The following is a 142,948-nucleotide window of genomic DNA, read 5'->3' on the forward strand; positions in this document are numbered from 1 at the left end:
TCGGAAGGCCACAGGGAAGGACAGACGGCCAGGACTCCGAGGGAGCGCGAGCCCCTGACTCGGGCCACTGGCCTCGGGGGAGGCGGGCCCCTTGCCCGCAGCGCCAGGGCCGCCACCCGTCGCCCCTCGAGGTGCCTGTCCTTAACCCGGGCTGCCCCTGGATTCGCCAGGGGAGCTGTAAGGAGTCCCAGCGCCCAGGCCTGGGGCCCAGAGGTTCCCGGGGCGCGGGGCAGGGGAGGCAGGGCGCTGAACTTGCCCCATTCCGGGGGATTCTCGGGCATCGGGCTGAGGGGCACCGCTCTGTAGGCCGCGTGGAGCCGGTCACCGGATCCGTGCCTTTGACTCTCGCGTCGCCCCGGCCGGTTCACGTTACCGACCCGGTTTCCGTGCAGCAGGAAGCGGCGAGCCAGGCCCAGGGTGCGGCAAGGAGAGCTGGGAAGTACTGTCCATGCGACCCAGAGGACCGCGGCCCACTCTGCCCACGAGACACAAGGGTACAGCATGCTCACAGAGCAGCGCTGACCTTGTGGGGCGCGGGGTTCTCGGCGGGCTTCTAGTCGACTCCGTGACAACCTCTGCAACGCGGGGGATGGGCCCCAAGGCCCGCCTAACGATTGCCATCCGAGATGTGTGTGTGTCCGTGTGCGAGGGAGAGAGAGTGTGCCTGGGAGAGAGTGTGGGGGGGAGGGAGGGAGGGAGGGAGAGAGAGAGAAAGGAAGGGAAAGAATGCGTGGGAGAGAGGGAGAGAGAGAGCCAGGGAGACAGAGCGAGAGACACAGACGTGGAGGGAGGAGTGGGGCTTCCGAGGGGCAGAGAACAGGAAGGAGACGGGCCAGGAGTCGGTAGGTGAAAGCCGACACCTCCCCATCGCTGTGCCAGTCTGACCGCAGCCAGCCTGCCTTCCAGGCTGAGTCTGGGCCTCAGACCCCTGGGAGGCAACCACCGGGGAGCGCTGGTGACCAGTGGTGACCCGGCTCTGGGGAGCCGTGTGGCAACGAGCCCCCACCCTGCTCCGGCCTGAGCGACACCTTGTCCTGCCCGTGGTGGCCACGCGCCGTCCACCAGGCTCAGAAGTCGGGACCTCTCCTCACTTGCCGTTGTCCTGGCGGTGACGCCAGTCCCATGTTTCCTGGCAGTGGTCCCCGACCTCGGGCAATCTTGAACGGAACTCCTTCCCCATTTTCAAGAAAAAGGTGGCTGTGCCTGATTATTTGCTGGCTATGTTTCACCCAACAACTCGGGCCATCCTGAGACGGACACCTCCGCCTCTGAGAACAGCCCGGAAAAAGGTGAAACGGAGATGCTGGAGTCGCCTCCAAAGAGAATACCTGGACGGGATCCCATCAAGGGCACTGCGCATAGCGGATGATGGGTTCTGTCTGCTGACGGCTCGCCCCACCCCCACCCCCAATAGCTGCCAGAATGATCTGTCCAGAATGTCCGGAATGCTGGTCTGGCTGTGAGACACCCACCCCCCATTTACGATCCCTTCAGTGCTTCCCACGGGCCCTGAGATCCCATCCAAAGGTGACCCAGGGGCCTTCCTGTTCCAGGCCTCGTTCAGCCCTCCAGGTTCATAATGACTCCCCAATACCCGGCCCACATTTCAAACTCTCTCGACACTTGTGGTTCACCACGTGCCTCAAGATCACACGGCCTGGAAGGGACCTGGAATGCAGGGAATGTGAAGTCCTTCCGGTGTGGCCCCAACTGCTCTAGTGGCGGGCCGAGCACGGGCTGTTGTGAACATGAAGAATCTGAACCTGAACCCAGGTGGACCGGGGGGATGAGTGCTCACGGGCAGAGCCAAGATTCTTCTTAGAAACTTGGGGTTAGCTTTACCTCACAGATAAATAAAGGGCCACTCAATCCCAGGTTCCCAGGCCAAAGGGCTAAGATCTGACATTGGCAACACATAGGTCAGATTAGGCCTGCGTGCACATTTTGTTTGGCCTGTGTTTGCATACACCTGCGCCCACATCTTAAAACTGGGACATTTCACGCTCCAGTCGGCCTTTCTACTTGCTTTCGAAACACGGGAAGATCTGGAGCCTAAGACTCAAACTGTTGCATGTCAACAACCACAGGGATTACTGCTGTCCTTAGGGGCAACGGAGGGGGGGGGGCCCAAGCGGACGCAGCCCCCTCCAGGCACCCGGGCACGACACCCAGCCAGCTTCTCACAGCCCGGCCACTGACCTGGCCCGGCCCGAAAGTATGTCTGCAGTCACTTGAGCCTGAAAAAACCGTTGACAGCCTCATGCTAGAAGCAACGCTTCAAGTTCTCCACATCTTCCGTTTTCCTCTTCTTGGGAAAGCCGCTGTACCCAGCCCTGGTGCACGTAAGCAGGGCCACGTGAGCTCTACCAGTCAGCTCCGAGTACGAGTACCACGTGTCACCTGTGGACCGAGGCGATGAAAACATCTTTGGAGGCCACGTGTTCTATGAGCAGAGCGACCACAACCACATCTTAATCATTCGCTTTACTTATTACATAATCACAAAGCTCACGATCCTTCGCACTCTTGTCGTAAGTATATCCACTAGCAGGCCGTGCAAACGTTTGGCAACGTCTGGAGTGGAGCTCGGTGCTCATTGTCAACCTTCTCCACTCTGGCCAGTGCCTCTCCACAGTCGGCTGACGGAGGGAAGCTCGCACGTCACTGATTAAACCAGGCGTCTCAGGAAGGGATCGTTTCGGGGCACACTTTCCTAACCAGAGTCATTTCTTGTGTACCTGCAGTTTTTCTAACACAAACATTGCTGTGGATCTCAGCAGCATCCACGCTAACTTCTGAAATAGATGAGTACGTAAATGAATAAAGCAAGATGCCACATTAGAAACCAGCAATCCTCACACTGTCGACGTTTCCAAACTTCGTTTCCAAACGGTGACCCTCATATGCTGATGGTACATTGTAGATCAATGTCCCATACAGAAATTAGATATATACTCATTATAGGAAAAGCAGGCAACAAGAAAATACTGTAAAAGGATAAAAGGGGAAACCGAAAAAGAAGAAATAAATCTACATGACCACACATAACTTGCCCACAAAGTATATGCAGTAACTCCTTCTTCTTCTTGAGAGTTGACCTCATTGTGTCACCCGCACGCACTGAAAGACAAGTGAAGACAAGAGCCAGGCACTCCATCAGAGAGAAGACATACAAATAACTACCGGAGCAGGTTGCACAAATCAACTATTTCATGCAACAAGAAGAAACTTTGCACATTTTCCTTTACAGGAAAGAGCATTCACTCCAAAACCTCACTGGGATGTTGGGCAAAGATTTTCCCAGCTCAGATTTGAGAGATGAGAACATGAAACAGAAACCAGCCGCCAAGAATTTCCCATGTGCCCATAGGCGACAGACAGCTTTCCAGCAGATTTTGTGGTTGTTATCAGGGGGAGAAGGGTTCGGTGGTGAGGTTTGGGGGAAGATAGGATAATAATCGTCAAAACTTTTGCCTTTAAAAACGGGGCAGAAAAAGTAGAATGGCTGTTTCAGTTAGAGATGGTTGTGTAACAACAAACATTTGTTCTCTCACATTTTCCGTGGGGCAGGAATTTGGCAGTGACTTAGCCAGTTGCCTGTATCTCAAGGCGTCTCGCTAGGTGGCAGTCAAGCTGTCAGTGGGGCTGTGATCTCATCTGAAGGCTCCACGGGTGGTGGAGTTGGGATCTGCCTCCCAGTTCACTCACAAAGTGGTTGGTAGTCCTCGGACCTCACACCTGAGATCTTTCAAGGGCTGCCTCACGGTATGGTCGCTGGCTCCCCCCAGAGCAAGCAGTCTGAGAGGGTGCCTAAGACAGAAGCTACAGTCTTTTCAATCTGGTCTCAAAACTGACATCTCATCACTTCTCCTGTATCTAGTCATGAGAAAGCAGAGAGCAAGTCCAACCACATTCAATGGGAGAGGAATACACAAAGGTGTGGGGACCAGGAAAATGGGATCATGGGGACATCTTCCACAGTGAGGAGAAAAGAGCTGCTTTCAATATTTCTAATGGGGTTTATGAGTTTAATGATAAGAGAGTACGGAAAATGGAAAGAGGACGAAGATGCCTTGGCTGGTGTGAAGTGTGTGGGCCAGGACACAGCCAGAAACGAGATTAGCCAGGTAGGGGAGAATCCTATTAGAGTTCGGAGGGCCACAAGTTTACAAATGTATCCAGCTGATGTAAAAATTTAATTCAGGTTCATGGTGAATAACATCCTGAAGAGGATAGGGAGGATTGACCATGAACACAGGTAACTTGTGTGTATAAAATACTACAGCAGAGATGATGCCAAAAGGGATGAAGAGACTTAGCTGTGTGCTACAGAAGGAAGCAACAGAACCTGATAATTGACTGTGTGTGTGTGTGTGTGTGTGTGTGAGAGAGAGAGAGAGAGAGAGAGAGAGAGAGAGAGAGAGAGGTATTAGATACCAACTTTGAGCATGTTGAGATTTCCAAACTCCAGGAAATATCACCCCTCCCCCTGCCCCCTGCTCCCAGGTTCTGAAAAGTTGAGAAATCAAAGAATAAAGATGGGCGGCCTCACTCTTGGTTTCTGATTCTGCAGGTCTGGGGTGGGCCCGAGAATATGCATTTCTCACAAGCTCCCAGGTGAAGCTGATACTGCTGGTCTGGACTTAGAGACCCACATCTGACCTGTTCGATGGGGCCTTTCAATGCTGCAGCCACACGTGGCTGGTGAGCACGTGAACGGGGCCAGGCTGAAATGAGATGTGTTCCAAGTGCGAAACACACATCGAGCTTTAAAGACAAGACACAAAAACAGTGTATACTATCTCTTTAATAATTTCATTTACTTATATGCTGAAATGATAATATTTTAGATATGTTAGATTAAGTCATAATGTTAAAATTGATATTACCTGTTTATTTTTACTTCTTTAAATTTTTTTTAAGCAAACTGATACCACATGTGGGGCTCAAACTCACAGCCCCGAGATCAAGAGATCAAGATCACACTCCACTGACTGAAGCAGCCAGGAACTCCTGTTTATTTTTACTTATTTTTTTTTAAGTTTAAATATTATGAGCGAGCTAGAAAGAGAGAGAGAGAGAGCAGGGGATGTGGCATCGAGAGAGAGGGAGGAAGAATCGCAAGCAGGCTCCGTGCTGTCAGCACAGACCCGACATAGGGCTCAATCTCATGAATTGTGAGATCATGACCTGAGCCTAAATCAAGAGTTGATGTTTAACAGACTCTTAACTACCCAGTTGCCCCTATTTTTACTCCTTAACGTGGTTATTGGGAAACTTAAATTACGTGTATGGCTCGAATTATATCTCTATTGGACAGCACTATAACAGACAATTAAAAGAGGTAGGATATCAACCTGTGAAAAAGAAGGATGACAAGGGCGCCTGAGTGGCTCAGTCGGTTGAGCGTCCGACTTCGGCTCAGGTCGTGATCTCGCAGTATGTGGGCTCGAGCCCCGCATCAGGCTCTGTGCTGACAGCTCAGAGACTGGATCCTGCTTTGGGTTCTATGATTCCCTCTCTCTCTGCCCTTCCCCCACTCTCTCTCTCTCTCAAAAATAAACATTTAAAGTTTTTTTTAAAAAAGATGACATTGGGGGCGCCTGGGTGGCGCAGTCGGTTAAGCGTCCGACTTCAGCCAGGTCATGATCTCGCGGTCCGGGAGTTCGAGCCCTGCGTCAGGCTCTGGGCTGATGGCTCAGAGCCTGGAGCCTGTTTCAGATTCTGTGTCTCCTTCTCTCTCTGCCCCTCCCCCGTTCATGCTCTGTCTCTCTCTGTCCCAAAAATAAATAAACGTTGAAAAAAAAAATTAAAAAAAAAAAAAAGATGACATTGGGATAATCACAAATTTAAATACTGCATGGATGTTTAGTGATCTTAAGGAGTGGTTAAGTTTTAAACTAATTGTTAAGTTTTAGAATAGTTTTAGATTTAGGTAAAAGGTGCTGAGACCCGCTTGCTAGTGTCTTGTAGTACATTCACCGCAAAGAATGAATCAATATCGACACGTTATTACGAACAAAAGCCCACCCTGAGTTCAGATTTCCTTGGTTTTCACCTGTTTCTGTTTCAGGATCCCATGCAGGAAACCACATCATGTTCACTCACCGTGCACGCCTCCTTGTGCTGCGACAGTTTCTCTGACTTTCCTTTTTTTGATGACCTTGGCAGTTTTGAGGAGGACTGGTCAGGTATTTGGAAGAATGTTCCCCAGCTGGGATTTGTCTGGTGATTTTCCTCATGATGGGACTGGGGTGATGGGTTCTGGGGAGGAAGACGGCAGGGGTGAAATGCCCTTCTCATTACATTGTCTCGGAGGGACGTGCTATCAGCATGACCGATGGCTGGTGCCGTTGACCCTGATCACCTGGCTGAGGTCGTGTTTATCGGGTCTCTCCACTGGAAACCTACACTCTGCCCCTGTCCACACTGTCCTCTTTGGAAGGAAGTCTCTGCACACCCCACACTTAAGGAGTGGGGAGCAGTGCTCCACCCTTGAGAGTGAGAATCTACAGAATTTGGGGTTCTCCTGTCTCTTCTCCCCCACTTTTGTTTCCTCGCTCCCTCATTTACAGCAGTGTACACTCGTGGGGATTTCGTTCATGCGCTAGGTTCTAATCCTACACTACTTCACTTGTTGCTCAAATTGTTCCAGACCGAACCGCTGGGAGCTCTTTCACTTGGCCCCTGTGTCGCTTTGAAATGCCCCACCGTGGGTGCTTTGTGGAGCACATCCCTCTGACACTACAGGATGCTCCAGACTCACCTGGAATGTTCCCTGCCCCAGTCCTAGAGTCAGACATTTCTCCGAGGAGCCCTGGTTCCTTTCCTTACAGAATAGCGTTAGAAATGAATTATTAAAGTGTGACAATAGTAGGGTTACTTTAAAAAAAATTTTTTTAACGTTTCTTTAGTTTTGAGACAGAGAGAGGCAGAGCATGAACGGGGGAGGGTCAGAGAGAGGGAGACACAGAATCTGAAACAGGCTCCGGGCTCTGAGCTGTCAGCACAGAGCCCGACGCGGGGCTCGAACTCAGGGACCGCGAGATCATGACCTGAGCCGAAGTCGGCCGCTTAACCGACTGAGCCACCCAGGCGCCCCTAGGGTTACTTTTTTAAAAGTCTCTTTATCTTTTCGATATACACACTGACCTGTTTAGATTACGTGGTAAGTCATAGTTGCTTGAAAACAACTTGGAAATGAGGGGTGTGGGTGGGTGTATGGATGAAACAAGACTGGTCATGAGTTGATCATTATTGAAGCTGGGTGATCGGTCTGGGGTTCCTTTTACTCTTCTGTTTTTACAGGTTCTTGAAATGTACTATCACAAAGCTTTTTAAAAAGAAGGGAATAGTTGACAGAGCTGATGGAAACAGGTGTTTTATTGGAGATACCAGCAATAAGCACATCTCTGACCCTTTGTACTTTTATTGTTAACTTCCAAGTCCAAAGCATGAAAAAAGTGGCCTCTCCATTGTAGAGAAAAATAGTAGCCTGGCTCAAACAAAATGGCATCAGCCACCAAATGGTTTGGAGACATAAGATATAAATTGTCTATAGGACGTAGGACAGCTTTATTAAAACTTCAGTGTTTACAAGTCACAGTTAGATCTTCAAATCCTAGTTAAGCACACACACACACACACACACACACACACACATAGACACACCCGGAACACCAAGCCACTTATCCAAAGCACTTGGTTCATGAGTTGGACAAATTTTTCAGTATATTCATACTTAACGGTCAGGATTTCCTCAGTTCTCCTACAAGGCGCATCTGCCTTGGTCACAAGAATCCTCTGGATCACTCATCTTTCGTGACCATTCAAACATATGTGACGTGTCTCATGGTGGTAGTGGGGAGCCACACTTGGATTCATGAAGTACAAACATCAGTAACGATTAGTTTATCTTTAACTGGGAGACATACTGGAAATGGGGCCATGTTTTAAAAAGAAATTTGGCTTTTGTGTGCTTTTGTTTTTTCAACCGACATTTGAGTATCTCTACGTGGGAGATGCTGGGCTAAACCCTGGGAATACAAAAATAAATAAAAGTACCAGCCCTGGAAGTGCTCACAGGGAGGAAATTGAGCATTTCCGGGATGCCATCTGGCAGCAAGCTCGGGGAACGACACACTGGGGGGCCCAGGGGACCAGAGAGAGTCGCGGGAGGTAGGATGTGCAGGACCTGGTGACCTGAGGGCCGCGGCCGGCGAGGACGACAGTGGCAGTCGCTGTGTCAGGGGCCCGGACGCGAGAGTGGACGGCGTGCTGTTGACAACACGGGACTGGAGAGGGGTGGATTGGCAAAGAGAAGGCAGGAGAAGAGTTGGGTGTGATGAGGATGAGATGTGTCTGGGCTCGCGGGTGGAGACGTCACTAGACAACCGGCTGTATGGCAATCCCCTTAACCGCGAGGGGACACGTTCCAAGACACCCAACGGGAGCCTGAGACTGCGCTTAGTACCCGACACTATATATACCACGATTTCCCTGTACATACATACCTCAAATGGAGTTCAATTTCTCACGGAGGCAGAGAAAGAGATGAACAACACTAAGTAATGATAAAGTAGGGAGCGCCTCCGACTCCTGATTTTGGCTCTGGGCATGATTTCCCCGTTCATTAGGTGGAGCCTCACACCGGGCTCTCCACTCAGCGCTGAGCCTGCTTGGGATATTCTTTCTCTCTCTCTGCCCCTCACACACACACACACACACACACACACACACTCTCTCTCTCTCTCTCTCTCTCTCAAAGTAAATAAATAAGTCAATTTTTTCCAGTTTAAAAAAATAACAAAATACAACCATTGGAACAATATAATGAAAGTTACGTGAACGTGGTCTGTCTCTCAAAATGTCTCGTGCTGCACTCACCCTTCTTCTTCCTCCTGTGATGCTGTGAGCTGACAAAATGCCTGTGTCAATGATGAGATAAAGTGAGGCGGGAGACGCAGGCCTTGTGACTTGGCGTCAGGCTACTATTGACCTGATGATGCTCCCGGAGGATCATCTGCTTCCGGACCCTGGTTGACCTCGGGTAACCGAAGTCCGTGGGTAAGGGGAGACGACGGTATAGGCCTGGCACTCAAGGAGAATGTTCGGGAAAGAAGCTGTAGCTAGAAAGGTAGGCGTGATGATCGTTTTTGTCAGTGGTGTCTCAGAACTATCCCCTCAACTTCTCACTTTACGTCGCGGCCCGTAGCCCGTAGTAACTCTGCTTTCTGTAATGCACAGTGCACTTGCGACCTCGGTCCGTCCTCAATTTGGTGAACGTTCCGTGCGTCCCTGAAAACAGTGAATTCGCTTTTTGAGTCTAATGTGTATCAACAATACCTTTTTACCCTTTATCTACCGATATCTGCCCTTTAATTTGGCTTACTTATGTTCAAGGCTGAAAAACACAATAAGGTCTTTTTTTTCTATTGCATTTCTATTCGAGTACCCATATGGTCTATCTGGTGTTGATTCCTCCTTCTGGATTCGATGTAATTGATCACATATACTGGTTTATGGTCTGCCTTCCCTGTACTCGAACCTCTTACCAATGTAAGGACTCCAGATGCGTTGACTGCTCTTTGCCTGTAATTCTCCCTGGCAGGGATCAGGATCGTCACCGCGGCCCACTTTTTGTTTACTTGCGGATCACCGCCTGCCCAGCCCTTTATTTGTAATGTTTAAAGCAAATGACAAGGTAGGTAAATGCATACAGTTGTTTGTAGAACCCATCCTCGAATCTTTTTAATATGGGTGTTTAATCTATTTGTACGTCCCATTCAACTAAAGTGACCCTCTGACATATGTTATGCTTTCCTGTTACGGTTTTGCGGTTTCTGCCTCCCACTAAATGGCAATGTGTTATTTTCTTTTATCTTCCACAGTGATTTGAACATGATATGGCCTGTGTTTTTGTAATGAAACAACCATTGTAAAAGCAATACACTGCAGACAAATCAGAAAGTAAAGATAAGCACAACGAAATGGAACAGGCCCAGAATCCCACCTACCCAGAGACGCCCACTGTAAACATGTTTGTGTATATCTTCCCAAATGTCTTCTAGAAATGTAAACACATCTGTATATAAACACACAATAGAATCCGCCAGGGAGTCATCCTACACATCCACTCCCGTGACCTACTTGGATGGACGGAGCACGAATGCCTTTCCTTATGAATAAGTCCCCTCTACTTAATTTTGAAAATCCCCTTATTGTGGCCCTAGTCAGGCTTCATATAGATATCTGCAAACTGCCCTTCGGATGTGTTTGTACCGAATTCACTCCTCCTCAGCATGAATAATTAATACTGCTTTTGATGTTTGCTAATGTGATAAAAGGGGAAGAATAACGCGCATCCTGTTTTCATTCGTACGAGTGTCATACCTAGTCAAGCTCAACATTGGCATGCTTCCTTATCAGTTTTCTTTCAGGATTTAATGTATGATGAAGGTGATGTTTTGCAACTAGTCGGGAAAGGATGGATTGTTCAGCAAATGATGTGGCCACCACTGTGTTCCCATGAGGAAAAAAGGTAAAGGCTTTTTGATAAGATGCTCACCGGATGTATTTATGATGTCTTCAGAAGAACCACAGGGGCGCCTGGGTGGCTCAGTCGGTTAAGCGCCCAACTCTCAGTTTCGGCTCGGGTCGTGATCTCATGCCTCGTGGGTTCGAGCCCCTCATCGGGCTCTGCACTTGACGATGCTTCGGATCAGATCCTCTGTCTCCCTTTCCTTCTGCCCCTCCCCAGCTCATGCTCCCTCTCTCTCTGTCTCTGTCTCTCTCTCAGATGATTAAACGTTAAAAAACAAGAAAGAACCGCAAATCTACTGGAAGAGACATGGGCGTGTTTATAGCAGCTCACCCCTGCTCAGTGGCCCTGGCCTTGAAAGCACACGTCCCTCCGCCCCCCGCTCGTCGTCCTTCTGGTCTGGGCTCAAGCGACACTTCCTCGGGCGGGTGGCTCATCCTCCTCTCCACCGGGCAAAGGTCACCTGGCGTATCTCATGCCTACCTCGCCTTTGCCACATTTTGGACATTTGTAAGTTACCCAAGTATTTGGAGGGTTTTTGTTTGTTTTGAGAGACAGAGAGTGCACGTGCGAGCGAGCGGGGGAGAGGGGCAGTGGGAGAGAGAGAGTCTTAAGCAGGCTCAGCGTGGAGCCCACCGTGGGGCTCAATCCCACGACCCTGCATCCAGACCTGAGCCCAAATCAAGAGTCGGACGCTCAGCCAACTGAGCCACCCACCCTCCCCCGGAGGGCGATGCTCTCTTCTCACTTAGACAGGAAGGTGCCTAAGGTGTGAAGGAGAAAACTCTTTCCTTCACTCTTCCCTGCCAGGCAGCCTGCCAAGCATTTAGCACCTTTCTGGGGGTGCTTCCTCCCATCTTTTAAAATGCACGTTAAATACTTTTTTCAACACACATTAAAGTCCCGTTGCCAGTGCACGCCCGCTGCTACCAGGGACGCTCTTGTTGTGGCTTCTACCTGCAACGCTAGGCCTGTGGGGTCTCTCGCTCACCTCCCCAAAGAGGCTCACTCCCTCTGCCTCCTTTTCTAAGGTTTGCCGGGTGTTTGGGAATTGACCTAAGGGAATGAAAAAGCAAGGGGCAGAGCATGGCAGGGCCACGAATGACCGTACTTTGTGAGACCTGAAGATGCCGCGGGTTGTCACACACGCCCGGAAACCAGACGTGCTGTCGCGCTGGTGGGGGGAGTACGTCTTCAAATGGATGACACAGGACTTTTCTCACTCCGGCCCCCGGGACCTTAGACTTAGTGGAAATATTTCCGGAACCGTAGCCAAAGCAAGCCTGCCCATCTTAGTTTTCAGGGGGACCGTGCATCTCCATCATTTTCCGTTTCTTACAGACTTTTAGTGAGGTGGCAGGAGTGAGTCCATGGCTGGGACCGAGATGTCACGTTAAGCCAGATGACGGGTTGGGAACTTAGTTGTTAATTCTCTTCAGAGCCACACTGTTCTCTGGTAACTCACTCTTTCTCCCTCTAGTTTCAAAGCTTGGCACTACGTATGTAAGACCAAGCAGAAAATGATCTAAAGGCCAAATGGCAATTTATGACATTCACTCATTAACTCTCCTACTTGTGGAAAGGCTAGGATGAATTCAGTCCCAAAAAAAGGAAAAAAAATCAAGCTACATTTGATTCCTGGGAGTATGAGTCAGAGCACAAATACTTGGGCCCTGCTTCGCGTTAGGCGCCCTTCTCGACGCTGAGGACACAGGAAACAAACGAGTGAGACTCACTGCCCTTATGAAGAGTTCGTTCTAGCGGGGAGGGCATCCGGTGTACAAATAAACACGATGGCAGCAAGTGCATCGGCTACATTGCACCTTATTTTGAGCTGTGCTACCGAGGCTCCCAAACCCAGTAAGTCACACACATCGGCTTCTTACTCACACGCTGTGTAGGAGGCGGTGGGTTGGCCTGGTGCTGCCCCAACATGCCTTCTTGCTCCCGAAACCAGTCTGAAGGAGCAGCCCCTGCGTGGCACAAGCTGTGCTCGTGGCAGAGGGGAATGGGAGAGAGATGACCAAGAAGCCATCGTAACGCTTCTGCTGGCACTTGATGTGCTTCAGGGCCACTTATGTCTCGTTGGCCAAAGCAGAGTTCAGGGTCAACAACGGCATGGGCGATAGACTTTGTCTTCAAGAAGGAACCGCGAGCCCCATGCCAATGGATGGATGCAAGATCCTCTTACAGGGAAAGGAAGAGGCGAGGGCTAGAACTAATATAATCAGTCCCAAGTTTAAGTGCTATGGAGAAAATATGGCAGGGAGGGAGGGTTAGAGCACCCAGGCATGTGAGCATAATGGCGGGGGGGGGGGGGCGGGGAGAAGGGGGGGCACCCAGGAAATTGGCAAATTTCAGAAAGGTATGAATGTGTTCTATTTTGCCAGTGGGATCACGACGTATGGTTGAGACTGCCGGCTGTTTACCAAGATCCATTTCCCGGTGTTGTGGGGCACAGACTTTTCTGGTCACCATTACAGTCTGGCGCGGCCACATGGTCATAAATGAGTAACTCTTTACTGGCATCTAATATCCACCGGGCGTTCGCCTTTCCTGGATTGTCTCATAAACGCCTTTTACTGTTGGCTTTTTAAAATAAATTTTGTTAATTTATTTTGAGACACGGAGGGAGGGAGAGAGAACAAGTGGGGGAGGGGCAGAGAGAGGGAGAGAGAGAGTCCCCAGCAGGCTCTGCGCTGTCAGTGCAGAGCCTGACGTAGGGCTTGAACTCACGAACCGTGAGAGCAGGACCGGAGCCAAAATCAAGAGTCAGATGCTTAACCAACGGAGCCACCCAGGCACCCCTACCGTTGGCGTCTTTTAATCCGGATCTGAACAAAGTCTACCCGTGGCGTCTGGACGACATGTCTTTAAGACAGTGTTAATCTAGAATCATTCCAGCTCCCTCTTTTGTTTCTTTGCTGGATGTAAGGAAATTGTTAAATGACCTGCTAAGCGTGATGGCTTCTGTCTAGCATCAGCTGATGCCTAAAGGTAAAATATACACTCATGGCAAGACCCTCTGCTTATGCTGTTGGCCGTCCGTTCACGTTTCAATCTTGATAATTGTGAATTTTCGGCAGATCTGATCAGATCGCTTTTGTTTTCCTCCGGGCTGTGGTTGTTCCAAAGCTCAGACTAGCGTTGCTCTTTTCTTGCCGTTCGTTCACTGGGCTTGCGTTATCGGCCTTTAGTTCTTCATTTCTTTGCATTAACCTTTTAAAACTACCTGTTCAGCTTTTGAGAGTTAACATTTTATGTCTTTTTAAAAAATTGTTAAAGTTTATTTATTTTTGAGAGAGAGACACAGTGTGAGTGGGGGAGGGGCAGAGAGAGAGGGAGACCCAGAATCTGAAGCAGGCTCCAGTCTCTGAGCTGTCAGCACAGAGCCCGACGGGGGGCTCGAACTCACGCGCTGTGAGATCATGACCTGAGCCAAAGTCGGACGCTTAACCGACCGAGCCACCCAGGCGCCCCGACATTTTATGTCTTAACCCACCCATTTTTTCCACATCCTAACATCGATGAGATTGCCTGCATATATGATCATGGTGTGCAATTCCATAGGCCACGTTCTTCTCTCCGATTTGGTCTATAAGACAGTGGCGCATCTTGAGACCACAGGAGTCCTAGGTCTGATGAAAGGTACTCACTTATTTAAACTAGAGAACAGAAAGGGCCTCCCTGTGGAACTTCTACTCTTCCCTCCCAACAGTGGGTAGCTTCTATAGGGAGGGAGGTAGACTGAGAGGGGACACACGACGTTCTCAGTCTGCAGAATGGAAGTGGTTTAATACAGAACCAGAAGCTTCTATAGCTGCTGGGAGGCAGGGGGCCAAGATGAGGGAGGCAGTTTCTAGAGATGGGGGAGCACAGGGGTTGCAGGGAAGCCTGCTCAGTGGTTTCGGCCTCCTGCACGATGAAGTGGGTAAATGTCAGGACGACATCCAGAGGCCGCTGGTCAAATGCACGTCTGCCTGCTGCTGACGCCAAAGGCTGTCCCAGGCAGCCACCACAGAAAAACTGCTTCTCCATCCCTTCTTCCTCCCCACTTGTGGGAGAATCTAAGCCCCCTACTGGAAAAGGGGCCTGGGAAATGCCACTTCCGGGCTGCACAGGGGAGAACTTAGGAAGGTGGGGGTGGGGCGCCTGAGGGCTCGGTGGGTTAGGCGTCCGACTCCCGCTCGGGTCATGATCTCGCGGTCCGTGAGTTCGAGCCCCGTGTCGGGCTCTGTGCCGACAGCTCAGAGCCTGGAGCCTGTTTCAGATTCTGTGTGTCCCCCCTCTCTCTGCCCCTCCCCTGCACATGCCCTGTCTCTTTCTGTGTCAAAAATAAATACTTAAAACAATTTTTTTTAATCTTAAAAAATATAAATAAAAAAATAATGAAAGGAACATGTAATACATTCGTCCTCCTCCCAATGGATTGGCTTCTGTACCTCACGGAGTATGTATACCCCACCCGACGTCAATGCACTTGAACGGCGAGGGCCAGCCAAAGGCAGGTGCAACAGTGACGCCAAAGGCAGAGGGGGGCTTCCTGAGGCCATAGGCTGCCCTGCCCGTCCCCTTGCCCCTGAGGGATTATTTCCCCAAACGAAGGAGCTTGATTCAGTGCTTTGGTTCTTCAGCTGAAGAGCAGGACACAGAATTACTGGAGTATTAGGACGCTTATCACTCATGGTCCCTAGGAACCGGCTCACGTGCTGTATCACACGCATCCTGAGGCTCTCATTTCCATGAACGCTCGGTCACCTCGATTATGTTCTAGGCAGCTTGAGGGGAGGAGGCAGGTCGCTTGGTCCTCAAACGTGGCCCCTTGGGCTGCTAGCGCCACCAAAGCCAGAGAAGATAGTCCCGTCTCTCCAGGTGCCTCTAGTATAGCAAGGACAGCGGGCGAGCTCGATCAGAGCGCATGCTCCAAGTGCATGCTCACCGTGGAGAGTTGCTTTCCAGGTTCAACTTCAACAACCTTCAGGACAAAAGAGGAGACATGTCGGGAGGTCAAGGGAGGAACACCGTCTGCCGCGCGTTCTGAACGTGAGCCCTGGGCAGCACGTCCTCCATACCCTGGAGCCCTCCCTCCCTCCCTCCCTGGGTCGACCTCAGAGGACTTCTAAATAGAAGCCAGTCCCAGCACCTCACTGTGCGAACAGCCCCAGAATTTCACACCTATTTCAGTTACTCGGCCGACTGGGAATATAATCCCAGACGTAGCTTGAAAACGCGGTATCTTGCCTCCCGACTACATCGTGCCTAGCTAGTTATAACGTTGAGTTCCCAATCTCTAACATTACAGAAGGGCATGGCTTTTTCATGCCTACAGAGGGGGCCTGGGTTTAAGGGTGGCAAGTCCTCCTCTGGAATGCACATCTTAAGACGTTGCAACGATTAGCAATCGTGCAAAGACGAAAGCAAATGCTCCACGCGCGCAGAGGGCCGCCGAGCTCAGCTTGCGGAATTTGCCGGAAGGATGCGCCGAGAGGCAAAACCGGGGGAAAGATCGGTTTTAAAAGCCCCGACGCTTCACAAGAGCCTCACGTGGCGTGATATTCTCTGGACTAAGAGGTTACAAAGCACACAGTGCAGAACGAGAGGTTCTCAGCGAAGAGGTACCCCCGCCCCCCCCCATTCCGGGCACTCGCGCCTCAGCCCCGGAGCCTCCGCGAGGGAGGGCCCCGTCGTCCCCAATGAACTACAAGGCCCGCTGTTGCAGCGGTAGGAGCTTCTGGGTTCAAAGGCATGGAGCAGTAGCTCCTGGTGCAGGGGCGGGGGACAAGGGGTCAGACGCCGAAGGCGACTCGAGCCCAGGCCCCAGCCTCTCAGGCTTGGCCACCCGTAAGCTGGGAGAACTGGACGCACAAAGGCAGAACGGCTTCGGGCTCCCGGTGGCAGAGGAGCAGCCAGAATTGCCAGCCAGACGTGGAACTCAGGGCAGACGAGATGCGCGGGGGCACTGGCGTTTTCTGGCACGTTCGTTCCCATCATCAAGCAATACCACGGCGGGCAACAGGTTTTGAGGACAGATGTGTGAAGCTCCCCGAGGTCACGTCACACTGCTCCCCTGGGGTCCTGTTTAAGGCCCTACGAGAGATCAGGCCCCCCTGCGAGGGATCCGCTTAAATGTAGAAGAGGGCAAGTGTTAAAACTCAAGTATTTGGACACAGAAACCCACGAACTTACTAGAGTGCCTCTTCATCAACTCTAATAAGTACGTGCATTAATGTCACGCCGTGAAAGCGAATAAACTCAAGTCTGAGGCTCTGACATTAATTATTGTGTTTTTTAAACTTTATTAAATTTTTAAATCTGAAAACTGTAAAACATAGTATTCATACAAATACACCTGAGGACTGTTCAACCGGGCACCGGCATCTTCACACAAACAATTTGAAGAAAAACCAGGTTTAAATTAGAATTCTGTCTTATAACACAAAAGGAATAACATAGATAAAATCACCCTTTAAATAGTTGCATTCTTATATAAAGTACATTTGGTTTTCTGAGAAAGAAAATGTACATTCATGCCCCTGGTGTATATTTTATTGGCATTTACAACAAATGGCTAAGACTTTTAGCACAGATTCTCATAGCTTATAAACATTACACCAAAGTTGTACAAAGTAATTACAATAAACATATAGCACCATTTCCCCTTTAAAGTTCTAACTTTAAAAATAAAGCCCAAAATGAGAAGTCAGAATCAAATATCTTCCAAAATGTAGCAGAATAAATGGCTCAGAGCTAAGCAAATTCACTAGAAACATTGCATAGGACAGAGAACTTCCCTGTGTGAAAACCAACCTACGGATTGTTTCTTATCCCCTGAAGACAAAGCTGAGAGGTAATAGTGATAGCAAATGATGCACGTATTTTTTATAGAATAAAAACCTCTAACTATATAAATAGTTCACCATCACCTCTGTGGCAGTACAAAGTGCCATATTAAATTCAAAAAGAAGAGATTTACTTGTTCGTATACCTACAGGTATAGAATAATATATAAATATGGTATAGTATCCATATGAGGAATAAACACAGACAATAAAATATATATCTTATAAAAATTTGGGCACAGGTGTCTTCATATAGAGATGTGAGGAATGAATGCCCAGTTAAATGTCTACGCTTAGCGAAAATATGTAACGTTTTAAAATAATAGGTATATTATTGAAAAAAAATTAACCTGACTCCATCCAAACCACCCTTGTAGTATAATATCTCCTGCATAAAACAACCATTCTATGTATCCTATAATTGTTCAAAATTTATCAAAAACTGATTAAGAACACTTTATGAAAGCTTATAAGGTTGCTTTTTTTCTTTAAATATGAATACAACATACAGAGAAATAATAACAAAAGGAAAATAATTTATATGGCTTTCCCTTTCTGGAAACTGGCAGAACACAAACAAAATGGCAGTAACAGACATAAAATATTGGGAGAAAGATAATGTCTGCAGTTGCATCTTTAAATTCTCTTCTAAGGAAAACTTCTCATGGATTTTATGAGAGAACTTGTCAGTCCCTGATACTTTCCCCTTTGGGATTCAGCTGTTTTGGTTCTATATATAAACATTAACTGAAATCAAAGGTGTTTCTCTGTTTCCAGCATGAAATAAATTTGTAAACTGTGCAATAAAATGATAAATTTTCAACTGTAAAATAAGAAAAAGACATAAAGAACTCCCAATTTGAATATACTACTACTAACGTTAAACGGTTTTTAAAGTAGAGTGAACTATAACGTTGTTTTGCGATTCTGGATATACATACTTTTAGAGGAACTGTCTACCAAACAAAAGCTGCTAGGAGAATAAAAACATTTTTAAATTACAAGTTATGAGGACAACTGAGAATTGTGTCCAATCTCAACATACAATTTTGTTTTAGTTGTATTTTCCTTCTTTAAGTTTTTCAATGTAGTAACACAACTTTAATGCCGGGCCCAGCTTCAGCCCCATGTACTTCATCATCACCTCACTCTTGAGGAGTAGCAGAGCCTTCCCATCAATTTCCTATAGAGAAAGGAAACTACGATTAATGATGCATTCCTACCTTGTCAAGTAATTTCTATATAAGAACATGTAAAATAGAGGGCAGTTGTACATTCTCGATATATATTCTCTGAACATTATTTCCTGAGAACTATTAAAAATATAATTTCTACAGCAAGACATCATTTGACAATTTTTAAGTTTACTTCAAATTTTAAGAAAAAGGAAATTTAATCCAGTATCTTTCAGAAATGGCCTAAGCATCAAGCTGTCTGATTTTAAGTACTGTGTGTTGAATACAATACTACCTACCTATGACAAAGAGTAGAAAACTATGAATTGTAGAAACAAATTTCAGACGGTCATTAACTTTCTTAAAAAGGCTGGGAATATGAGTATGTCAGCATCAATGCAAACTATAAATGTGCTATATACACAGTGTTGTCTTTATGTTGAAAGCGAATTAGTTAGTTGTCTGAAGCTAATTAAATGCTAAAACTACTGATTTTCTTAGAATACTGAAAAGGACGTAAGATATTTGGTCACTGATTTCTCAGAAAAGACTATAAACATTACTTAATAGACACAAGGCATCCTCCTAAAATTTCTTTATTTCCTTAGTTAACCAGTTTATGTCACAGAAGCATATTATTTGGGATTAACGAGCTCCTATTTAAAATAAAACTGCATTTAATCTTACAGTTGCTGGACTCATTGGGCATCATTAACAAGGAAGATACCCTGTCACAGCTTGTGGTTACCCCCTCCTACTCACGGTCCTGGGGCAAAGCAGGAGGAGAGGGGAGGAGGATCCTTGTGGGAGAAGACATCTGAGAGTGGCCATGTTGAATCATCTTCCCTGGAGAACTTGAAGACTTGTAGTACTTTAGGTACTCGAGTACCCGTTTAAAGCACAGATCCAGCCTCTACCTTTTAAGAAGCTAACTTTGGGCCAAGTAAGCTTTCTCACATATGGAAAAAAATCAGTTGATAGGGTTCCCCCACCATCCACACTAATCAGCATCCATCCAACTGAAGGGCCTGCACAGAGGTCATTGAAAGGCATTACGGCAGGAAAACCGGATCAAAAGATACATTACATGTTGCCTGAAGAGGTCGGCGAGGGGGCCTGATATTTGAGGATCTTTATGTTTCATAAACTGTATCACTTCATCCACAGACCAGGTTGAAGGGTCCTTAGAGAAGCCTTGTTTCAGGACACTGGGATCAGGTACAGCTATATAACTTGGAGCTTCAATGGGGGGGAAAAAAGACAAATCATACTTGACCTGATCATTATCCTGAAAGAAGAGATGTTAGGTAGGGAGAGATGGTCTCTCATTCCTGGAACCTTCTAGTAAGCACCCCAGCAAGGACCCGGGACTCTAAGTGTAGAATCCAGGGCAAGTCTAGCTAGAGGTGACCTGAGGATGGCTACCCAAGAGTACCCCATCTGACCTCCCCCGAAAACAAAAGCAGCTTCAGAATTTACCCTAAAGTTTCAAAAATCATAAAACAGACTGAGCAATCTGAGGCTTTGTTGGCCACAGGCAAAGACAGCAAAAGATCTGTTGCTTGGGTTAAATTAGGTTAATCTAAGTTAACCTATTACTCTCTTTAAGTATTTCGATGAATTTCTCTCAATCTCCCTCCTCTTAGTATGTCTAGACTAGGTTTCTCTTACCAGCTAAATACAATGGCAAGTCTCCAGATTTGGTTTTCTAATTGCTTACATTTATTCACTTTAATCAATGAATTTCAATAACCCCATTATCTTTGAGAACCAAATTAGTTTTTACTGAATCTCTCCCATGTATTCAATATGGATATTTTTAGCATCACTTTGCTTTTTAAATTCCTGTCTCTTATGGCTTAAATGCTTCTCTGAATTTTGAAGAAAGGAGGATTATTTTCTGCTTGGCTAGGTCAGAAGTAACTTTAACATTATATTGAATACCTCTCTCAAGTTTAATTGCATGGTAATAGATATTCTGGTTGAATGTTTCAGGTCAAAAAAAAAGAAATAATTGAGACAGAGAATAAATTAAACACTCATACTTCAAAAAGTTTTAGGTGTGCTGTTCACCAAGTTGTGCTATAATTTCTTTGTGTCCAGACAAGTATTCATTTACTCAACCAGAGTGGCTTGACTCTCTAAAGTTTAATGTGTGACAGAAGAGAGTTTTGTAATTTGCTAGGAAGATCTGTTTCTTTAAACAAGGACCGTCAACACAGATTTGGGTTTTTTTGTTTTTGGTATGAATTAACCAAAGATATACTTTTTCTCTCCTATCTGGGCTCCAGCCATTTTAGGGGCATTTTGATATTTACCCAGGTAAAGGGCAAAGAAAAACAGAAGATAAAAGAACTCACAATGGTAAGTTTTTTTTATGTGTAGCTCAAAAGCATATTTGTTTTCTCTTTCACTATTGCAACTTCAATGTGAAACAACAACTCTTTACTAAAATACATCCTCCCTTCCACTTGTCAGAGATAAAATTGTTGGTCATATCTACCAAGAAATGCCGCTGGGCTGTGTCAACCCAAATGAAAATGACGACGGTGTATAGACCATGCCATGCCTAAGGCATTTTAACAATTTAGACAGAAAAGTCTTCTCCTTTAGCTCAAGAAAGACTCAATTTGAGATTAAGAAGTTACTGGCAAAGCTAATCAATACCTCTAAATTAACTTTTTTGTGGGATTTCTGGTTTACGTCATCAGAATCTGGTATAGTTAGGTCTCAAATAACATGTAACTTGTTTCAAAGATTACAACAGAAAACCTATAGGCAAAGATATAATTTATGGTATAAAGCTATAATTTTATGTTAAAACTGTAAGATCATCTATTTTTAATCCATTATGGAAAAATAATTTAAGTGGGCCTGCATCTTCAAAACAATCATAATTGCAAACATTAGTGTTATTCTCAATAATTACATGAAATAAACTATGTGAAAAATAAAGTTCAGTCATGCTTTTTTTCATGAATGGCTTTGTCTTACATACACTAAATGTTTCTGAAACAAATAAAATGAAAGTGATTTGATTTTATCCACGACAATGTTACTGGACTTCTTTCCTAAAATAAAAATAAACAATTTATTTCATTCAAATAATGGGGCAGGGCAGAGGGCTGTGAAAGCATCACCGGCAACCGGGGGGACTCAGCCTTAAGTAACAGTTCCAAAACCTTAAAGAAAGTAATAGTAATGACATGTCTAGACACTTTTCAAGTGAAATGCTTACCTATTCTCTGGAGATGGAAGCAGCCCAGAAGTTAAGTGTACGGCCTGGGGCCAGAGCACCTGGATTCAAGGACTGACCCAGCCACTTTCTAGCTGGGGACCTTAGACAAGTGACTTCTCAGATTTCTCACAGAAAAATGTTTACAGGCACATACATCTCAAGGAATTATTGTAAAGATGTACTGTATAAGGCTATGTAAAATATTATGCACCTGGCACATGGCAGACAGTGATGAAGATGATGCTGGTTTCTATCATTAATAATAGAAAATTACTAGTAAGTAATGTTATTACTATTAGTCTTTTCACTCCTGGAAAGACCAGAAACTAGCCTTCTCCAGCCCAAATACAGGCTACTTTGGTATGCTTAGGCATACATTTGAAAGTGAGATATTCAGCATCGGAGGTAACCTCTTATAGCCTTTTACTGAGGCGGCCCGTCTTCAAAAGCTCGTGTTTTGTGAAAATACTTAAAATTCCAGCTATGTTATCCCTTTATGGAATAAACATCTATTGTCAGACTCCTTGCAAACGTCACTCTGAAAGCAGAGGCAATCTACATGGGGTGGGAGATGGAAGGGGACGACATGAAATATGTCATAGCATGTATGCAGTGCAGTTGCCCGTAGATAATATCCATGATAAAAAGCAACTGAGTCAGACAGTTCCTACTGCCTTCACTGCTCACCTTACCTAGATGCCTACCAGGGCAAAAAGGATAGAACACTTATTCTCACCCTTAACCCACCTCACCCCACCTCTACCCCTACCCCCACCCTCTTAGTGCTTAAAATGGTAAAGGGCAGCTATCTTTGCACATGGAAAACTATGCTGGCTCTTTCCAAATGGCAAGATGCTGCTGCCGTGTTTACACATATTAAATACTCCTGGTGGGTCTGAGGGAGTAACCGAGGGTGTGGAGAATGGAGAAATGGCTGCAGCAACAGAATACCAGAACCCAGATCTGGGAGTCACACACAGGCTAGGGCCAGGAAAGGTCTCTTCTGACAAGGAAGAGAGTACATCAAAAAGGAGAGGGAGTACATCGTTCCAAGCCTCAGTGTCACAGGAGGTTTGTTTGTGAGTCCAGACAGTAGCCAATGAAATGATAAATTACAAGGGAACCATTAATAAGAACCATGAATTAAGAAGTCTCTGTGAGAGACATGGTTGGTGATCCAGATCCCCAAAGACAGTTCTATGCTGCCATGAGGATCAGAGCCATCTGTACTGGCCTGATCCTGACAGTGACATAAATAGGGAGGACTCAAACTCCTTAATTTTGGCACTTTCTCCAATGTCATACACTCTCAGGGGATATTTTTGGGCATGGAAAACTTGAGGAGTAAAGGAACACACTGGTTGAGAATCACTGTTTTTAAATATACCTTCACTTTTCTTCTGCGTTTGGAATTTAACTTCATGTTGACTGCTCTTGGTAGATTTAGTTCCCACCAGTGCTGAACTTGAGGGGCCTGGCACACTTGGAGAAAAATCCCTGGAGACTGCAGTGTGAGCGCTTACAGGATTTCTGCTGTCAGGAGTTACAGAACTTGCTGGACTTAGTGGTGGGCTTTTGGAATCTTCAGGAAGCTTCTCCTCCTTGGGCATGCCATTTCCTTCAGAAGACAATGATTCTTCTAAAAGAAAAAAAGACAAAGGCAATTATCTTCAGTAGACTTACAGCTTAAATACTTTCAAAGGTCAAAAGATCTTGTCATCTTCAACAGGCCACTTAAGCCATGCTATACTGAACCACAAACCTCTAAACACAAAGTACATGGCCATCCCCTTCTTGGCATTCTCAGTAATGGACACCGTCTTAACATCCAAATTGATTCCATGACATCACCTGTTTCTCATGGCAACTGTCCCTTGCCAGTCTTGCCACCAAGGCTGTCAACACCTCACTAAAGCATTCATTTTTAAGAATGCAGTTCTCCACAACTATTTGTTATAATATGACCACACAGTTGGCTCTAACATTTGCTTACTACTTGGGCACTTAAAACTTTCACTGGAGGGCACCTGGGTGGCTCCGTTAAGCATCCGACTCCTGATTTCAGCTCAGGTCATGATCTCACGGTTCGAGAGTTTGAGCCCCACATCAGGTTCTGCGCTGACAGCGTGAAGCCTGCTTGGGATTCTCTCTCCCTGCCCCTCCCTGGCTCACACCTACTGTCTCTCAAAAATAAAAAAAATTAATATTAAAAAGTAAATTTCACTGGAGAAAGGTACTAGGTTTTTCTAATCTTCTTTTATGAGCTTTCAGCAACAAAGCTGAATGGAAAATGTTACTATAATTTTTTTTTTATCTAAGGAGAAACGACAACTGTGCGCTTCTGAAGGGAATGAAACACTCCACAAAGCTGCCAAAGCAGTAGCCTGATTGCTAAACTGATTTGAGCAAATATATACCCCCACCCAAGAGCATACAGTAAGTGGTAGTACAGTGACTTTTCTTCCCACTCCTGGGATGTATAAATACTATTTACCTGTAGAAGCATGCACCTTTGTTTTGGGGAACTTAGGTGACACAGGAACAACATAAGGTAAAGGTTCCTGAGAAGGCCGTTTGGGGCTTTTCTTTTCTGTTAGGTCTTCTTTTACTGTTTTTAAAAAAAAGGTGTCTGTTATAACTAATTAACATTCCTCAAGCATTGTCAGATCATCAGCATATAACACTTTTGTTTCCAAATCATCTGCCTACTATAACTTCATCAATAATTTATCAATTACTTGATTGTTTATGAATAATGTGTGTTCATTCCATCCTGTTATATATTTCATTGACATCATATTCAAGAGCTAAAAGCATTATGTCTAGGCATCATTTATTCTAGGGTCATCACATCTCTCTAAATACCTCAGGAAGCAGTAAGAAAATCAATTATACCGTGTCAAAAGGCCTGGGAAAATTATTCTCATCAACAAGAAAAGTTAAGAATTCAGAAAAGGAGAAGACAGGGTACAATGGACATCCCATTTTACACACAACAATCGTGGCCTAGAGCTACCCTTACTATATACTCTACAGATTATTAAGCCAAATGCATTTCTACCTAAAGGACTACTCTTTAAGGCATGATCCTGAAAGTAATGACATATCAAATTATCAATTACACTCTAAAAATCAATCAATATCTTGATTTAAACCTCAACTAAAAGGAAAAATTAAGTATAATAGAAATCTAAAAAGTCTGATAATAGAACTTGAGTGAGAAGAAATATTACAATAAGAAAGTACCAAAGTCAAACTTTATCTGGTTCAAGAGGGCTGGGGGCCAGGGGATGCTTCTTAAGATCACCTGATAAGCAACCTTTAGCCATCTGGTTACTGACTGATTACTGAAGAGTCTAAGAGAGCTCTTACCACTTGATTTTATTTTTAATCATGAACTACAAAATTACACAAAACATATTTCAGTGAATGACGAATATTTCTACAAATAGGACATTTAAATTCTTATAAAGAATTTAATTGACGGGGTGCCTGGGTGGCGCAGTCGGTTAAGCGGCCGACTTCAGCCAGGTCACGATCTCGCGGTCCGTGAGTTCGAGCCCCGCATCAGGCTCTGGGCGGATGGCTCAGAGCCTGGAGCCTGTTTCCGATTCTGTGTCTCCCTCTCTCTCTCTCTGCCCCTCCCCCATTCATGCTCTGTCTCTCTCTGTCCCAAAAAAAATAAAACGTTAAAAAAAAATTAAAAAAAAAAAAGAATTTAATTGACTCTCTTTTGACTCTTTTCATATCCATTATTAAATGGACACAGAAAAGTCAAATACTAACATTTAGTTTTTTATAGATATTTGTTTACCTCAGATTCTTAGCAAGATCAGAAAAACTTTACTCATCTTTTACTTGTAATATTCTAATGCTTTATGAAAAATTTATGAAGTTGGTATATGGATTACTATCTGAGGCTGATAAAATATAAAAATGAGTCTTAATTTCTGCTTCTGGATATCGTAGAAATAACCTCAGGCATGAAATTGTTCCTGCAGAGATAACCAGAAAAAAGCAGGTAATTCACGAAGTAATTTAAAAGGCATCATCTCGAGGCACTTCCAGGATGACTGATTAAGGATCTCCAAAAATCCATTTCTTCATAAAAATAATGAAGACATTGGCAAAATTACCTTTTCCAAAAACTCTGGACATTAAGTAAAAGCTTACAACAATCGTAAAAGCATCTGTTCAAGAAAAAAATGGCTAAATGTCAGAACAGTAAATTCTGTGCCATTTTAGCTTCCCTAACATCATCCCCTTCACTCAGTTTTGCAGCAGCTTTGTAAACCAACAGGTTCACAACTACCGGAGCTACGAAAACCAGCAGCCTAGTAGTCACTGGAGGCAGCACAATGGGTTTGGAGCTCCCACAAGGCCCTATCCCCAGAGAACTGTCACTATTTAACCAATCTTGAAGCTCAATGAAAAGCTCTGATCTCAGGGCTTGTTTTATTTGACCTAAATCAGAGCCTACTCTGTGTGAACAGCCCTATATCCAAGACATCCCTCAAAAAAACAAAACAAAACAAAGCACCCCAAAGTAGCAATTATTTAACAATGCAGCTGCCCGAGCCAGCATTACCAGCTGGGGCTCACAAGAAGTTGACCAAAAAGCTTAAAAAACCAAACCAAACCAAACCAAACCAAAAACCCTGGAAAATAAAATGTCCATTAGGAGACTTTGAAAAACATGGAGATATTCCTGGGAATCTAGAAGGCCATATGCATGTGCAAGGCTGTATCCATGTCCAGGAAAGACCTAAGAAGGTCTTAATCTTTCATTTCTTGCTAACCTTGAGGCTCTGCACAAAGCAGACTTACAAACTGCTTCCTGGAGTGTTCAAGGTAAATTCTAGCACATACACAGAACTACGTGGCAAAGGACGGGGAAAAGACCAGTTGCAGGCATTTATGGAAATCCCTGTCCAATCATTTGCTGAAAACTAAGCTAAATGAGCAGACTTCAGTGACCACATATAACAAATGAGCGCAGGAAGTCATTAAGTTAGTCCAGGAAAGTCACTATAACAAACAGCACCAGCAACAACAAACCTTAGGGAAGGGGAGAAAAGCTGATTTTCAGAGTTATTGCTTTACCCTATTTTTAAATGCCCAGTTTTCAACTAAAAAATTAGGAGACATGCAGAGAAACAGAAAAGTATGGCCCATACAAAGAGGGGAAAATATGTCAGTGGAAACTGTCTCTGAGGAAGCCCAGATACTGGACTTAGTAGACAAGGACTTTAAATCAGCAATTCTATTTATGTTCAAAGAACTAATAATAATAATAATAATAATAATAATAATAATATCCAAAGAACTAAAGGATAATATGAGAACAATATCTCACCAAATAGGGACAATCAATATAAAAATTACAAAAAAGAAGGATATTGAAATTTAGGACTTGAAAAGTAGTATAGATGAAATGAAAAATTCACTAGATGGGCTCAACAGCAGCTTTGAACTAACACAAGAAAGAACCAGCAGATTTAAAGAAATGTCAAATGAAATTATACAGTCTAAGGAACAGAAAGAAAAAAGAATGAGGAAAAATGAACAGACCCCAGAGACCTATAGGATACCATCAAGGACACCAAAACACACATAATGAGAGAGTTTCAGAAGGAGAGGTGACAGAGAGAAGAGGACAGAAAGAACATTTGAAAAAATAATGGCTGTTTCCCAAATTTGATGAAAAACATTGACCCGAATATCCAAAAACCTCAACAACCTCCAACCAGGAAAAATTCAAAGATATCCACACGTAAAAAAAAACAGACCATGTCCATCAACTGATGAATGGATAAAGAAATTGTGGTTTATATACACAATGGAATATTACGTGGCAATGAGAAAAAATGAAATATGGCCTTTCGTAGCAACGTGGATGGAACTGGAGAGTGTGATGCTAAGTGAAATAAGCCATACAGAGAAAGACAGATACCATATGGTTTCACTCTTATGTGGATCCTGAGAAACTTCACAGGAACCCATGGGGGAGGGGAAGGAAAAAAAAAAAAAAAAAAGAGGTTAGAATGGGAGAGAGCCAAAGCATAAGAGACTTAAAAACTGAGAACAAACTGAGGGTTGATGGGGGGTGGGAGGGAGGAGAGGGTGGGTGATGGGTATTGAGGAGGGCACCTTTTGGGATGAGCACTGGGTGTTGTATGGAAACCAATTTGTCAATAAATTTCATAAAAAAAAAAAAAAAAAAAAACAAAAAAAAAAAAACAGACCAACTAATCAAAAGCAAAAAACAAAGAGAATCTTGAAATCAGCAAGAGAAAAGCAAGTCTTCATGTAAAAGAGATCCTTGATAAGATTAACAACTGCCTTTTCATCAGGAACTACAGAGGCTACCAGGAAGTGGGATGACATTCAAATTGACAAAAAGACAGTCAACTAAGAATTCGACATCCAGCAAAACTAACCTTTAAAAAATGAAGGAGAAATAAGAAATTCCTCACGTTTTTAAACAGCTCACAAGTGAGAAGATTCCTCACTTAAACAGCTTATGAAATGACATTCAACAGCAATTCAAATCCACATAAAAAAACAAAGAGTACCAGTAAATTTATTTGTGTTTGTAACTCTTTTCTTCTCCTTCTTCCTTTAAAAAAACAACTAGGGGCACCTGGCTAGCTCAGAAAGTAGAGCATGCAACTCTTGATCACAGGGTCATTAGCTCAAGCCCCACATTGGGCAGAGAGCTTACTTTAAAAAATAAAAAACATGGTAATAAAAAAAATGAAAAAACAACAATTAAAAAATTGTATTTGGGGGCTTATAATGTATAAAATATAATTTGGCAATAAAAGAACAAAGAAGGGGGCAGGAAATAGAGCTGTAGTGGAGCAAAGTTTTTGCATAATATTAAAATTAAGTTGGGGGGCGCCTGGGTGGCGCAGTCGGTTAAGCGTCCGACTTCAGCCAGGTCACGATCTCGCGGTCCGTGAGTTAGAGCCCCACGTCAGGCTCTGGGCTGATGGCTCGGAGCCTGTTTCCGATTCTGTGTCTCCCTCTCTCTCTCTGCCCCTCCCCCGTTCATGCTCTGTCTCTCTCTGTCCCAAAAATAAATAAAAACGTTGAAAAAAAAATTAAAAATAAAATAAAATAAAATAAAATTAAGTTGGTATTAATCCAAACTAGACTGTTTTAAATTAAGATGTTAATTGTGATCCCCAAGGCAACTACTAAGAAGATAACTCCTGGACAGAAAAGAAAAAAAAAAAAGAACTCAATAAATTTAGTAAAAGGAACAAGGGAATTAAGATGGTATACAAAAAACCATCTATTTCAAACAAACAATAAAAAGAAAGTAATGGAAGAAAAGACCAAAAGAAACCTAAGATATACAGAAAACAAGTAACAAAATTGTAGATGTAAATCCTACCTTATGAATGAATGAATAAAAAATAAATAAATCCTACCTTACTAGTAATTATATTAACTGTGCATAAGAAAATACTCCAGTAAAAAAAAAAAATCAGATTAGCAGAATGGATTAAAAGAAATGTTCCAATTACATACTTAAATACAAAAGACAGACTTTAAATTCAAATACACAAATAAGTTCATAGAAAAAGACTGAGAAAAAATATACCATACAAATAGTACTTAAAACTGGAGTGGCTATACTAATATCAGACAAAATACACTTTAAGAATATCCTAAGAAATTCACACATACAAAAACTCCAATGAGAACAAATAAATTCAGCAAGACCACAGAATACAAGATTAATAATAAAAAAATCAATTGTATCTCTATACACTTGCAATGAACAATCCCAAAATTAAGGAAATAATTCCACTTACAATAATGTTAAGAAGAATAAAATGTTTCAGGATGAATTTATCAAAAGAAGTGCCAGATGTCCTTTCTGAAAACTACAAAATACTGTTGAAATAAATTAAGTGAGACCTAAATAAATAGACATCCCATGTTCATGAACTAGGAGACTCAGTATTATTACAGGGCAATAATCCCTAAAATGATCTACAGATTCAACACACTCTCTATTAAAATTCCAGCTGGCTTCTTTGCAGAAATTGACAAGCTGATCTTAAAATTCATAAGGAAACCCAGACTTGCCCAAACGATTTTGAAAAAGGAGAACAAAGTTGGAAAACACATACTTCCCAATCTCAAAACTTACTACAAAAAGCTATGGTAACCAAGATAGTGTGGTACTGCCATGAGGATTGACATACAGATCAATAAAATACAAAGTCCAGAAATAAATCCATACATTTTGACAAGGGTGCAAAGACAAGTCAATAGGGAAAGAGTAGTCTTTTAACAAATGGTGCTGGGACAACTAGATATCCAAATGTGAAAGCATGAAATTGGACCCTCTACCTCACTATATATAGAAAAATTAATTCAAAATAGATCAATAATCTAAATACACAGCTAAATCTATAAAATTCTTAGGAGAAAATACAGAGGTAAATCTTTGTGAACTTTTACTAAGGAGTATTTTCTTAGTCATGACACCAAAAGTACAAGAAACAAAAGAAAAAATAGATAAAATGGACTTCGTTGAAATTACAAAGTTTTGTGCTTCAAAGGACACCATCAAGAAAGTGAAAGGACAATCTACAGAATGGAAGAAAATATGTGCAAAGCGTATTTCTGATAGGAACTTATATCCAGAATATATAAAGACTCTTTATATATAACAACTACAATATGATATATACCAGGAACAAATATATTTTATTTCTGTGCAATAAAAAAACAAGGAACCCAATTAAAAATAGACAAAGGATTTAAGTAGACATTTCTCCAAAGATCACAAATCGCCAGTAAGCACATGAAAAGATGCAAACAACCTCAGCCATTAGGGAAACGCAAATCAAACCATGGGATACTTTTCAGGTTTTGATTCTCAAGTTCATTATGAATATAAGAATTTATTTTCTTGTTTCGAATGAACAAAAACAACTATATATTATATATGTCTAGTTCATTGTGGCTACTTTGAGGAGGACACAAGGAAAACCTGAATGATACAAGATTCTCAAGTTAATTATAAAATGTAATAGAAATATAGAAGCACAGTATAAAATTTTACATTTTCTCTCACCTGGTACACTTTTATCAAGCTCTGTAGGACTCTGAGTATTACCTCTGTAAGAGCTAAAGGGCTGGCTACTCAAAAGGTTATCACACTGCAGGCTGTGGCACAAGGTCTCAAGAAAGCGAAGGGCAAATGATGCACTATTCACTGGAGGGAGCTGGACAGAATGAGTCTCCCCATCAAAGGAGGCTATCGGGGGGAAAAGAGATGTCAGTTACATCATAGAAAGATGAAAACTACAACAACGAAAAAAAGCCATCAATTTAGGGAATGTATTATAAATGTAATTTGTGGTTTTTGTAATTTACAAAAGAATAATCTTAAATTATAAAGTTCCTCTCATTAAAACATAAGAGCCTGTATTGGTAAAAGCATTCTCATTTAAAAATATTCATAAGGCAAACAACAACAGCAGCAGCAGCAGCAACCCAATGATGTATAATAACACTTCCTGCTATTCCAAGCATTCTGTGGGTATAAATATAGTATCTGATCAGACAATCATGAAAGCCAGCTGTATCTTATCTCCTAAGCTTTCTTAATCACATTTTCATTTAGAGCCTCTTATAGATCAGTCTGTTTTCTAAAAACATTAAAATATATTATCAACCGGGGCGCCTGGGTGGCGCAGTCGGTTAAGCGTCCGACTTCAGCCAGGTCACGATCTCGCGGTCCGTGAGTTCGAGCCCCGCGTCGGGCTCTGGGCTGATGGCTTGATGGCTCAGAGCCTGGAGCCTGTTTCCGATTCTGTGTCTCCCTCTCTCTCTGCCCCTCCCCCGTTCATGCTCTGTCTCTCTCTGTCCCAAAAATAAATAAATGTTGAAAAAAAAAAATTTAAATATATTATCAACCAAGTTATTTTGTCTATAGTGAACTTAATATAGCATATAAAAAAAACTTTTACCTCAATTTACAGTATGACTCTGACATTACTTGTCTATTTTGAACATAAAGTTAAACTTTTCAAACCAGAGTTAAAAGTCTATAGACATATAATTATATAAATATTCTATTATATCAATATAAGCATGCCAATATTATAAATAGCTCATAGACTATAAGTATTATAAAATAACCTGTATATTATAAAATCTTTGCCTTCTCAAAACCTAAAATCAAATCTGGAAGAAAAGCTGAGTAAAGGATTAGATGAGCATACCAGTTATCACTTCTCCTCCACGATGATCTGGCTTAAGAAATCCAAAAACAGTCTTGCTTTGAAAGGCACAATCCACACAGGCCTGCACAGTCCTCCGGAGCACCACATTCACTGGGCCTGGACCAAAGTGGTCAGGCAGTTGCTGGATTTTCTTCTGATCCAGGTGAGGACCAGAGTTTCCATGTTTGTTTACATAGACACAGACTTGAGGAAACAGGTGTATACAAAAATAACAAACAGACTGGTTAAAAGCAACATAAACACTACGTAATTACTATATCCCACTAACCACACTTCAAAGAGAACCCAAATATAGTTAGTATCAATGACCATTTCTGCTACCTAAAAATACATATGTAAACGTCTTTTCACATTTGTATAAAGATATTCAATCTAGAAAGAAATAATCCAAATGCTTATTCAATTTTCTAGAATTCTGCCTAAACTTATAATAAAAACTATCCAAGTTTAGTAGCATCATAAAATAATTCTTTACACATTTCCACATCACATAAAATGGTATGAAGATAAATATTTTCATCTTTCAACTGTACACACAGTGTAAGAATTTTCTTTCAAAATTGGTCACAACTCCTTCTTAGACTGGTTATTTTAAATCACCAACACCACACCTTCATTATATTTTCTAAAGTAACCCAAATAATTTAAGATACATGCCACACAGTAAGTTCTAATGACCTAGAGCAATTTTTTTCATTAACTTAAGGAAAAAAAAAATGGTCTTTATATATATGCCAAGGTTCACTGAAGAAAATCCAAAATTAAATGCTTTCCTTAGTATAATAAAAGCTTATGATTTATATTTTTTAAATGTTTATTTATTTATTTTGAGAGAGAAACAGAGTACGAGTGGAGGTGGGGCAGAGGGGGAGAGACAGAATCCCAAGCAGACTCCGTTCTGTCTGCACAAAGCCCAACACAGGGCTTGATCTCACAGACTGTGAGATCATGACCTGAGCCAAAATCAAAAGTCGGAGGCTTAACCTACTGAGCCACCCAGGCGCTCCAAGCATATGAATGAGAAACAAATCATCTATAATCATGCAAATGTCACGTTTCCATAACAGTTCTTCCCTGGGAATCAATAAATCTAAATCAACATACAATGTAACAATATGAGGTTGTATTATTACCAAACACAAAATATACTGTCCCCCTAAATCAAGAAGCACATTATTTTCATTCATCATTTAATTTATACTGCCCAATTTTATATATAGTCTATATTCAGTACAATAAAAACCCATTAATCTCACTTTCACTATTTTGAAATATATGATAATTCAACTTTGTGGCAACAGCCAGAGGAAGGATGGACTCTTATCACAGAAATGAAACAGCTATTAAAAACTTAACCCATGGTGGGGCACCTCAGTGGCTCAGTTGGTTAAGCGTCCTGACTTCAGCTCAGGTCATGATCTCACAGTTGGGGAGTTCAAGCCCCATGTCGGGCTCTCTGCTGTCACTCAGAGCCTGGAGCCTACTTCGGATTCTGTGCCTCCCTCTCTCCCTCTCTCTCTGCCCCTCCCCCACCCGTGCGCACATGCGCACTCTCTCTCTCAAAAATAAATAAACATTAAAAAATCTTAAGCCATGGACAAAACCCTACTGAACACAAGTGAAGCTAAACAAAGATTTCAATGTTTTATCTCCTTTGCATTATACTCATTTAGTCTTTCCTGCTAATGGCCTAAAAATCGGAAATAATAAACTGAGTATGTTACAATAATCTTTAGGTGATCTTTTCTACTTCAAAAAGTAATCTCTTTTTAGTGAGGAAAGTAAAACTGGGAGAAAAATCAACAGAACAGAAAAGTATAAGGGAGATAAAGATCTAGGAGAAAAAGCAATAGTACATGCTTTTAAAAAAAGGAAGGGAACAAGAAAACGTACAAGAGATGACAAAAGGGGGATTGTTCAATCTAGGTCTGTGTCATTTCATACTCTTCACATAACAGAGAATAACTTAAAGTCATCATGCCCCTTGACAGGCAAGGATCTGTCAAGATTTTAAAAGGCATTTTATTTTTTTTAATGTTTATTTATTTTTGAGACAGAGAGAGGCAGAGCATGAACAGGGGAGGGTCAGAGAGAGGAAGACACAGAATCTGAAACAGGCTCCAGGCTCTGAGCTGTCAGCACAGAGCCCGACGTGGGGCTCGAACTCACGGACCGCGAGATCATGACCTGAGCCGAAGTCGGCCGCTTAACCCACTGAGCCACCCAAGGCGCCCCTTAAAAGGCATTTTAAAAAGATTTGAGGTAGCTTTAAAATTACACACAAGACAAAAAGACATCATGAAATAAGGGAAGACAAAAACAGATCTGACAACGATGTAAATTTTGTAAATCTTACTAAGATGGATAAAATACTTTAAGAGTACTGAATTTTCAACTGATTTGTGTAAACAGTTTTTCCTTAACATCAAAATGAATAACCAGAATTTAAAAATACTTTAATATGAAAAATGCTTCAAAAATGTGATTATCAGCATCTTGTTCTCCTCTTATTTTAGTCCTCAGACTTCAAAGACACTAAAATAACACAGAGTAAAAGATTAGTAATTTTATACTCTCTAAAAAATACTAATTTACCTGTAGACATCACTATTTTAGATGTTCCAGGAGTGGCATCCCTATTATAAGCACGACGATCTCTGATCAGGGAATTTATAGAAGCTGAAGATGTAGAACACAAAACAGGAATATATTTTTCCTGTAAAAAACAAAAAAAAGAGCACAAGTATACATTACACATTTTTAAAAATTCCTAAAGACAGAGGTCAAAAAATTATCAGCCTCACTGGTTCACAAATGATCAGCTGTCTGAAGCCCTTGGGGTTGGAAACCCCTGTGTGTGTCACAAGCTACAGTACTTTCCAAACTGTGCTCTCAGAAGGGCCCATGAGCTGGTCAAGTAGGAGAGGAAGAGACCAACAGGCTGGAATTCTCAGGGTTATCCCTCCTCCAACTGGTCACGCCTTAGCCAAAATAGTTCACTCTATAAAACTTGTTTTATTTTCTGAGGTTCCCTGTACAACTATTTTTTTCACACCACTAAAGAAAAGCCTGTAAATCTAATCCAGCAATACATCAAATGGGGTAGGGGACCTCAACAAAGCAGAGGACAGAGTTTATCTTTACAAAGCAGTCACTTATCTGGTTTTTACTGTATCTAGCCTGCATTTCTCCATATTATATGTGATAATTTTTTAAAAATTATAAGTGGCTTGCTAAAGTCCATATAAAATTATGTCTATTATATTTGGTAAAAACCAAACGCCTTCTGGACATTGTTAAATATCACTCGCATTTTGTTTATTATGTATCAACTCTTGGAGTTTTCTTGGAGCTACCTTCAAACATGACTCTCCAATGTCAGAGAAGGAGCTCTTATACCTAGAAAAGGTAATAATAGAGGATACTTTTATTTTTTAATGTTTATTTTTGAGAGACAGAGAGAGACAGAGCACAGGTGGGGGAGGGGCAGAGAGAGAAGGAGACACAGAATCTGAAGCAGGCTCCAGGCTCCAAGCTGTCAGCACAGAGCCCAACATGGGGCTCCGACTCAGGAACCAAGAGATCTGACCTGAGCTGAAGTCAGATGCTTAACTAACTGAGCCACCCAGGTGCCCCTAATAGAGGATATTTTAAAAGCAGGGATAAAGGAGGATAAAATAGGATAACATTCAATATTGTTGGATTTTCCTTATTTGTTTAAATTAATGACTGTCATTGGGGTTCTCTGTATTCCAGTAAATCATATTATTTTTAAGTACTGAACTATAATTACTGTGTTGATATATTATTGTTCTTACAATATTTTAAAAATCTGAAATCTGAATCCTATGTCTTAAGACATACCAAGATATAGTATGCTTGCATTAGCTATTTATATTGAATAAAGGTACATTTATTTGAAAAATGTGCTTCTATACCACTAGAATCCTTAAAGAGGGGGTATGTGTGGAGAGTGGACAAAGTAAAGAATAATTCATACTCTAGTTCAAAGGTTTCCTAAATAATTAAACTATGGCATGACAGTACTGAAACAGAGATATAGGTAACCACATGAGAATCTTCATCTTTTCATGATGAAATAATAAAGACAGAGAAGATAGTGAATTAAAATTCTTCCTCTGAGGGCCATCTGGGTGGCTCAATCAGTTAAGTGTGGACACTCTTGACTTCGGCTCAGGTAATGATCTCATGGTTCGTTAGATTAAGTCCTGTGTCAGGCTCTGTGCTGACAGTGCAGAGGCTGCTTGGGATTGTCTCTCCCCCTCTCCCCTGCCCAGGTGATAGCACTCCCTCCCTCTCTCTATCTCAAAATAAATAAATAAGCTTAAAAAAATTTTTTTAATAAAATTCTTCCTTTGAAACAAAAAATAGATTATCAAAAAAAATTATAAAATCTATCAATCTATCCCTCACCTGACCCCACCATCTTATAAACAGTATTTTCAAAAACACCTTTTCAAAATTGTCAAATTAGAACTAAAATTACTTGAAAATAAAGGCATAAAGAGAAACTTCATGTAGTTTTATCTTCATCATTATACCAACTAATCACAAAGACTTTTTTCAACAGCTGGAAAATACACATTAAAAATATGCATCAATGACACCCTTAATAATTTTAATTTTTAAAAAGCATTTAAAATATTATTTCTGGGGGTGCCTGGCTGACAGTCATGTGACTCTTGATCTTGGGGTCCTGAGTTTGTGCCCTATGTTGGGTGTGGAACCTACTTAATTAAAAAAAAATTATTTCCCTTTAAATATTGTAACTTTCCTTAATTTTATGCATTTTAAAAAAATTCTTTTTAATGTTTATTTTTGAGAGAGAGAGAGAGAGAGAGAGAGACAGAGTGTGAGTGGGGGAGGGGCACAGAGAGAGGGAGACACAGAATCCAAAGCAGGCTCCAGGCTCCAAGCTGCCAGCACAGAGCCAGACGCGGGGCTCGAACTCACAAACTATGAGATCAATGACCTGAGCCGAAGTCAGACGCTTAACCGACTGAGCCACCCAGGCACCCCTATGCAATTTATTTTGAATTTTAAAAATTTAATCTGCTAATGATTTACATTAGAATAACCTGCTTATTTGATTTTTTCAATGTTGATGATTTTATATCTGAAATATATTCACATTTATTGACTTTTAATTTTTATTTAAAAATTCTGAATGCTTTTTGAAATAAAAATACCAGTATTATTTTAAGCATTTTATTTTAAAGTTTTTATTTATTTTGAGACAGAGAGAGAGAGAGGCAGGCAGAGAGAGAGGGAGAGAGAATCCCAAGCAGGCTCCACACTGTAAGCAAGAGCTTGATGCAAGTCTCGAACTCACAAACCATGAGATCATGACCTGAGTGGAAATTAAGAGTCAGACACTCAAGTGACTTGAGCTACCCAGACACCCCAATTTAAGAATTTTAAAATCAAAATGGTATTGTCATTTTGCTCCATACTGCAAACAAACATTAGATAAAACAAAACAAATGTTATATACATATGTATACATACATACATATATATATATACACATACATATATATATATATATATATATTCAGATGGCTAAACTCAGAAATGTTTAAGTAATACTGCTATTTTAGTTCTAATCCATCTAGGAAGATTCTATGTTTTTATATTAAAAGTGTATCACTTGTAGACCAGATACATTTGGGTCTTTTTAAAATCCATTTTTATAATCTGTCTTTTAAATGGAAAGTTTACTCCACTTTTTTTTTTTAAGTTTATTTGTGAGAGAGAGAGAGAAAGAGCCAGTGCACATGTGTTGGGGCAGGGGCACAGAAAGAGAGCCTCCAGCAGACTCTGCACTGACAGTGTAGCAAACTCAGGAAACAGAGATCATGAATAAGATGCTTAGCCAAGTGAGCCACCCAGGTGCCCCGAGTCCACTAACTTTTAAAATAATTATTAATATGTTTGGGTCTTAGTATACCCTTTATTATTTCTTTTCTATTTGTCTCCTTTGTGTTTTATTCCTCTATCCCTCTTTTTTTTTTTTTTTTTTAGTTACTTGAATATTCCTTAGAATTTCATTTTAGTTCCCCTATTGGCTTTTTAGCTATACTTCTCTGCATTTGTATTTTTACAATATGCCCTGGGGATTATAATGTATAATCTACATAGTTAACATTGTACTACTTAACATAAAATGTTGAAACCTTGCAATGATATAAATCTGTATCCTCCACTCAAAGCCTTTATACTAAGTATTACATGTATTACCTCATGTTATGTATTGATGTTATATAATGATGTATTCTATCATGCTATATGTATTACATTACCCCGTAAGACCATATTATGATTATTGCTTTAGTCACATTATTATAAAGAAATTAAGAGGGGGGCACCTGGGTGGCTCACTTGGTTAAGCATCCGACTTTGGCTCAGGTCATGATCTCACCATTCATGAGTTTGAGCCCTGCATTGGGCTCTGTGCTGACAGCTCAGTGCCTAGAGACTGCTTCAGATTCTGTGTCTCCCTCTCCTTCTGCCCCTCTCCTGCTCGCACTCTGTATCTCTCTCTCTCTCTTTCTCTCAAAAGTAACATAAAACATTAAAAGAAAGAGACAGAGAGAAATTAAGAGGAAAAAAGCAAAACACAAAGTCATTTGCATTCACTCAGAGATAAATTTCCTTCAGCATTTCTTATAGTGCTTGTCTGCCAGTGATGAATTCTCTAAGGATGTTTTGTTTTTTTTTTTTAATTTTTTTTAACCTTTATTTATTTTTGGGACAGAGAGAGACAGAGCATGAACGGGGAAGGGGCAGAGAGAGAGGGAGACACAGAATCGGAAACAGGCTCCAGGCTCCGAGCCATCAGCCCAGAGCCCGACGCGGGGCTCGAACTCACAGAGCGCGAGATCGTGACCTGAGCCAAAGTCGGACGCTTAACCGACTGAGCCACCCAGGCGCCCCTCTAAGGATGTTTTTATCTAAAAATATCTTTAGTTCACCTTCACTCCTGAAGAATATTTTTGCTGGATATAGAATTTTGTGTAACACTCCTATCTCCTGTGTGTACTCTCCTGAACCACAGTGTGTCTGCTTCCATTCACTGTCCAGTATCTTCAAGTAGCTAGTTTTTTTTCCTATTATTTCCAGGTTTTAAAGTTGTTTTCTTTGCAGGAATCACTTAGGTGGTATGTGACTCTACCATCATTGAATGCATCATTCTGATTCCACCTTCCATCTGCTTTATTGAGGTATAATTTATGTATAGTAAAATTCACCTCACTTTTAAAGTATACTGAGTTTTGGGGCACCTGGATGGCTCAGTTGGTTAAGCATCCGACTTCAGCTCAGGTCATGATCTCACAGTCAGAAAGCTCAAGCCCGGCAACAGGCTCTGTGCTGACAGCTCAGAGCCTGGAGCCTACTTCAGATTGTGTGTCTCCTTCTCTCTCTGCTCCTCCCCTGCTCGCATTCTGTCTTTTGTCTCTCAAAAATGAATAAATGTTAAAAAAAAAATTTAAAGTATACTGAGTTTTAAATAAACTGGCCTGAACGTAAATATACCCACACAGTATTTTCAATGTGGTTCTGAAAAAGTCAAACATTATTCAATGTTTTAAGTTTACCCAAGAAAAGAAATACCAGGGGCACCTGGGTGGCTCAGGTGGTTGAGCAGCCAACTCTTGACTTTGGTTCAGTTCATGGTCTCATGGTTCATGGGATCCGGGCCCCACAAGTGGGCTCTGTGCTGACACTGTGGAGCCTGCTTGGGATTCTCCCTCCCTTCCTCTCTGCCCTTCCCACATGCGCACACACATTAGTATCTCTCTCAAAATAAATAAACACTCAAAAACAAATACCAATCTTGATGGCTATGTGGGCTTTAAAAAGCCTTATGTATACTCTTTGTACAGTATATTCCTAAAAGGCCTCATCATACTGTTAGTATGATCCTAAACTGTATGTTATAATAAATAACCAGAGTACAACAAATCAGGAAGAGATACAACTAACCTTTTTTGGGGCTTTCTTCCTTGGTGTGGTATTTTTAGCAGAATTTCCCTTCTTGGGGGCTGAAGTATGTAGAGGTGGTTTAATCCGACTTGATTTCCTGATCTGCTGCGTTGGTAATATTATAGCAGTTTTCTGTGGAGACGGCATTGAATGTGGGGCCGCTTTGGGAAGAGATGACTGTGTTTTTGCTATACTCTTTGTAATGGGCACTGAGGGGGGAAAAGCACAGCACAAAAATAAAATTAACACACACACACCAACTATATATAGTCCTAAAACCGTGTGTTCATAGTAGCCACAAAGTGAACAAAAACCTTTTTGAAAAAAGTATGTACAATATAGAAAGGTATACTAACCATCTTTAATAAAATTTTTATATGAATACCTAACCAAATGTACTGGTTCTTCAGCTTATCTTCAGATATAACAGAGAACTTCAGGTAAGAAAAATGTCCAGGAGATGAGAAGTTAGTGAATTGTGGAAATGCAGAAAAAATTAGTAAATTTTGGGAAACCATCAGAGGAAGTAAATAAGGTCAAGAGGAGGCCTGGAAGCCTGGAACAAGGGGAACAGAAGAAAGGAGAGAGATGCCAATATTTACTGGCTACCCATTACAGGCTAGGCACTTCAATATGCATTATCCCATTTAATCCACCCAAAATTCCTGAGGTCGGTACCATTTCCCCACTTTATACATGAGGAAACTTCGGCTCTGCGAGGTGAGGTAACTCAGCCAAGATCACCCATTTGGCTAAGAGAGTTTGGTCTCCTAAGTGCATGCTTTTTCTAATATGCTACCTTGCTTTCTGCCCTCAAACAAAAAAAGGCTATTAAATTCACTCCCCTGAGTCAAAGTGCACAAGTTTTAAAAAAAAAGGGAATGGTGGGGGGCAAAAGACAACTTTGTGAATTCCTACGTGCTATTTTACTAGAGAGTCAGGAGGTGCTCTCTAAGGAGTCTTAGGTTTTCTTAAAAAAAACAGGTGTGGTGGGGCGCCTGGGTGGCGCAGTCGGTTAAGCGTCTGACTTCAGCCAGGTCACGATCTCGCGGTCCGTGAGTTCGAGCCCCGCGTCAGGCTCTGGGTTGATGGCTCAGAGCCTGGAGCCTGCTTCCGATTCTGTGTCTCCCTCTCTCTCTGCCCCTCCCCCGTTCATGCTCTGTCTCTCTCTGTCCCAAAAATAAATAAATGTTGAAAAAAAAAATTAAAAAAAAAAAACAAAAACAGGTGTGGAGGCATACTTACAAAGAGAAAACATTAACAAGTAAGTACAGACAAAAACACACTGGTAAAACTTTTCATGCCTGGGAATTTAACCTTGTTTAATATTTATTTCTAAATAGTACTCATTAAATATACATTTCTGCTGACCCATGAAGACACTTTATTATTGAAAGATAGTGCTTGCCTTCTCTGAATTGTGAAGACAGCTGCACACATAATTACCACAGAAGAAGAAATACACTTAGAAATGAACAGCAACCCCCTATTTCCAGCTACTGTTCCACATGAGCAAGTTTAGCTTACACATGGCTGACTGGAACAGAAACTAAAATGGATCAGAGATTTGAATTAATATGTATCTTGCTTTTGATCTAAAAAGACTGAAGAGGTATGGTTGCTTAGTGTTCTCCAGATTTTCCATCCACCATTTATTTACTCAATACTTAGTGTATACTTTTTACCAGTCTAGGCAATTTAGGAGATTCAGAAGAAATAGATATGGCCCCAGTCATACAGTTTGTGTATCCTGTGAGTGTAGTTGTGTATCCATAAAATTCGTATCTCAAGTAGATCAATGATACATGATTTCCTTCTCCTCAAATAAACTGAATAGTGTATTACACAGCCATATGACAAGAAGAGCAGAAATTACTGTAAAAACAGATACCTTGAATTTGAGGCAAGTAATAAACAAAGTCAAATTCTGAACAGCCAAAAACAGAAAAGCAAGATATGGTCTGGAAAAACCAAAACTAAGTCAAAAAGAAAACATCTGTCATTGGAAACATTTGACTTTGGAACCTTTTTCAAATTTAGCAATTCTTTCCAAGTCATCTTCCTTATTCTTAAAACTGCATGTACAACTAAACTATCATTTATACTAAAATCTTTCAAGGGGTGCCCAGGGGGCTCAGTTAGTTGAGCGTCCAACTTCGGCTCACGTCATGATCTTCCATGAGTTCAAGCCCTTCATCGAGCTCGCTGCTGTCAGCACAGAGTCCGCTTCAGATCTGTCCCCCCCTACCCTCTCTGTCCCTCCTCCACTCACGTGCTTTCTCAAAAATAAATAAAACATTAAAAAGAAAAACTTATGGGGTACCTGGGTGGCTCAGTCAGTTAAGTGTCCGACTCCGGCTCAGGTCATGGTCTCACAGCCTGTGGGTTCAGGCCCCACATCAGGCTCTGTGCTGACAGCTCAGAGCCTGGAGCCTGCTTTGGATTCTGTGTCTCCCTCTCTCTCTGCCCCTCCCTCCACTCTCTCTCTCTCTCTCTCTCTCTCTCTCAAAAATAAACATTAAAAAAAATCCTTCATACTGCTAACTATAAACCCAAAGAAACAATATAAGCCTCAACTTTGAAAAACATAGACATAGCAATAGAGATGGCTACACTTACACTATCACTATCCAACCTTGAGGCCTGATAGTCACAAAAGCTCACTTGAGGCACCCAATGCCTCTATCTGGAATTTTGCTCCCTGACTCATAGAACGAGCTCACATTGCCACAAACTGGTCGTGGGCGGCAGCAAGAGCAAAGGGGAAACCCCCTGATCTTCCTTCATTCACTCCTGCTGCCATCCCATACCAAAGCACCAGCTCCCTTGACTGGTGTTTCAGATTCTGCCCCATTTCTCCTCTCTCTTCTCCCAACCTGTACCAGAGGAAGCCACCCATGCCATTCCAGAAGCGAAACCCTGCTTGAGAAACTAAACATTTGATAACAGCCAGAGTCTGTTTTTCCCCTGAAATTAGCCTTTTGGAACACCCAAGGACTGTTCTTGTCATATAAGAGTAACTTTCCCTTCCCATTAGCATGCTAAGTGTCTTTTATTATTTTTACTTATTTTTTTAATGTTTTATTTTTTTGAGGGAGAACATGTGCACAACATGGGGAGGGACAGAGAGAAGGGGATAGAGGATCTGAAGCAGGCTCTGTGCTGACACCAACTGTGAGATCATAACCCGAGCCAAAGATGGACGCTTAACTGACTGAGCCACCTGGGTGCCCCGAGAGTCTTTTAAATGTGTATTTCCTTATCTTCAGCAATAAAAAACTCATTTTACAAAGCCTCAAATAAGGGGTGCCTGGGTGGCTCAGTCAGTTAAGCGATCAACTCTTGGTTTTGGCTCGGGTTATGATCTCACAGCTCCTGAGTTCAAGCCCCACATCAGGCTCTGCACTGATAGCGGCCTGCTTGGGATTCTCTCTTGTCCTCTCTCTGCCCCTCCTGTGTGTACTCTCTTTCTCTCTCAAAATAAATAAATAAACTTAAAAAAAAAAGAAAGAAAGAAACCTTCAAATTAGCTAAGAAAAACTCTTTTTTAAATTTCTTTAAAATTTATTTATTTAGGGGCACCTGGGTGGCTCAGTGGGTTGGGCCTCTGACTCTTGGCCACGGCTCAGGTCATGATCTCATGGTTTGTGGGACCGAGCCCCCAATGGGCTGTGTGCTGACAGCACGGAGCCTGGTTGGGATTCTCTCTCCCTCTCCCCTGCTCGTACTCCTGCACTTGCTCTCTCTCTCTCAAAAATAAACTTAAAAAAATATTAAATTTATTTATTTATATTTTGAGAAAGAGCACAAGTGGGGGAGAGGCTGAAAAAGAGAGAAAGAGAGAATCCAAAGCAGGCTCAGCACTGCCATCGCAAAGCCTGATGCAGGGCTTGAACTCATGAACCATGAGATCATGACCTGAGTTGAACCCAAGAGTCAGAAGCCTAACCAAATGAACCACACAGGCACCCCAAGCTAAGAAAAACTCTTAAAGAAAACCACAGGGGGTAGTTACTAGTGGAAAGGAAAACAAGGAAGCATGTTCCTAATACCACAGCAGATATTTGGAAGCCAGAAGCCAGGTGAGGACTATGAATTTTCTCAGAAGAAGCAGAGTAGAGATCAGCTGGGCATGGGACTCCTGTACCAACTGGTCATAATAACCTATTCCCTTCCCTGCTTCTCATTATCTAGGGAGAGACACTGGTTCTAGATTAATTAGGTTCAAATCCAGATTTACCACATAATAATTATGAGGTCTTGGGACAATTATTTAAATTCAGCATGTGGCACATGGTACATATTTCAATAAATGTTAACTGTTAATAGCAGCAGCAGCAGCAGCACCATCAGCAGCAGCCCTGCCTTGATTCTCACCTTCTCTTTCCAGGCCCTGAGGGTGCTCCTGGCCCTCTTCTATCAATGGATGGGATATCAGGGAAACCTTGTTGTCAATGCCTAACAAATGCAAGAAAAAAAGTTTCATCCAAATAAGGATCTCCTATTTACTGACATTCTGATCCCTTTCCTCCTTCCTTTCATGACCAAACTTCTTAAAAGACTAGCCCATGTTCACTACCACTGCCATTTTCTTATTTTTCAACCCTCTGCAATTACACTTTTAGACACCTCTTTTTAGGGAAGCTTTGAATGCTAAGGTAACCCACAACCTCCTAATAGCACTAAACACTTTTGATGATGTCTTTTTTAAATTCGTTATTGGATTTCACACAGCCACTCCCTCCTGGTCCTTCTTATACCTCTGTCATGTTTCCTGTGGTGTTCCCCAGGATTAGTCACCTTCCCCCTACCCCCACCTCAGTTTTGAGTGCTTTTAGTTCACTCCCTTGATTTCAGCTACTGCCTACATATAATGATCACCAAATTGCTTGCTCTCATGTTCTTCTGCCCACTTAAGCATTCGTAAGCCACCCCCTACCCATCATAGGCCTCTCTCAAGTTCCAGAGCTGTGTTTTCAATAGCCAACTCAATAATCATATATAGGCATCTCTCACTCAACATGTCCAAAACCAAATTCATCACGCTTATCTTGAATGACATTACCTTTTACACTCAATTATCAGTAATCAGAAATCTTGAAGACATCTTTGTACTCTTCCACCATCGACGTGTGAAACCAAGCCTACCTGAAGTACTTCCTAGTTGTGTTCTTCTTTATGCCCATGAAATGACTTCTCACATAAGCTATAGCACTAGCCTCTTTACTAGCATTCCTGGCTAACCTTTACAATCCATATTTGATAGCACATAATCATGATCTTTCTAAAATACAAACTATATGTCACTTTTCCTCTTAAAAATCTTCAGTGATGCTGGGGCACCTGGCTGGCTCAGTCAGTTAAGCCTCTGACTTCAGTTCCAGTCATAATCTCACAGTTCCATGGGTTCGAGCCCTGCATAGGGCTCTGTGATGACAGCTCAGAGTCTGGAGCCTGCTTCAGATTCTGTGTCTCCCTCTCTCTCTGGCCCTCCCCCGCTCATGCTCTGTCTGTCTGTCTGTCTGTCTCTCTCTCAAAAATAAACAAACATTGAAAAGAAAATCTTCAGTGATGCCACATTACCCATATGCTAAAATCTAAAGTCTTTGGCCTGGTGTCCAAGGCCCTCTACATATCTTCACAATCTCATATCCTCTATTCTCCAACTATCCTTATAGATTCAGTCATAATCATGTTTCAGGTCCCCAAATATTCTGACCCTTACTGCCCTGCAGAAGCTGATCCAGGAAAGGCCTTCCCTCTCATGTCAATGACGAGCTCAATCACGAGCACTGCAAAATTCCAGCACTAAGCTCTGAGGCAAACCATAGGACTTCATGCTAATAAACTTCACAGACTGCATTTATCTCTAGCAGCACAGGTATTACAGCATCTTATCTTTTCTTAGATATCTACCTGTCCCACTACACTGTGAATTCCTTTAGAAGGAACTATGTAAGTTCAAACCATTATTATACCTCCAACATGTGGTTGAGGGCCTGCCACATAACAGGCATCCAAGAAATGTTTGTTAAATGAATAAATGTTTAACATCCAAGTTTTGTCTCTGGTCTTATATTCCCATAGAAACAAGTTGGGTAGCTTATGCATCAAATAGGCCACCATGGTTTAATAACAACATTTTACAGTTTGCTGGGAAAAAAAATGCTTCACCTCAACAAAGAAGGTTACAGAGGGTACATACTTCAACTCAATAATAAGGGCCATATATGAAAAACCCACCACTAACATTATATGCAATGATGAAAAACTGAGTTTTTCCCCTAAGGCCAGGAGTAAGACAAGGATGTCTACTCTCACCACTTTTATTCAACATAGTACTGGAAGTCCTAGCCACAGCAATCACACAACAAAAAGAAATAAAAGGCATCCAAACTGGTAAGGAAGAAATAAAGCTTTCACTATCTCCAGATGACATGATATTATATATAGAAACCCTAAAAACTCCAAGACACTACTAGAACTAATAAATCAATTCAGTAAAGTCACAGGATACAAAATCAATAGACAGAAATCCACTGTGTTTCTATACACTAATAATGAAGTAGCAAAAAGAAAAATTAAGAAAACAATCCCACTTACAATTGCACCAAAAATAATAAAATACTTAGGAATAAAGTTAACCAAGGAGGTGAAAGACCTGTACTCTAGAAGCTATAAAATACTGATGAAAGAAATGGAAGATGTCACAAATGGAAAGATATTCCATGTTCATGGATTGGGAGAACCAATATTGTTAAAATGTCCATATTACTCAAAACAATACATAGATTCAAAGCAATCCCTATCAAAATACCAACAGCATTTTTCACAAAACTGAACAAATTACCCTAAAATTTGTATGGAACCCCAAAAGACCCCAAACAGCCAAAGTAATTTTGAAAAAGAACAGAATTTAAGGTATTTCAATCCCAGATTTCAAGATATACTACAAAGCTGCTGCAATCAAAACAGTATGGTACTGGCACAAAAAAACAACACATACATCAATGGGACAAAAGAGAGAGCCCAGAAATATATCCACAATTATGTGGTCAATTGATCTTCAACAAAGGAGGCAAGGGTATGCAATGGGAAAAAGACGGTCTCTTCTACAAATGGCACTGAGAAAACTGGACAGCTACATGCAAAAGAATGAAATTATACCACTTTCTTCCACCACACACAAAAATAAACTCAAAACGGATTAAAGATCTAAATGTGAGATCTGAAACCATAAAAATCGTAGAGAAGAACAGGCAGTAATTTTGTCTGACATTGGCCACAGCAACACTTTTCTACATTTGTCTCCTGAGGCAAGGGAAACAAAAGCAAAAATAAACTACTGCAACTATACCAAAATAAAAAGCTTCTACACAGCAAAGGAAACCACCAACAAAACAAAAAGGCAACCTTCTGAATGGGGGAAGATACATGTAAATGACAGATCTGATAAGGGTTTAGTATCCAAAATATATAAAGATCTTATACAAATCAATAACCCCAAAAACAAATAATTTAAAATGAGCAGAAGATATGAACAGGCATTTCTCAAAAGAAGACACACAGATGACCAACAAACACATAAAAAGATGCTCAATACCACTCATCCATCAAGGAAATGCAAATCAAAACCACAATGAGATATCACCTCACACCTGTCAGAATGACTAAAATCAAAAGCACAAGAGACAAGTGCTGGTGAGGATATGGAGAAAAAGGAACCGTTTTTGCACTGTTGGTGGGAATACAAACTGGTGCAGCCACTGTGCAAGACAGTATGAAGGTTCCTCAAACAATTAAAAAGAGAATTACAATAGGATCCAATAATTCCACTACTGGGTATTTACCCAAAAAATATAAAAACACTAATTTAAAAAGATATATGCACCCCTATGTTTACTGCAGCATTATTTGTAATAGCCAAATTATGGAAGCAACTCAAATGCCCAATAACAGATGAATGGATAAAGATGATGTGGTGTGTGTGTGTGTGTGTGTATGTATATACACATACATACATTGGAATGTTACTAAGCCATAAAAAAAGAAAGCTTGCCATCTGCAACAACATGGATGGATCTAGAGAATACAATGCTAACAGAAATAAGTCAGTCAGAGAAAGACAAAGACCATAGGATTTCACTCATGTGGAATTTAAGAAACAAAACAAAGAAAAAAAAAAGAGACAAGGGCGCCTAGGTGGCTCAGTCAGTTAAAGCATCTGACTCTTGATTTCAGCTCAGGTCATGATCTCACAGGAAGTGAGTTTGAGCCCCGCACAGGTTTCTGAGCTGACACTGCAGAGCCTGCTTGGAATTGTCTCCATCTTTCTCTCTGCCCCTCCTGCATCTCTCTCTCTCTCTGTCTCAAAATAAATAAATAAACTTAAAAAAAATCATTTAAAAAAAGAAAAAAAAGAGACAAACCAAAAAACAGACTCTTAACTACAGAGAACAAACTGGTGGTTACCAGAGGGGAGATGGATGGCTGGATGGGTGAAATATATGAAGGGAATTAAGAGTCCACTTATCGTGGTGAGCACTGAGTAATGTATAGAATTGTTGAATCACTATTTTGTACACCTGAAACTAATATAACACTGTATGAAAAAAAAAAACTTCAAATACCAATCAACCAACTTAAAAATCAACTTCTAAGAAAGGAGGAAATAAAATCTCTTATCTGTAGTGTTTCCTCTCACCCAGTTTCTAAGGTGCTGCTGTTATGGTAACCCCAAAATGCCCAAACCCATGACATTGTAATCCAAGATATATGGAGTGAATGTTTAATTTTTTGTTTGTCTGTTTAAAGGAAAACACCTTGTCTCAAACCAAATAAAAGATAATCTTTGACAATGTGTTAAAAAAAAATCAACTTCTAAGAATACACTCCATTCAAAAATGAAGGAAGGACTGCAAATCAAAATCACAATTTGGTACCACTTTACACCTACTAAGATGGCTATTAAAAAGAAAAACAGTTAAGTGCTGACAAGGATATGGAGAAACTGTAACCCCCATACATTGCTGATGGGAATGTAAAGTGGTGCAGCTCCTGCGGCAAACAGTTTGGCAGTAGCAGATAAAGTTAACACAGAAGTAACATTTGAACCAACAATTCCATTCCTAGGTATATACTCAAAATAAATGAAAACAGGGACTCTAATAAGAACATGTACAGGGATATTCATAGCAGCACTATTCACAGTAGCCAAAAGGTAGAAACAGCTCAAATGTACATCAATGGATAAATGGATAACCAATGTGTTACACATGCATACAATGGAATATTATTCATCCATAAAAAGGAATGAAGTATTGGTAGCTGAAATGGCATGAATGAACCTTGAAAACATTACACTAAGTGAAAGAAGCCAGACACAAAATCACATACTATATGATTCAATTTATATGAAATATCTGAATAAGTAAATCTATAGCAACAGAATACAGATTAGTGATCACAGGGGCAAGAGGGAGGAGAGAATAGGAAGCAAATGCTTAGTGGGTACAGAGTTTTCTTTTAAGGTGATGAAAATATTTCCAAACTAGATAAAGGTGGTAGTTGTACAACATTATGAACGTACTAAGTGACTCTAAATTGTGCATTTTGAAATAGTTAATTTTCTATTATGTGAATTGCACCTCATTTTAAAACACAACACTGGGGGAAAAAAGAAAGAAATCTGTATACTTCGAATGGGTCAAGTATTTTGCATACATTATTAAAATTTGTTTCTATAATTTTGTAAAGCAAGTATTATTATCCCCATTTTACATATAAAGAAATAGAGGCTTGGGGCACCTGGGTGGCTCAGTTGGTTAAGCATCTGACTTTGGCTCAGGTCACGATCTCTAGAACCATGAGTTTGAGCCCTGCATCAAAAACAGAAGAAGAAGGGGCACCTGGGTGGCGCAGTCGGTTAAGTGTCCGACTTCAGCCAGGTCACAATCTCGCGGTCGGTGAGTTCAAGCCCCGCGTCGGGCTCTGGGCTGATGGCTCAGGGCCTGGAGCCTGCTTCCGATTCTGTGTCTCCCTCTCTCTCTGCCCCTCCCCCGTTCATGCTCTGTCTCTCTCTGTCCCAAAAATAAATAAACGTTGAAAAAAAAATTAAAAAAAAAAAAACAGAAGAAGAAGAAGAGGAAGAAGAGGAAGAAGAAGAGGAAGAAGAGAAAGAAGAAGAAGAAGAAGAAGAAGAAGAAGAAGAAGAAGAAGAAGAAGAAGAAAACAGAGGCTTAGTGCATTAAGTAACATCTAATCCAGTATCACACAGCTAGTCTCATAGTGGTAGGAACGGGATTCACATTCAGGACTGTCTCACCCAAAAGCCCATGCTCCTTGCTTAAAGTGGGTACTGTTTTAAACTAGTGAGGTAAGCAATGAAAAGACAATTAAAATATTTTCTTCTATAATCTTAACAAACTCAAATGCAGAATTAAATAGTTGGGTTAAACATTTCTTAAGGTTCAAATTTGAGGGAGCTTCTGTGTAAACCACAGATAAAAATATCTAAAGTGGTGCTAAAAACAAATTATCAACATGCCCTTAATAATCCAGTATTTAGGGGCTTTCCTTTTTTTAAATTCTCTTGGCTAAAAGAGAATTTTTCCTTAAGGGAAAAATGCATCAAATATTAGAGGAGAACCTTCTGTACTCTAAATTTTCTTATGTATTTTCTCAAAATGAAACATTTATAATCCAAACACATTTTATGTCTATTAATTATTATAATAACAAAGCAAGAATACTTAAGTAGATGGGACCAAACCAATACAGTTCTGTATACATGGAACAGAATACAACACATGCTTCTAAAGACATCCTCAGCTGGTCTCAATGAATACTGGCAATTAATTAATATTTCTTATTTTTTAATTAAAATATCCTAAGGTTTATATATCAAAATATTAGAGGATGGCAAGAATACTGGCAAGAATACAGGCAAGAATACAAGCAATTTTTAGATTTTACCCTATCGCTTTGTTTTCTAAATGTTCTACAATTCCAATTTTGTCATAAAGATTATAAAATGCCCTCACAAAGATAAACCTAGCCATTTGGGGGGGGGGGGTGAAGAGAAAGAGAGAGAGAGAGAAAGATAAAGAGAAAGAGAGAGAGAAAGAGAATATCTTAAGCAGGCTCCAAGCACAGCACACAGCCCAATGTGAGACTCAATCTTACGACCATGAGATCATGACATGAGCTGAAATCAAGTGCTGGACGCTTAACCGACTGAGCCACCCAGGTGCCCCAAACCTAGCCACTTTTTAAAATAACAGAACAAGTCATGTCTCTAAAGAAAACAATTATTTGACATAAGCATTACTAATATTGTATTTTGATAAAAAGCCATACAACTTGTAAAGACATACAAGAATCCACTAAAAAATAACAGTAGAGATACCCATGCAGACTCACTGCATACTGGCAGTGACCTCTAGAATCTGCAGCTGTCTCCAGCAATTTCAGAATTAAAGAGTAGATCCCCTCAGTAGCCCAGGCTGACTCAGCAGAATAGAACTGTAAAAGCATCATTATTGGCCAAGCAGCTGACCAGCAGAGACACATGGTCTCTATTTCCATTCACAGTAGCAGGGGCACTCTTGGTCTTGGTCAGACACCTCCCAAAGGCCTCTGCTTATCACTCTTCCTTTTACCATTACTTAAAGACCTCTAAGATACTTTTTCACTTTTCTCACTTTCTCACTGTGCCCAAAACAAGTATAAAAGTTCTTTTTGAGACCTGCCCCCTGCCCTATCATTTTAAAAGGTTTATTTGTTTTACAACTAATCACTACAAGGAAAAAGAATGGCAAACACTGAAAAAGTTAAAAAGGAAAAGAAGGTCTCTAATTCTTAGTGGTAGCTGTCCCCAGTTTTTGTGGAAATGGTACTGTCTTTTCATATTTTAACCCTTATTGGACCTATTCTAACTTGAATGTTCTGCCCAGTTCCCTGCTCATTTACCAAGAAGAGATGGTTTAGTTGGCATTGTTGGCATCCAATAGTGTGAACAGGCCCAGCCCTATTGCCTTCGCTCCTCCACTGTCTTTCCTGAGTCTCCTCATGACCTAGGTAGGTTTCCCTCCCCAAAACCAAGAACCACAGTTTTACAGTATTAAAAATACTTTAAACATACAATAAGGGGCGCCCGGGTGTCTCAGTCGGGTAAATGTCCTTCAGCTCAGGTCATGATCTCACAGTTCGTGAGTTTGAGCCCCACGTTGGGCTCTGTGCTGTCAGTGTGGAGCCTGCTTTGGATCCTCTGTCTCCCTCTCTCTCTGCCCCTTCCCTGCCTGCACAAGCTTGCTCTCTCTCTCTCCCAAAACTAAACATAAAAAAAATAATAATAAAATAGGGGTGCCCGGGTGGCTCAGTTGGTTAAGCGTCCGACTTCAGCTCACGTCATGATCTCGTGGTTCGTGAGTTTGAGCCCCACATCGGGCTCTCCACTGTCAGTGCAGAGTCCACTTTGGGATGCTCTGTCTCCCTCTCCTCTCTCTCTGCCTCTCCCCAACTCTCTCTCTCTCTCTCACTTGTTCTCAAAAGTAAACATTTTTAAAAAGCTTGTTAAAAAATAATATAAAATAAACATACAATAAAAGATAACTCCCACATAAAAAGAAAAACAAGCCATTCACTCACGAAAGTAAAGATCTGATTTAAAAGAGCTTGTTTTGGGGCGGTATGACAGAGCATCCCCATTTGGGAAATGCTGTTATGTCTTTTCTAGGAGCTTTTAAAAATTATGTCTGGACAACTAAACCAAAACCAATATACTGAAAGTCTTTGTAGCTTTAATTTCTGTCTCCCCCATTTCAAAATAAGACTTGGAGATCTAAGACAAACAGATTCAAGAAGAGAAAAGACACCCTTTACACACCTTATAAAACATACCTTAATCTGTATAGAATATTCTATAAGGTTACTGAAAACTTACAAAAATGCTACAGGGAAAAATATCCCAAACACAATTAAAAGGTTAATGGATAGCTCTCTAAATTAAACAAAATACAAAAGTCCAGTTAAAGTTATTTACCTTGTACGTAAATGACACTGCCTTTTTTCTTGGCATACATGCTAAATTAAAATAAAATCTAATTTAGTGGAATTTATATGGTTTTCCTAACTTGTTATATAATGATATAAGCATTCAGCCTAGAAAGGAAACCAAAAAAATGCAAGCAGCAGCTAGAAATCACAATTAAATTTTAGAAGGGCCTTAAGAGCGTTCTTTTAACAATACTTGCCCCATCACAGACGCTCTGTAAACTACTCACTTCAGCTTCATGGGGGTGCTTCCCATGAAGACCATTATATTTCACAATCGCTACTCATATCTGCTCACTTCAAAAGAAACCAAGATTTTGGTCACAATGACATTAAAGAAGATGACAATTTCCAACACCTTTAATATTTTCAGAAGAAAGTTCACATGAAAAGAAGCAACTTCAGTTGTTTCAGGTCAATTCATAATTCATTTAACAATTCTGAGCTCTTAAAAGCCACTCAATTTTTAAATCACAGCACCTTTTTTCTTACAGAATGACTTGCATTATGCTGTTAAAAAAAAAAAACAACAACATAGCAGTCACTGCTAGGATTTCCACAAACCAAATGTACTGACACGATATTTAATTAGTAAAATGTTATCCACATCTCTATTACTGTACAAATACTTTTACTAAGTCTCAGGTAATTCTAATGAAAAATCATGTCATATTCCTCAAGGCTATAGAAAAATATATGATAACACTTTCCATCACAAACTGGAGATTTAAATTATCAAGTTTGAGTCACAATAGGGTTGTTCTTTCTTTATTTAAAGCCATCTTTATGGTAAAAATAACCAGACTGACTTTTCCCTTCTACCATAAAACAATTTTTATAAAAGACTAATCAAATAATAGTACCACCAATTTCAGTAAGTAATATTTAGAGCAAAAAAGAGAATTTTTTGAGATAATAGAAATGATTGGATATTTAGTACACAAAAGCTAACAAAGCAGACAATGAATTTCTTTAACCGTACTTCAACTACAATATAAAGAAACTTTGGGGTAATTCCTACCTTTAGAAATATTCCAGAGAAACAAGCTGTTGCTATATTTACCATTAAAGTGACTTAGGTTCCACTTGATAGCCTTTCTCTTTTACCAGAAATAAAACTGCCTTTCTGGAGAAAGCGAGTCAACAACAAAGCCCATGTTGCCAGAGCAAGCCTAGATTTCTAGCAAATGGGGATGAGGCTATTTGCATTTGTTGGTTTAAGGGGAGGAAGAGTGGGAGGAGGGACTAAGAGGACTGCTAAAGTAATTCGCATATTGTCTGTGGGCTGTATGGACAGTGATCATCAGTCACCTGCTCAAACTTCCCTCACTCCTGCCTTCAGAGAAGAACCAAAGGTTACCCTGGGTCAGAGAATCTGGAAAGAAATGAGAAGACTTGCAAAATCTAACTGCTAACCCATTGCGTCTGTAGACAAAGTTATCCCCGCTGAACCACGTGTCCTAAAACCAAGACATTTTAAAAGTCACAAGAGAACTTGTTAAAATATATCGCAGAACAGAAACAAGAAAGAAACTCCAGGCTCTGCTTACAATTATTGCAGTATTTAACTGAAATACTCAAAACAGAGAAAGGACATTTGGTTTTTTCAAGATACTTCTTTGCATCACAATAGCCATCTCATTTGCACAAGCAAAACATTTGTTCCAAGCTGTTAGTATGAAAAAGAAAATATCAGCTGTTTTAAATTTCATGGCTTTTGAGTGAATAATTTGGGGTGATAGCATTTCTATTTCATTTATGCCAAACAGAAAGAGTACTAAATAAATTAAGTATAGCCTGTATTTTATCATAAGCTACATTAAGTGCAAAAATCTAAACAAATACTTAAAATTAAGTGTTCATTCAGAAGCTTTCTCATGGCACTGACACACCTTGAACTTTTTACAGCCTTAATTACATGTATGTCTGTTACTTTTGACCCATTATAACATAAAGGAAAAAATGCTGCTTTATGTGGTTTTTACTAAACATACACAGTTGTATAAAAAGAGGGGAATGGGTGGTAAAGATATGTCCTAAAAACTATAAAATCTTAATTTTAAAACTTAGAGAAAGGTGAAGACCAAGTCACAGAAACCACATACTCCTCTATGTACCCCTGAACAAAAAACAAAAGCAGCCATAATTTCTGGTTTTGTTTCTTAAAAAAAAAAAAAAAAAAATGAGACTGAGGTGGGGGTAGGGGTGGGGGATAGAGTATTTGTTTGCTCAATGGAAGGTCTGAAATGTTTCTCAAAAGACTAACTTTGAAAGGGTTCAAAAGGAAAATTCTACATAGGAAGGGCTTTACCAAATAAGACTACTATATAAAATGACTAGTTACATTTTTAAAAAGATCAAAAGTTCAGATTTTAAAACCCACTCCCTTAAAATTTTAAATTAAAAAAAAAAAACCTAAACCACATACACACCACACACACAACCACAAAATAAACCAGCATTCGAAGCAGCTAACAGTGCCCAAGACAATCTCATTTAAAACCTATTCAAAGCATTTTACTTTACTCTTAAGAAACAAGTTCCTATTCATACAGTTTGTATCTGAACTACCAACAGAGAAACTCTAATATGCCAGTTCTATCAAACATCATCAAAAATATTTTACAAAGCTATGGAAGAAATGCCATGTTACCACCGAGTTCTACCTAGAAATTAAAGCTTTTTCTGTTAGAGGTGGGGGCTGGGGAACCCAATAAAACTGAAGGATTTTGCCAAGAAAGGAGCTAAGATGGTCACTGATAGGCTATACCACTAGACAGGAATGTTTCCTGATTCTAGGTTTTCCCCTCCTCCACAGTTCCCTATGGACCAGAGGAATTCCTCTAAACCCTCAGGACCCTGCAACTTTATACTCAAAGCATCTGGAAGTTTGCTGCCCTCCTTCCTGGTTGGTCTATGTGGTCACAACTGCATAAAGAATTAGGCTACAATATGACACTTCACACCAGCGTAGGTTGTTAATTTATAACCAGTGATGCATAAATCTGAAGCTAAGTTAAATAAAACTAATTCATTAGTGTTTTAGAAATTACATAAGTTGAAAGTTTAATTTACATAGTTAACTTAAAAGTATTTAACTTTAAGTACCTCTAAAGCCAGGTAGAATGGTTTACAATATAGCAATTTATTTAAAAAAAAAAAAAACTTTCAATATACCACAATATGAGAAAAAAATTAGTATTAGGGTAAATATTTCTAAGAATCCTCTGCCTCTTAATATATCCATTTTCTCAAAGACTAGAAACCTACATTTATTGTGTTCATAAATAAAATCATAAAAAACAGCAACCTATTTGTTTAGAAACTTTCCCAAATAAAGACAGGAAACATTAAAATATTAAATACAAAAAGCACACATAGCCTTTAAAATAACATTAGTTCCAGTTGTGATCCTAAGTTATTAGATTCCGGGTCTTGCTCTTTCACATATTAAATGTGTGAACTTCAATGAGATGACTGGCTATGTATCCTATGTACCAGAGACAAAAGAAAGGTAATATGGGAATAAATCAATAGCTTATAGAACATTCCTAAATTTCTATCATTTTTTTTCAGAGAGAATGAAGTTGTAGGATACAAAGGAGGTGGGGAACAAAATGAAACAGAAAACAGCAAGACCAAATAAATTCTTCAAGAAGAAAAAGTCTACACTGGGCCTTGTTTTAGTTTACTTGACCCAGCCTTCTTTAAATTGTCAAGGACACAGCAGTACACATACTTCTTTCCTCTTTCCCCCCAGATACCCTGTACAGGTCCAGAATAAATCTGATGAGCTGTGACAGCACCAACCAGCAGTGAAGGACTTTGAAAGACTGGAGGGTCATAATGAGAGCCAAGAAACAAAAACCTAAATAAACAAGAGGAAAAAAAAAACCACACAGCTTGCTCAATTTTCTATCCAAGGTAAGTTTCCCAGTGGATTTTTCGACCAATGATAAGCCTAAAAAGAACCTGGCTGTTTCTGATTATAGAAGTGTTAACACAGGGAGAAAAAATTTTGTTAGAGTAAGCTTTAAAATATATTAAACTGTATTACTGTTTTTGAAGAAAAAAAGTAAAGCTTAAATAAGTAGTTTTTTTATGTAAAGTCAAACCAAGTGGCATTCATAGATGCCTCATTACATTTCTTTAAGAAATTATCCAAGTGAACTGTCTTTAGTCATTAAGTATTTGAAAAAGTTTTAAGTGTTATATGCTTAAAAAATGTTGGAAAAGCAATTATTCAAAGGTTGAAAACCAAGCATTTATGTGTGTTTAAGAAATATTCAAAATGGGGGCGCCAGGGTGGCTCAGTGGGTTAAGCAGTAGACTTTGGCTCGGGTCATGATCTCACGGTTCGTGGGTTTGAGCCCAGCGTCGGGCTCTGTGCTGACAGCTCAGAGCCTGGAGGCTGCTTCGGATTCTGTGTGTCCCTCTCTCTCTGCCCCTCCCCCACTCACAGTCTCTGTCTTTCAAAAAATGAAAATGTTTAAAAAATTTAAAAAAAGAAATATTCAAAATGAACCAAAAAATACAGACTTTTTAAAATTTATGAAATTCAATCAGTTTAACATTATTTGTGTGCCTTTTGAAATTACTTAGCTAAGATCCTTAATTTAGACCCTTATATTATTTAATGTTCAAGTCAATAAAATTAACATTTCTGTACATTTTTAAAGACCATAAATAACATTAAAAAGCAAATGAGAAAAAAGTTTTTACTTTTATGCCACCATACACAAAAATAAACTCAAAATGGATTAAGATTAAGGACCTAAATATGAGACCTGAAACCATAAAAATCCTAGAAGAGAGCACAGGTAGTAATTTCTCTAACATCTGCCATAGCAACATCTTTCTAGATATGTATCATGAGGCAAGGGAAATAAAAGCAAAAATAAGCTATTGGGACACATTAAAATAAAAAGCTTTTGCAGAGCAAAGGAAACAATCAACAAAACTAAAAGACAACATATGGAATGGAAGAAGTTATTTGCAAATGACATAACCTATTAAGGGTTACTATCCAAAATATATAAAGAAGTGATATAACTCAACATCCCCCAAAAAGAAATAATGTAATTAAAAAATGGGCAGAAGACATGAATGGGCATTTCTCCAAAGAAGACACACAGATGGCCAACAAACACATGAAAAGATGCTCAGTATTTTTCACCCATCAGGGAAATACAAATCAAAACCACAGTGAGATATCACCTCACACCTGTCAGAATGACTAAAATCAAAAACACAAGAGACAAGTGTTGGCAAGGATGTGGAGAAAAAGGAACTATTGTGCACTGTTGGTGGGAATGCAACTGTGGAAGACAGTATGGAGGTTCCTCAAAAAGTTAAAAATAAAACCACCTTATGATCCAGTAATCACACTACGGGGTATTTGCCCAAAAAATACAAAAACACTAACTTAAAGGGATACACGATGGGGCTCCTGGGTGGCTCAGTCGGTTAAGTGTCCGACTTCAGCTCAGGTCATGATCTCACGGTCCGTGAGTTCGAGCCCCGCGTCGGGCTCTGGGCTGATGGCTCAGAGCCTGGAGCCTGCTTCCGATTCTGTGTCTCCCTCTCTCTCTGCCCCTCCCCCATTCGTGCTCTGTCTCTCTCAGTCTCAAAAATAAATAAACATTAAAAAAATAAAAAAAAAAAAGGGATACACAAACCCCTATGTTTACTGCAGCATTATTTACAATGGCCAGATTATGGAAGCAGCCCAAGTATCCACTCATAAATGAATGGATAAAGATGTGGATATGTATATGTGTCACATACACACACAATGGAATATCATTCAGCCATAAAAAGAATGACATCTTGCCATTTGCAACAACATGGATGGAGCTAGAGACCATAATGCTAAGTGAAATAAGTCAGAGAAAGACAAATACTGTACTCATATGCAGAATTTAAGAAATAAAACAAATGAGCAAAGGAAAAATAGACAAAGCAAGAAACAGACTCTTAACTGTAGAGAACAAAGTGATAGTTACTAGAAGGGAGGGGGGCTGGGGGGATACATGAAATAGGTTAAGGGGATGAAAGAGTACACTTATCATGATGAATAATGAGTAATGCATAGAATTATTGAATCACTATATTATATGCCTAAAATTGCCAGTATATGCCTAAAAATGCCAGTATAGTTAACATATACTGGAATCTTTAAAAACTATACTGGAATCTTTAAAAAAGCACATGACTGACAAAAAGTTTTTACTTTCGTGACATTTATTGCTATGTGCAATAAATGAAGCACCCAAATGAACAAGAAAGGAAATAAGAAAAAAGTAGGAAAAGGTTAGTTAGCAGGAAAATTATAAAAGAATATTAATGGCAAAGATATATGCAAAGAAAAAGATTCACCCTCACTAGCTAAGAAATGAAAATTTTAAAAACATTTTTTAAATTAGCAAAAATAATAAGATAATGCCTAAAGTTGACAAGAGAAGGAAAAAAACACTGTCACTCACCTCTGAGGGGAGTGGAAGTGGGTATGACTTTCTAAAAGACCATTTGTCAGGAAGGGAGTTAAGATGGCAGAGAAGTAGGGGGACCAGGATTTTCCTCGTCCCTCAAACACAGCTGTATTGAGGTCAGATCACTCGGAACAGCCAGGAAATCGATCTGCAGAGGGGCAGAAGGATCTCCACGGTTGGAGGGAGACCGCTTGGCAGGATCGAAGTGCATGTATGTGAACTGTGGGAGATAAAACGGCATAGGCACGGAGGGGAGGGAACCCCTTCTGTGGAGAGACAAAAGGGAGAGAAAGAGAGAGGAGTTGTGAAAGTGTGGCATCGAATTAGCACAAATGGAAAACCTCTCTGGAACACGGACTGGGGAACGAGAAATACAGAGAGTGCCAGTGTCTTTTTTGCCAACAGCCTTAGGAGCTGAAACTCAGAGGTTTCAGAAAAGGGCGACTTTCTCCGGAATGGAGCTGGAAGCTGTGGCGCACACTACAGGGGAGAAGGGAGCCGGCCAGGAGTGCATAGCATGGTGTAGCAATCTCAGAGGAACACTGGGAGAGAACAGTCCCCTTCCCAGAGTACTTTGGGAAGAGGGTTTATCACACAGAGTGGCTCTACTCCAGAACAGGGGAGAGGAGCCACACTGGGCTGGGTCCGTTAAGACCTGGAGTTCTGAATCCCAGCTGAGCACCTAGAAGGCAGAGAATTGTGGAGCAGGGCAAGCTGATGGCCCTCACTATTCTATCAGCATGGGTTGAGATATCCAGTAAGGGGAGGAGAGATTGGGGCGTTGCCCTTTTTCTCCCTGACATCAACAGGGTGGGCCTTCAGAGAGCAGCACAGGGGCCCCCAGTGGAGATGGGACCTGCTTAAGCCAAACCCCAAGACCCCGTGCCTGGCAACTGATGATTTATTGGGGCAAGACTGACTGACCCAATGCAGCTGGCCTCTCCACACCAGCATAGTCACAAGTCCCAGGCACCAACAGACAACTGTTTTTTTTTTTTTCCTTTTCCTTTACTATTTTATTTCATTTCATTTCGTATTTGTTTCCTCCCTTTTCTTCTTCTTTTTTTTTTTTTTTGGATCAGGCTCATAGTTTCTGACTTGTTTTTGGTCAATTCTTACCATATATTTTTTTTGATCAGGCATTTTTATTCTCTTCTTTTTCCACCCTCTTTCTTCTTCTTCATTTTCCTCTCTCTTTCTCTGGATTTAGCCTTATAGTTTTTTGATTCTCTGTTTGTATTTCTTTTCTCCCCTTTCATTTTTCTCTTTTTATGTAAGCAGGCTTCCCCCCTCCCTTTCCTTTTTCTCCCCCCAGGGTTACTTCAACAAATAAATCAAAGCACACCTAGCTGAAGGTCCAAACACTCCACCACTACAAGCAAGGAGGAGCTCTGCAGAGCACTGACCAGTGGGGTAGAGCAGCCAAAATTCAACAACAGAGTGCATGCAACATACACCAGAAACACTTCCTGGAGTACCAAACTCTGGACAGCGTATTACCCCTTTTTAATATAGTAGTACTCTCAGGTGCAGGACACATAACAAGCTTTTAAAACGCAAAAGACAGAAACGTAGCCAAAATGACAAAACAGAAGAATTCTCCCCAAAACAAAGTTCAAGAAGAAATCACAGAAACTTGCTCAAAACAGATATAAACAATATATCTTAACAAAAACTTAGAATAACCATCATATGACTAACAGCTGGGCTTGAAAAGAGCATATATGATACCAGACAAACTCTTGCTGCAGAGATTAAAGACCTAAGAACTAGTCAGGATGAATTTAAAAAATGCTAGATGCAAAATAAACTCGATATAGTGACAGTGAGGATGCAAGAAGCAGAGAATAGGTGAAACAGAAGACAAAATTATGGAAAATAATGAAGCTGAAAAAAAGAGGGAAAGGAAATTACTACATCACAAGGGGAAAATTAGAGAGTTAAGTGATTCCATGAAATGAAACAATATCTGTATCATAGGAGTGTCAGAAAGAGTGAGAGAAAGGGGCAGATGGTTTATTTGAACAAATCATAGCTGAGAACTTCCCTAATCTGGGGAAGGAAACAGGCATCCAAATCCAAGAGGCACAGAGAACTCCCTTCAAAATCAACAAAAACAGGTCAACACCATGGTATACCATAATGAAACTGGCAAAATACAAAGATAAAGAGAGAATTCTGAAAAGAGCTAGGGACAAATGGGCCTTAACCTACAAGGGGAGACACATAAGGGTAGTAGTGGATCTGTCCACTGAAATTTGGCAGGTCAGAAAGGAGTGGCAGAAAATAACCAATGTACTGAATAGAAAAAATATGCAGCCAAGAATCCTTTCTCTGGCAAGGCTGTCATTCAGAATAGAAGGAGAAATAAAGACTTTCCCCAGACAAACAAAAACTAAAGGAGTTCATGACTACTAAACCAGCCCTGCAAGAGATCCTAAGGGGGACTCTGAGTGGAAAGTAGCAAAGACTAAATAGGACCAGAGGACATGACCACAAACATAAAATCTACAGATAACACAATGGCACTAAATCCATATTTTTCTCACTCTGAATGTAAATGGACTAAATACCCCAATCGAAAGACATAGGGTATCAGAATGGATAAAACAATAAGATCCATCTACATGCTGCCTACAAGAGACTCATTTTAGACCTGAGGACACCTGCAGATTCAAAGTTAGTGGATAAAGAACCATCTCTCATGTTAATGGACATCAAAAGAAAGCCAGAGTTAGCCATACTTATATCAGACAAACCAGACTTTAAAACAATAACTGTAAAAAGAGATGAAGAAGGGCATTATATGATAATTAAGGGGTCTATTTATCAAGCAGAGCTAACGACTGTAAATATTTGTGCCCCCAATGTGGAAAACCTAAATATATAAATCAATGAAACACAAACAAGCAAACTTATTGATAGTAATACTGTAACTGTAGGAGATTTTAATACTCTACTTATAGTAATGGACAGATCATCTAGGCAGAAAATCAATAAGGAAACACCTCTGAATGACACATTGGACCAGATGGACCTAACATATATTCAGAACATTTCATCCTAAAGCAGCAGAATACACATTCTTCTCGAGTGCACATGGAATATTCTCCAAAACAGACCACATATTGGGTCACAAAACAGTCCTTAACGTGTACAAAAAGATTGAGCTCATACCATGCATATTTTCAGATCACAATGCTATGAAACTTGAAATCAACCACAAGAAATTTGGAAAGCACCTAAATACATGGAAGTTAAAGAACATCCTACTAAAGAATGAATGGGTTAACCAGGAAATTAAAGAAGAAAATTTTAAATATACATGGAGACAAATGAAAATGAAAACACCAGTCCAAACTCTTTGAGATGCAGCAAAGGCAGTCCTAAAAGGAAAATACATTGCAATTCAAGCCTATCTCAAGAACGAAAAGAGGCGCCAGGGTGGCTCAGCTGGTTCAACAGCCGAATCTTCATTTCAGTACAGGTCATGATCTCACAGAGTACATGAGTTCAAGCTCCACATCAGACTCTGTGCTCATAGTGTGGAGCCTGCTTCAGATCCTCTGTCTCCTTCTCTCTGCCTCTCCCCCACTTGTGTGTGCACGTACTCTCTAAAAAACTAAATGTTAAAAAATATTTTTAAAAAAGAAGAAAGGTCCCAAATACACAACCTAACCTTAAACCTAAAGGAGCTAGAAAAGGAACAGCAAATGAAGCCCAAAGCCAGGAGAAGAAGGGAAATAATAAATATTAGAGCAGAAATAAATGATATAAAATTTTAAAAAACCAGATCAATGAAACTAACAGCTGGTTTTTTGAAAGAATAAACAAAATTGATAAATCCTTAGCCAGACTTCTCAAAAAGAAAAGAGGACCCAAACGGATAAAATCATGAATTAAAGAGGAGAGAGATCACAACCAAACAATTATAAGAGAACACTGAAAAATTATATGCCAACAAGCTGGACAATCTGAAAGAAGTGGACAAATTCCTAGACACACACTACCAAAACTCAAATGCTAAGAAACAGAAAATTTGGACAGACCTAAAAACAGCAAAGAAATTGAAATAGTTATCAAAAATCTTCCAACAGGGGCACCTGGGTGGCTCAGTCAGTTAAGTGTCCGGCTTCAGCTCAGGTCACTATCTCATAGTTGTGGGTTTGAGCCCCTCATCGGGCTCTATGCTGACGGTGTGGACCCTGCTTGATATTCATTCTCTCTCTCTCTCTCTTTCTCTCTCTCTCTCTGCCCCTCCCTTGCTTGTGCTCTCCCCCTCAAAAATAAATAAACATTTTTTTTAAAAACTAAAAAGAAAAAGCTCCCAACAAATAAGAGTCCTGGACAAGATGGCTTCCCAGGGGAAATTCTACCAGACATTTAAAGCAGAGTTATACCTATTCTTCTCAAACTGGTCCAAAAAATATAAATGGGAAGGAAAGCTTCCGAATTCATTCTATGAAGCCAGCATTACCTTGATTCCAAAACCAGACAAAGACCCCACTAAAAAGGAGAATTACAGGCCAATATCCCTGATGAACCTAGACGCAAAAATTCTCAATAAGATACTAGCAAATCAAATTCAAAAGTACATTAAAAGAGTTATTCACCATGATCAAGTGGGATTCGCTCCTGGGATGCAGGGATGGTTCAATGTTCACAAATCAATCAACGTGATACACCACATTAATAGAGAAAAGGATAAGAACCATATGATCCTATCAATAGATGCAAAAAAAGCATTTGACAAAATATAGCATCCTTTCTTGATAAAAATCCTCAAGAAAGTCAGGATAGAAGGAACACAACATCATAAAAGCTATATATGAAACACCCACAGCTATTATCATCCTCAATGGGGAAAAACTGAGAGCTTTTCCCCTGAGATCAGGAACACGACAGGGATGTCCACTTTCACCACTGCTGTTTAACATAGTGTTGGAAGTCCTAGCCTCAGCAATCAGACAACAAAATGAAATAAACGGCATCCAAATTGGCAAAGAAGAAGTCAAACTTTCACTATTCTCAGATGACATGATACTCTACATGGAAAACCCGAAAGACTTCACCAAAAAACTACTACAAGTGATATATGAACTCAGCAAAGTCACAGGATATAAAATCAATGTACATAAATTGGTTGCATTCCTATACACCAATAATGAAGCAGCAGAAAGAGGAATCAAAGAATCGATCCCACTTACAATTGTACCAAAAACCATAAAATACCTAGGAATAAACGTAACCAAAGAGGTAAAAGATCTGTACACTGAAAACTATAGAAAGCTTATAGAAGAAATCAAAGAAGACACAAAGAAATGGAAGAAAATCGTTCCATGCTCATGGACTGGAAGAACAAATATTATTAAAATGCTGATACTACCCAAAGCAGTCTATACACTCAATGCAATAACTGTCAAAATAACACCAGCATTCTTCACCAAATTAGAACAAATAACCCTAAAATTTGTATGGAACAACAGAAGACCCCAAATAGCCAAAGCAATCCTGAAAAAGAAAACCAAAGCTGGAGGCATCACAATTCCAGACTGTAAGCTGTATTACCAAACTGTAATCATCAAGACAGTATGGTATTGGCACAAAAACAGACACATAGATCAATGGAATAGAGAACCCAGAAATGGACCCACAAATATATGGCCAACTAATCTTCGACAAAGCAGGAAAGAGTATCCAATGGAAAAAAAAAGTCTTTTTAGCAAACAGTGCTGGAAGAACAGGACAGTGACATGAAGAAGAATGATATGGATCACATTCTTACCCCATACACAAAAATAAATTCAAAATGCGAGAAAGACCTAAATGTGAGACATGAAACCATCAAAATCCTATAGGAGAAAACAGGCAGCAACCTCTTTGACCTCAGCTGCAGCAATTTCTTACTGGACATGTTTCCAGAGGCAAGGGAAATAAAAGCAAAAATGAACTACTGGGACCTCATCAAAATAAAAAGCTTTTGCACAGCAAAGGAAAGAATCAACAAAAGTAAAAGGCAACTGACAGAATGGGAGATGTTTGCAAATGACATATCAGATAGAGGGTTAGTATCCAAAATCTATACAGAACTTACCAAACTCAACACCCAAAAAACAAATAATCCAGTGAAGAAATGGGCAGAAGACATGAATAGACACTTCTCCAAAGACATCCCGATGGCAAACAGACATGAAAAGATGCTCAACATCACTCATCATCAGGCAAATACAAATCAAAACCAGTGAGATACCACCTCACATCTGTCAGAATGGCTAACATTAACAACTCAGGAAACAACAGATGTTGGTGAGAATGTGGAAAAAAGGGGAATGCTTTTGAAATATTGGTGGGAATGCAAACTGGTGCAGCCACTCTGGAAAACAGTATGGAGGTTCCTCAAAAAATTAAAACCAGAATTACCCTACAACCCAGCAATTGCACTACTAGGAATTTATCCAAAGGATACAAAAATGCTGATTCAAAGAGGCACATGCACCCAATGTTTACAGCAGTGCTATCAACAATCACGAAATTGTGGAAAGAGCCCAAATGTCCAACAACAACTGATGAATGGATAAGGAAGATGTGTTATATATATATAAATGTGTGTGTGTGTGTATACATACGTACACTGGAATATATATGTTTTATATAATATATATATATTATGTATACATATACACACAATGAAATACACACACACACACATACACACACACGGAATACTACTCGGCAATGAAAAAGAATGAAATCTTGCCATTTGCAACAACATGGATGGAACTAGAGGGTATTATGCTAAGCAAAATAAGTTAGAGAAAGACAGATATATGATTTCACTCATAGGTGGAATTTGAGAAACTCAACAGATGAACACAGGGGAAGGGAAGGAAAAATAAGATAAAAACAGAGAGGGAGGCAAACCTTAAGAGACTCTTAAATACAGAGAACAAACTGAGGGTTGCTGGAAGGGAGGTGGATGGGGAATGGGTTAAAAGGGTGACGGGCATTAAGGATGGCACTTTTTGGAATGAGCACTGGATGTCACATGTAAGAGATCAATCACTGGGTTCTACTCTTGAAGCCAAGACCACATTGTATATTAACTAACTTGAATATTAAAAAAAATAATTTCAACCAATAAATAAATAAATAAATAAAATTTTTTCACCCTTAGAAACATATCCCCTAACCCAGCAAACATTCTATGGAAATAATCAGAGATATGCAAAGATATATTCATCACATTATCTATGTCAAACAAAATAAAAGTTTGGTTAAATAAATTAGGGTACAGCCATATGATGTAGTACAACATAGAAATAAAATCAAATTTGTAGGGATATACTTTATATGGGAACACAATCACAATATATTAAGAAAAAGTTAGGGAGGAAACTAGAAAATGCAAAATAATCTTTTTTCAAAATTATTAATTATTTTAAAGTACAAATGTAACCTACAAATACATTCTTGTTTAAAAAAAAAGAGCCACAGATAAAAGCAGAAGTTCCCTTTACTACCCAACACCTCTTTCCATATATAATCACTCCTACAAATTTAATACAGCCTTTCAAATCTTTTCTATGTATGTATATACATACATCTAATATAGAAATACATCTTTGTTTTGTTTTGATTTGGCATTATGCTGTATGGATTTTGGGGGTTGCTTTTTTCACTTACTACATCCTGGAGAGCTATCTTTCTTAGTAAACAGGAATCCTCTCATTCTTCTAAATGATTCTATATTATTCTAAGGAATAACTGTACTATAACCTATTTCAACATTTCTTTGATTTGACCATGTGTATGTTCTAAAGCTATTATGTGTAAGACAAAAAGAAGAAAAAGCAGTATGAGGCCAAATACAGATCAAATTATTTGCCATGCTTATCTCTGCATGCTTTTCTGAATTTTTTGGTTTGAGCATTACTTTTTATATTAGAGAAAACCTGTTATATTAAAAATAATAAAAATAATTTTAAAGTATTATGATTTTAAGAATGTATCACATTACATCTAAAAAAAATGATATTTTTAGAGATGCCTGGGTGGCTCAGTCAGTTAAAGCATCCAACTCTTGATTTCAGCTCAGGTCATGATCTCACAGTTCGTGAGTTCAAGCCCCACGTTGGGCTCTGCGCTGATGGCATGTGTCCTGCTTGGGATTTTCTCTATTTCTCTCTCTCTCTCTCTCTCTCTCTCTCTCTCTCTCTCTTCCCCTCCCCAGCTTGTGCTCTCTTTTAAGATAAAGAAATAAACTTAAAAAAAAAAAAAAGAAACGGTATTTTTATATTATAGCTGTCACTTAATGTTGTATTGGCTAAAGTAACTGTTTTCTCTACTCAAAGAGAGTATACAAGTAACTCTCTACTCAAAGAGAAATATAAGTATTTCACCTTGTGTAAGTATAGTAGTAACTCTATTAACCTATGTAATGAATAACCAATGCTTGGGAAAAAATCAAAATGAATCATTTATGCAATGTCTTTGGGTGAGTATCATCTTTTTTTATGTTTATTTATTTATTTTGAGAGAGAAAAGAGAGCACAAGTGGGGGAGGGGAAGCAAGAAAGGGAGAGACAGAGAGAATCCCAAGCAGGCTCTGCAATGTCAACACGGAGCCCAAGGTCCTGAACCATGAGATCATGACCCAAGCCTAAACCAAGAGTTGGACACCCAACCAACTGAGCCACCCAGGCACCCCTCAACTAACAATCCTTTTATTTTAAAGTTTATTTATTTTATTTTTAGAGAGAGAGAAAGAGCACACGAGTCAGGGAGGGGCAGAGAGAGGGAGATAGACTCCACGCTGTCAGCCCGGAGCCTGACTCAGGGCTAGAACTCAAGAAATGTGAGATCATGACCTGAGCTGAAATCAAGAGGTGGATGCTTAACTGAGCCACTTAGGCGTCCCTCAACTAACAATCTTTAACCATACTTTGCCCAGAATCCTAAGGTTCTTCTGGGGACACCTGTGAATCTTTACAAAACAGAATGTGGCATCAGTGGGCACATCTGTGTTTCTATTCTAATGTTTCCAAGTTCTACTTTAACACAGTTTGAGTTATTTGTATTCAAAATGCAGTCATGAAAAGTGCTTTATAATGTCAAATTATTTGTGCCATTTGAAATCCACAATGATGATAAAACAGTTAAAATAGAACATCAAAAATTTAAAATTTCTCATACATCAAAATAAACAACTCATCATCTGCATGTGTGGTTTTGCCAAGATATCAAGATTCAACAAAACCCACACCTAGAAGTATCAGAGTAAAACTGCAAAACACCAAAGATGATGTGAAAATATTAAAGTAATTAGAGAAAAAATTAAAGATTACAGAGGAAAAATAATTAGACTGACAGTTAAATTCTAAAAAGCAACGGAAACCAAAAGGTAAAAGAATGCGATCTTCAAAGTCCTGTAAGAAAATGGCTGTCACTCTAGAATTCTACACCTTGAAAAAATATCTTTCAAGAGAGGAGTTGAAATGACATATTCAGATGAACATAAACTGAGAGGGCATGCCACTAGCAGACCCCTCACTAAAGAAAAATCTGACGAATCTACCTCAGACAGAAGAAAATTACTCTCAAATGAAAGATCTGAGATACTAAAAAGGAATGAATAATAAAGAACATTTTCAATATGCTGATGAGTCTCAACAAATACTGACTATATGAATAATAATAATAGCTAATAGGGTTCCTGTAAAAGATGTAACTAATTAAAATATACAACAGTAACCACATGAATTTGAAGGGAGTAAGTGGGTATTCTAAGTTCCTTTTACTGTCTTAGTACAGAATAGATACTGATCAATTTCAGACTTCCATTATGTTAAGAAAGCATGTTAAAATTTCTAGAGTATTCAAAGAACAGAAAATATAATGTAGAACTTCCAAACAAGGGGGGAAATAGAATAAGAAAAAATGCCCAAAATAGGACAATAATGGAAAGAAAACATAAAAAAGGCAGGAAAGTAAAAAGCTCAAAATAAGGTTCCATAATGAAAACCAAATATATCTGTAATCACAATAAATATACATAGATTAAAAGCTCCAGTTAAAAGACAGACTGGCTGATGAGCCAAAAAATCAAAATCCACCTATTTGAAATAAATGTATCTTTTTAGATAAGAATAGATAAATGTTGAACATTGGAGAGAGAACAAGAACACCAACCAAACAAAAGCTGGTGTAACTACATTAATACAAGATAAAGCAGACTTTGAAGTATTAAAAAAAGAATAACCATAAAGAGGGTTACTACTGAAGGTTCAACTGACCAGGAAGTTGTAACAGTTCAAAATTTGTACACACCTGATAATGTAGCCACAAAACAGATAAAGCATAAAGTAAACACTAGAAGAACTATACAGAAAAATGGACTCATAATCATAACGGACCCTCCAGGGGAAAAAACCATTCGAATAAAAGCAAACTTCTCATCAGAAACCTTGGAAGCCAGAAGGAAGTTGTACTACATTCTTTAAGTACTGAAAGAAAAGAGCTGTCAACCTAGAACTCTATATCCAGCAACTATCCTTCAGGAATGAAGGGGAAATAAATACATTCTTGGATGATGGAAAGCTAAGAATTTGTTGCTAGCTGACCTACCCTAAAAGAATGACTAAAAGAAGTTCTCTAAACAGAAAGGAAATTGTTAAAAAAAAAAAAAGGAATATGAAGATCAGGAAGAACTGAAATGTCAAAACTGTGGGTAAATACAATACTTTCCTTCTCCTGAGTTTTTAAATTATGTTCAATGGTTTAACAAAAGTCTTACCACTGTCCAATGCCATTCTCGATGAATGTAGAGGAAATACTTAAGATTATATGATGAATAGGGGAGGGTAAAGGAATATAAACTGAGGTAAGGTTTCTAAAATTCACTTTAGTGAAATGTCTAGTGGGGTAAAGGACAGAGGAGGCAGATCTCACAAAGTATCTGTGAAACCACATTTTTTAAAAAACACTTTGCATCTCCTATTTACACAGCTTTCTAAGTCTGGCTTTGCAAAGTAGCCTAGTAACCATGTTTTTAAGACCACTAATGAGCTCTTCTCTTCTCAGTGCCCTAAATTGATTTCTATCTTCTACTCACCCTTTATTTTTGTGTTTCTCAAAGGGTGGGCCTCAAACCAAGTGCAATTGAAACACCTGAATCCCACTCCGGACCTACTGATTCAGAACCCCTGGGTATGAGCTCCAGAACATCAGCCTTTGGTTTTTTTTGTTTTTTTTTTTAATGTTTATTTATTTTTGAGACATAGAGAGACAGAGTGCAAGTGGGGGAGGGGCAGAGAGAGAGGGAGACACAGAATCTGAAACAGGCTCCAGGCTCTGAGCTGTCAGCACAGAGCCCGATGCGGGACTCGAACCCACAAACCGTGAGATCATGACCTGAGCCAAAGTCGGGCCCTTAACCGACTAAGCCACCCAGGTGCCCCCAGAGCATCAGCCTTTGAATAAGCTCCCCCTACCAGGTGATTCAAGTATGAGAATTGTCTTAAATATTTACTCACAAGGTTCTGTCCTTAATCCTCTTCTACCTGTTACACATGCACAATTAAAACCACACCCAGGGTGCCTGGGTGACTGTTGGTTAAGTGTCCAACTTCGGCTCAGGTCATGATCTCACGGTTTGTGGGTTCGAGTTCTGAGTTGGGCTCCATGCTGACAGTATGGAGCCTGCTTGGGATTCTCTCTCCCCCTCTCTTTGTCCCTCCCCTACTCACACTTTCTTGCTCTCTCAAAATAGATAAATAAAAAAAAACAACACCCAAAACTTCCCCCCTTACTGCTATTAATTGGATGTGTAGCTGCCTACCTCCACTCCTGGCCACTGCCAGTACCTATAATCCCACCTGATACAGAGTATTTATTTGAATGAGCATGATGACTCTCAAACCTGCTTTGTCAATTAAGACCTATCTCTTTCAGGCTCCATACCTGCATTCGCTGCTATCCAATGTCCTAAAGTTACTCTGAATTAGTTAGGATTAAGTTCAGCTAACGATAACAGAAAAACTTAAAAGAATATTGGTTTATACAACACAAAAGTTTATTTCTCTCAAATAACAGTAAGAAGGGGCACCTGGGTGGCTCAGTTGGTTGGTTAAGCGTCAGACTACAGCTCAGGTCATGATCTCACAGCTCGTGGGTTCAAGCCCCGTATCGGGCTCCATGCTGACAGCTCAGAGCCTGGAGCCTGCTTCAGATCCTATATCTCCCTCTCTCTCTGCCCCTCCCCTGCTCATGCTCTCACTCTCTCAAAAATAAATAAACACTAAAAAATTTGTAAAAATAAATAAATAAATAAAATAATAGTCTGGAAGAGGCCAGTATGAAAATTCTGCTCCACAAAATTCTCAGGGACTCTGGCTCCTTTCTGCTTTCCACTCCACTATGCCTAGAATATGGTCCCATTTCATGGTTCAAGATGGAACTCCACCCAAAACAAGCACATTCCTAGCAGCAGGATAGAAGCAGGAAGATAGAATAGAGAAAGGTACATTGATCTCTAATACACTTCTTGGAAGTAGAACATATGACCTGTACTTTTATCTCATTGACCAGGACTTAGTCTCACGGTCATATATAACTGCTAGGGAGGCTGTAACTATAGTCTTCACGTTAGGTAGCTGAATTGCGTTACTAAGAAAAAAAAGGGAAACCAGAGGGTGGAAGACTACAGCATTCTTGGCCACACATTCCAAAGTTACCATGTCCCAAACTGAACTCCCTAGTTTTCAGGATATACTGTGCAATTTTATACCTTTGTGATCTGTCTACCCTACCTTTATCTCCTTTCTTTATCTCCTTGCCTTTATCTCCTGGCAAACTCCTTCTCTTAATATTCACATCATGTATCTTTCTGTGAAGCTTTCCTTCACCCAACCACCTTTCCCTCCAGCCTAAACAGACTGGATGTCTTTGGGTCACTTTTGTATCTAGCATACAATTCTACTTTTGCATTGTTAATTCTAATATTTTTTTAAAGTCTATCCCTCCATTCATCTGTCTTCCACTAGAAGGTAAACTCCTTGAGGGCAGAGACTGCCTCAGCATCATATACATACAGATCTATAGCATACTACATTTCACAAAAATCAGCCATTAATATCTGCTTCCTAGAATTATGGCAGCATGGAACTGGTAAAATAAGTACCTAATAAAACGGACACTATGGTATGTATTATTGTAATATAATGGGATGTGTTAAGAGTCCCAAATCATAGAAGATTCTAACAGCAGTTACAAGAATATGGCTCTATGCTTTTATCTAGCCATTGCTCTTTTCTGGCACACATTACTTACTAATTTTCTACACTCATCTTTCTTTTTTTATGGTACAAATAAATTCTAGTTGGATAAATTTTATGTTTACATTTGATTCTATTAATTTTATATTTAACTTAGATAGATGATTAGGTGCTTTGCTTAGATCCCACTTATATCTCAGCAGTTATTCCATCACAGAAGACCAGTTTAGGCATCTCTAAGCCCTTGGGAGAGTGACTGAGGAGCCTCAATATTTTGATGATTTTTCTCTGAAAGAAAACATCTAGATGATCATAGTATTCAACTTAGGAAGCACAGCATTACAACTGATAAACACCTGACTATGATAACATATTAATTTATGATGGCTTCCATAGCATAAAATTTTCATTGATTGGGAGATTTTACTTAAGACTATCAAAGTACTGGGGTGCCTGGGGGGCTCAGTCAGTAAAGCCTCTGACTTCGGCTCAGGTCATAATCTCACAGCTTGTGGGTTTGAGCCCTGCGTCGGGATCTATGCTGACAGCTCAGAGCCTGGAGCCTGCTTCGGATTCTGTGTCGCCCGCACTCTCTGCCTCTCCCCTGTTTGCACTCTGTTTCTCTCTCTCAAAAATAAATAAACATTAAAAACTTTTAATTAAAAAAAGACTATCAAAGTATCAACTTGACTTGCAAAAATTGACCTAAAGTGTACAAAACATATATATAACAGTTAAGCCTAACCTTTTAAAAACTATCTTTGAGGGGTGCCTGGGTGGCTCAGGCGGTTAAGCATGACTTCAGCTCAGGTCATGATCTCGTGGTCTGTGGGTTTGAGCCCTGGGTCAGGCTCTGTGCTGACAGCTCAGAGCCTGGTGCCTGCTTCAGATTCTTTGTCTTCCTCTCTCTCTGCCCCTTCCCTGTTCTCTCTTTCTCTCTCAAAAATAAACATTAAAAAAAATTTTAATAAAAAAATGAAAACGGTCTGAGATATAAATAGTGGAATACTATGTGTAATTTTAAATTGAAATATCAACTACAAAGGTAGCTAAGCACCCCAAAATGGCTACAGTAACTAGGCTTCAATGGTCCAAGTGTGACTTGTAGTTTGTCCACATTCTCCAATGTGGATTGTCAATTCAGATTATGATGCTGAGTTGGCCCTCAAGAAATGTAATTATTACCTTCTTCTACCTGTAGTTCTCAAGCCTAGACAGGGCCCTCACTATTCTGTCTGCTGCTCCAGTTGAGCATGAAGTTCTAACCTCAATGCCAATAGCAGTTATATCTAACTTCCATAAAATTTAAAAAATACATAGTTACTTATTATCTTACCTTGAGTTCCTGGTGGTTGTAATACATCTCCTGTCAGGCGACACCACCCAACTGGGAAAATATCTCGACAATCGTACTTGCACCAATAATCAAAAGCTCCACTCCAGCCATCAAATGTGATGTAAATTTCATCTCCTTTGACATCTCCAATCGTTGCAGGGCAGATCATATAAGGGTTCTTTTTATCTATGGCCTCAAGCTTCATTCCCACTTTGAAATTATTCAGAGGTGGCTTTGGTGGTTCCTACCAAAACATTAAAAAAAAGTTTTTGTTAAGATGCAATAAGAAGAATTTGCTCAATTGTATTCTTACAACCCTTATCAACCAAAAATTAAACTCCATGAAAACAGTTGTCAGAGATCTCTGTGAAACTCTGCTCTACAACATCTTACTTACTCTGGAGCAGAACCAAGAACATGGAAGGAAACAAACCCAAACTGATAGTAATTCATTTATTCATTTAAGAAATAGGTGTTATATACTAGGTACCAGAAATTTAGGATTCGCTGGTGAACAAAAAATATCAAAGATCCCTACTCTGGTGGAACTTACCTTCTAGTGGTTGTGGTAGTAGTGATCAGGGTGCAGGTGAGGGAAAAAGAGAGAAGAAACCAACAAGAAATTTTAAATGAGGGAATCAAACAAACCCAATTAATGTGTAAATTACAGGGTATGTTGAAAGTTGGTAAGTCCAAAGAAAAACGGGTGCCTGGATGGCTCAGTCAGTTAAAAGCCCAACTCTTGGTGTTGGCTTAGGTCATGATCTCATGGTTCATGAGTTCAAGCCCCACACTGGGCTCCATGTGGATGGTGCGGAGCCTGCTTGGGATTCTCTCTCCCTCTCTCTCTGCCCCTCCCCTGCTCTCTCTCTCTCTCAAAATAAATAAACTTAAAAAAAAAAAAAAACGAAAAGGAATAGCACCAGACAACATACAAAAATTAAAAAGCCTCCAAGTTTTATTGCAGACACAAGAACATGAAAGTCATATAGCTTGGGGTCATTTATGATATCCAATCCAGAAACCAATATTTAAAAATTTTTTTAACGTTTATTTACTTTTGAGACAGAGAGAGACAGAGCATGAACAGGGGAGGGTCAGAGAGAGGGAGACACAGAATCTGAAACAGGCTCCAGGCTCTGAGCGTCAGCACAGAGCCTGACGCGGGGCTCGAACTCACGGACCGCGAGATCATGACCCGAGCCGAAGTCGGCCGCTTAACTGACTGAGCCACCCAGGCACCCCCAGAAACCAATATTTAAAAAAGCATACTTTAGTTACCAAAATTTAAAGCATGCAAATGCTAACAGGATTCTTAGAAAGCCTAAGTGCAATGTTAAAAGCAACAGCTTTTCTTTCAATTTGGTTTTTATCACAGTAAATAAATAGCACCATCATCAACCCAGTTGCTCAAGCCAGAAGCCTGGAAAAAGCCCTAGACCAGGGGTTATCAGTCCAACTGAACTTCAAAATCACTTGGGACCCCACAGCCAGGATTTTGATTTAATTTGTCTGGGGTGGGGCCCAGGCATTAGCACATACTAATTCCCCAGGTGATCCTAATGTGCATCCAAGGCTGAGAACCACCAGGCCGGATGCATAATATTCCCCTTAACACTCACATTCAAAGACTACAACCTGCCAATTCTATCACCTAGATCTCTAGAATCCTGTAACAACATGAAAAGTTAGCCCTCAATTGTTCAGTATATGCCAGGCATGCTTCTAAATGTTTTAATTCTCACAACCCTATAAAGTCAATGCAATTATTATTCCCATTTTATAGATGATGAAATTGATGCATGATTGCCTAAGAATACACCATAAATATGAGATCAGGAGCTGGATCTTAAACATAGGCAGACAACTCCTTGGAACATCCTACCACATCATCTGCCTGGACAACTCCAACTGATCTACTTCAAAGCCCAGCTCTTCTGGTCTCCTTAAGGCTTCCCTGGCCAACTCCTGCCCACTCCTAGGCCCCCTCAAAGAAGATGCTCTTGCCTTCAACTGCTAAACTACCCTTGAAACGTGTTCACTCCTCTGAGACCAAGGGATTCTCAAAAGCAGATACATCTTATTCATATTGCTATTTCCAGCAGAGTACTCAACAAGATTTTAAAAAAATGAATTAACCAAGTAATCACCTGAAGAACAGTAAACAAGCTTTCAAGTAATTCAAGTAATTCTTTCACCAAGATATAATTTAAACACATATCTGGTAGGTTGATTTCTTTTTTAAATGCCCCCTTTAAACCCATCTCATCGTCCTGTGCTTTTCCAGTGATATCCTTTATACCTCTGAAGTCTTGTAAGTTCCTTAATTATTAGCCTTCAAAGTCCTTTTAATTACATAATTTTAACTTGATTCTTAAAAACCACCCTAAAGTCAGCAGGGCAAAAGTTAGCTTGGTCAAAGATCAAAGGTATTTGATAAATAAGTTGCTGGTAAATAAGAAGCAAAGTTACATACTACCACTTCATGAAGGGGCTAAAGGTCAGCTAACTGTTATTACATATGGAAGGAAAAGAGGGAGGTGGATTTAACAAAGGATAACTTTGGCAGTTTATAAATTTGTCCTACATATTCACAGAATGGAGAAAACATTCAAAGCACACAGAAGTTTCTTAGGCCCTTATACTGTCAAATAACCAAATAACAATAAGACTTTCTGTAGCAAAGCAAACTAAGTTCAAATGACAATATACATTTTCTGCTACAAAACAGAAGACAGGAATGAGCAGAGAAACAGAATTTTAAGATTCAAATGTATAATTTAAAAAGATATCCCAAATGTGACAGTATGTCATCAATGCCACTATGAACTGACAAGTAACAAAAACCAGACAATTGATAATGGACAAAATGCAATTTATTCTCCGAAGATTTTTACACTGTTTATTAATTCTTCTAAATTTCACGAATATTCTATCAAAGTTACTTACATATGTATAGCCATACAAATAAACAGAGCTCTGGAAGAAAACAAGTATTTATTTTCTTAAAAAATCAAAGGGACTACTCTTTTTCATAAATAAATGAGAGGGTTTTATCTCAAAACAAGCTACCTCCAGATTTAGATAACTGGCAAAATAGTACCCTCTGCTGTCCACAAAAGGTAATAATATAAAGTTGCTTTATGTTTATATGTTTTAATTTTTTTTTAAGTTTATGTATTTTGGGGTGGGGGCAGACAGAAAGAGAAGGAGAAAGAGAATCCCAAGCAGGCTCTGAACTGTCAGCATGAGCCTAGTGCAGGGCTCAAATTCACAAATTGTGAGATGACATGAGCCAAGATCAAGAATCAGAAGCTTGACTGAGCTACCCAGGTGCCCCTTAAATGTTTTTAAAGAATATGGTTTGTCATCATCAGTTCTTGAATGACTTCCTAAACACAAAGATATAATTTGTAGGGGGACCTGGCTGGCTTGGTTGGTACAACATGTGACTCTTAATCTCGGGGTTGTGAGTTCAAGACCCACCTTGGGCACAGAGCTTATTAAAAAAAAAAAAAAAAAAGATATAATTTACGAAAGCAATAAATAGCTAAAATAAACAAGGACCCATTCTTTTTTACTGTGAGAAAAAAAAATGATTCTTTCCTAGAAGGTGACTAGTAAAGAATATTCTTTTAATCTCTCTCCTATCTTTCCTTGCCTATCTACCTACAATACACTTCTCCTTAAAGGCTATTTCTTTTCATATCCCACAGACTCTAAGGCCTCCCTTTTCCTTAGCATGTACAACTATCAAACATAATATATACTTTATTTTGTATGGTTTATTATCCATCTCCCCAGCTAGAAGGCAAGCCCCATAAGGACAGTTTTTTTACTGTCTTATTTATAGCTGTATTCCCAGAGTCTACCTCTGACCACAAACTCCTATCCTTAACTTCTACTTCCTTACTTTTAATCAACTACTTCTTTGACCTCATCAAAAATTCTAGTCCTTTAAACTTCATTTATTGATTCACAAATATTTACTAAGTGCCTACTAAATGTCAGACACTAATGAAGGCTCCAGATATACATTAAGTGGCAAAATAGACAAAAATCCCATCCTTGTGGTGCTCACCTGCTAGTAAAGAGAAAGACGAGAAACAACAATACAAGCAAAATATACTCTATGTTAGAAATGTTAAGTGCAGGGTGCCTGGGTGGCTCAGTCAGTTAAGCATCTGACTCTTGGTTTCAGCTCAGGTCATGATCTCCCGGTTTCATGAGTTCAAGCCCCAAGTGCCGAGTGGCGTGAGCACAGAGCCTGCTTGGAATTCTCTCTCTCCCTTTCTCTCTGCCCCTCCTCCACTTGCGCTGTCTCTGTCTCTCTCTCTGTCTCTCTCTCTCTCTCTCTCAAAATAAATAAATAAATAATTTTTTAAAAAAAGAAATGATAAGTGCTATTCAATAAAAGGAAGTATATAGCAGAGTGAGATCCAGAGAAAAATGTAAGGGGGGTTTTGTGCAAAACTTTAAATAGGGTAATCAGAACAAACTTCAAATGGAAGGGGACAAGTGAGCAGAACCCTAAAGGTGATTATTAACCACAGTTACCCACAGGAAGAGTACTCCAGACAAAGAACAGCCAGGGCCAAGGCCCTAAAGCAGGAGAGTCCATAAGAAATCCATAAGAGGGGCGCCTGGGTGGCGCAGTCGGTTAAGCGTCCGACTTCAGCCAGGTCACGATCTCGCAGTCCGTGAGTTCGAGCCCCGCGTCAGGCTCTGGGCTGATGGCTCAGAGCCTGGAGCCTGTTTCCGATTCTGTGTCTCCCTCTCTCTCTGCCCCTCCCCCGTTCATGCTCTGTCTCTGTCCCAAAAATAAATAAAAACGTTGAAAAAAAAAATTAAAAAAAAAAAAAAAAACAAAGAAGATAGTGTTTGAAAGCATAAATATTAAAAAAAAAAAAAAAGAAAGAAATCCATAAGATTTCGCTCATGTGGAATTTAAGAAACAAAACAAACGAACAAAGAAAAAAAAAGACAAACAAAAAAACAGACTCTTAAACAGAGAACTGGTAGTTGCCAGAGGGGAGATGGGTGGGGAGAGGGGTTAAACAGATAAAGGGGATTAAGAATACATTTATTTTGGGGCACCTGGGTGGCTCAGTTGATTAAGCATCTGACTCTGGATTTCAGCTCAGGTCATGATCTCACTGTGAGCTCAAGCCCTGCATCTGGCTCTGTGCTGACAGTGAGTGAGAAGCCTGCTTGGAATTCTCTTTCTCTCTTCCTTCCTCCCTCCCTCCTTCTCTGCCCTTCCCCTACTTGTGCCTATTCTCTCCCTCTCTTTCAAAAAAATAAACTTTTTATTTACTTACTTTTGAGAGACAGTGGGAGTGAGCGAGGGGTAGAGAGAGAGAGAGAGAAAGAGTCCCATGAGGTGCAAAGAGAGAGGGAGAGTGCAGAGCCTGGAACAGGGTTTGAGCTCACCCAGAGTGGGGTTTAAACTCACAAACTGTGAGACCATGACCTGAGCCAAAGTCAGATACTTAACCCTTAAGTATACTTAAGGCCACCCAGGGGCCCCATAAATAAACCTAAAAAAGAGTACACTTATCTTTAAACTTTCTTTTTTAGAGTTTATTTATTTTTGAGAGACAGAGAGGGCATGCACACTCAAGAGGGCATGTGAGTGGGGGAGGGGCAGAAAGAAGGAGGGCAGAGGATCCAAAGCCCACTCCGTGCTGACAGCAGAGAGCCCCATGTGGGGTTGGAACTCACAAACCATGAGATCATGACCTGAGCTGAAGTCAGACGCTTAACCCACTGAGCCACCCAGGCGCTCCAAACTGTCTCTCTTTTTTTTAAGTTTATTTATTTATTTTTCAAAGACACAGAGAGAGAGCACATGTGCATTAGAATGGGGGAGGGGCACAGAGAGAGGGAGAAAGAGAATCCCATGCAGGCTCTGCGCTATCAGCGCAGAGCCAGACAAGGGCCTCAAAGTCACAAACTGTGAGACTGTGACCTGAACCAAAATCAAGAGTTGGACATTTAAAGGACTGAGACACCCAGGCACCACAAGAGTACACTTACCTTGATAATCAGCACTGAGAAATGTATAGAACTATTGAATAGTTAAAAAAAAAAAAAAACTACAATATTTACCATTCTTGATATGAATAATTGTTTACCTTGTTTTATTTTTCTTAAGTAGGCTCCATTTCCAGCAGGGGGCCCAAAGTGGGGCTTGAAGTCATGACCCTGAGATCAAGACTTCAGCTGAGATCAAGAATTGGGTGCTCAACCGACTGAACCACCCAGGCATCCCCTGATATGAATAATTGCAATAAAATTTGACTGAGAAAACAATCAGGACACAGGGTGAGAAAGAAATATTTTGACCCATAATTTAACTAAAAGTTGGCTTTTATTCACTGTTTCTTAACATAGTGTACTTTTTCAACATTTTCTCAAGAGCATAAACTATTTTTGGAATTTTCCCTCTTTTGTTATATAACAAATATTTCCTTATAACAAATTCTTTCTGATGACTGTTTTTAACATTCTTTTACTTCTGAAACAAAATTTCTCTTTCAAGTGGTTTTTTGGCCTATCATCATTTTCTCCAATGTCAAAGGATGACTAATACAGCAAAGTGAGGGGAAGCTCCACTTCTGAAGGCAAATAAAAAATAGCAATGAATATTTGCTTCTAGTAGAGCACTCGTTTCATATCTAAAGTCTTGAAAGAGAGTACAAATTCATTTTGACTAGTGAGTGATTATAATTAAGACTTTTTTATGACTTGCTGTTATGGATTGAATTGTGTCCCCCACCCCAGCCAAACTCATGTTTAAATCCTAACCCCCAGTACCTCAGAATGTGATTTCATTTCGAGACAGGGTCTTTAAAGAGGTAATTAAGTTAAAACGAGGTTATTAGGGTGGGCCCTAATCCAAGAGGAGGAAAGTAGGACACAGACACACAGATTGTTAAAAGTCAAGGAGAGAGGCCTCAAAAGAAACCAAGTCTGCTGACATCTTGATCTCAGACTATGAACCTCCAGAGCTGTAAGAAAATAAATTTCTGTTGTTTAAGCCACTGGAATGAACTGAATGGTATCCTCCCAAATTCATAAATTTGCCCTAATACCCAAAGTCACTTTATTTAAAGACAGGGCCTTTAAGGAGGTAACAAAGGTTAACTGAGGTCCTAAGGGTGGGGCCTTAATCCAATAGGACTGGTGTCCTTATAAGAGTAAGAGAAACCAGAGATACCTCCCCTTCCCCACATGCACAGAGGAGAGGCCACATGAGGACACAGCAAAAAGGTAGCCATCTATAAGCTGAGGAAAGAGGCCTCACCAAAAACCAACCCTGATGGCCCTTTGATTTTGGACTTCTAGCTCCCAGAATTGCGAAAAATTAAATTTCTATTGTTTAAGCTACCCAGTCTGTGGGCATTTAAGTGCTCCTATAAAAACAATAAAACCACAGAGAGCGAGAGAGAGAGAGAGAGAGAGAGAGAGAGAGAGAGAGAGACAGCACATGAGCGAGCATGCGGGCATGAGCAGGGGAAAGAGGTAGAGAGGAGAATGGAAGGATGGGAGACGGGGTGAGGGTGAGGGTGAGGGTGAGAGAGAGAGAGAGAGAGAGAGAGAGAGAGAAAGAGAGAGAGAGAGAGAGAGAGAGAGAGAGAGAGAGAGAGGGAATCTTAACCAGGCTTCATGTTCAGCACAGAGCCCGACATGGGGCTCGATCCCACAACCCTGGGATCATGACCTGAGCCAAAATCAAGAGTCAAATGCTCAACTGACTGAGCCACCCAGGCACCCCGATGGAAGCTTTTTATAACATCTTTCTTACCTTCTTAAACAATGTTGCAGGTGCCATTTCAGATCCATTCAGGGTTCTTAAGAGGAACATTGGCCAAGATGACGCATTCATCTGGTATCCTATTTTATAAAATAAATCAGCATGAAAAAGCCTTCCTGTGATATTATAGCAAGATGGTATAAAAAATAGGTTTTGTTTAACATTCTTCTCCAGAGAATTATTTGCTTACCAAGAAACCCAGGAAATGGGCAAGAGGAGCAGATGCACCCTCCAATAAGTTCTACTGTACCCCTGTACTATCTGGCAACAATGCTACAGTAGGGGTAGAAACTCTCATTTTAGAAAAGCCACTAGCTTGAGTTCACCAACATACACATAAGTACTTTAGGAATGGGCCATAATACTATGGGTGACCCAAGGCAAAACCCAGAAGAGCTTCCAGTCCCCACTAATAGCCACAAAAGCACCGCAAAGGCTGCAAAAGACTTCCAGCCTCTTTTTCCTCAGAGTCCCTGCCTCATTTTCCTTTCAAAAAAAGACAGTTTTCTGTGAAACTCAGCAAACGTACACTTAGGATGGTGCATTTCATTGTATGTAAATTTCACCTCAAAATCTTAAAAAACTGCCAATAAACACTGAACTCCAGTTACTGATATGTATGCTGAAGTATTTAGGGGAAATGTACTGACATCAATAAATGCATTTAAAAATAAGATGGATTGATGAATCGATAGAAGGACAGATTCACAAGTAAGTGATAAAGCCAGTATGGAAAATGACAATGGTAGAATCTAGGTAATGGGTATGTGGGTGTTCACTGTAAAATTCTTTCACTTTTCCTGTATTTGAAATTTTTTATACAGTATGTTAGTAAAAAAAATAGCTCTCACTTTAGCAATCTTTATACACATTAAACATGATCTTCTCTTAGAATTTGCATCAGATGCAATCAAAAGAGACTCAACAGGTGTCTTTTTTGGAGATCTCATCAATTAATGGTGGATATCACAGCATCTGCCATGTGCAACAGGGAGTAGAGAGGTCTGCTAGTTTTATTGCTTTCTGGGGGCAATCTGTTTCATGCAACACTTGCCTGCCCTGATGCCAGAATTAAAGAGAACTTGGCATGCATTCCTGATGAATACGTGCATTAAGATAGGGAGGCATATGAATCACTGGCAATCACTGGCACTGGGTCCATCAATAAGATAAAACATGCAAAAAAGTTCAGACAGAAAGTTACTCTATAATAATCCTGCACCAAAATCTCCTTAATTGACCAGGGAAAATAATTGTTGTTGAGAAAATAATTGTTGTTAGGAAAAAAAATGGGGAAAGGGGAGATTTATTATATACTCCTTTATAATAAATCAGTATTATTAGTGATATCTAATAAATAATCATCCACAACATGGATTTGCCACATTATGGTTAGAATATTGCATAACAGTTGTTCTCTGGTCCTTATGCCTTTTTCTTAACCCCCATCTTATCCTCTTCTATCACGCAATCATTATCATCACCATCACCTTAACTTGACATTTTTCTTAATTCTTCAATTGCCTAAAGTCAAACATAGATTAAAAGGACAAAAATAGATGAAAGTGCATATAAAAATTCAAACACAGGGGCTCCTGGGTTGCTCAGTCAGTTAAACATCCAACTCTTAGTTTTGGCTCAGGTCATGATTTCATGGTTCTTGAGTTCGAGGCCCTCATCGGGGTCTGAGCTAGCCGTGCGGAACCTGCTTGGGATTCTCTCTCTCTCCCTTTTTCTCTGTCACTACACTGCTTGTGTGTGCTCTCTCTCTCTCTCAAAACAAACCTAAAAATAAATACATACATACACAAAATAAAAATTCAAACACAGATAAAACTAATCTATAATGTTAGGAAGTCTAGGCAGGGGTACCTTTGGGAATGGGAGGTTTATAACTGGAGATCAGGAGGAGTGGGGTTTCTGGGGTGCTGATAATGTTCTGTTTCTTGATTTGAGTGATGGTTATACATAGATGTGTTCATTTATAAGCTGTACGCTTATGATGTGTATACTCTTCTGTTTGTATGCTAAAACTTTAAAAATTCTTTTAAATAATAACCTTTAAGGTTTAAATAATCTTTAAAAGAAGAAAACCAAGTAAATTGCGTCATATTAAAATGGAAACTAAACTATTCAAAAACACCTAATGAGCAGACTGGCAAAGCTTGTGTGTTTTTAACATGTACTACCAAAATATCTATTAATCAGCATGTACTACTATGTACTTGATATTTTTAATTAATAAAAATAAACTCTAAAAGTAATTTGAAAAAGGAATGATCATAAATCTGGCTATGTGTTTGAAATCCTGACAATCACAATAGCTGTGCTTCCTTTAAATACAAAAACCTATTACCATTTGTAAACAGAAATCAAATCCCAGCAGGGAAGCACTAAGCCTCAGATTTACACTTCTATCTCTTATAGAATTCTGTATGATTTAAGAGAGAAGAGTAAACAAAAAACATAAGTGATATGAAGAAAGAAGGCAAAAAGCAGAAAACACACACACACCCTAAACCACCCTCTTGGAAGAACACATCTCTAATTAGTTTTTTTTTAAACATTTTAAACCAAATTAGGAATGATGAACAACTAGAGCAAGGAAAGTATAAAAATATATTGCTAAAAAAGTGGTTATTTTTTTTCTAAAGATTTTAAATCATCTCTATACCTAACGTGGGGCTCAAACTCACAAACCCCAGGTCAAGAGTCTCATGCTCTTCCGACTGAGCTAGCCAGGCACCCCAAGAGTGGTTATTATTAATATCTTAAATTTTGCGTTCTCAGGGAATTTTTAACTAGTAGGAGACCAAAAAAAATCCATCTCCTCATTTTCCTTTACAACAGAGAATTTTCATTTTCAGCATTGTAAAGAAGAAACAAAAACCAATATCCACCATTCACTCACAGATAGCAGAATAAAGGAAATCATTTATTTTCTACAGAATATCAGAGTACATCTAAATATTAAGAGTGAACTATTTTGCCCCAAATTGGAGTCACCTACTTTTTACCTTTTAAAAACTCAAACTTGACAGCTTTTTAAAACCTTTGCTTCTAAAGTTCCAACAATCTCCTCCTTTTCAAAGTCCTAAAGACCCTTACTCCTCTCACTATGATTTCCTCCCATTGTAGATATAATGAAATTTTCAAAGTTGAAACTGGAGTCTGGATGTGGAATCATACTCTTCCCCTGTGCTCATCCCCATGGTGAAAATACTAAATGGCTCAGTGGACAATAATAAGGAAAGAATAACTTGTAACAAATGCTACAAACTTCTCCCCCAGAAGGGTTTCTGAATCTGCATGTGTAACCTAGTAGTGCTATTTCTCACATTTCAAGTTTGAAGACAGCATATGTATTGCCCTGGAGTGGGGAACCTTCAGCATACATATATATGCCACATGTGTATTTAAGTGAAACTCTGTAACATAGGCTACAGAGTTCCTCTCTCATACATTCTCCACAGGAACCACCTGACAATCTATTTGCAAAAATCCCTAGAAGAGATTTCTAAAAGGCCACTTCAGGGGCACCTGGCTGACTCAGTCAGTAGAGCAGGGAACACTTGATCCTGGGGTTATGAGTTCGAGCCCCACGATCAATGTAGAGATTTCTTAAAAATAAAATCTTGGGGCTCTTGAGTGGCTCAGTCAGTTGACGATCCTACTCTTGGTTTTGGCTCAGGTCATTGTCTCATGGTTCCTGGGCTTGAGCCCCACACTGGGGTCCACACTGATAGTGTAGGGCCTGCTTGGGGTTCTCACTCTCCCTCTCTCTATCCTCCCCTGCTCATGTCCACACACTCTCTCTCAAATTAAATAAATAAACTTTAAAAAATAAAATAAAATCTTTAAAAAATAAGGCCACTTAAAACTATTTCTACTGAATGTTACATTAGTAAGAATATGCTATTTTAAAAACTGTTTATTCTTACCCAGTGGAGGCTGAAGTAAGTCCCCTTCCTTTTCACATGTCCCAATAGGCTGTATGTCTGGAGAATCAACAAGCCTCCAAAAATCATTTCTGTTGTCACTACCATCCAGTCTTAAACGTAGCCTGGCACCAGTAATTCCAACGACCGTGGCTACACATATTGAAGTCATATTGCGAGGGTCATGGGCTTCCAATTTCATGCCAACTTTGAATTCATTAGCTGGTGGAACCTTAGACTGCATACATATATATGTATATATTACATCCGTGCATATGCACACGTGCACGCACGCACAAGCGCGCGCGCGCAGACACACACACACACACACACACAGTTTTGTTAAAATGTATCAACTGTAAGAAAAACAAATGGTCAGTTATGTTACCACAATACTCAATAAATGTTTTAAGTACCAGTCATAGCAGATGGTAAGCAAAAGAACTATAAGGGTCAAGGAAAAGATCTCCAAATCCTCTCCTTGGCTTGACATGAAGCATAAAAACCCTGCTCATTGCTGGTCTTACTCCTCTGCCCACTTCCAGGCAATTCAAATACACCCTCTACAAGGCACCCTGAGAGGCTTTCTAAAATAAGAATCTGATTAGGCCATTCCCCTTGAAATAAACCAACTGGCAGCTCACCCCTGCTTAAGTGCAAGTCTTCAGTACAGTTTAAAAGCCCCCACACCTTTAACCTTATTTCTACACTATCACCTCTACCCACTTTGTGCTCCAGCCACCCATGCCATCCCTCAACACTCAGGTTCTTTTACACCCATGTGCCTTTGCTTTGGAGGTTCTCTCTACCTGGAATATCTCTGCCCTCATTCCAACCATCTCAGATACCATCTCTTCTGTGAGCACTCGCAGTACAGTTATCATATTTTCATAATTAACTTTTTACATGTCTGTCTCCCCCTCCGGATGGACAGCCATAAGGGCTTAGTATACCTGACGTAGAGTAACTTCTTAAGGAACAAATGCAAAGATACCATCTGCCCCTTAAGTGGCACTACCACAATCCCCGTTACCTCTTCGCACTACTAGAATCTAACAATCGCACAAACATCCTTCAACAAATTAACAGTTCACGTTAATATATACAACTTCTACAGAATTTGGGCATACCTGTCTGAAGCACTCTGAAGGAGCACCCAAAGATCCAGTCTCTTTCAAGTAATTTTCCCAGTGGAACTCATCTGGGGGGAAAAACGCATGAAATAGGTTTTTTAGTATATATATATATATATGTATACTAACTTTCAGGAGTAAAATGGACTTTAGTTCCATATCTCTTTTATTTTTTTAAGCTTATATATTTGACAACTATGAGCAAGGTAGGGGCAGAGAGAGAGGAGAGAATCCCAACCAGGCTCTGCACTCAGCACAGAGCCTGACACGAGGCTTGATTCCACAAAACACAAGATAGTGACCTGAGCCAAAACCAAGAATCGGTGACTTAACCCACTGAGCCCACCCCTCCATCTCTCTTTTAAAAAAGACTTCCTAGGGCGCCTGGGTGGCTCAGTCGGTTGGGCGTCCAACTTCGGCTCAGGTCATGATCTCGCGGTCCGTGAGTTCAAGCCCCACATCGGGCTCTGTGCTGACAGCTCAGAGCCTAGAGCCTGTTTCAGATTCTGTGTCTCCCTCTCTCTCTGACCTTCCCCCGTTCATGCTCTGTCTCAAAAATGAATACACGTTAAAAAAAAAAAGACTTCCTATACAAAAATACAGATTCGAAGGGTACATGCACCCCAGCGTTTATAGCAGCATTATTAACATTAACCAAACTAGGGTGAGAGCTCAAATGTCCATCAACTGATGAATGGATCATTAAGATGTGGTATGTATATATATCAAAAAGAATGAAATCTTACCATCTGCAATGATGTGGATGGAACTAAGAGAAATAAGTCAATCAGAGAAAGACAAATACCATATGATTTCACGCATATGTGGAACGTAAGAAACAAAACAGATGAACATATGGGGGAACAGGAGAGGGAAACAAACCACAAGAGACTTTTTAAACACATTTTTATAACATTTATTGTTGAGAGACAGAGCACAAGCAAAGGAGGGACAGAGAGAGAGGGAGACACAGAATCCAAAGCAGGCTCTAGGCTCTGAGCTGTCAGCACAGAGCCCGACTCAAGGCTCGAACCCACGAACTGTGAGATTATGACCTGAGCCGAAGTCCAGTCACTTAACCAAATGAGCCACCCAGGTGCCCCAAGAGACTCTTAATGATAGAGAACAAACTATGGGTTTGTGGGTTTGTGGGGAAGTGGGTAGGAAATGGGTTAGATGGGTACTAAGGAGGGCACTTGTTTGTGACGAGCATGGGTGTTCTATGTAAGTATGTAAGTGATGAATCATTGAATTCTATCCTGAAACCAATATTGCACTGTATGTTAACTAATATTTAAATGTAAAAAAAAAAGGTGGGAAAGACTTCCTAGCGGCGCCTGGGTGGCTCCATCGGTTGAGTGTCTGAATCTAGATTTCGGCTAAAGTCATGATCCCAGGGTCATGGGATCAAGCCCTGCATTGGGCTCTACACTCTGCATGGAGCCTGCTTAAGATTCATTCATTCATTCATTCATTCATTCATTCTCTCTCTCTCCCCACCCCCCCCCCAAAATAAAAAAAAAATTTAAAAGACTTCCTACAGGGCATATTCAAATTTCCTGATCTACATTTAATTACCAGCACAGAAATGAAAGAGACAACTTTCTGATAATACTGGTTCTGATTCAAATTACACTCAAGATCTTCTCAATGTCACGAGAAATTAGCACAGTGATTCTAACAATGTGGATTCTAAGAACAAAATGATTTTTTATAGAGTAACAGCAAATTCTTCTCATCTGTCTCTAATATAAATTTACTCAAGACATGTGTTTACTCAAGACCATTTCATCCCATTAATGTGAAGGCACTTTTTTATTTTTTCATGGAGAACTAAAGGTGTTTAGGTATGTGGTCTAACAGAATCTTACCCCTGCAATGCTTTATGGAAAGAGAAAAAAATCTGAGAATCAGAGTTGTTTCTCAATTGACTATTAGATCTCCATACAGGATGTTAAGAATATGGTGGCAGAGGGGCACCTGGGTAGCTCAGTCAGTTAAGCTCCAACTTTGGCTCAGGTCAGGTTGTGGGTTCGAGCCCACACTGGGTTCTCTGCTGTCAGCACAGAGCCTGCTTTGGATTCTCTATCATCCTCTCTCTGCCTCTCCCCCACTCACATTCTCTCTCAAAAACAAATAAACATTAGAAATAAAAGAATACAGTGGCAGAATAAAGCAATAAACCAGTCATCAGTACAGTCACTGATATGAATTATTTTAATGATCTATATTTTCTACAAACCCTTGCTGTCCTTCTCTCAGTCTTCATGATATACTACAATGGTATTGAGGAAAGTCAGAAAGCAATGTACTTTGCCTGACTTGAACACTTCAATTCACTGTTCCAGTTAAGACTACCAAGACACTAAGAAAAAGACTTAACAGCAGTATTAAAGGTACTTTTAATTCATACCAAGTTTAATTCTCATCAACCACCTATACTCTTAACTTCCTCACTATAAAAATATTGGGTTTGGGGCACCTGGGTGGCACAGTTGGTTAAGCATCTGACTCTTGATTTCAGCTCAGGTCATGACCTCACAATTCATGAGATCAAGCCCCGAGTTAGGCTCTGTGCTTGGGATTCTTTCTCTCCCACTGTCTCTCTGCCTCTCCACTGTTCTTGCGTGTGCTTCCCTCCCCCCTCAAAATAAATAAACAAACATTAAAAAATATATACTGGGTTTGACAGTTTCCCTTCTTGGGGAAATCTGCATGACAAGCCTCTTATATATCCTTTGACTTTTGAAGGGTATAATGTTTACACACACACACACACACACACACACACACACACACACACAAATGGAATGCTGATAAATCAGCAACCAGCTTTCTAAAATATACAAATAAGAAGCCTAACTGATAATATTTCCAGATTTCTATGGTATAAATACTACTACCATGGCTGATTGCAAGGTGCCAAGGTCAAGTCAACAACTATGAAGTTGGGAAGACATGTGCACAAGTGACCCTCTCCCAACCTGATGTGAGCCAGCATCAGCATACCACTGTTATGTGTGTGTATGCATTTATATGCATATGTATACATATTATATATGGCATTAAGCATGTCAGACATAACATTGTACACCCTGCTTTTTTTAACCATAAATTTAAGAGACTGCTCCATTAAAAGAAAAAAAATACTGGGATTAACTCCACTTCTAAATGATATGAAGCTAGCACTACCACAGTGCTGAATGGCATGTGGCAAAATGTCAAGAATATGGGCTCAGCAGTCGAACCTGCTTTTTTCTAGTTTGGTTCTGCTTCTTAAAACCTTTGTGACCTGATCAAGTCATTTCACTTTCTCAGCCTCAGTTCCTTATCATCTACCAAATGAGGAAAAGTAATACATATGGTACAAGGTATTTTGAGAATTAAGTGACACAGCATACATGTAAGTCACTCAATAAAAGGTATGATTATTCTTGGGGCGCCTGGGTGGCGCAGTCGGTTAAGCGTCCGACTTCAGCCAGGTCACGATCTCGTGGTCTTCGAGTTCGAGCCCCGCGTCAGGCTCTGGGCTGATGGCTCAGAGCCTGGAGCCTGTTTCTGATTCCGTGTCTCCCTCTCTCTCTGCCCCTCCCCCGTTCATGCTCTGTCTCTCTCTGTCCCAAAAATAAATAAACGTTGAAAAAAAAAAAAAAGGTATGATTATTCTAAAACTAAATGTCATAGCTGTGCCAAATTTATTAATACTGGATAGCTTTGTCAAACGTAAAAACTGAGGGGTGCCTGGCTAGCTCAGCCATAGAGTGTGGGACTCTTGATCTCAGGGTCATGAGTTGAAGCCCCATGTTGGATGTGGAGCCTACTTAAAATAAAAAAAATTTTTAATATATTAGGGGCACCTGGGAGGCTCAGTCTGTTAAGCATCCAACTTCGGCTCAGGTCATGATCTCACGGTTCATGAGTTTGAGCCCCGTGTCGGGTTCTGCACTGCCAGTGTGGAGCTTGCTTGGGATTCTCTCTCTCCCTCTCTCTCTGGTCCTGTCCCGCTCATGCTCCCTCTCTCTCTCAAAATAAATAAACTTTAATATATATATATATTTTATAATTTGTATTTATATTATGTATAAATTTATATATATAAAACATATATATACAAAATATATACAAAATATATAATGTGTGTGTATATATATGTGTGTATATATACAAATATAAATATTAAATATATATATATATATATATATATATATATATATATATATATATATATAAAGTGATCCATAGGTCCAAAATAGAACTGACCAGGATATTTCAGTGACCTCCTAACTACTAACCTGACAATAAGGAGACCCAAGGTTCTAAATGAAGTTCTACCACCATATGATCTTAGAGAGCATTTTAAAAAAAGAACAAAACACAACACGAATGGAGAGAAAAATCTGACTATGGATTAAAGAGCCAACATCCCAGAAAGAAAGGAAAGGAAGTTGAAAATAATGACTGGGAAACTAAAATCATTTCACAATTACATCTCAAATAAACCAGCTACACTTGTAAAAATTTTCAATGACAGTGGAAAATATTTAATTTATCTAACACAAGTTTTTATTCTATCACCATTAATGTCTGAACGGGCTATAATTTAAGCTAGCAAATCCTTTATACCAGTACACTGTAATATGATCATTTTCTCTCACTTCTATCATAGTGCTAGCTAATGACCCTATGTAGTACTTAACCATTGGAGCCTTAACTTTTTTCCTTCATTCATAAGGCAAAATTTTCAGTTCCCAAAACCGTTCAATTTGGCTACCCATGTGCTGAGACCCTACCAATAACACAGGGGGAAACACACACAGACCAACAGGATTTACTTAAATTTAAATTTGACACATCCACAATAATACCACAGCTAGAATTCCTGACCAAGAGCCAAAATAGAAAGTCTTACCCAAACCTGAGGTCCCAGTCGGCCTCTGCATCTTATCCTCATGGACAGACTGGGGCAGGGGGATGTTATTCTCTCTCAGAAAAGAAGCCTGGCAACTGACAGGTTTGTTCGTGAGACAGGTGTATACACATAACCTCATGGTCTGATTGTTATTAACACATGTCCATGGTCCTTGTTTGACTTGTACTCTAATCTAGTCCATACATTAGCCCAAACACCTTTTGGCAAACTGAAAATAATCTATATGAGCCCCCTTGGTCTTCTCCAGAGTAAATCAGATTTCTGATGTCTCTCATCAGTACTAGGCTTGAGTTTAGAGGGTATGTAAATAAAGAAGATGAGAAAAATATCCAGAACTAGAAGCTTCTTGGCTGAATGATCAGCAGCTACTAATGCATGGCAATTATCACACCTGTAACTGGGCATTTGTTTAATGTCAATCTTGCCCCCTAAGCTCAAAGAAGGCAGGAATCATGTTTGTCTTATTCATCACTGGTTTCTCATACAAAGTTGCCAGTATGTGCGAGGCACTGTCCTAGGTACAGTGGACACAGCAATTAATAAAAAAAAAACAAAAGTCCTGGCTCTCTTGGAGTTTACCTTCTAACAATCACAGATTTCTAAGATGAAACGTTAGGGTCAGAGCCCTGAGCAATACCTGCAGATGTCTGTCAGTTTCATTAAGTAATCTCATTTTTTTTCAATCAACAGTTTGAGAATTTTGAAGTTACTAGTTTCAATCTTTAAGAATATATATTTTAAATTTATTTCTATGAAATGTCCAGAATAGCAAATCTATAGAGACAGGAAATACATAAGTGGTTGCCTAGAGATGAGGCAGGGGAGAGGCACTGGGGAAAAATGGGGAGTGACTGCTAACTGGGTATGGGATTTCTATTTAGGATGATGAAAATGTTCTAAAATTGATTGTGGTGATGATTGCACAAGTCTGTGAATATATCAAGAGCTAATGAATTGTATACTTTAAATGGGTGAATTCTATGGTATGTAAATTGTATCTCAATAAAAATGTTATATTAAAAAAATAAGAGGGGCGCCTGGGTGGCGCAGTCGGTTAAGCGTCCGACTTCAGCCAGGTCACGATCTCGCGGTCCGTGAGTTCGAGCCCCGCGTCGGGCTCTGGGCTGATGGCTCAGAGCCTGGAGCCTGCTTCCGATTCTGTGTCTCCCTCTCTCTCTGCCCCTCCCCCGTTCATGCTCTGTCTCTCTCTCTGTCCCAAAAATAAATAAACGTTGAAAAAAAAATTTAAAAAAAAAAATAAATAAATAAAAAATAAGACAGATGGAGAGGAATTTGTAGGGATTAAGGAAGAATATTCTAACCTAATAGCCTCCCTTTCCTTGGAGGGTTTTGGAGGTTGGAGGGAATTGCTGAAAAACAAATGAGGCCAATGGAAAAGGAAGCTAAGGAAGCACTGGGAGCCCAGCTACAGTGAGAAAAAATTATTCCATGGGGATTACCTTTATAGACAATCTTCCTGTAGGAACAGAAAGTCACAGGTGAACTACCCCGAGAGTGGGGCTGGCAGGACAGGACAAAAGAAAAACAAGGGGCAAAATGTTTACCTGGAAATCTCTGATAAACACAGTCAGTTTGTTAGAGTATTTTTTCAATTCAGCCTTTTATGTGCATGTGACTAATTTTTTCATTTTCCTTAATAGCAGGTACAATGGGTCAGATTCTATCTCCTGAGTCTCTAATGCAGTGCTATACACATGCTGTTCACAATAAAGAACTTAAAACATGAATTAATAACTCCAGGTTAATAAATAAACATTTACTGATCATTTTACTGCATGCCTAGGCATTATATTAGGTGCTTTACATTCATTTCCTTTATTTAATTCCAATAGTCCTATGAATTAAGTAGTATTATCCCTGTGCTACAGAGAAGACAAAAGAGACTAATAACATTGAGTAATTTGCCCAAGGTCACAAGGCCAGTAAAGAATGAGGCCAGGATTCTAGAACAGATCTGTCAAACCTCCCAATACCTAAGCTTTTATCCAATGAACTGTCTTTTGACCATAAAAAAAAGGATTTTCATATTGACTCTAATATTAGAAGAATTTTTATTAATAAACAGATTATTTCTAATTGGTAATAAATGGCAATTATTAACTATGCACCATTAATTTGGCAAAATGTGCATTGAAATACATGTTTTTTTTTTACTTTAATCCCATACCAATATCTCTAAAATAAAACCAAAGTAAAATTTTCAAAATAAATGCTATTGTTTTACTTTTCCCATTGCTTAGGTTTTATATTTACAGGAGTTTACCATACATGTATACTATACCAAAAGCATTAAGAGTTCATATCAACACTGAATGAGGAAGAAAAATACATTATACTGAAATACTTTAAAACCTACCACTCTGCACAGAAGGTGTGCCTGAGTCAGGCACTTTCTCTTGATTCTCCTTCTTGTCATCCATTGGATCTAAAAAAAGAAAGGAAATAGTGAGCAATATGGAAGGCCATAGGAAAAGTCTGAAAGAGTTCTTAGAAAACCTGTAAATGAGGGGCACCTGGGTGACTCATTCGGTTAAGCATCTGAATTCAGCTCAAGTCATGATCTCAGTTTGTGGGTTTGGGCCCCACATCACACTCTGAGATGGCAGTATGGAGCCTGCTTGAGATTCTCTCTCTCCCTCTCTCTCTGCCCCTCCCCCTGCTCATTCTCTCTCTCTCTCTCTCTCTCTCTCTCTCTCTCTCTCTGATAAATAAACTTAAAAAAAAAAAAAGAAAACCTATAAACTGAAACTATTTTCTAATAGGAGCCCATTTAAATTTTTGCATATTTCCTGCATAGGACTTCACTAACATACCATGTATCTTAAAATTTGCTCATTTATTTTGTTTGTTATATGTCTCACTCCACTCATGTAAGCTCCAAAAGGGCAGGAATCTATTTATTTTATTTTGTTTCTTTTGTTCACTGCTGTATCCTCAGTGCCTAGATTAGGACCTGGCATGCAGAACATCATTAAGCATTTGTTAGAATTAACATGCCCTAGAAATAAACTGCATGCTTTTGAGAATTTTAAAAACTGATAGGGGCACTTGGGTGGCTCAGTCAGTTGAGCACCCAAATCTTGATTTTGGCCCAGATCATGATCCCAGGGTCTTGGAATCAAGCCCTGCCATCAGGCTCTGTGCTGAGTGTGGAGTCTGCTTAAGATATTTTCTCTCTCTCTCTCCCCCTCTGCCCCTCTCCCTGCTCACGCTCGCTCTCACACTCTCTCTCTCAAATTTTTTTTAACATAAGAGGGAAGCTGGAATACAATGTAATTAGGCAGAGATTTTTCTCTGGGCCAAGTTGAGGAGCTCCAATAGCACTGAACCTTGTGACTTACCAAGACATTATTCTGTCCACATATATTTATCTCTTTTCTAAATTAACCATAATGTTGTTATTATGCTGAAAAGATTAACCAGAATTCCATTATAACACCAAATAAGCAGTCAGTGTTCCTATTTCCCCAACTGTCTTATTTTAAGTGTGTCTCTATGAATCAGGACCCAAATAAGGTCCGTATATAGCAAGGGATGATAAGTGTTTTCAGTCTCTCTTGATACTTATAGGCTCCCTCCTCCTCCTTTTTCTTTTCCTTCCTCTGGGAATTTTTTTTTGCTGATGATACCAGTTTAGTTTTCCAGTCTGGATTATGCTGACTAGCTCCTATGGTACTGGGTTCTTCTGGTCCTTATATTTTCTCTAAATTCGTATTAGTGTTTTGATCCAGAAAGCATAATCAGATTTAGGTTTGGTTTTTCTTTTTTTATATATATATTTATTTTTTGAGAGCAAGAGAGACAGACTGTGAATGGGGGAAGGGCAGAGAGAGATGGAGACACAGAATCTGAAGCAGGCTCCAGGCTCTGAGCTGTCAGCACAGAGCCCAACGTGGGGCTCGAACCCACAAACTGTGAGATCATGACCAGAGCCAAAGTCAGACGCTCAACCAACTGGGCCACCCAGGCACCTAGGTTTGGCTTTTCTGAGGTGAGAAGATGACTTCACAGGAGGTACTGTGAACTTCTCACAGGAGGCTCCTAATATCTAGTTCTCTCTCTTTTTGTGATATAAGCAGCCATGGATGGCTATTGCCTAGATCCATTAGTTCATTAGCAGCTGCAAAATGGAAATATTCTAATTTTTTTAATGTTTATTTATTTTTGAGAGAGGGGGAGGGGCAGAGAGAGAGGGAGACACAGAATCTGAAGCAGGCTCCAGGCTCTGACCTGTTAGCACAGAGCCTGACACGGGGCTTGAACCCATGAGCCATGAGATCATGACCTGAGCTGAAGTCTGCTGCTTAACCGACTGAGCCACCCAGGTGCCCTGGAGGTATTCTAATTTTACCCTCCTGTCTTAAAGAATTTTTTTTAATATTTATTTATTTTTGAGAGAGAGAGAGACAGACAGACAGTAAGAAGGGGAGGGGCAAAGATAGGGAGACACAGGATCTGAAGCAGGTTCCAGGCTCTGAGCTGTCACCTTAGAGCCCGACACAGGGCTCGAACTCACAAACTGTGAGATCATGACCCGAGCCAAAGTCAGATGCTCAACTGACTGAGGCACCCAGGTGCCTCTATCATCCTGTCTTAATTAGCCAGAAAACTTGGAAAGAAACCTACCCTTTCCAATCATTCAATTACCCTGAGGTACAGATCATATAAGAAAGTCACAAGCAATACTTTGTTCTTTTCCTTTATTTTCTAGTTTTCAAAATAATGAGTTGGATCCCTAGCATTCTCCACAGATAACCAATAAGTTTTATTTTGTTGTATCATTATGAACTCATGAATTTAACCATACTTAATGTGTTGTTGCCAATTCATGGCTGTTTTACCCTTATTGATGACCAAATTGTCAAATGACAAACTTCTCAAAGAAAGATCTATGAATGATACCAGGTATACAATTTAAGGTAACAGATCTACTTTCTGGTTATGACTCAGTGACTCTTATTTAAGACATGTGAACATTTCAGATGGATACCTAAGTTGCTATTTTTTTTTAATGTTTATTTATTTTGAGAGAGAGAGCGCACACACGAGTTGGGGGAGGGAGAGGAAGAGAGAAAATCCCAAGCATGTTCCATCCTCAGCCCTGAGACTGACATGAGGTTCGATCCCATGACCATGAGATCTTGGCCTGAGCTGAAACCAAAAGTCGGACCCTCAACGGACTGAGCCACCCAGGTGCCCCTACAGTAAGATTTTCTAATAGGAAAGAAAGTGAAACTGTAAAGATATGGTTCCTGCTCTAGAGAAGCTGAGAATCTACTCACAGAGACCAAAGTAAACTTGACAAAATTGGGAACAGCAGAAAACAACATTCAGCATTCAGCCAGAGAAAAACTCCTAAGAGACACAGGACTTGAACTGGGTCTTTTTTTTTTTTTAATGTTTATTTATTATTTTTGAGAGAGACAAAGAAAGAGAGAGAGAGAGAGAGAGAGAGCAGGGGAGGGTCAGAGAGAGAATCCCAGGGAGGCTCCACAATCCATGCATTAGTGGACCCATGCAATTCAAACCCGTGTTGTTCAAGGGTCAACTGTACAACTCAAAAGAGAGTGAAAATGAGTGTGGCATATTCATGGGACAGTAAGCAGACCTCTCACTAAAGCAAGACAGGATGAAGCATTTTTTAACCATTTATAATTAGAGTTAAGAGATTTTGATTCTGATTTTGTCACAGATTGTTGTAGAACCTGTTGACTTAAACTCCCTGAGTGTCCATTTTTTCACTTATAAAACTAGGAAGGAAAGACAAAATTATCTTTACTAGCTATTTGGTTCTAAAACGTCAATTCATGGGGCGCCTGGGTGGCGCAGTCGGTAAAGCGTCCGACTTCAGCTGGGTCACGATCTCGCGGTCCGTGAGTTCGAGCCCCGCATCAGGCTCTGGGCTGATGGCTCAGAGCCTGGAGCCTGTTTCCAATTCTGTGTCTCCCTCTCTCTGCCCCTCCCCCGTTCATGCTCTGTCTCTCTCTGTCCCAAAAATAAATAAACGTTGAAAAAAAATTTAAAAAAAATAAAAAATAAAAAATAAAATAAAACGTCAATTCTAAGCACCTAACATCTCTTGTGACTTTATTTCTAAAAGGGTTTTTTTTTCAAAAGTTCAGTCTACTAGAAGATATTCATTCCAAATGAATACTAAAAATACTATCATCTTTGGAAAGTAAATCTTACCTTCATTCTCTGTTTGCCCCCTGATATCCATTTCCGGTATTCTTTCCTACAAGGAGAAAGACCAATTAAAGCCTCCTTTCAGCACATTTCTGAAGAATAGGATTATAAGAAATCAGTTATAGAGTTAAATCATTCTAATCTTTCCTTTGCATAAAAATAAGCTCTGGCACAAAAACAGACACTCAGATCAATGGAACAGAATAGAGAACCCAGAAATGGACCCAAAAACGTATGCCCAACAAATCTTTGACAAAGCAGGAAAGAATATCCAGTAGAATAAAGATAGTCTCTTAAGCAAGTGGTGCTGGGAAAACTGGACAGAGACATGCAGAAGAATGAACCTGGACCACTTTTTTACACCATACACAAAAATAAACTCAAAATGGATGAAAGACCTAAATGTAAAACAGGAAGCCATCAAAATCGAGGAGAAAGCAGGCAAAAACCTCTTTGACTTTGGCCGCAGCAACTTCTACCTCAACACGTCTCTGGAAGCGAGGCAAACAAAAGCAAAAATGAACTACTAGGACCTCATCAAAATAAAAAGCTTCTGCACAGCAAAGGAAACAATCAGCAAAACCAAAAGGCAACCGATTGAATGGGAGAAGATATTTGCAAACGACATATCAGATAAAGGGTTAGTATCCAAAATTCTATAAAGAACTTCTCAAACTCAACACCCAAAAAACAAATAATCCAGGGAAGCAATGGGCAAAAAGACAGAATATGGACACTTCTCCAAAGAATACATCCAGATGGCCAACTGACACATGAAAAAATGCTCAACATCACTCATCAGGGAAATACAAATCAAAACCACAATGAGAACCACCTCACACCTGTCAGAATGGCTAACATTAACAACTCAGGCAACAGCAGATGTTGGTGAGAATGCAGAGAAAGAGGATCTCTTTTGCGCTGCTGATGGGGATGTAAACTGGTGCAGCCACTCTGGAAAACAGTATGGAGGTTCCTCAAAAAATTAAAAATAGAACTACCCTAAGACCCAGCAATTGCACTACTAGGTATTTATCCAAGGGATACAGGTATGCTGTTTCGAAGGGGCACATGCACCCCCATGTGCACAGCAGCACTATCAACAATAGCCAAAATATGGAAAGAGCCCAAATGTCCATCGATGGATGAATGGATAAAGAAAATGTGGTATATATATTCAACGGAGTATTCCTCGGCAATCAAAAAGAATGAAATCCTGCCATTTGCAACTACATGGATGGAACTAAAGGGCATCATGCTAAGTGAAATGAGTCAGAGAAAGACAAAAATCATATGACTTCACACATATGAGGACTTTAAGATACAAAACAGATGAACATAAGGGAAGGGAAGCAAAAATCATAAAAACAGGGAAGGGGACAAAACATAAGAGACTTTTTTTTTTAATTCTTTTTTTCAACGTTTATTTATTTTTGGGACAGAGAGAGACAGAGCATGAACGGGGGAGGGGCAGAGAGAGAGGGAGACGCAGAATCGGAAACAGGCTCCAGGCTCCGAGCCATTAGCCCAGAGCCTGACGCGGGGCTCAAACTCACGGACCACGAGATCGTGACCTGGCTGAAGTCGGACGCTTAACCGACTGCGCCACCCAGGCGCCCCCATAAGAGACTCTTAAATATGGAAAACAGAGGGTTACTGGAGGGGGTGTGGGAGGAGGGATGGGCTAAACAGGTAAGGGGCATTAAGGAATCTACTCCTGAGATCATTGTTGCACTATATGCTAACTAACTTGGATGTAAATTTAAAAAATAAATTAAAAAAATAAGCTCAGTAGATGAGTAGCTTGCAGAGGCTGGGGAAATAGGGACTAGGGAACAACTACTAGTGGGTATGGGTAAGGGGTTTCTTTTGTGGGGTGATAATAATATTCTGGAATTAAATAGTCGTGACAGTTGCACAACCTTGTGAATACACTAAAAACCACTGAATTGTAAACTTTAAAAGAGTGAATTTTAGGAGCACCTGGGTTGCTCAGTCGGTTAAGCATCTGGCTCTTGATTTCGGCTCAGGTCATGATCTCACAGTTCTGGGCTGACAAGCACAGAGCCTGCTTGGGATTCTCTCTTTCCCTCTTTCTCTGCCCCTCCCTGCTCACCCACTCTCTCGCTCTCTCTCAAAAATAAACATTAAAAAAATAATAAAAGGGTGAATTTTATGGTTAAATTAATTAAAAAGAGCAGATGGTAAACTGGTAGAGTTGGGATTCAGCCTGAGGCCTATCCAAAAACCCTCTTAAGCCCATATTTTGGAGTGGTGGAAGTATCACGCCTGTGTTGGTAAAACTTGTAAGAACTGCAAGAGTCAAGTCTTCTAACAAGACAATTACTTGCTCAAAGACATATGTATTGTGAGCCGCTAATTCATTCACTAATTCAAACTTTTCCTACATGTCCTCAATATGCCAGGCACTCTACAACAAAGATAAATAAAACACTGTCCTTGCCCTCCAACAATTCCATCCAGTCAGAAACAGGCATATGAACAAAACACAGTATGAGTGCTATAAAATATGTACACAAAAATATTGAACATGGCAAAAGGATATCCATCTCCCATTACTCTGTGTGCCTGTGGTCAGAACATGATTATGTGTATAATGGAAGGTAATTTGTTATTTAAGGAAGTCTATGGAGAACACATTCATTAAGCCACCCAGAACGCCTTTTGCACCTCTCACTCAACAGACTTAAACTCAAGCAGCATCTCTTCAAAACTTGCTCCTTCTGACATTTTTCTCTTACCAACACACTACTCTTCCAGGTACTTGGACTTAAAACCCCAGGTATGACTGAATGTGTGAGGTTCTCTTCTTTCACTCACACATTCAGTCAGTAGTCAACATGCGTGCTCTCATTTCTCTTTCCCCTCACACTGATTTACACCCTCGTTAGCTCCTGCCTAGTTAATACCAGAGCCACCTAACTCCTCTTGCCACAAGGGTCTTTCCCTACCCCAATCTACCCAATACATGACAGGTATGAACTAAGCTGCTTTCTGCCCAAATCACCTTCCTGCTTCAATAATTTCACCATACTGAATTGAACAAAAAAGTCTTCTGCAGGTCTATTTAAGCTAACTCACAATTTCAAAGTCACCTGACATCTATCACCTACAGCTATCCTATGGCCTGGCTCAAAACTCATGCTATTCTATCTGCATAGGATACCTTTTCTTCTTCTGCTCCTGCTGCTGCTTCTTGAAATCCTACCCATCCTTTAAAACCAAACATAAATCCCACCTCTTTCTTCTTTCTATATTACCACCATCTGTTTCCAGGTGTGATATAGTCATTTATTTAAAATTATTTTTTTTGTTTTATTTTTAATTTTTTTTAATTTACATCCAAATTGGTTAGCATATAGTGCAACAATGATTTCAGGAGTAGATTCCTTAATGCCCCTTACCCATTTAGCCCATCCCTCCCCACAACCCCTCCAGCTACCCTCTGTTTGTTCTCCCTATCTATGAGTCTCTTCTGCTGTGTCCCCCTCCCTGTTTTTATATTATTTTTGTTTCCCTTCCCTTATGTTCATCTTTTTTGTCTCTTAAAGTCCTCATATAAGTAAGTCATATGATTTTTGTCTTTCTTTGACTAATTTCACTTGGCATAATACCCTCCAGTTCCATCGACATAGTTGCAAATGGAAAGATTTCATTCTTTTTGATTTCCAAGTAATACTCCATTGTGTATATACACCACATTTTCCCAAATGTCCATTTGGGCTCTTTCCATGCTTTGGCTATTGTTGATAGTACTTCTATAAACATGGGGGTGAAAGTGTCCCTTCAAAACAGCACACCTGTATCCCGTGGATAAATGCCTAGTAGTGCAATTGCTGGGTCTTAGGGTAGTTCTATTTTTAGTTTTTTGAGGAACCTCCATACTGTTTTCCAGAGTGGCTGCACCAGCTTGCATTCCCATATTTAAAAATTATTTACAGAATTCCTATGTGTTTGGCACTATATGGACAGAATATACAGTCTACTACAAAAGAGCTTAGAAATCCAGTGAGAGACTATTAATAATTATTGAACAAAGAATAAAATACAAACTCTACTAACAGAGGTAAGGGGCGCCTGGGTGGCTAAGTGGGTTAAGCATCCAACTTCAGGTCAGGTCATGATCTCATGGTTCATGGGTTCAAGTCCCGCATCAGGCTCTGTGCTGATAGCTCAGAGCCTGGAGTCTGCTTGAGATTTTGTGTCCCCCTCTCTCCCTGCTCCCTCTCCACTCACACACGTGTGTGTGCTCTCTCTCCCCAAAATAAACATTAAAAATTTTTTTAAAAAAGAGAGAGGCAAAAGTGGTGCTCTGTGAGAAGACAGAAAGCACAATTAACTGGGAACATATAAGAAGCACATTCAAAGAAGTGGCACTTGACCTGGCCCTTTGAAGATGAGTATTTCAATGAGCAGAGAAGACAGAGAGGAATTTCAGGCTGAAGACACAAAATGAGCGAACACTAAAGAGGCTTCTGCTGGGGCATCTGGGTGGCTCAGTCACTAAAACGCTTTAGTGTCCGACTTCAGCTCAGGTCATGATCTCACGGTTCATGAGTTCAAGCTCCACATCAGACTCTCTTGCTGTCAGCGTGGAGCCCACTATCTCCCTCTCTCTGTGCCTCCCTGGCTTGCACGCACACACACACACACACACACACACTCTCTCTCTCTCTCTCTCTCTCTCTCTCTCTCAAAAATAAACAGTAAAAAATGTTTTTAAAAAAAAGAAGAAAAACTGAGCGATGGATCACACATAGAAGGTATAGCCAGGTTCCAATGTTCTTCTCTCAAATCTCTAAACCATAACTGAATTCTTTTTTTAAATTTTTTTTTATATAATTTGTTATCAAGTTAGCTATCATACAGTGTATACAGTGTGCTCTTGGCTTTGGGAGAACCATAACTGAATTCTTAATCTCAACTGGTATCAATTGCTCCCATTAGTTGAGTAAGTAATCTTGTAATTCTAGAAGATGAAGATGTGTGTACAGAGATGATTAAAAGTAAATCCTTGAAGACCTAAATAAATAAATCCATGTACCATGTACACAAGTTGGAAGATTTCTTGAATAGGCATAAAAATACACTAACCATAAAAGAAAATATTGATAAACTAGATTTAATAATTTATCTAAAGGCAATATTTAATCAAGATGGAGTGGCATTAGGGGCACCTGGGTGGCTCAGTCGTTTAAGTGATTTCAGCTCAGGTCATGATCTCACAATCTGTGAACTCAAGCCCCACATTGGGCTCTGTGCTGACAGCTCGGAGCCTGGAACCTGCTTTGGATTCTGTGTCTCCCTCTCTCTCTGTCCCTCCTCCATTCACACTCTGTTTCTCTCTCTCAAAAATAAAATAAACATTAAAAAAATCTTTTTAAAGATGGAGTGGTACTGGCATAAGGATTGACATACAGACCAATGGAACAGAATAAAGCCTTAAAAGATGCACATATATATAGTGAACAGATTTTCAACACAAGTACCAAGGTAATTTAATGGAGAAAGGGTAGTTTTTGTTTTTTAACAAATGGTACTAGAACATTTCCATATACCAAAAAATGGGAAAAAAAACACTTATCTCACAAGTTAACGCACAAAAACTACCTTGAAACAGATCATAAATCTAAACGTAAAGCCTACAACTATAAAATTTCTAGAACAGAGACCTTATGACTCTAAGTTTTGCCATAATTTCTTTTACAAAAAAGCACAACACAAAAAATTGAAAAACTGAACTTTATCAAAACTAACAACTGCTCTACAAATGATACTGCTAAGAAAAGGATAAGCCATAGAATGGGAGAAAATACTTGCAAAATACTATCCGATAAAAGATCTACATCCAGAATACATAAAGAACTTTCACAACTCAATTTTAAAAGGCAAACAGCCCAATAAAAACATAATTGGTAAAAGATTTGGACAATCATTTCACTAAAGAAGATACACAAATGGCCAAGAAGCATGTGAAAAGATACTCAACATTATTAGTATTCAAGGAAGCATAAATTAAAACCACAATGAAATACCACGACACAAATGGCTAAAATTAAAATAGCTGACAATACCAAATGTTGGTAAGGATGTGGAACAACTAGAACTCTGATACATTGCTGGTGGGAAAATAAAATAAGTATTTCTATAAAAACAGAACTTTCTTAGAATTAAATGCAAAGCAAATATTCCTAATTTCAAAATCAATGCTTTGGAATCCAAACCACTTATTTTAAAGGTAGAACCACAGGCCAAGGAATAAAATGCTCAACTTATCCCCAGATAAAGATAGGAAGAATTCCAGATCCCTCTGGTTTGAGATTAGCCATATTAGATAAAATCAGCTCTTTCAGAGTTTGGAAACTTTTCCTTTTCAATTATCATAGTCACTCACTCAGCACCAGTGAGCAGACATATCATCTTGTGAAGTCCAAAGCCTTCAGTACACAAAAAGAACTCAAGCAGTTTAGGAAATGAGTCAGTGACTCATTAAGCTTTCCCTTTCAGTAATCATGGTGTTAAAATGCACTGAGTTGTTTGAAGACACCATCCAGACTCTTAACTATAGAGAATAAACTGATGGTTACCAGAGGGGAGGTGGGTGGGGGTAATGAGTAAAACACGCGATGGGGATTAAGGAATGCACTTGTCCTGATGAGCACTGGGTGATGTATGGAATTGCTGAATCACGATGCTGTATACCTAAAACTAATATAACACTTCATGTTAACTATATTGGAATTAGAATAAAATAAAATGTGAGCTTGGGTACACTGTAGTAATTTAAGGATTCTTTCAGGGTCACAATAAAATCAAAATCATTTGCCCTAAACATTCTTCTTTCACTATAGACAGGCTTTACTGTTTTCCCTCTTAAGCCATATAGCTTCCATATTTCACTACACCAATAATTTCACTGTTAAATGAAATAATTTTCCCTTTAAGAGAATATGCCCCTGTTTCTGTCTTTATTTCCTTTATATATATATATTCCAGAGCACCTAGAACAGTGCTAAGCACAAGGTAGATTCAAACTGAATACTTGAGTGAATATTTACCAATCTTTAATAAAATATTTATTTTCAAATATTCTGAAATTCATACATTTTGTTGGAGACTTGTTTTCCCTCCTCATTCTCCACAATATGCCTACAATACAAGGTTTATATTTGGCATATGCAAATGCATAAATTCTCATTTAATCTAGGCACTATATACAAAATCAAGTGAATGCTTGAGCTTACTTTTGAGCAAATAAAAACTTCTGTGTTAGAAAGTATTACTGGAGGGGCACCTGGATGGCTCAGTCAGTAAAGCATCTGGCTCTTGGTTTCAGCTCAGGTCATGATCTCATGGTTCACAGGTTCGAGCCCTGCGTTGGGCTCTACACTAATAGCAAGGAGCCTGCTTGGGATTCTCTCTCTCTTCCGCCCTCTCTGCCCTTTACCTGGACTCTCTCTCACAAAATAAATAAAAATAAACTTTAAAAAGTTAAAGAAAGAAAGAAAGAAAAGAAAAGAAAAAGAAAAAGAAAAAGAATTATTGGGGCACCAGGATGGCTCAGTTGGTTAAGGGTCTGACTCTTGATTTTGGCTCATGGTTCATGGGTTCTGCACTAAAAGTGCAGAGCCTGCTTGGGATTCTCTCTCTGCCCCTCCCTCACTCAGGTGCGTGCCCTCTCTCAAAAATAAATAAACTTAGAAAAAAATTACTAACTACTTAAACTATCCTAAACTCCCAACTTCCATGCACTATACAGCGAAATATTACAGCCTCCTCCTTGTTACAAAAATGCCCAAACCTTAAAGAGAAAAAAATTAAATTCCCTAATGGGAGAATGGATACTTCCATAACAAAGAAACAAAGCAAATACACAAACTGCTTCTTTAATGGCTCTCAAACTACAATCCACTTAAACCAATCAAAAGAATAACCTTCTTTTAATCACTTGAACACATGACTTTACAGACAAGTGGGCATAATCCCATGTGTCAGGAGTTTATGCCCATACGAATAAATAAAGCAAGGCCTCTGCTCTCTGGACGCTCCCCAGCAGGGCTCTCAGGCTGTGTTTTCACCCAACATTTAACAGATATCAAAGCAAATTTTGTATAATACAAGTTGTTTACCTGCTCATCTCTTCTCACATATTAAGTGGTTGAGAATACAGGCCACACGGTTACTCTTCCTTATACCTCCCCCACGGCTAGCACAAAACCTTGCACTTAAAAAGTTCTTAAACATTCAATGATAGTGACTAAAATTACACTATAAATGTATAAATAGACTTGTATAGGATTACATGAGTAAAAGATTATTTAAGCATGAAGAGAAACAGGACATTTAATAGGTTATTAATAAGGCTTACCCAGGAGGGCAAAGATGCTAGTGTGTGCTGAGGGGAAAGGGAGTGTATTTTATAAATATACCCTGCATGATATAACCCTATTTGTATAAAATTGTATGTAAGTTTGCATAAAGTAACACAAAAATATTTTGGTGATCTTCCTTTCTTACATTACAGAGTGGTAAGATTTTAGGTGACCTTAATTTTGTTATATTTTTATGCACTATTTGTATGCTCTACAATGGGATGTATGAAATAATAATTAAGTCATTTTCATTGTGGAGGGGGGGGAATATATCCTGATAGTTTTTTTTTAATAATCCCTTAATGCTGTTATATTAAGCTCTGTTTATGCAATGCTGGCCTATGGCATATGCTTAACAAATTATATATTCTTTTTTTTTAATTATTTTTTTTGAGAGACAGAGACAGAGAACGAGCAGGGGAGGAACAGAAAGAGAGGAAGACACAGAATCTGAAGCAGGCTCCAACTTCCAACCTGTCAGCACAGAGCCCGACGAGGGGCTTGAACTCACGAACCACGAGACCATGACCTGAGCCAAAGTCAGATGCTTAACCGACTGAGCCACCCAGGCCCCCAACAAATTATATATTCTTAAACAATTTATGCTGCCATGATTAGTGGTAGCCATATCAATTACACAGAAATAATATTTTAAGTGGTCAAAGCCATTACAAGTTACTTCACCTCCCTCACTCCTGGTTTTCCCATGTGTAAATTAAAGCGAATACCACTTACACTTCTTAGTATAGTCATGAAAATTAAAATGAGATAGTGTAGGTGGAGCACCGAGCATAGTATCTGAAACAAATGGAAGCTCAAAGGCTGATTTCTACCCCACCCCATCTGTCCTAATTAAAACTCCCTGAGAGCAGTGAGTTTCGGCATTAACACTCAACATTAATTATGTTATAAAATGACACTATGTTCCTACTTTGATTCCTGAGCATTACTTAATTATTCTCTACCAAAGTACAGAACATAAAGGTGTTCTATAAACAGAAACACTAAGTTTAAAAAAATTTTTTTTAACATGTATTTATTTTTGAGACAGAGAGAGACAAAGCATGAATGGGGGGAGGGCCAGAAAGAGAGGGAGACACAGAATCTGAAGCAGGCTCCTGGCTCTGAGCTGTCGGCACAGAGCCTGATGCGGGGCTCGAACTCACGGACCGTGAGATCGTGACCTGAGCAAAGTCGGACGCTCAACCGACTGAGCCACCCAGGCGCCCCCAGAAACACTAAGTTTAAATCACTCTTAAATTAAGCAGTAATAAGTAAATAAATATACATATGCTTTTTATAATGCCCAGGCATGTAATTACCAAAGAAAGCAGTTGCCATCTACTAACCGGCATTATTAGAATACATACATTCTAGCTAAAGCCAAAAGATACTGGATGTCACCCAGTGTTGGTTGACTTTGAGGCCTAATTATTCATGAATTTCCTTTAGGGGTTGATGAGTACTGAAAATAGCTTTTGGCCCTTTGTGAACCAAAACAGCCTTTGTGGACTTCTAGAAACTGGAATCGTTTTTGGGGTTTGTTTGTTTGTTTTTTACACACACACATCACCCCCCCCCAAAAATTAAAAGTAGAAGGAAAAAAAATCATCTATAATCCCCTCATCAAACAATATGTGTGCCATTAACCATCTGTTAACAGGTATATATCCTTTCAATGAAAAATCATATATGTAAATCCATATATAATACACATTTGAACCACTTTTAAATATACACTTTCCAAATTCCATATATCAATAATCCTCAAATAAAATTCTGCCCATAATTCATAAAGCCAACACTTCTAGTTAAAATAAAAACTGGACAATAATAAATGCCTTTTAAAAGTTCGTGCCTTAAGAAAAAACTCCATTATTCTCAAGATTAACACTCAAAACAGGAGAAAAATTAGTGCTTATTTCGTAATCTAAAAAGTGAAAAAACACCATGGAAGATGAAAATATATTTACTAGGACATTGGGTTAATTTTTAAATTTATATTTATCAAACATTTTTTAAGGATGTTTGATCACCAAAACTTTTCACCATTTCTATATAATTGTTATATCCTATACCATGCTTTTAAAAAGGATTAGCAGCTGCAAGATAAAAACATACTTATAAAAGGGTGGAGCATTCATTATTAAAAAGAGCAAATAAAAATGTACTAGTTGGAAAAAAAATGAGTACCCAACCTGAATGATTAATTTCTCTCTGGTCTATATAAAGTTTCACTACAAGATAAAAATACATACAAATTCAATAGGATAAACATCTTCCTAGGACTGAGTAATCAGGAGGAATATGTACAGATCATAATGTAAAGGAATACTGGTTAATTTAATAGAAACTATCTTTGACTATAATTTAAGAAAACATAAAAGTTCTATTGTCCCTCTTAAAATGCCCCAGCATTACACTATAATTCACTCATGTCTTTCTTCACAATACAAAAGCAGAGATTATAGAAGTCTAAAGAATAGACCATGATCTATTGGTAAATACTGGACAACATCAACTCATAGATGAATCCCCAGTGCCTCAAATAAAGAGGTTGTGCAGCTAAGAACATACCTATATGACTTACATACCAGATATGCAGAAAGCACAGCTGCTGTCTTTCTGGAAAAAATTAAGAGCCTAACATTCTTTTAGCAATAAAGACGCATCTCACACAGTCGTCATCTATAGAGGAAACAACAGAAAAGCTTAATTTTGCTCTCAATATACTTTGAAGTGCTTCAGCACTTTTAAGGACTCAAATAAGACTCCTGAAGTCGTTCTCCATGTTATACGAGAGAGAAAATTTGGACAAGGAAAAAAATTAAAAGCTTTGTTTTTGCCAGCTTATAGAGAAGTTGCTTCACTGAATGCATATAAGGAACAACTTCACTGCATTAAGTCTTTTTTCGAATGTAAACCATCCAAAAAAAGGTATTAGGTCAGCACTATTTTATAATAAGTGTCTGACATTTGACATTTCTTTTACTTAAATACCAGTTACACTAAACCTAGCTGCTGTATCTAGCAGACTTTGAACAAGCACCAGGATCTTTTACAAAACCATTTGTTTTGAAGACTGTATCTTCTTGCAGAATTCGGAGCTGATAAGAGATCAACAAATGCTTTGAAAAATCCTGCACTGTCTTCAGCCATTTTCTCAATACGATTTAACAATGTAAACAATGATTAATAGTGGAATTATTAAACCTACAATTCCCATTGCTCTGAACTGATTCTGAAGAAAAGTCTACTCCCCCCCCCCCACCCCAGAGTTTTAAAGAACTATTTAGCAAGTTAATGAATCTATAATTCCAAGATTACAGGGCCTTTCCATTACTTGTTTGCTTCGGGTTGTTTGTTTGCTTTTCCTTTGTTTTGTTTTGTTTTAAAGATAAGGTAATACACCTTGAGTCTCTAATTAGAGACCACTATCTGAAGAGTCCGTGAGGGTAAACATTTTGACAAGGGCAGGAATTTAACAAGGAAGAAATCTCCCAGGGCTCTTTTCAACTTTAGGCCATTGATCAGATGTTATAAAATGAATGGAATTATATAGAATCTCAACCTGAGAGAGTATAAAAATAAACAAAATACAGATGTTAAGCTGAAAAAGATAAATCCGTTCCTGAACCAACAGCAAAGTTTGCAAAAGTCCCATAGGTGGGAATATGTAATGTCCAAACTTGAGCATTTATTATTAGACTTGTTCACTGAACCTCCCATCTGGCAGATATTAATATCCACATTTTTTGAAAGAGCTAAATGGCCTTAAATTGAGACAACATCCAATTTTTATCAGTGTAGAAAAAATTCTCTACTATACTATACATTTACCAGACTAACCTTTTCCTGATGACTAAGATTTTGGTAATAAATATAACACCACCTAAAACACAAAGAGTTTCTGGGATACCTTACTTTTTGCAACATTCCTTTGTTTCCTACAACTGCTTTCCAAGACCCTAATTCAGACACCAGACCCCATTTCAGTGTTTCAGTCCTTACTCTCCTTGACACTTCAGGAGCGATAGGTCACCCCTCATAACAGACATCTCTGAGCCTCAGATTCTCTGGTTGTCCTACCTCTATTATCTCTCTGCATCTACTTCCTCCTTCTGTCCTAGCCATTGGTCTCAAATCACTTAGTCTCTTCCTCTAGATTCTATTAATTTTAGAGTCTAGAATCTCATTCTATACTATGGTTGATGCAACACTCCTATGTGGATGACTCATATATCAGCATCTCTACTCCCCAATCTCTCTCCAAAATTTCTAGTCAATTGAACATCAGTCTAAATGTCTCACAACGACCTCAAACATTACATATTTAAGAAATCAAACTCTTCTGCCTTCCAAAATAAGTGACTCTTCCTCTGCTTCCTTTTTTAATAGGCATTACTAATACCCAATCTTCTGAATTAGAAGTCATCTTTGATTCTCTTCCTCATTTGTCCAGGATCTTACCAATTACCAAGTTCTGCTGATTCTTAAAGATCAGAAAGCTGGTGTGAAAGAAAAATGATTCAAACCTAAGTAAGACACCAAAAAGACAGGGTTTCAATACACTGCTCATACTTTAAAAGGGAAAAGTAAGGAGACACACCATGCATCCTGGATAGAATGGACCCATGAGGCAGGAGAAAATAAAGATTATGGTCCTTAGGGTCTAACGGTGGTGGTGATGAAAATGGTAATAATAAATACTAAGAGGTGTCACTTACTGAACTCTTGCTAAATGTCTGTTAACCTACTAGGGCATTTATATACACTTTTCCTACCTAAAGCCTATTATAAGCTTGTAGGGTTGTTACTGTTATTAATGTCCACTTAAAAGTTAAGAATATTGAGGCTCAGGGTGCCTGGCTGGCTCAGTCAGTAGAGCGTGCAAGTCCTGATCTCAGGGTCAGGAGTTCAAGTCCTATGTTGGGTGTGGAGACTACTTTTAAAAAAATGTTTTTAATGCTCTTATTTATTTTTGAGAAAGAGAGCGGGAGAGGGGCAAAGAGAAAGAGGGAGACTCAGAATCTGAAACACTTCCCAGGCCCTGAGCTGTCAGCACAGAGCCTGATGCAAGGCTCAAACTCATGAACCACAAGATCATGACCTGAGCCAAAGTCAGACGCTTAACTGACTGGGCCACCCAGGCACCCAAAAAATTTTTAAAAAATAATTTAAAAAAAAAGAATATTGAGGCTCAAAAATCTGCACAAGATCACCCAGTTAGATTTGGATCTAGGTCCTTGAATGCTTAACCATTTGCTAAAGTTCTTCTGTTATGTTTATGTACATGCTTTATCTCCCCGGGCAGATGTAAGCTTTTAGGGGCAGTATTATGTCTGGATCATCTTTGTATCCTCCCGTGCCTACCCACAGGGTCTATCATAGGTAGTGCCCTCTAAATGTTTGCTAAATGAGTAAATATAATCTGCTGTGCTACAGGTTACTTATACCTAAACCATACAGTCCCAGGACACTGTGGTTTAAAAAAAAAAAAAAAAAAAAAAAAAGGAGGGGGGAGAGCTTTTCTTTTGGCTGTCATTATTGTTCTTCTCTGTTCCTTTCTGCAATGTCTAATCTGCTGTGGCTAAATTTACACAAGTCTAGGTCATGGGCCACGGAGAAAATTCTGTGAGATGAGACAGAGTCCCTCACTACCCACACCATCCTCCTTCCTAACACCTAATAGACCTTTTACTTTTTACTCTGAATTTGATTTCTAGGCTGTATGAGGTCTCAAAAAGACAGGCCCCAAGTGTAAATTGGTCGCTATTATAGGTGTGGGTATTTTAAGGGAGAACAACTAGCAATATATGCTATACCAGAACTCAGTTGATAAATTCCAATTACATTGCAGTTGAAACTAAAACACATGCTTTAAATCAATATTCAAATGCACAAAAAGGAAAAGACAGTCACTACACACAAATAATTTGGTTGCATAAATATTTTATTCCATCCCCTTGGGAAGTTTCAAGGCTAGAAGTTCACAAATATGCTTGCTGGTATTTTTAAAGAAAATGTTGGAAGAAGTGATAAAGTTATACACACACATAATTCACCAGAGACTATTAGTGAAATACCACAACTTTTTTTTTCTTTTTTAGTCTATCTTGTTATAACGACACTCATCTCAAAATTGAATAACAAACAAAAAAGCTCTTCTTTACTGTCCTGTCAATATGTAAGATGATGATGGGGAAGCCTGAGTTAACTGCGTTTAAGACAGCACCTTTAAGTTTTTCATTTTGACTTCAAAACAGTTTATTACTTTGGTTTCAACAAGTATTTCACATTTATACCTAAATGCAAAAACTCATATTGATTTAAGTGAAATACATTAAAGCTACATATTTTCCTTTGACAAAGAACAGCTGGCTCTTTTAACTTAAACTTTTTTTTGCTTCTGGTAATGGTGATTATCCTAACACAGGATAGAAAAGTGTATATATCCACCGTATAGCCATACATAACTTGTTGGAATTGAACATGATTCATTACTTAAAGATTTCACAAATACCTACTCAATTCACTCAAGTAAATAATCAAATTTCCCCTTTTCTGCATTATCTATAAAGGTAATCAGAAAAAAACCTCTGAATTCTAATGTTGTAACTATAAAATTCCATCTCTGAATTGTGAATAATCAATATTAAGAATGAACATTTTTGGTAGTGAAGATTTATTAAATCTAGCCTCCTGGAGGAAATTAAGGTTTCTAGAGGAACAATTTTAATTTTGCTTTAGTAAAGTCTACCCCAACAAATTAGAAATTAATCTTTTTCTGTGCAAAACAAACCCAAGAAGAAAATAACTTTTTAGGAATTTTTAATTTAAGTTATCTAAAAAATTATAGTCTACAAGTTGAAATAATTATTTGCAAATTTAAAATAATTTATGTGAAAGCTATGTATTTACTTAAGAAGTATGTTATTTCAGAAAACAGATAACTGAAAGACAAGTCAAGGGTTGCCAAAATCCCAGTTTATAGTTGTAAATTCCTAAGGTTTTAAAGCACAGCCACAGGCTAATTGCCCAAAGACCTGCTGCCCACCGACATTTGCGGAGGACTGAAGTTAATAGCAGGGCATGTCAATTTACTACAGGCAGCTCTCGGTGCGACATTTTGACAAAAGAACTGGGTCAGGTTACAGCCTGTTCCTATTATCACAGCAGTCTAGATTTATGGTTTCTAACACCAGCCCTACAAGAAATAATGGAAATGATGACAACAACAATCCCTGCTAGACAACAGACTACAGAAAAGCATGCAATAAACCACAATCTGAAGTGATCAGAAAACTAAACATCCCTCACAATACTTAAAACATGAGGCAGGTGTCAGTAAATTATTCATTTAAGTTATTTCTACAACCTCTCAAAATGTCAACCCAAAAAATCTCAAATCAGAGTTTCTAATCTAAAACACAGCAAAATTTAAAGGTACTTACCAGTATCAAGTACTGCATTTAAATTCTTTTAATAATCATCAAAGACGATGTGTTTCATTTGAACAGATTTATGAAACTATACCAAGTTAATAAAAAATAAAGATAATATTGATCATTTTTTTCAAATAACATTAAAGTGTATTAATACTCCAAATAATACTTTAATCTTTCAAATGGAAGAAAAAAAGACAGTTTCACAGCAAAAAGCATATGTTTACAACTGTACAGAGAGGCAAGGTAACAGAAGAAACACATGTGACTCATTAATTTAAAAATAAAGGTACAATCAAAACCTTAAACTAGCTTAAAATGATGAAAGGTAAGAAAAGTGACCGAATGTTAAAGAAAATAAGAACCCTGTCAATACACGTACCTAATTTAAAAGAATCTGTCAAGGCTACAAGGTATAATTGAAGCTGTTTATGTCTGGAATTCAGCACTAGTTAATCCTTACAAGAAACGGAGGTTGAGAAAAATCAAATATGTATTCTAAAGAAAAGAGAGCCCCACCAACTTTTCCGTGAGAAAATAAAGTATCCCAAAGGTATGCCCTAAATTACAGTGTATCTGTCCCTTCTGAAGTTTACAATGGCGCATTACCACAAAAGGTGGGCACTCTTTCCGCTCTTATAACAATTTGCTCCTATAAACTTAGGAAGGGGCAGAGCCACAGCCATAAACACAGGTCACAAGTAGTAGTAGTCAAATGCTCTCTATCTTTAAATGTTTCCTAGCTCTTTACTCATAAAAACGCTTATTTATTTATTTTTTACTCTTTGGTTAAATAAGGAATTCATCTAGCCTAGGTGAGATGAGTGTAAAATTAAATTGAACAGCACCATCATATAAACTGCTTAAAGGAGCCTCAAATCTTTTGCTTTTCACACAATAAGATACCCTCATTTTTTACATCAAAACCTTACCACCACATGCCCAAAAAATGGAAGTAGAGGAAAGGTTTAGGGATGGACATATATTTCGTAGAAATCATTTAGCATAAAAATCACTCATATTATTATTTCTAAGGTGGCCAAGGTTTACTTATGTTAGACAACATAAAGACAAAAGAAGCAAATATGCCTTACCCATGAAAACCAAAGAGCATATGCACATTCCAAATCTTAGATGATTTTTCTAAAATTATTTTCAAGTTATCCAGCTTTAAGAACCATCACCTCTGCTATCTTTTTAAAAATGAGATGTTATCACTATAGTAAAGGCATTTCTATACTTAGAGTAACCAAAGCCCAAACAAGTTAGAGCCTGGAAAACTTACCACTAAATTATACCAACCTATTCTAATGTAAGATAAACAGCAGTGGTTTCTTTCATCTATTTCCCTAAGACAAAAGGATCATAAATATTAAGACCCCAAGCCAGGAAAGGGTGAACTTTTTCTTTCAAAATCATCAACATCAGCCATTTTCAAAATTTCCAGGGTTTTGGTTCCTGAAATTAACTATCACTCCAAATCCTGAGATATTATGTAGTAATTTTCAGACATTAATAATGTTCTTAAAATTCTTAGGGGTGCTTGATTTGCTCACTTCAAACTACAAAACATCTCCTGGCAATGCCAGACCTATATTCACACCATAGTCTCATGGTTCTAACACTGATGGCTGGCAGACTTTGTTCATATCTTGTGTATCGTAAAAACCAGGAATATGATTATGAGGAGACAATGAGACTCCCAGGGAAGTGAACTAAAAGAGAAACTGACCTCAGATTTCCATTCACAGCTGGAATCAGAATAGAGCTGGCATAAAGGGGAAAAGAAAAGGGAGGCAGACAGGGTAACCTGGCAAAACAAACACACACACACACACACACACACACACACACACACACACACACACACAAACAAAAAAACACAACACTAGAGGCCACTAATAAAACTTAAAGAACAGAAGATCCTTTGCATTCTCTAATGTTCCAGTTACTAAAGTTACAAGAATCATTTCTATTAACCCAAAGAGAGGGGCAGTAAAATATTCAGGTGAAATTTCTTCCTCTCTCCCTCTCTCCCCATCCCCCGCCCCAAGAGCTCAAACTAAAATTGGAATTTGGATTTTCCTTAAATGGAACAAGGGGCTACATCATTTTCATTCAAAAGACTTGGTATTTATTCAGCCTTTCCAAGGCACTTTACTATCATCAATTATTTCTCCATGAGGCAGCGCAGGATTACCCTGACCATTTCACTGATGCGGAAACAGACACCAACAGCAAAGGGAACGGGGGGCAGGAAGAGGGGAGATAGGAAGCATCTGGGAGGAACAGGCAGGCAGCTAAAAAGGAACAAACCCAAAAGAAAATGAGTCACATCTGGCTTATAGCTGGCCATCATAACCCTTGTTATTTTTGAGCTCAGAGATTTCTGAAACATTTTGAAAAAATAAAGTGCTCTAAATTATCAGTTACAGTCTAAACTACTTACTTGGCCATAGAAATGAAGTTATTTAGCATTAAAAAAGACCCAATCTCCAAAGCACATAGATTTCAATTTATACCAATAATTCATTTTTCTTCTCAAGCCTAACCAGTATGTTTATCTGTATGACCTAGAAAATAATCTTTCATAAAAATGTACAGCTTTATTTAATCATAAAGAGGCACAAAGTTAGTATCACACAAACCAGAAATAATTCAGTTACACCCAGAATTTTGTTTAGAGAATTATTACCAAAACACTGACTCCCTAAATTTGCCTTAAAATAAAAGAACTACTTGTTTTACATTCATACTGATTTTCTTAGCTATAACTTTGAAATGTTCAGGAATAAAGTATTGATAGGAAGCCTTAAACACCCAAAAGCCAACAAGCACAGCCTCTGAATAAAAGCAACTTGAACCAAACTCCATACTACAGACAGCACAGGCACTTAATAAAGATGTACTGATTGAAACATAGAAAGACTGACCAATTGCCTCATGAGAAAAACTGATACCACCTCTTTAAGACTGACTCCAATGATTTTTGTACATATCATGACATCATTAGCTTTAAGGCAACCTCACACATAATGTAGTTCAGTTACACTAATCTTCTCTTCCAAATAATTTCAAAACAAATCAAGTTCTCTAAAGGAAACAGATATACACACTTAAGCTTGTAAGGTTGCATGATACACACGACATTCATTCAAAAATTTCAAAGCAGTTTTAAAAGTGTTTAAAGCTTTGAAAAAAAAATCTATCACACTGTTTTGAAGACAATGGATAAAACTATAGCCAAACGAATACAAAGCATCAGGTGAGTGCTCATAAATTCACTCCTTTCTCAAAATCCCAACTGGACTTGTTTCCAAAAGCTTATTTTCACAATCCTCCCATTAAATATACAAAATCACAGACCGAAAAAACACAGATCCTTGGAAATACTTTATTTCATGAGTAATTAAGAAAAAGAATGGCAAGAAAGGCAAAATTGTCATTTTTGAAGAACATTCCCAAGCACCGCTGTTGAAAAGAATTAAATCAGTCTATGAACTACTGTTATAATACAATTGCTTGTCACAGAAAGTTGTACTCCGTAAATGTTATATGTCTTATAATACTCTTTGCCCAATATGTCTTATAATACTCTTTGCCCAAAACAGAAATATGAATAGCTGTGCGAGCATTAAAAATGGAGCATCTGCAGTTGTTTTGGTAAAGAAAACTATCCCTGACAATTTTGTGTAAGGAAGTATCCACTTTCCCTGCCTTAGTTTCCCCCTATTAACAGATCCATCCACTTTCTAGAGATATCCTAATGTCACCTTAACAGATAAATCATAAATGCTAATCTAGTTCTTCAAGATCAAGGCTAATTTCAAATTATAATCACACTTTGTAATGAACAAGTGTTCTACAACCTTAAAAAAAAATCAAGTCTTAAATGGGAATTTGTAAATACCGGTGCTGGCCAAATATTTGGGGGCGGGGGAGGGGGCAAATTACAGTCCTCTAAGCTATGCAGAACCTCAAGGTGCAAAATCTATTAAATTCGCCTGCTAGCTCTCCCTCTGGCGATTTGGCGATTTTTACACTAGGATGCAGCACAACCACTAGCCAGGTGGAAAAAGCCAAGAACGCTATCCCTTAAGAAGGCACTAATGGTCCCTAGACCAGTTCATGCCGCGAAAGCACAGCGGCCGCCTCGCAGCTCTTTGGGACTGGGAGCCCCGCTCTCCGCGCCCCCCCCCAAACACGCAAGGAGGGCCGCACCCCTCCCGCCCTACTTCTCCCCTGAGAGAAAGCCACCGGCGCCCCCACCCCCACCCCCTCGCCCAACCGCCGGGAGTCCCGGGGCTCGAGTCCGACGGGCACCTGGCGCCGGGACCCGAGCCCGCGCTCCGCCACAGGCGCATCCTTCCGGGCTAACGTTTCCCTCCCAAACTCCAAAAGTTATCTCACAAGTCCCGGAAGGCAACCGGGCGGGCTTCAGCCCAGACCACGCAAAGTCATCCCGGCTCCTCAGCCCCACCGCCCGCCGGCGCTGCCCCCGGGCCCCAGCTCGCCCCCCACCCCCAGCCCAGCCCCACCCACAGCAGGAGGATGCTCCGAAGAGTGTTGTCCGCGCTTCGGACCAGGGGGGCAGCTAGAGAGCGACACGGCGACCAAACACCGCCCGAGGGATGGGCCCGTGACCCGCGACGGGGCCCCGGGGGAATGTGAGGGGCTGCGCAAAAGCGGCTATGAGGCGTCGCGGAGGGCGCTAAATGGGGCAGGGGAGCCCTGGCCTCTGGCGTGAGGCTGCCGAAGGTGGGCCACGCGGGTAAGAAGCCAAGATAAGGCCGGACCCCGCGGGGCGGTAAGGGGGCGTTACTCACGCGGGACGCGCCGCGGAGGTCTCCCGGCCACCCGACCGCCCGCGGACAACGACCAGAGACCAGATGCCACGGCTCCGCCTCTCTGGTCTTCACGGGGCCCACAGTCGCCACGCACCTTCGAGTCTCGTCAGCGAAAGGAGCGAAATTGTGACACTGGTCCCGCGAGCCGGTACCGGTCTTCACACCGCCGCCGCCATATTTGAGAAGCCGCGCGCGGAGCCGCGCATGCCCCGCAACCGCCACCGCCGCCCCGCCCCCGCCCCGGCTGGCCCGCGTGCTCGGCGGTTGCCGCAAGCACGCCCTATGACCGCCGCCGCGTGCGGGGCCCGAGCTGGGGGCACTGCCGGAAGGCCGCGTGAGCGGTGGCGGGCGAAGAGACGCTGCGAGCCCGGGAAAGCCCTGGGTAGTTTTCCTTCATCCTCCCCCCACTATCTGCCCTCCCGCCAAAAAAAAAAAAAAAAAAAAAAAAAAAAAAAAAAAAAAAAGCCAGTCGCAGCCCTTTGCACCCAAGACTGTGACGGGACCCTAACTGAGACCCCGGAGTCCCCGTCAAGTTCCATCGCGGGAACTTGCTCCTCTTGGCCATTGCCTTTGACTCTCGGTCACCACCCACACTGACCACGCACCGAAAACGCAGGCGCTTCCCTGGGAACTGAAGCAAGTTCGATGAGCAAAGAAAATGCAACTCTTTATAGCAGCTTGAGCAAAGCCACTCCTTCGCGGGTTGCAGCATGTTCCTTGAAACAGCTTCCCCCCACCCCCATGGGTTTTTGCCACGCATTCCCCTCCAGGTCCACGTTCTGAATTTGGTTGTTCCTCTAAGCCCAAACTGGAGCTAACGGGGCTAGGTTAACCCGGAGGGGAAAGCTATTTGCTCACTAGTTTGAGACTGCTTGGGACCGTCCTCGAGAGTGCATTTTGTGATCTCCTCTGGTGGATATTCCTCGCCAGGGGCGGGCCGTTGTGCAGGTGGAGGTTGCGCCCGAAGGGAAGGGGGAGGTCGTAAAAATAACCTTGAACTGGCTCAAGACTCTCTCAGCACAAAATGTGGCAAACAGAAAATCCGAGAAAAACATCCCATCCCTCCATCCCTCGTTGTGAGGTTGGGTATAAGCAGATTTAAAACTTTTGTTTGAAAAATAATACAATGTGCTGTGTTAGCGAAAAGTAACTCACTGGCAGGCCATCTCTCTCCAACTCTGAAAAGCTGGATGTGGGTTTTTCGTCTGTGATCGCCTTAACTTGGTATATGGGGCATATTGTATTTTTAAAATCATAATTAGGAAGTTGAAGCCTAAAACTAAAAAAAAAAAAAAAAAAAAAAAACATACACACAACCGCGGAATATATCCATTTTCTACAATGCAGAATACAATTATTTTCATACAGAACTTTTGCAATATTAAACGAAGGCCAAATTTAAGTGTTTTTTTTATTGTATGTAAACATTGGCCAATAGCACAAAATCAAACTGCCGAAATAAATGTTCACGCAAAATTCAAGAAAACTTTAAGGCGAAATAGAAAAACTAGGCCACTGTTACTCAAATACTAAAGAGAGATTTGGTCATACCAATTGTATAATATATACATACCATTTAGTAAGGAATGTTGAAATGGTCCACGATCAAGGTTCGAAATGTTTCAAAGGCCAAAAAGATATCTTTGAGAGAAAAAAACAAGTTTAATCTAAGCAGACCCCTAGTATGGACTACAGCAGGGCTTGGAGGGATGAGGGAGCTTAAATTTTTAATTATTGGCCATTGTCTTTCTAATCCTGATGCAATGGAAATATTTGAAATTCATCTCTATATTCTGTATCAGAAAGATTTGGGTTGTGACTCATCTTTTTCATCTATGGACCCCTCATCAAGTTGTAGAAATACTACTGTACTCTGATTATTAAATTGCCTGTCTCACCGGCACCTCATCTACTTCCCATATTCCTGTTTTTACTATGAAATTACTGAAGCCTTTCCTCTAAAAATGTAATTTGCATGATCTATATTAGAACATCTTATCAGTTACTATGTTCATCAAAGCATTTATAGAAGTGTGACTGTTACATTAAATACGAGTTATTGTTAATGGTGACAGCTACCATGTGCTGAGAATCCTCTAGCCTTTTCAGATACATAGTTGTCAATTTTCATAATATTCTTTCAAAGAGTTCTTAGGAGGTAAGTTCCCTTATTCCCAGTTTATAGATGAGGGAATTGAATATTAAATAGCAACTAAGTGGCAGAATCAACTTCTAAACATAAATATACCTGAACCTTTCCTATCCCTTGTACCTGTCATAAATCATATGCTTTCATCATAGACTATGTATATAAACGTCTAATAACAATATTTTTATGTACTTATACTCTGCTTTTCCTTTTCCCCCTTTGCCAAAGTAAACTTGAGACAGCTTTTTAATGCTGTTAGCATAGGTCAGAACATCACTTTCTTTACATTATATGGAAGCACCTTGCACATAGGAGTTTGGTAAATATTCGTTGAATGACTGAATGGATGGATGAATACCTATTATGACCAATTCAGTTAATTTTGCCTAGAAAACAAAAATAAGGAGAATAGCTGAACTGAAAGAATAAGAACTAAGGCTGGTAAAATCCAAATTTTTATGATGGTTTTTCAAATCTGATTTGTTTCTATCCATTTGCTCCTATAGTTCTGGCTCAGCCCAAGATCTATGATGACCTTAAAAAAGATATATCATCCTCACTCTGCCCCAATCCAGTGCAAAATACTCCTATATCACAAGTATGTTTGATTACTTCCTTTTGTAGCTTTCTTTAGAATTTAAGATCAGTCCCTCAGAATAAAAAGATGATCTTTCCTAGATAAGCAAAATTTAACCTAGATTTCCATCAGCACACATGCTCATATTGAAGAGATATTACTTGCATAGGTAAAGTTACCATTTTAGGGAAGTCTCCCTCTAGTTTTCCCATTCCTTCCTCCCTAAAACACAGAAGCCTAACTCAGCCTGGCAGAGGCTAGGGATCCAAGGTATTCCTGATAAATTCACCAGTCGTATTTCCACCTTACTAGAAAAAATCCATAGAGTAGGTATTAAATAACTAACATAGTAACTGAGTTTACAAACATGTTCAGATCCTGGTTTCTAACAAATTGCCCGTTTCTCCCCATTAAACCAAGAACACATCTCAGTAAGATATAAATTGTTCTTAGTATTGCTGATGATTACAATAAACCTCTTTTCCTAGCTTCAAAATAGTAACTTTTTTGGAAAAATATCAAGAGGTGAAGGCTGTGATATGAAGAGAGACTCTAGTCTAACAAGAAGACTGTCTTGTCAACGTACACAGCTGTATCAGGAGGTTTAAACTTTTGTCTTAAATCTTTCTTTAGAATCTTACCATGCCTCAGCTTTTTTCATCTTCAAAATAAGGATAATAAAATCTGCCACACTTACTTCACAGATGAGACTATGCTACCCAAATCTATCAGAAAACCAAACCCTGGTCTTTCCTTAATGGAGCCCACGTTTAAAAAAATGTTAAAAAAAAAAAAAAACCATAAATTAGTCTTTCACCAACAAAGTGTATGAAATTGAAGCTGACTTTGGCCAAGTCAAGTATTCTATATGCTGTGAAAACTGGCATAAACTCAACATTATAAACTATACTTGGCCATTTATTACATTCACTCAGTTCTTTATTCAAACACCAAACATTCATCGAATGCTATTGTATGCCACTCTGCGAGAGGTGGGGATACCAAGATGTATAAGACAAACTGAACACTCCAGAATCTTACACCCAGTCCAAAGAGGAGAGAGAGGGAGAGAGAGAGCGCGCTCACAGAGATTTTAAGATCTTCAAAAGAAGTAGGGTTTATTACACCCTTCAGCATAATCAAACATTTTTAGAAGTACCCATAAAATATTGTATACCTAGCTGACCAGCTGATGTAATATCCTTTGCACATTTAATTAAAACATTTATTAATTTTGATTTTACACTTTTTAAAATGTTTACTCATTTGTTTTTGAGACAGAGAGAGCTCGAGCAGGTAAGGGGCAGAGAGAGAGAGAGGGAGACAGAGGATCTGAAACAGGCCCTGTGCTGACAGCATAGAGCCCAATGCGGGGCTCGAACTCACAAACCGTGAGATCATGACCTGAGCTGAAGTTGGATGTTTAACCGACTGAGCCACCCAGGCGCCCCAATTTTGATTTTACACTTTTTGTACTGGTTATTCCGCATTTGAGCCATCCCCCACCCCCATGAATTTTCACCCTCTTTGCCTTATTCTGTGCCCCAGGGGACTTAACCTTCAGTAGCCTATCACTCTCAACAGCTGGTTTGGCCAACGGCAGGTACTGTCAGGAGTGACTGTAGTCAAGTGTGTGAGAAGACTTTGTCCCCACTCCCTTCCTGCCTAGGATCTCAGTCTGGCAGTAGCGGTGGCTCCATGACACCTCCAAGAAAGGGCTCTCCTTCCAGGGATTGAGCCTCACTGGGTCTTCAGGAAGTGAGAGGAACAGGTACAGTTTCCATCTTCCATTTTTTCCTAATCCCTGGGCAACCTCAATATCCCTTGTTAGCTCCTTTAAATCTACCCACATCTCTGTAAATAATTCATCCAATTCTCTTCAAAATCACATGTGATTGTACTTTCTGTTCCTGCCGGGACCATTATTGAGATGGTTTTCTTTTCATGTTTTGAGCCAACTAATTGAGAAGATAGGGTAGGGTCTTCAAGCAGGTCTGTAAGCCCTTTAAGAACTTATATTTGAGGCACTGTGTACAGCACCTACAGGGTTCATAGCCGATCATGTGTAAACAAGTCATTATAATACTGTGAACTATGAGTGGATGAAATCAACTGGCGATATATTGTCTTAGAGTGAAGGTTAAAGAGGATAACACGTGAAAAGCACCTACATGCTGTCTATTTGTTGACAACGAACACTCCACCATGAGTTCCCCATGTGCCTATCTCTTAAGAGAGTAAAAGGTGACATTTGAACTGAAAGGGGAGAATGAAAAGTTTGCCAAGTAGATGTGGAAGCTCGTAGGGAACAACATGCATGCAAGGTAGTGAAAAGTCCTTGAACACTGAAAGGTTCGTTGTGCCAAACAAACTAAGGAAAGGTCAATTTAGAGAGGACTTTGAGTGCCAGGCTAAGGTGCCTGAACCTTATTCAGTGAATGACAGGGAGTCTTTAAGAAGAGAAGTTGTAGAGGCATCTGCAACCCTTCTGGCTGCTGCTACAGCTTGCAGGGTTCTGCTCTCCTCTCCCACTGGAAGCTGGACCTCTGCAGCCCGAGATGGGGCGAGCGCTGGCAGGCCGCTGGGCCTCTGGCAGCTGACCTGGAGAATTAGGGCCGGAGCAGGCAGATACTGGAAACAGTCAACAGCAGTTATGCTTTGATGGTCACGGGGAGGGGGGTGAGGACCAGAGCAGGCATTGAACCGACTGGATGGACAACCCCACAAGGCCACTTCAACAAACGTGGTCTCATCCTGGGCTTTTTTTTTTTTTTTCCCAGCTGAACTTTAACCTACATGCAATAAAGTGCACAAATCATAAATGTACAACCCCATTAAGTTCTACACAGGTATGCACCTACGTAATCACACCGACATCAAGGTATAATTTTCAGCACCCCAGAAAAATCTTATGGCCACTCCCAGTCAAGAACACCCACCCCACACACACCCAACCAAGCAACCATTATTCTGGCTTCTATCATTATAGATTACTTTGCCTGTTCTTGGATACCCTATAGATGGACTTACTCGATACGTTCTGTTTTCCATCTGGCTTCTTTCACTTCACATTATGTCCCCAAGATTCACCCCTGTTGTTGAAGCATCATCCTCATGCTTAGCAAGTCTTGCAGACGATTTCACTGTCCCCTCTTTCCCATGAGCTGTTCTTTTTATTAAAGCTACTGTAATGTGTCTTCCAATTATTTTCTTCTTTTCTTTTTTTTTTAAGAATTTTTTTTTTAAAAGAGATTAGAGTGGGAGAGAGCCAAAGCATAAGAGACTCTTAAAAACTGAGAACAAACTGAGGGTTGATGGGGGGTGGGAGGGAGGGGAGGATGGGTGATGGGTATTAAAGAGGGCATCTTTTGGGATGAGCACTGGGTGCTGTATGGAAACCAATTTGACAATAAATTTCATATATTAAAAAAAAAGAATTTTTTTTGTTTTTTCTTTTTTTTTAACGTTTTATTTATTTTTGAGATAGGGAGAGACAGAGCATGAACAGGGGAGGGTCAGAGAGAGGGAGACACAGACTCTGAAACAGGCTCCAGGCTCCGAGCTGTCAGCACAGAGCCCGACGCGGGGCTCGAACTCACAGACCGCGAGATCATGACCTGAGCCGAAGTCAGCCGCTTAACCGACTGAGCCACCCAGGCGCCCCTAGAAATTTTTTTTTAAGTAACCTTTACACCCAATTCGGGACTTGAACTCACGACCCCAATATCAAGAGTCACACGCTCCTCCAACTGAGCCAGCCAGGTGTCCCTCTCCTTTCCTCTCTTATGATGAATTCTCTTTAAGGCAGTAGTTTGGCCTCCAATTATATTAAACCTTATAATCTTGATAATGAAAGCTTTGCTTTATTCAAAATCAAAAATAAATAAAAGCAAACAACCAAGAGAAGTTGATTGGAAAGGTAGAAAGGCAAACTAATATAGGTAATAATGGAAATAGCAGGAAATGGTATCTGACAAAAGGAAGAGTATAATCAGGGGAATGTGAGTACAAGGGAACCGGGAAAATGGTGGGTAGAAGTGGTCACCTGCCTACCCTTGAGGGCAAAGGTGACTGGGAGCCTAAGAGCACATAGCATTTCTTGCCCTGTGAGGCATGCAATGTCCTTTGCTCCTTGGTGGGTTCAATTCTTTTGAATTCTTTTTCTGTTCTTTTGTGTATATTGGTATCTTTGCTGGTTTACCTCTTCCACTTCCCTGGGGCCTCACACATTCATTTCCCTCCCAGCCCCCGTCTTTCCTGGGCTGGCCTCCTTAGGTCTCCTGGAGTCCCCAGTGCCACCTTGATGAATGGCCCCTCTCACTTCTGGTCCTGATAATAGACTTTCACTCTGGCTATGTTACCACTCCTAGTACAGCTTGGATTTCACCAAGCTAGGTCTTCGGAAGTCTTTTAAGTCTTAATACTTGAACTTAACTATTTTTTTTCTTATGTGTGTATATGTGTTTAATTTTTCAAATACACAAAAGTAGGGGCACCTGACTGGCTCAGTGGGTGGAGCATGAAACTCTTAATCTCGGGGTTGTGAGTTCAAGCCCCACATTAGGTGTAGAGATTACTTAAAAATAAAATCTTTAAAAATAAACAAAGTAAATTAAAATGCACAAAAGTAGAATACTATAATGGACCCTATGCACCCATCACTCAGCACCCACAATTATGGCCAATCCTGCCTCATCCAAACCCCTCTGTAATCTGCCCAGACTCCTATTATATTGAAACAGATTCTAGACACCATATCATTTATTTTGTAAATATTTAATTAGATATCTCTAAAAGGTGACTCTCTATATAACACAACTGTATTGGGGCTCCTGGGTGGCTCAGCCAGTTAAGCATCTGACTCTTGGTGCCGGCTCAGGTCATGATCTCCTGGCTTTGGCTTCGTGGGTTCAAGCCCAGCATCGGGCTCTACGCTGTGAGCACAGAGCCTACTTGGCATTCTCTCTCTCCCTCTCTCTCTGTTCCTCCCCCATTTGCACTGTCTCTGTCTCTCTCAAAAATAATTAAATAAGCTTTAAAAAGAAACTAACTGTATTGCTGTTCTTATGCTGCTGTAACAAATTCCCACAAACTTATCAGTTTAAAACAACGAGAGTTTATCATATTATAGTTCCAGAGGTCAGAAGTCTAAAATGGGTAGGTAGGGATATGCTCTTTTTGGAGGTCCTAGAGAAGTGGTTTCCTTGCTTTTCCAGCTTCCAGACACCACCTGCATTCTTTGGCTTGTGGCGGCTTCCTTCATCTGCAAAGCTAGCAGTGTAACATCTTCCGATCTCCCTCTCTCTCACTGTGACCTTTGCTTCAATCATCACATCTCCCCTGACTCTGACCCTCCTAAACCCTCTTTCCTTTATAAGGACCCTGCGATGACACTTGGCACACCTCAGTAATCCAAAATCATTTCCCCATATGAGATCCTTAACTTAATCACATCTGTGAAGTCCCTTTTGCCGCATATTCACAGGTTCCAGGGATCAGGGTGTAGATCCCTTTGGGGGAAAGGCATTATCGTGTCTACCACAATAACATAATTAAAAATAATTTGATTTCAATAAATAATTAGAAATGTCTTAATATCAAATATCCATTCACTATTCAAATGTCCAACTGTCCCATAAAATATCAAACATCTTTCTACAACTTAGGTAAAAAAGGATGCAAATAAGGTCCACACACTGCAATTGGATGATATGCCTTTGAGGTCTCTTTTATAGAGATTCCTCTCTATACATTCTCCTCTATAGATTCCTCCTCCATTCTTCATTTTTCCTTGCAATTTATTAGTTGGAGGACTCTGGTTTCCTATGGTCTGGACTTTGCTAATGTCATCCCCACGGTTTAACGTGTTCCTCTGTCCCTCATATTTTCTATAAATTGGTAATTTAGAGCTTGGTAAGAACCAAGTTCTTTTTTTTTTTTTTCTGCAAGACTAATTCCTGGGTAGTACATATAATGTGTTCTCCCATCAGGAGGCACATAATGCCTGTTTGTCCCTCATTTTATGATGTCAGCAGATATTGATGGCAGTGCCCAGATCTGTTAGATCAGCAGTTCTCAAGTGTGGTCCTCAGACCAGGAGTGTCTGCTTTACTTGTAAACTTGTCAGAAAGGCAAAGCCTCCGGCCTCACCCCAGACTCACTGAACCAGAAATACTGAGGTGGTGCCTAGCAATCTGAGTTTGAACAAGTCCTTTAGGAGGTTCTGATGCAGGTTAAAGTTTAGGAAGTCTTGCTGATAGTTCATGGGTTGCCCAATGCTGAAATTTAAGATTGACATGAACTAGGGGCGCCTGGGCGGCTCAGTCAGTTAAGCGTCCAACTCTTGGTTTTAGCCCAGGTCATGATCTCACTGTTCACGGTTTGGAGCCCCGCATGGGGCTCTGCACTATCAGGCAATGCCTGCTTGGGATTCTCTCTCTCCCTCTCTGCCCCCCAACAAAAATAAATACATAAACTTAAAAAAAAAAAAAAGACTGACCTTAACCCAAAAGGGTTTTGGCAAAATAAAGAAAAACCTCCAAAAGAAAGACCGTGCTCAAAAGAGGCAGCCAGAAGAGCAAACATATTTTTAAGTGATTAATTCAAAAGGTGTAAATATAGAATCAACACTGCTTCATTGAAAAACACACATGAGAAAAACCAAACTTGGGGGGCGCCTGTGTGGCTCAGTTGGTTAAGCGACCGACTTCAGTTCAGGTCATGATCTCGCAGGTTGTGAGTTCGAGCCCCACGTCTGGCTCTGGGCTGACAGCTCAGAGCCTGGAGCCTGCTTCAGATTCTGTGTCTCCCCCTCTCTCTACCCCTCCCCTGCTCACACTCTGTTTCTCTCTGTCTCTCAATAATAAATAAAAGTTTAAAAAAAAATTTTTTTTTAAAAAAAGAAAAGAAAAACCAAACTTGGGGCGCCTGGGTGGCTCAGTTGGTTAAGAATCCGATTTTGGCTCAGGTCATGATCTCACAGTTCATGAGTTTGAGCCCTGAGTTGGGCTCTGCACTGACAGTGTGGCGCCTGCTTGGGATTCTCTCTCTCCCTCTCTCTCTGCCCCTCCCCCACTCTCACTGGCACGCTCTCTCTCTCTGTCTCTCTCTCTCTCTCAGAAATAAGTAAACATTAAAAAAAAAAGGAGGAAAGAAAAACCAAACTCACAAATAGGACAAACTGGTGGTTGCGGGGTGGGGGAGGGGAAGGCTGAAATGGGGGAAGGTGGTCAAAAGGCACAAACTTCCAGTTATAAGATAAACAAGTCCTTGGAGATGTAATGTACAGCATACTGACTATGGTTACTAATACTATATCGTATATTTGTAAGCCACTAAGAGAGCAAATCTTAAAAGTTCGCATCACAGGAAAAAAATTCTTTGTAGCTATGTGTGGTGATGGACGCTAACTAGACTTTACTGTGATGAACATTTTGCAATATATACAAATATTGAATCACTACATCGTACACCCGAAACTAATGTTATATGTCAATTGTACCTCAATCGATAACAAAAAAGAAACAAAACGTTGAGAAACACTGATCTAAACCCATTAAAAAACAACACAAAACAAATACACGTTAAAGAAACTCAAAAATAAAGGCTACTCTTTTAAAATATTTTAAATTACTTCTTTGAAATAATAGGGTAAATTAAGAATGCTTTAGAATCTGCACAGTCTCATCAAGATTTTTAAAAATGGAGAACAACTGTAATGTTGAGTTAATGAACAAGTTGATGGAAAGAATAAAAGGCAATGCTTTGGGCACTTTGGCATTCAAATGCTTGAATTCAGAAAGATACAATCACAATTCAAATCATTCTGTACAGGTTTGATAGCAGTACCTCTATTTCCAACATACATGGTTTCGGAATAGAGAATAATAGAGAAAGCATGGGGAGTCAGGGGATCTGGATTAAATTCGGCTCTGCCCCTTTCTGGGACTGTGACTAACTTAAAGAGCGCCGGACTGTAACGTGAGTGGAAAACAACCCCACCAGCCAGCCATGACCCCCTCTCAGGCTGGTCCAGACAACCTGTCTAAAGCCAGCATCTGGCATTGTAATGCCAGACACATTGTAACACCTTGCACATTCATTTCCCATCCAGGCAAGAAGTATTTACTGAGCCCCCTATGTGCCAGGTCCTGTGCTAGATGCATCCAGTCTGCAGACAAATAAACAAGCAATCTCAAGGGTAAGGGCCATCAGTGAAGTTAACACATTGATTATAGGCACCAACACGTATTCCTTTGTTGAGCAAATGGACCTTTACATGTTTATGTAAATGACCAAAAATGACCCGTCAAGCAAACTCCTGCAAACTTTGAACACAGGACACAGTGAAAGTAGACAAGGTAACATGAAATTCACTCAGAGAACATTTTCCTCCTTTTCTTAGAGAAGTTCTTTAGCTCCTGGCTTCTGGAAATTTCCACCAAACTCTTCATACATTCTCAGCAAGTTGTCTTTCCAAACCTTCCCTCTAGGCATCTAGAGGGAGGAAGTCAGTCAACCACACGGTCTAAAGCCTGGGGTCCGGCAGGTCTTGAATAGCACAGTGCTCTCAATGGCCTCTCTTCTCCCATCTAGGGCCAGGGACCTCAACCCAGGTGCCTGAGAAAAGAAGATGGAAAGTTGTGGTTTTGTTAGGACGCTTTGTGTAAACCCCCAGTGTGTAAACCTTTTTTATTATATAGTGCCGGCTAGGAAAGGGGAAAAAAATATACCAAACCTAAGTCTGCCAGCTTCCAAAGCACGACACAACGCATTAAAGGTTTAGTGTCATGAACAATCAGGTCCTTGTCGTCTACCCATTTGCTAGCACAGTTTCCACAAATAACAGGCAAGCTCTAAATTTTCAGAAAACATTTTGGCAGCACAGGATGGGCCAGCTTTCTGGCGGTCTCTCTAAGGAAATGACTGCAAATGTTTTTTAGTGTGAACAGCCTTAAGTATTTTAAACCCTTGGTAAATAGACTTGCCAACAGTCCCAAATATGTTTTACTATTTCTGAATTGGACATTCAGGATTCTTTTAGGGGGAGTTTTTCCAACAAATATCTCAATAAATGAATTATCCTAATTCCCTTTCTTACATGTTGATGACTTGGAAAACTTTGTAAATGTGAAACAAACTTTAGCAGCCAAAATTGCAAAGGTTGAGACAAATAAACATTTCCTAGAAAGCATACTATAAAGACAACATGGCTACTGAGGCTTCCAGGAATAATACACACCCACAGTTTTTACTATATGAGAATACTGATTTCTAAATCAAAGTTTTGAGTAACCAGCAGAACTTACTAACCTGAAATGATTCTAGAGTTCTTTCAGCCTAGTTATCCTGAAGGATGTTTGCTCTAAACCTGCCTCCCAAAATGGTAGCCACTCGCCACATGTAGCTATTTCAATTTCAGTCTCAATTAATTAAAATGAAATAAAACATAAAATTCAATCCCTTAGTCATACTAGCCTCATTTCAAACGCTACACAACTGCTTGTGGCTAGTGGCTGTCATATTGGACAATGCAGAACATTTCCATCTCGAAGAAAGTCATACAGAACAAAATGGTTCTAAATTTTTTTTTTAATTTTTTTTAACGTTTATTTATTTTTGAGACATAGAGAGACAGAGGATGAACAGGGGAGGGTCAGAGAGAGGGAGACACAGAATCTGAAACGGGCTCCAGGCTCTGAGCCGTCAGCACAGAGCCCGACGCGGGGCTCGAACTCACGGACCGCAAAATCATGACCTGAGCCGAAGTCGGCCGCTTAACTGACTGAGCCACCCAGGCGCCCCTAAATTCTTTTTTTTAAATGTTTATTTATTTTTGAGAGAGAGAGAGAGAGAGAGAGAGAGAGAGAGACAGCGCATGAGCGGGGAAGGGGCAGAGAGAGGGGGAGACACAGAATCCGAAGCAGGCTCCACGCTCTGAGCTGTCAGCACAGAGCCCAACACAGGGCTCGAACTCACAAACTGTGAGATCATGACCTGAGCCAAGGCCGGACGCTCAACAGACTGAGCCACCCAGGCGCCCCTGTTCTAAACTCTTACTGCTCAAAGGATGGGCTAGCAACCTTAGCAGCATCCAAGAGCTTGTTAAGAACACAGAATCGGGGTGCCTGGGTGGTGCAGTGGGTTAAGCGTCCGACTTCAGCCAGGTCACGATCTCGCAGTCCGTGGGTTCAAGACCCGCGCCGGGCTCTGGGCTGATGGCTCGGAGCCTGGAGCCTGTTTCCGATTCTGTGTCTCCCTCTCTCTCTGCCCCTCCCCCGTTCATGCTCTGTCTCTCTCTGTCCCAAAAATAAATAAAAAACGTTGAAAAAAAAAAAGAACACAGAATCTCATGCCCCCCCTCAAACCCACTTCATCAGAATCTTCATTTTTACAAGAGGCCCAGGCAACTTGCGTGCATATTAAAGTTTGAGGAGCACTGGTCTAAATCAGTGTTTTCCAGATTGGCTTGATCATAAGAATTACCTAGTATACTCATTAACCATTCAGAGTCCAGGGCTTTGCCCTTGACCTACTAAATTTGACTCCTAAGAGCAGGTGTATAGGAATCTGTATGTTAAACAATCACTCTAGGTGATTCTTAGTACTCTGGAATTGGGCACTGGTCTGTTTTTAAAACTCTCCAGGATTCTGATGGGCAGCCGAGGTTAAGAACCACTGCTATAAATGATTTGATCTCAAAACTGCTTCTGGTCTTAAACTTTGAGTATTAGAGTTTTAAACAGAGGTAAAATGAAATGACATTATACGTATGGGGCGCCTGGGTGGCTCAGTCAGTTAAGCATTTGACTTCAGCTCAGGTTGTGATCTCATAGTTCGTGGGTTCGAGCCCTGCATTGGGTTCTGTGCTGACAGCTCGGAGCCTGGAGCCTGCTTCCGATTCTGTGTCTCCCTCTCTTCCCGCCCGTCCCCCGCTCGTGCTCTGTCTCTCTCTCTCTAGACTGTTTAACTAGGCTGATTAAATAAACATTAAAATTTAAAAAAATGATACTATAAGTAAATCTAACAGTTTATGCACCTTAGAAACTCAGCTAAAGATCTCCTTATTCTATATTCCATGAGCTAAAACAAGTATTGATATAAGGTTTGGGCTGAGTATTTTGCCAATTTGTAGCTTATACAATCAGACAGAATTCTATACAGTATTTTTCTGTATTTGCTATGTTTTATCTGTTTTTTAAGTGTTGGCTTTCTGAATAAAATGTTTACATCCTTGAGGATAAAAATGAGGTTTTCTCATTTTCTGAACCCTATAACTCCTACCATTAAATACACACTTGTTGACTCTAGCCAATAATAAGACCCAGATAAAACACAACCACAGTATTTTAACAGCAACAGCAGCAGATAAGAAACCCCCAGACAAAAGAACACCTACCAATGAAGAAATACTAGTCCTATAAAGATAAGAATGGATAACAAAAAGAGAAGTGGCAAAATATGCTATTAATAAGGAAGTGTCCAGAATCAGAAAACAAAAGGTAAGTGGTTGGTTCCCAGATACTAATTTTATTGTCATGCTTTATAACTTAACTTTTATAGATGCCTAGGGTAGAAAACAGGAAAGATTTAAAATTAATTAATTATCCAACCTAAAACATTTAAAAAAGGGGGGCACCTGGGTGGTTCAGTAGGTTAAATGTCCAACTCTTGATTTCAGCTCAGGTCACAATCTCATGGTTTGTGGGTTTGAATCCCACATCAGGCAGCACAGAGCCTGCTTAGTTAGGATTCTCCCCCTCTCTCTCTGCTCCTCCTCCACTCAGGCTTTCTCTCTCTCTTAAAATAAGTAAATACTTTTAAAAAAGTTTTAAAAATAAAGAATAAATCCAAGGAAAGCAGAAGGAAAGAAAAAATAAAAGCAAGTGAGAATATCAATGAAATAAAAAAAGAATAGACTAGCAAAGCTGAAAGTTGGTTCTTGAAAAAAAAGGAAACATACTTAGAAATGATTCTCGGGGCGCCTGGGTGGCGCAGTCGGTTAAACGTCCGACTTCAGCCAGGTCACGATCTCGCGGTTCGTGAGTTCGAGCCCTGCGTCGGGCTCTGGGCTGATGGCTCAGAGCCTGGAGCCTGCTTCCGATTCTGTGTCTCCCTCTCTCTGACCCTCCCCCATTCATGCTCTGTCTCTCTCTGTCTCAAAAATAAATAAACGCTTTAAAAAAAAAAATTAAAAAAAAAAAAAGAAATGATTCTCATATTCAATCAATTTTCCTCAGATTAATCTGTAGATTCAGGGCAATTCCAGTCAAAATTCCAATAAGATTCCTTTCCTGATAAGCTGACTCTAAACTTTGTATCAGGGTTTCTTACCCTTGTATGTTAATGCTGACATTTGGGGCCAAATAATTTTTTGTCCTGGGGAGTTGTGCTGTATTGCATTGGAGGATGTCTTACAGCATCCCTGGCCTCCACCTACTATATACCAGTAGAAACCTATTTCCCCACCTCAAGTTGTGACGATCAAAAATGACTATAGACACTGCCAATGTCCCCGGGGGAGAAGGTGATAATATCATTCCCAGATGAGAACAACAGCTTTGTAACTTTAAAAGGAAGGAACCAAAAATAGCCAGAATACTTCTGAAGTAGAACAGATTGGTCTCCCAGATCTCAGGACTAATTATGAAGTTATAGTAATTAGGACAATGATATGGTACTAGAATAGACCAGCGAGCCCAGATATAGTCCTCCCGAATTACAAACTAAGAGAAGGTATTTGCAATCGAGACAACTAGAATATATAAAGAACTCCTACAAATGAATAAGAACATATGTTAACTAACCAGAATTTAAATAAAAATTTGAAAAAGAAAACAAAAAACAAAAAAACAAATGAATAAAAACAACACAAGCAACCAAACAGGAAAATGGACAAAAGATATTGTTATGGACTAAAGGTTTGTGTCCTCCCAAAATTCATATGTTGAAATAATAACCCCTCAGTGTGATGATATTAGGATATGGAGACTCTGGGAGGTGATTGGGTAATGAGGGTGGAGCCCTCATGAATGAGATTAGCGCCTTTATAAAAAAGACCCCAGGGGCGCCTGGGTGGCTCAATCAGTTGAGCATCTGACTCTTGATTTCAGCTGGGTCAGGATCTCAAGGTCCTGAGACCAAGACCACCCCCCCACTCCCACCCTCACCTCCACCCCCGCCCCTGCTTCAGGCTCTGCACTGACAGCATGGGGCCTACTTGGGATTCTCTCCCTCCCTCTCTTTCTCTGCCCCTCCCCAGCTCACTTACACTTGCGTGTGCGTGCGCATGTGTGCGCTCTCTCTCTCTCTCTCTCTCTGTCTCTCTCTCTCTCTCTCTCTCTCACACACACACACACACACACACACACAAAATAAATAAATAAACACTGGGAGAGGAAAAAAAGGAAACAGGAAGCAAGTTCTCACCAGACACTAAATCTGCCATCACCTTGATCTTGGACTTCTCAGACCCCAGAACCATGAGAAATAAATTTCTGTTGTTTATAAGCCATCCAGTCTACGGTATTCTGTTATAGCAGCCTTGGGGCACTAAGACAGGCATAAATGGACACTTCACAGAAAACACGTATGATCAACTGACATGTTAATAGATGTTAAACACCAATAATGATTAAGGAAATTCAAATCACAAGACCACAATGAGATGCTATTTCACACCTATTAGTTGGCAAAAATTTTAAAGTCTGGCTACCAAGTGTGGGAAAGGATATACATCAAGAGAATCTCTTATATATTGCTGTTAGGAGAGTGTATTGATATAATCATCTTAGAAAATAGTTTGACCTTATATCATGAAGTTGAACAGTCACATGCTCTATGATCCAGTAATTCTACTCCTAAATCCATCACAGAGAAACTCTTATACAAGTATCTTAGGAGACATGTACATGTATGGCCATAGTAGCATTGTTCACAATATCAAAAATCTGAAAACAACCTAAATATTCATTGACAGAAGAGTAGATTTGATCAACTGTAGTATATTCATACAACGGATTATTATACCCCATCAAAATAAATAAACTACAACAACACATACCAATAAGGACAAAGCTTAGCAATATAATACTAAGTAGATCAAGGCTGCAAATATTCCCTATAACTTGATACCCTTTTTATTTATGTATTTACTTATTTACAATTTTTTTAATGTTTATTTTTGAAAGAGAGAGAGAGAGAGAGAGAGAGAGAGAGAGAGACAAGGAATCCGAAGCAGGCTCCAGGCCCTGAGCTGTCAGCACAGACCCCAACATAGGACTCGAACACAAAAACCGTGAGATCATGACCTCAGCCGAAGTCTGACGCTTAATCGACTGAGCCATCCAGGTGCACCTTGATACCCTTTTTAAAAGTTAAAAACAGAGGCGTCTGGGTGGCTCAGTCTGTTAAGTGTCTGACTTTTGGTTTGTGAGATCAAGCCCCGCTCCAGGGCTTATCAATGAATTCTACCTTGGCCACTGCCCTTCATTTCTGGTTCTAGTAACTTTCACAGTATGTGAAAGAAAATGTCTTTTCTTTGGCTTGGGGTCCTTGAACCAGGGAACTGTCCCCAAACTGCGGCTAATAGATTGAGCCTTGTAAGTTCTTCTTGAATATGCTCGCTGACGCTACATATGCGCACTTTCAAATTACTGTGACTTGTTGAGGATGCCGACTACATCGACTACATCGTCCTGGGTCCCCTATTCCCTGTTTCTGTTAGACTCACCATAATTGTTCTTGGACCTTAAACCCCTTCATATGTCCACCCTCCTTGTTGTTCCAGCTCACCCAAGCTAGGGAGGAGTCAGTTCCAGGCCCCACCTCTCGACCAGCCAGGTATTACTGCCCCTGCCCCCATGAAAACTAGGATACGACTGTAGATGCTAGAACAAGTGTGGGTCAAGAGTGCACAGAGAGCTAAGCAAACGAAGAGAGGGATTTCTTTCTAGACAAAAGGATGCACTTGGGAAGACTTCATGCGGAAGCTCCAAAGGGCTTTTTTAGGCAAGAGCACAAAAGTGAAGAAATTGGTGAGGTGCATAAGAGCAAATCAGTCCACTTGGCTGGAGCAAAGCACAGAGCAGAGTGTGTCGGTTAAACAGGCTGATTCCGTTTCCTAGAGGACCTTGAATGACAATCAATGGAGCCTGGATATTGCTCACTAGAAAATGGGGAGTCACTACAGGTTTTTCAGAATGACATGATCAGAGCTGCTCTTCTTCAGTTTATGGAATATGTGTACAATTTATGGAACGGGCGGACAGTTTATGGAACAGGTGTACAGCTTATAAACTGGAGGCCCATAATGAGTAGCCAACTTAAAGCAGTCCTAATGGGAAGGGATGGGGCGGGGGGGACAATTACACGAGTTGTAGAAGAGACAAAATTAAAAGATAGGCTGTCATAACCAATACTTACCTCTTTTTTGGTTTCACTATTCATAGATGACTTTGAGACTTGCAGTCCAGGACGATGGCACTGTGTTTGACAGAAATAAGGAATTCGGGTAATTAGGGTTCTGGTCACCAATTTCAGTGTGTGTGGGTAGATTCCCCCCACACCAACCAGCTGGGTATCCTACAGTTTAACTCGATTCTGACACGACCTACCTGGAGACAGCATTGATTCCATAGGTTAAGGGTTCAGTCCTACAAGACTGCCCATTCCCCACACTTCAGATGCCACTCACAAATCCAGATTATCACCTGTGCTTCGGACCGACCGGCCACAAACCGGAGGTCCCAACGACCACCTCCCATTCGGGATGCCAAATGCAAGTCCAGGTTGTCACCTGCATTTCTGATCGACTGGCTATAAATCAAAGGTTCCCAGGATCCCCTCCTGGGTTCAGTTAATTTGCTAGAGCGGCTGGCGAACTCCGGAAACATTTTACTTACTAGGTTGTCAGTGTATTACAAAAGGACGTAACTCGGGAACAGCCCGATGGAATAGATACACAAGGCCAGGCACGGGGAAACACAGGGCTTCCCTGCCCTCTCCAGGGCACCACTGTTCCCGCACTTCCTCACCAAACGGGAAGCTCTCTGAACCCAGTCCCTTCGGGTTTTTATGGAGGATTCATTATACAGGCATGATTGATTCAGTCACCGGCCGTGGATGCAACTTCCAACCCTTCTCCCCTCCCCGGAGGTTTGTGGGGGGGTGGGTATCCCAAGTTCCAACTCTCTAATCATAGGTTGGTTCCCCTAGCAACCAGCCCCCATTTCAGTTACCTAAGGGCTTTCCAAAAGCCGCTCATTAACATAACTAAAGACACCTTTGTGGCTCTTATCACAGGAAATTCCAAGGGCTTTAGGAGCTCTGTGCCAGGAACTGGTGGAAGACCAAATATATATTTCTTATTATAAATCGCAGTATGACAGCTGGAGGAGGTAGTGGAGGAAAATCAGAGCCAGCTTACAACTGATCATGCTAAGCTGGAATCTTAGAGAAAGGTACAAATGGAGATATAAATTTCAAAGTCATGGATTTGGGGGGAGATTTATAAGGGAGAGGTATACAGAAAGCGAGGATTAGATCAAAAGCAGAATCCGGGTGCAGGCAGGAAACAGGAACCACACCAGTGATCCTAACAGTGAAAACTGAATATAAAGGGTTGTTAACCAAGCGAAGGGTGGTTAACTACTGAAATGTAGAGACCTCAAAGTCGTAACAGAAATAACTACTGAGGAAAGGGGCTACCACTTGCAGGGCTGAGGGAAAAGTGAACAAAGAAGTACCTTGGAAAATTCGAGGAGCCTCCCAACTCCCGCCCCGGCAAAGCTGAGATTCAGACCTCTGGATAGATGGGGCCACTGCTGCAGGAACTCATTATCCACCGCAAGACTGAGAAAGAAACCCACTGGAGGCAGCTCCGCAGAACTGTCAAGAGGAGCCCACCCCACAGAGAACACCGAAGGGACCAGTAGCTCACCGAGCCAGTCAAGCCAATCACAGCAATGGGAAGATGAAACGAGTGAGCAAACAGGAAGCAGAAAGGTCCTCCAGCGCCCCCTATTGGCAGAGCCTAACATCGAGCCCGCTGCCAAAGGAGGAGCTGTGGTTTGTAGAGACGGGCTCCAATTTTACAAAGTGGGAAAAAGAAGGGTGGGTTTGAAGCCCGGAGTCAATAAATTAATAACCGGGACATTGGTGGGGCGCCTGTGTGGCTCAGTTGGTTAAGCGGTTAAGTGTCTGACTCTTGATTTCAGCTCAGGTCATGATCTCATGGTTGGTGGGTTCCAGCCATGGTTGGGCTCTGTGCCAACAGCGGGAAGCCGGCTTGGGATTCTCCTTCTCTCCTTCTCTCTATGCCTCTCCTTTGCTCGTGCTCTCTCTCAAAATAAAATTAATAAACATTAAAAAATATCTATCTGGGACATTGGTATTCATCTAAACTTAGAGGATGGGAAAAAGAGACGCTGGGCAAGAAACAAGATAAACTCGAAATTGCAAGTATGACGCGTCCACCAATCAAAGTTCTAGAAACTCCACTGTATTTAGGTGACTAGGAGGTTATCAGAGATATCTGGGGTTTTTTCTTTCTAATTTTTTTTTAAGGCAAAACTAATCTATAGTTCCAGCAGTTAACCTTGGGAGATGGGATACTGACTGGGAACACAAGAGGGACTTTAGAGGTGCTAGAAACATCCTGTGTATTGATCTGGGTCGTGGTAACACAGGTGTAGACATAAGTAAAAATTAATCAAGCTGTACACTTAAGATTTGTGCACTTTAGGTATATTATATCTCAATTTTAAAAATCTTTTAATGACATTTGTTTCAATGCTGTATGTTAACTATACTGGAATTAAAACAACATAAATTTTTAAAAATTAAAAGCACACTTGAAACTGAAACTAATAATGTTGTACGTTAACTATACTGGAATTGAAATAAAATGATTTTAAAAAATAACATGTTTCTAAATTTAGAAGATAATTTTTTACCTTCCCTGAGTAACTTTGGAAAATAAAGAAAAGAGGACTTCTAATTTCTGCAGTGATAGGCCATGATATTTGGACCAATTCTCCTTATGAAAACAACTACAAAGCCTGAATAAAATATTGTTTTTAAAACTTCATGAAAACAAACAGACAAACTTCATAAAAACATCGAAAAGCCGACAGGATTTTAAGAATCAGGTGAAAATTTAAGAGAAATCAAGTAGACAGGGAGGTAAACAGGGCACTTTTTGCTGCTTTTGCCCTAAGCAAAAAAGCATTCTGTAAAATACTAAGTTGCAGAATCAGGCTTTGGTTTTGAAAGCCAAAGTAGAGGAGTCCAATAGGAGACCTTGACCACACTGAACTGGGACAAAAGTGAACCAGAAGTCAACCTGCCACTGCTTTTACCTCTGCAGGAATGCTTGCCTGGACTCAGAAAGAATAGCAGGGAAAAGAGAGGGGCACCTGGGTGGCTCAGTCCATTGAGCTTCTGACTTTTGGTTTCAGCTCAGGTTGTGATCTCATGGTTTGTGAGTTCGAAGCCTGCATCTGGTCCAACATCTAGCCCTGCGTTGGGCTCCTCACTGACAGTCTGGAGCCTGCTTGGGATTCTTTCTCTCTCCATCTCTCTTTGCCCCTCCCCTGCTTTCGTGCTCTTGCTTTCTCTCTCTCTCTCTCTCTCTCTCTCTCTCTCTCTCTCAAAATAAATAAATAAACTTTTTTTTGAAGGGACAAAAAAGGGGCGCCTGGGTGGCTCAGTCGGTTAAGCATCCGACTTTGGCTCAGGTCATGATCTCACAGTCCGTGAGTTCGAGCCCCGCGTCGGACTCTGTGCTGACAGCTCGGAGCCTGGAGCCTGCTTCGGATTCTGTGTCTCCCTCTCTCTCTGCCCCTCCCCCGCTCATGTTCTCCCTCCCTTTCTCTCTCTCTCTGTCTCAAAAATAAATAAACGTTAATAAATGAATGAATGAATGAATGAATGAATGAATACATAAAGAGATGTTGGCTGGGACGCCTGGGGTGGCTCAGTCAGTTAAGCATCTGACTTCGGCTCTTACAGTTCATGAATTCAAGTCCCTCATCAGGTGAGCTCGTGCCCTGCTTCAGCAAAACACAAGCCCTGCTTCCGGTGAGCCCCACTTCTTGCTCTCTTTCCCTCCCTCTCTCTCTCTCTCTTTCTGCCCCTCATAGGATTTTCTCTCTCTCTCTCTCTCTCTCTCTCTCTCTCTCCTCCTCCTCTCTCTCTCTCCTCCTCTCTCTCTCCTCCTCTCTCTCTCTGCCCCTCCTACACTTACACCCTCTCTCTCTCAAAAAAAAAAATTGGCTGAAAATCTTTCAGACCTGTTGAAAGATAACAACCCACAGATTCTAAAATATCAGTGAATCTTAAGTGAGATAAAAGAAATTCAAAGCAGTCACATCATAGCAAAACTTCAGAAAACCAAAGACAAAGGAAATCTGAAAAGTAGCAAAGAAAAGGAAATAGACCATTTCAAAGGAGTAATGGCTAGATTCATAGGTGAATTTTCAACAAAGAAACGAAAACCCGGAAGGCAGATTTTTTCACTATGCTGAAATAAAGTAACAGCCAACCTAAAATTCTATGCCCGTTAAAAATATTCTTCAAGATTGAAGACAAACAAAAACTGAGAGAATGAGTTTCTGTAAGACCTGCACTAAAATGAATACTAAAGTGAGGTCTCCAGACAAAAGAAAAATGATCCCAGGGGCACCTGGCTGGGTCAGTTGGTAGAGCCTGCCACCCTTGATCTCAGAGTCATGAGTTCAAGCCCTACATTGGGCACAGAGAATAGTTTAAAAAAAAAAAAAAAAGATTCCAGAAGGAAGATCAGAGACACAAAAAAGATTACAGGCTAATGAAATGGTAAATACACGGGTAAATCTAAATGAATATTGGCTGCATGTAACAGTATTATAATGTCGTATGGGACACATACATCTGTGCTACTTAGCTTGGGCTGCCATAATAAAATACCACAGACTGGGGGTGAGGGGGCTTAAACTGCAAAAATTTATTTCTCACAGTTCTGGAGGCTGGAAGCCTGAGATCAGGATGCCAGCATGATTGGGTTCTGGTGGAGTCTGGGCCCTCTTCCTGGTTTGAGGATGGCCTCCTTCTTGCTATGTGCTCACATGGCAGGGGAGAAGCTCTGGGGCCTCTTCTTCTTAAAAGGGTAATAATCATATCATGGGGGCTCCATCCTTATGACCTCATCTAAACCTAATTACTTCCTAAAGGTGCCATCTCCTAATACCATTATACTGGGGAGTTAAGTCTTCCATATGTGAATTTGAGGAGGACACCAAATATCCAGTATGCATGTACACACACATACACACACACGCACACAAATATATATATATAGAGAGAGAGACAGACAGGGGCACCCGGGTGGCTCAGACGGTTAAGGGTCTGACTCTTGATTTTGGCTCAGGTCATGATCTCACAATTCATGAGTTCGAGCCCCATGTCAGGCTGTGAGCTGACAGTGTGAAGCCTGCTTAGGATCCTCTCTCTTTTCTGCTCCCTCTCTCTCTGTCAAAAAAATAAAGAAAGAAATTTTTAAAAAAGACAGAGACAGACAGAAACAAGAAAATAAAAATATACAAAACAAAGACATGCAAGTAGGATGACTGTATTATTTTGTATACAACCCAGAAATGGTTGAGAGTGAAAGGTGGAGATATTAATAATTACACAGGGACAACAGGCGTAAACCGGGATGTTGCTGGGCAAACCAGAGTATTTAACCATCGTGAATATAAATCGAGAAGTAGGTAAGTAGAATTAAGGTATTCTAAGTGCCATGAACTTCCAGGAAAAAGGGAAAAGTATGATGAATTTTTGTGGGTGTTGTAAATGGTATATTTACTTAAATTTCACTTTCTGTTTTTGTTTTTAAATATAAACATACTAAACAGTCATTAACCTCATTAGCAATAAGGGAAATGCAAATTAAAGTCACAGTGGGATACCACTACAAACCCTCCAAATTGGCAACAAATTTAATGTGCGGTCTTTTCAAAGAACACCAATCCAAAAAAATGACAATATCAGCTTTTGACAATAATGTGGATCACAGGAAGACTCATACACTGCTGGTGGGACTATAAATTGGTAGAAATGCTTTAGGAGACAGTTTGACATTATCTAATAAAGTTGAAGGCAAACACAGCCTGAGGTCAGCACTTCTTTATGTATATACTCCGGAAAAACTGGCACATGAACATTGTAAACAAGATAAATGTTTAAGAATGTTCATGGCAACATGATTTGTCATAGTGCCCAAATGAAAACCCCGAGTGCGTCTATG

At 40.1% G+C, this 142,948-nt stretch overlaps 1 protein-coding gene across 5 annotated transcripts; it reads right to left on the reverse strand.

Annotated features, from left to right (window-relative positions):
• Positions 1-16,878: 16,878 nt before the first annotated feature.
• On the reverse strand, positions 16,879-119,830 carry SCML2 (Scm polycomb group protein like 2). Of its 5 annotated transcripts, none has more exons than XM_047844670.1 (16): positions 119,795-119,830; positions 98,255-98,300; positions 94,422-94,490; positions 87,112-87,182; positions 85,985-86,219; positions 82,035-82,123; positions 74,225-74,468; positions 44,451-44,531; positions 40,074-40,282; positions 34,662-34,782; positions 32,046-32,249; positions 30,893-31,075; positions 24,287-24,400; positions 23,180-23,431; positions 19,642-19,793; positions 16,879-18,562 (listed from the first exon to the last, which is right to left on the reverse strand). In XM_047844670.1, the coding sequence occupies exons 2-16, from the start codon at positions 98,283-98,285 to the stop codon at positions 18,434-18,436; spliced, it is 2,184 nt and encodes a 727-aa protein (XP_047700626.1). In that variant the 5' UTR covers positions 98,286-98,300; positions 119,795-119,830; the 3' UTR covers positions 16,879-18,433. The 5 variants fall into 5 exon arrangements, with proteins under 5 accessions (XP_047700626.1, XP_047700625.1, XP_047700628.1 ...); XM_047844669.1 differs by lacking the exon at positions 119,795-119,830 and adding an exon at positions 119,031-119,150; XM_047844672.1 differs by lacking the exon at positions 119,795-119,830 and adding an exon at positions 118,916-118,978.
• Positions 119,831-142,948: the final 23,118 nt, after the last annotated feature.

Source organism: Prionailurus viverrinus, chromosome X (assembly GCF_022837055.1).
Source record: "Prionailurus viverrinus isolate Anna chromosome X, UM_Priviv_1.0, whole genome shotgun sequence".
Classification (NCBI taxonomy): Eukaryota; Metazoa; Chordata; class Mammalia; order Carnivora; family Felidae; genus Prionailurus; species Prionailurus viverrinus.

Bases quoted from the DNA above. Each gene is read 5' to 3' on its own strand.
- SCML2 (XM_047844670.1), bottom strand. From the start codon at position 98,285: ATGGATATCAGGGGGCAAACAGAGAATGAAG. The intron at 87,183-94,421 runs GTAGGTTTTAAA...TTTTCCCCCCAG, and splicing joins CACACCTTCTGTGCAGAGTG to ATGAGTTCCACTGGGAAAAT. The intron at 34,783-40,073 runs GTTAGTTGTATC...TGTTTTTTACAG, and splicing joins GGAAGAAAGCCCCAAAAAAG to GAAAAATATATTCCTGTTTT.